The sequence below is a fragment of the Acinonyx jubatus genome, chromosome C2 (assembly GCF_027475565.1).
Source record: "Acinonyx jubatus isolate Ajub_Pintada_27869175 chromosome C2, VMU_Ajub_asm_v1.0, whole genome shotgun sequence".
Lineage (NCBI taxonomy): Eukaryota > Metazoa > Chordata > Mammalia > Carnivora > Felidae > Acinonyx > Acinonyx jubatus.
The window spans coordinates 39,305,039-39,449,217 of record NC_069384.1 but is presented as its reverse complement, the minus strand read 5'-3'; the positions used below and the strand labels follow the sequence as shown (position 1 = coordinate 39,449,217).

Here is a 144,179-nt window from a genome sequence, read left to right as displayed (position 1 = left end):
TATTTGTACATTGCTGACAGACTGTAAATACTCCGGATTCTTATATTTTGCTCTGGAGCATGTTTAATTTTATTCAGTAGGCTAGGTAAGCCAATTTGGTTTTTCTCTTAGTCTTAAGTTGAATCCTTTAGTCCTGAGAAATCATTCTGGAATATCAGTGGAAACCTTGAGGTGTTTATAGGGTTTCTCTAATTTGGCAGGACTTGAACTCAATACTTTTGTCACCCTTGTGGTGGGGAGTAGCTAAACTCTCTCCTCATCTCCATCAGTCTCTCCTCTTACTGTTTTTTCAAGATTGATTGATTGTGAGAAAGCAAGCCTGAGTGGGGTAGGGACAGAGAGAGATGGAGAGAGAATTCCAAGCAGGCTCCACACTGACCCAGCACAGAACCTGATGCATGGCTCGAAATCAAGACCTGTGAAATCATGACCTGAGCCAAAATCAAGAGTTGGATGCTTAACCGACTTTGAGCCACCTGGGCTACCCTCATCTCCATCAGTCTTAAAGTTGTTGGTTTCTACTGGACTCCTTGGAGTCTTGTCTGCATACACAGAACAGCTCTGGAGTTAGCAAAGAATTTGAGGAGATGTATATGCAGAATTTGGGACTCCTTCCATATAGTTCTCTTTTGTTCTAGGATTTTGCCCTTCAATTTTTGTCATTCTAGCACTCCTGAACTCATACTCTGTATAATCCGTTCAATAAAAGTATGACTTTCTACTTAAACTAGATTGGCTATTGCTGGTAAGAGTACTTAGGTGAAAATCTCCCCCATTGTGTTTCCCTTATTTCCAAGGTTGGATTCTCTCCAGTTTCTGGCAGATTTTGGTTACTCTCCAGGTCTTTCAGTTTATATTATTTATAGAGTTGAATATTACTATTTGTTAGAGAGTTAGTCCAATAACACAAATTCCACAATTACTAGCAGCCAGAACTCCCAATCAGCTTGTTAATACCTAAATCCTAGGGGAATGCTTTTTTGGGGCAATGCTCTATCTTGTAGAACAAAGTTGTTTGGTATGTAGTAGGTGCTCCATAAATATTTGTTGAATTAATATATATGACTGGATATTCACGGATCATTAAGCAATTCTTTTAAACACCTAAAACATGAAAGAAAGATCAATGCAAAAACAAGAAAAGAGCCAGGGGAACAATACAGGTTGCCAAAAGATAAAGAGAGATATTGTATCTGTAAAACAAGAAAAGCTATATATGGAACCAGTAAATAACAAGATAATAAGAAAGAAATTTTGGAAATTTAAAATAGATAAGGGGTGACTGGATGGCTCAGTCAGCTGAGCGTCTGAGTTTGTATCACTATATACTTCTCTGTTATGACTGCTTTTGTTGCATCCCAAGGGTTTTGGATTATCATGTTTTCATTTTCATACATTTCCATGTATCTTTTAATTTCTTCATTGATTTTCTGGTTGACACCTTCCTTCTGTAGTAGCAGGTTTTTAACTTCCACGTATTTGTGGTCTTTCCAAATTTTTTGTTGTGGTTGACTTCATGTTTCATAGTTGTAATAAGAAGATATGCATGGCATGATCTCAATCTTTTTGTACTTGTTGAGGTCTGATTTGTGACCTAGTATGTGATCTACTCTGAAGAATGTTTCATGTGCAATTGAAAAGAAAGTGCTTTCTGCTGTTTTAAGAGAGAATGTTCTGAATATATCTGTTAAGTTCATCTGGCCCAGTGTGTCATTCAAAGCCATTGTTTCTTTGTTGATTTTCTGTTTAGATGATCTGTCCATTGATGTAAGGAGGGCATTAAAGTCCCATACCATTCTTGTATTATTATCAGTTCCTTTTATGTTTGTTATTTTATATATTTGGATTCTTTCGTGTTGGAGGCATAAATATTTACGACTGCTAGATCTTCTTGTTAGAGTGTTCCCTTTACTATTGTATAGTGCCCTTCTTCGTCTCTTCTGTTTATTTTAGGGTCTAGTTTGCCCAATATAAGTGTTGCTACTCTGGCTTTCTTTTGGCATCCAGTTGCATCATAAATGTCTCTCCATGCCCACTTTCAATCTGAAGGTGTCTTTAGATCTGAAATGAGTTTCGGTGTGTTTAGATCAAAAATAAGTTTCTTGTAGGTAGCATATAGATAGGTCTTGAACTAAGACTTAGTTCTAAGAATTAAGAACTTCTTTTGCCCTGTTGCTTTTACGATTTTTTTTCATTATCACATATTTTACAAATCTAATTACAATATATCTTCGTGTTGGCCTGCTTTTGTTGATTTTGATGGGAGTTCTCTGTGCCTCCTGGATCTGATGTCTGTTTCCTTCCCCAGATTAGGGAAGTTTCTATTATTTCCTTGAATACATTTTCTTCCCCTTTTTCTCTTTCTTCTCCTTGTGTTCATTGCATCAAGCCTGTTTCTAATCTCAGTTGTTTTTTTTTTTTTATTTCAGACTGATTCTTTTTCTTAACTCCTTTATCTCTGTGTTAAGTTCTGAGACTTGAAGTCTTCCATTCTTTCCTCAAGCCCAGCAAGTATTCTTACGATGGTAGCTTTAAATTCTCCATCAGATGTATTACTTAATATCTGTTTTGCTTATATCTGACAGCGTCCTTATCTTGTGTCCCTTGGAGATGAATTCCTCCATCTTGGCATTTTATCTAAGCCTCTGCCTCATTCTCTGTGTTAGAAAAGTCCACTATATTTCTTGCTCTCTGAGAATAATGACTTTATGAAGAAGATGTCATATAGCGTCCAGGGCCTGGAGCTTCAGGGAATATCTCAGATGTGTGCCGCAATCACTCTCCTGTTGTTTTGGCTGCTCTGTCCTTCAGGACAATCAACTGCAGAGGCTGTCCTTGCTTGCAGTGGGCAGTGTTTGGTACTTGGCCAGCATGTGGCAGATTTTAACTAGGTATGCTCTGGTCTGCTTATGAAATTAGACTAGCACTGAAGCCCTGCAGAACTCTGGTTGGGAGATATGGTGTCGGCAGGGGTTTCTCTGGTCTTCTGGGGAAGGGGCTCACTGCACAGGGACTGAGACAAGCTTAACTAAGAAAGGTAGTCCTCCTAGAGTGCAGGGGTGTGGGGCTTGGTGTAAGCAAATTAGGCAGCCAGTGTGGGTAGTGTGCTGCTTCCTGTAGGTGGCTCTGTTTTTATGCTGAGAGGCAAGGTAGGCAAATGGCACCAGCCAGCTTCTTTGCCCCTGGAGAAGCATCTCCATGAATTCTGCCTCTCAGAGACATGTCTCAAGAAGAGCAAGTAATTTCTCCTGGTGTGTCCCAGGGGTTCTTTAAAACACTATTTCCCACACAGTCTGTCCCTGGGTTGCTTACAAGCCTTCTCTCCAGGAGCAGGGCAGTGCCCTCAGGGCTCTATCCCAGCCAAACCTGCTGACCTTTAATACTCCAGGCTTTGAGCCCCACTAATGGTAACAACTCACAAAAATCAGCCCTTCTCGTTTTCCTGGCAAATGGCTTTGGGGAAATGGTCTCTTTATGTGTTCCCTTGTGTGCTCCTCTCTCTCTCTCTCTCTCTCCCCCCCTCCCTCTCTCTCCCACCATCCCTCCCTTTCCCTCTCTCTCTTTCCCTCCCCCTCTCTCTCCCTGTTTCTCTCCCTCTCTCCCCACTTCTCTCTCTCTCCCTCCCTCCCTCCTTCCCTTCCTCTACTTTCTCTGTGATTCTAGCTCCCTTCTTTCTGCAACACCTATGATCTGTTTCTCCCTTGAACCACATGTTCACACTTCCTACCTTCTTTGGTATGGCTTCTTCTCTTACTTCAGTTGTGGAGTCTGTTCTGTCAGTCTTCAGGTTGGTTTCTGGGGTATTTAGAATGATTTTGATAGTTCCCTAGTTGTATCTGTGGGAGAAGATGACCATAGGGTCCTCCTACTCCACTGGCAACTTCCTCTTGGAATCAAGGTTCCTGCTTTAATAATCTCAGTGAAGTTATCTTCAACCTAGAATTCTATATTTGTCAATCAAGTATGAAGAGTAAAGCATCCAGATGTGATGACTCAAAAATGTTCATTTTTTAAAAATCTCTTTATTGGGAACCTATTGGACAGTGTGAATCATAAAATGAGGGTGTAAAATTTAGGATGGCAAGAAAAGGAATCTTTCACAGGGGCAAAGATAGTATTCAGATGATTGATGGCAATTGAACAAGACTAAAAAGTAACCAGTTTAGATTGGAACTGAAGAAAAGAAGACCATGGGAATGATGGCTCCAAGACAAGAAACTACAATTGGAAGATGGCATATGGAAAATACCATAGTTTGATATTTCCACATTTTATGTTCTTTAGCAATATTTTAACTGCATTACTTTGATAAAAAATTTGTACTAAAAATTTTTTTTAATTAAAAGAATTGGAGGAAAGGAATAACTGCCAAGTATTTAGATAGGGAAAGAACATTTAAAAAGGCAATGAAGATACAAGTCTGATAGGAGTAGTAGATTTTTATTGTGAAATAGAACATTGTGTTGGAAGAGATATCGAGGTTTCCCTTGCCAAGATGAACTTCATCCTGTAGCTTATGGGCAGCTAGTGACCATTTCTGATCAGAGCAGTTGTTGGGTGAATTTAAATTGGCAGCACTGTGAAATAAGAATAGACTGTAGGCAAATAGGTGTAAGGTCATTGAATGTAAAGCCTAGATTTGGATTCGGAAAGGAAGAAGTGGGTGTCAGAAAGTCTGAATGAATAACCATTAGACAGGGTTTCAAAGACAGGTTGACTATTCAATCTAAAGAAAGCATGAGCAAAGAAGATTCAGAAATCTAAGTTTGAAGCAAAAATACAAATACACCTGCATATATCATATATACATACAAAAACAGCTGGTCTTGGATATAGCAGATTTTGTTTGGGTTTTCAGAGTTTGAGGTGGGGTAACAGTACTATTCAAAGAAGCATTTGCTTTAACAGCTATATGCATACTAAAAACAATGAGGTGACTTAATATAACAACTTCATTGAATATTTTTAAAAAGCAAAAAAAAAAACTGATGGATTCGGTTATTTCTCTTTCTAACCTTCCCTGTCTTTATATTTACTGATGTAAAATCTTTTTTATTCTCTCATTGAAAATATGGAGACGAGTTCTACACAAATATAAAAGGTTCTTTCAAGAGAAAAGAGCATCCTAAGAAGTATTTTTATTGCTAAGAGAAACAGTCTACCTTTAAACCAATAAAAAATGAGATAAGTTTAGTCACTAAGTGAATTTGTAAACATGAGCTATTCCTAAATGGAGTAGCTAACACTCCATAACTATCACAGGTCCATCAAATGCTACAGTCTCAGATAAACCTGGAGTTATCAGAGCACAGAAAAGATCCATTTCTTTCCTTTTTTATTTTTCTTCCAAAGTGAGATAAGAGTGTATCTGATTGTTCACAAGGAGGTCAGGAGCCAGTGAAATCTGATATGCCTTTTTTTTTTATTTAGACAGATTAGTCTACTTAAATTCCAAGAGGGTGCTCTGAACCAAAATGGCAAAGGATGGAGTCAGGTAACACTAGCTGTTTATCCTCTTAAAGTGAAGGCACTCCTGAAAAGTGAATGATGCATGCCAGAAATGAAAGTATTAAAAAAAAAACATAAAGGAAATTGAAAATGGATTTTTCAATAATTGCCTGAGAGAATACTGAGAATAGAAACAACATGTAATGGCGAAGTCAGACTTGATGAAGGGCCAGGAAAAAAATTGTCCTGCGTCCCTGGGTTACTTGAATATCTACAACGAATTTCAGAAGGAAAACAAAAACAATACCTGTGCAGGGCCCTCAGTACTGTTAGAAGACTATATATGAACAAATAAAAGACAATTTTTGAAAGAAAACGAAAAGACTATAAGCAAAATATAAAGGAGTACCTTCCACTGGTTGCTCAAGCTTTTCACAGAGCAGTCATTCCATAATTTTCATTGTCTGCCAAGTCCTACATCATTTTTAAGGACGTTATAATTGCTAAGATCATATTATTTTCTGTTCAAATGGCACTCCTGGTCATGTTACTATCTGTGAGCACATGGATCTTGAATAAAGGAGTCTTATGTTGGAGAATTAAACGGATTTGTTTCTCCCTTTAAATTACTTAGAATTTCATTCTACCTACCCATATATCTGGAACTCCATAAAATATTGTTTTGGCATTTTTCAAATTGCAAATGAGATAATATAAAAAAACAGAGAAGAATAGTAAAGTACTAACCATAAATTTCTACAAAGGAAGAAGCACACATGTATTTCTTTTATGTTGACTTTATTGTCTAAAACAGAGCTATTTAACTGATAGTAATATCCAAGAAAATAAACAATGCTATGAAAAAAATCATTTCTATAAAACATTCAAATAGAAGGTGTTAATAATCTACCAACCTATAAATAACTTGATTTGGAAAACGAGCTTATGATTTTCTGTATTAAATAATAAATATTCAATCAATTTTAAACGCTGTAAGAAAAGAGCTATTGGGCCTATTTTGAAGGAACCTTCTACAAATTATTACACGGAAGAGTGACCGGCATTTAGGAGGTGTATCAAAAAGAAACAAATCTTTTTGTTTTTTTAAAATTTTTTTTAATGTTTATTTTTGAGAGAGAGAGAGAATGGGGAGAACGGGGAGGGGAAGGCAGAGAGGGAGGGAGACACAGAATCTGAAGCAGGCTCCGGTCTCTGAGCTGTCAGCACAGAACCTGACACGGGGCTCGGGCTCACTAACTGCAAGATCATGACCTGGGCCGAAGTCCCACGCTTAACCTACTGAGCCACCCAGGCGCCCCAAAAAAAGAAACAAATTTTTCACTCAGAGATCCAGTTCTTTTTCTATTGAGCTACCCTCAAAGATACTATCTGTTACACCCTGGTATACAGAATATGAAGATCTAAACCTTAAAAGCATCATGCAATACGCAGGACAAGGAAGCAGAAAGTCCAGATTTAGCAGATCGTTCGATGTCAGGAGCATGGAAGATCAGAATCAGGAGGGCCAAAGGGAGCTATACTGGCCAAAGTTTACCAATTCTCAATACTGCAGAATCATTTGGCAATGCAAGACCTTGGCTTGTAAGTGCAAAAATAAGCCACCGAAGGAATTAAAGTAAGGAAGTGTTATAGGGTGATTTGCAAAGAAACTCACTCTTGCTGCTTTGGAAAATATGGGTTGAAAGTGTGAGTATGGAAGGGGTAGAAACATTTCATTGTGGTCATCCAGATGAAATGGACAGTGGTTCTTTCACTCTAGTGTCTGAATGTTTTCATTCTCCCATTCTGGTACTCCCTCTTTACTCTGCCTTTTGGAGGACTCTATGACTTAGTCATTACGTTTTTAATTTACACTCAGTCTTTTGATGATGTCATCAAGCTCCAACATTTTAACTATTAAATATTTTCTAATAATTCCCACATGAATACCTTCAATGCAGACCTTTCACCTAAACTTCAAGCTCATCCATCCAAGTGCCTGCTTGATATTTTTGCTTGGAGGTCTAACTGATGCCTCAAATCTAAATGCAACTCCAGGGGAAAGGACAGTCTCTTCGAGGAATGTTGCTGGGAAAACTAGACAGCCATATACAAAAGAATGAATCTGGATCACTGTCTTACACCATACACAAAAAAATAACTCAAAATGAGTTGACTTGAATGTAAGACCTAAAGCCATAAACTCCTAGAAAAAAATATAGGTGGTAAGCACCTTGACATAGGTCTTGGAGACTATTTTTTTGGATTTGACACCAACATCAAAGACAATAAAAGCAAAACTAAACAAGTGAGACTACATCAAACTAAACAGCTTCTGTGCAGCAAAGGAAACTATCAACAAAATGAAAATGGGAGAAAATATTTGCAAACTGTATATCTGATATAGGTTCATATCCAAAATATTTAAAGAACTTGTACAACTTAATAGCAACAAAACAATCTGATTAAAAAATGTGAAGAGGCTCTGAATAGACATTTTTTAAGAAGATGTACAGATGTCCAGCAGACACATGAAAATATGCTCAATATCACTAATCATCAGGGAAATGCAAAACAAAACCACAAGGAGATGTCACCTCACACTTTTCAGAACGGCTTGTATCAAAAAGACAAGATATAACGAGTGTTGCTGAGAAAGTAGAGAAAAAGGAATACTTGCACAATGTTTCTATGAATGTAAACTGGTGCTGCCTCTATAGAAAACAGTATAGAGTTTCCTCAAAAAATTAAAAGTAGTGCTACCATATCTAGTGATGCCAATTTTGAGTGTTTATCCAAAGAAAACAAAAACACTAACTCAAAAAGCTACATGTACCATCATGTTCATTGCAGCATTATTTGGAATAGCCATGATACAGAAACAACCAAAGTGTCCACCAGTAGATGAATGTACAAAGAGAATGCTGCATATGCATACAATGGAATATTATTCAGCCATAAAAAAGAATGAAATCTTGCTCTTTGTGACAACATAGATCCAGAGGGTACTATGCTAAATGGAATAAGACAAAGAAAAATGCCATATAATGTCACTTATATGTGGAATCTAAAAAAAAAATACAAAAACAAAAGACAACCCCAAGCTCATAAATATAGGGAATAGTTTGCTGCCAGAGGCAGGGGATGGGTTATGGGCAAAATGGGTAAAGGGGGTCAAAAGGATACAAACCTTCAGTTATGAAATAAATAAGTCATGGTAACGTAATGTACAGCATGGCGGTTATTGTTAGTAATACTCTATTGCATATGTGGAAGTTGTTCAAAGAGTAAATCTTGGAAGTTCTCATCATAAGAAAAAATATTCCAGGGGTACCTGGCTGGCTCAGTCAGAACAGTATGTGACTCTTGATCTCTGGGTCATGAGTTTGAGTCCCATGTTGGGGGTAGAGATTACTTAAATAAACATTTTTTTAAAAAAATCCATAAATGCTCATGGTGACAGATGTTAACTAGACTTATTGTAGTGATCATTTCACAATATATACAAACACTGAATGTTGTGTACCTGGAACTGATATAATATTGTATACAACATATACCTCAACTGCAAAAAAAGATTACATGCATCCCAGTAGATGCATCTCAGTAGATGATAACTCCATGTGTTCAGGTGCTCAGGTGAAAATGTGGAGCATTTTTAATTCCTCTTTTTTTCTCAACCCATGCTGAATCTATTTCAAAATCCTGTTGATTCTACTTCCAAATATATCCCAGATCCAACTATTCCTCCTACTTGTATTTATTTATTTTTCTTTTTTTTTTCAAGGATTTTATTTTTAAATAATCTCTGTACCCAATGTGGGCTCAAACTTACAACCCTGAGATCAAGAGTCGCATGCTTTACCAACTGAGCCAGCCATACATTTCTTGCATTACTTACATGAGTTTTTCTCATTCACTGTTAACACCCTAGTCAGAAACACCAACATCTTCACCTGATTATTACAAAAGTTTTATAACTTGTCTCTGATTTACTGTCCCATAGCCTATTCTCAGCTCAGCAACCAGAGTAGTGCTTCTAAACATAAATTAGATCATGTCACTATTCTGCAGAAAACTGTATATAATAGCTCCCTGTTTCACTCCAAGTAAAAGCAGTATTTTCAGTGATCCATAAGATCCTCCTATGCAATATGATCTTTTCTTGTGCTGTACACAGTTGAAGATAAAATGCCACAAGTCTTCAATCCCTGATGAATTTTGATACTGGTTAGTATTAGTAATCTGTGGCTACATAATTAAATAACCAAATCTTAATAGATTTAAACAACAGCCATTTATTATCTCATAGGTTTTGTCTCTCAGGGATCTGGAGACTGCTTATCTGGGATATTCTGGCTTAAAATCTTTCCTGGGGTGGTGGTGAAGCTGTCCACTCTGGCTGCAGACTCCTCTGAAGAGCCAACTGAAGAAGGATCCATTTCCAAGATCACACATGGCTTGGTTGGGAGGCCTCAGTTCCTTGCTGATTGTTTTCCAGAGTTTTCATTTCCTTACCATATGAATCTCTTAATAGGCTTCCGTAAGTGCCCTGGTAAGATGGCATATGGCTTCCCAAAGGCAAATGTTCAAAGAGACAGGGAAGGTGCAAGAATTCCCAAGACGGAAGCTTTAGTCTCTTTATAACCTACTCTTGGAAGTGACATAACATTAATTCTGTTGTATTCCATACTAGAAGCAGGTCACTATAGCCAGCTCACATTGAAGGAGAGGGGAATTAAGCACCATTTCCTGAAGGGAGGAGTACCACATTGGCTAGGTGGCAGTCTCAACTTTAATGGAAGCATTGTTTTGTTCCATTGGTGAAAGTAGTCTGCCTTTTAGAATTATTTCTCTGTATCTCAGCTAAGTCTGAAGTAGCAGGGGCAGGAAAAAAAGTTGTTATTAGTGGATCAGCAAAGTTAACAGAGGAATCAGCTCCATTACCACATTTTATTTTTTTATTTTCATTTTTTTTAATGTTGATTTATTTTTGAGACAGAGACAGAGCATGAACGGGGGAGGGGCAGAGAGCGAGGGAGACACAGAATCAGAAGCAGGCTCCAGACTCTGAGCCATCAGCCCAGAGCCCAACACGGGGCTCGAACTCACAGACCGCGAGATCGTGACCTGAGCTGAAGTCGGATGCTTAACCAGGCGCCCCATCTATTACCACATTTTAACTAGGAACCTATGAATGCTGGTTATGGAAATAGATCTTAGTAGACATTGAATTCTTGACCAAGGGGAACAAAATTGTCATAAGAGCTTCCCATCATGAACTTGGTGTTTATCTGTCTCATTGGACCATAAAGTGGCATGAGGAAGTGTCTCAAATATCTTTGGCCCCCCCTTACCTTTTCAATGCTCTCTGATTACCTTATGAGGAATTCTTGACAACCAGTGACTGAGGAAGCAATTACTCAGGCTTGGTTTACAGATGGTTCTATACAGTGTGCCAAAACCGTCTAATAATGGATAGGTGCTTCATTACAGTCCTAATTTGAATTGGCCCCGAATGACAGGAATGAAGGGGAATATTCACTGGGAAGAACTTTGAGCAGAGAATCTGGTTGTTTATTTTGCTGGGAGGGAGACATGGCCAGACATAGGAATCTACATTAAATTATGAACAATCGCTAACCTTTGGCTGGAAAGTCAGGGACTTAGAAGGAACATGTTTGGACAACTAGCAACAAGTAGATTTAAGAAGGAGATACATGGATAAGTGTCTCAAAATGGTACATGATGTGAAGATTGTGTGTCCCTTGTGAATGTTCAGCAGAGGAGGATTATAATAAGGTGGGCAGGATGGCTCATTCTGTGGATGTCAATCAGGCATTTTCCCCACCTACTCCTGTCATTGAGCAATAGTCTCATGAATAAAATGGCCATAATGGCAGGATAGATGTTATGCATGAGCCCAGTAACCTAAACTTCCACTCACCAGGACTAGTCTGACTACAGCCACTGCTGAATATCGAATTTGCTAACAGCAGAGGCTAACACTGAATTCCTAGTATGGCGCCATTACCCATATGGATCAGCCAGCTACCCGATGTCAGGTTGATTAAAATTGATTGCTTCCATCATGGAAGGAGAAGCACTTTTTTTTTCTTAGATTAGTAGATTTATTCTGGAAATGGTTTACTTTTCTTGACCACCAACTACTTTACCAAAACTTTACTTAAGTACGTTTACCAAAACTTTACTATCCATGAGTTACAGAATACCTTATCCACCATCAGAGTATTCAATTCAACATCATTTCTGGTCAAAGAGCCAATTCCAGTATAAATGAAATGCAGTATTAGGCTATACTAATAGGATTCACTGGTATTACCTTGTCCTGTCTTTCTGAAATAGCTAGATTGACAGAATGGTGGATGGCCTTTTGAAAACTCCGTTACACTGATAGCTAGGTGGCAAGACCTTACAGTGCCAGAACAATGTCCTCTAGGATGTGGTCAGCATATGCTTTAAATTAGCATGGCATATATGATTGTCCCTTGGCCAACATTCATGAGCTGGGAATAAAGGAGTAGAAATGGGAGGGACTCACCTCAGTTACAACTGGTGAGCCACTGGCAACAGTTTTGCTTTGAGTCCCCACTATATCTATATATAGCTACACACCTATATGGATAAAGATTCCTAAATACTGAATATATCTTATACAGAAGCCAGTGCGCCAATAGAATTTGGAGTCTCTTGATTCTTAGGAAGTGATGGGTGATTTCTAGCAGCTATGAGTATTCTGAATGTAGGATATTTCGTGTGTACCTCACCCCATGTATTCACAGGGATTAGTTTAGTTTGAGTCTTACATTTTCTTGAGATTCATTTCCCAGACAAAACTATGGTAGTGTATCACTACTATACCTAGAGTCTACTGTACTTCTTTTTATTAAGTATAATTTTGGTATAATGATATCCTGTGGCTGGTCAGAGTCCTGTGTCTTCCTTCAAGACTTAAAACAGACGTCGTGGCAGTTGACAAGTAATGACTTATTACACATTCAAGGTTGTAACACAAATGTGTACTCAATCTCCTCTTGGTTAATTCATTTTGTTTCTGGTTCATTCCATTCATATTCTCCTGGATGAGGGAGGAAGCATTGATTCACTCAATTTCAGTCCTCCTGGTATCAGTGATATCTAGGATTGTGACCTCAGCAAGGGCAACTTTGGTTAATTCCTTGTTTGCTATGTTTCCATGTTCAGGCAATCTGCCCACAGCCCCAAGTTCCCTGAACATCCACCATAATAAAATGTATTAATGCCCTTTCTCTTTGATCATATGTTTGCAAAATTTAGGTTTCCAAGCACAGCTTCTCAGCTTCTCCCATTGGCCATCTGTTTCCTCATATTTGCTTGTTCAATACTCTTATCATGATATTCTCCCTGGGGATAGTTACCTCTCTACCTGTTTTCCTTTCTTCTGGCTTCAGACAACCCAACTGCTGAGATTACCTGAAAGGGCCTTATGTTTGTTGCTATCAATGGATGGCTGATATTAGGCCACTGTGAAATTCAAGATCTCATATATACTCCCCTTTTTATTTTGTGAGCTTTTGCATCAATTTTCAAAACTAGTATCTGCCAGTATCTTGTTTCAGACACAAATGAATGAGACTCACTGATGATGGTAAGGAGACTGGACATAATGAACATTTACCTCACAAAACTTCTTTAAATTACATCTCTATATGAACAGTAAGTTCAAAGGAATCTTATTTCAGTAAAAGATTTAAAAATGATATGGGCTAATAGATGTTTAGTTGGTCGCAAATATTGCTTTGTTGAGCCACGTTACCCAACTCTAACTTCTTGGTTGTTGACATTTTTGTTACTTAATTATCCAGTGCCATATTGCTAGTTATCTGCAGGTTAGACGGTAATTTCCAGACATCACAAATAGCTGCTAGTTTTGGAACTGTAAAATCATCATCTGTCTGTACAGTCATCTGTCTTCAGAGCCTAGGACAGGACACAGCTGACCTAGTCTTGACCAACCACAGCATGTGTACATTCAGAATTGATTTTCTGCTGTAGATATGTACATATCACCAAAATGTTAATAGAGGTCACTTTTGAAATATTAAATCACTTTTATTCCTTGAAAAAAGATATTTGTGACACATTTTCATTTAACAAATACATAGCGAGTGACTTCTAAGTAACCAGCACTGTGTTAGAGGTAGGAGTAGAGGAGTTGAGGGGGCAGTTAAATGATAGCTACTCTCAGCTTCCATGAACTTTACTTTAGCTGGAACGAATAGAAGCAAATAGGCAAACTACAGTGATGAATGGTGATTTCAAGATCTTGGCTTCCTGCTACCAGGAGCACATCTGTAGCCACAACTTCCTGTTCCCCTTGAAAATAAAGATCTCATAAAAATACCTCATGTTTTCAAGATACGTAAAGATAAAAAAAAAAATATGTGATATAATACTGAAGGGAAATCAGGGTGGCATAATAGATTAGACATCAGGAGAACTGTGTCCCAAAACCGTTTTCTCCTTTAATCTCATTGAGCATCCCTCCTTTCTTTTTATCATTTTTAACGGATAAAATAGAATCTTAACTTTTTGAAATTTTCCTTCTGATGAAATTTTGCGGCTAGGGAAGCATGAAAAAATGAATTAGTAATGAGTTAATTCAGATATCGATGCCATTTACAAGTAACCACAAATTTAGTGGCCTTAAATAGCACAAATACACCATTTTGCATTTCTGTAAATCTGAATTCCACCATGGGTCTCACAGGAATAAAATCAAAGTGTTACCAGAGTTGCATCTCTTTCTATAAGGTCTAGAGGAGAATCTGTTACCCTGCCTCTTTCAGCCTTTAGAGGCCTGTGTTTTTATATATAAATCCCTCCTTTTCAGAACCAGCAATGAGCTATCAAATCCTTCTCATGCTAACAGCTCACAGCTAGAAATGTTCTTTTAGGGGCTTATGTGATTAGATTGGGTCCACCCAGATAATCCAGGACAGCCTCCTTATCTCAAGGTCCTTAACCTTAATCGTATTGACAAAATCTCTTCGGCCATGCAAAGTAAACTGTTGATAGGTTACAAGGATTAGAGTCTGTGTATCTTTGGAGTCATTATCCACCCCCCCCCCCATAGACATTTTAAAAACAAACATCCATTCCTCAGTTGATGGACATTTAGGCTCTTCCCATAATTTGGCTATTGTTGAGAGCGCTGCTATAAACATTGGGGTACAGGTGCCCCTAGGCATCAGCACTCCTGTATCCCTTGGGTAAATTCCTAGCAGTGCTATTGCTGGGTCATAGGGTAGATCTATTTTTAATTTTTTGAGGAACCTCCACACTGTTTTCCAGAGCGGCTGCACCAGTTTGCATTGTATGGAAACCAATTTGACAATACATTTCATATTTAAAAAAAAAATAAACAAAAATAAAACAAACATTGAAATTTGGGGATAAATTAATCAATAGATACAGAAATACAGGGATATTTTAAAATAACTCTTCCCAGAACATATAGTCCCTGTGATAGGCTAGTAATCGCTCTGCGAATATGTCCGCATCCTCATGTCAACTCCAATTTGGCCATGTACTCTATGTGTCCCTGGCAATGGATTAGTACCACATGCCCAGACATCCATTCCTAACAGTCTTCTGATATGAGAGTGTCTAAATAGAAGCAAATAAAGGTAATATTAATATTTACCAATTTTTAAGTATGAGAAGTATTAATTGTTGAGATTGTCTGTAATACTCTATCCCAGAGAGTTGCCAAATATACCAGCTCATTCTAACTTTTGACAGGAATGGTGACATAAATAAATAAATCAGTCGCTTTCTCTTAATTCTCTAAATCACAAAGTATATGGTACTCTTTTTTTTATATATAAAATATTGAAAACTGAATCTGAAATTTAACTTTTGCCTGATAATGGAATTTAAATAAGTCAAATTAGCAAATGTTTATTGAAGCTCTACTACAAGGCACTTGCTTGGTAATTAAGAGCAAACAACCATATTATGTGTCACATTTAGAACCCGTAATTAAACATGTGCATATAGTACATGTTTTATTAATAAACTGCCTTTTCAAACTCTTGAGTCCTCTTCATTCCACAAGATGAATGTAGAAAACATGATGATAGTTGACACTAAGAAATTTGCTAGTATTTGATGAATAGCTGTCTATAATTCTGAGGACGAATGGATGCCATATGCAAGGTTAATTGAAGTAAGCAAACCATGGATGAATGACCTGGATTTTCTTTGTTTCTGAATCCTAATGACTCACAGACAGAGGTAATCTTTAGGCCCTGCTTTTTATATAGAATGTGAAGAAAGCAGAAGAGCAAATTCCTTTCATCCTCTTTTACCCACCTAGACTCACTTCTTGGTAGAGTTCCATATCTTGTATATTTTGGTCAGAAACAAAATGTCTGTGTGAAATAAAAGCTAGCTTTGCATAAGCAATATGGCCACCAAATGATCCTCCATATGCTTGCTAGTTTTGTGGTAAGTCTGCTTGTCCTAGGGAAGGTAAAATTCATGCAAGGCTACCAAGGGAGCTGATCAAGCTGTGATCACTACAACTTTCGGCATTTTAAGGTCCCTGCACTGGAAATAATCCCTCTAAAGTTTTCCCATCAATGCTTATAAGGTTGCCAATGAAGAAAAGGAAATTGGACAGTAGATGTGAAAACTGGAGGTATGATTATTCCTAATATTCTGACTGCTCTAATCTGTTGTCCCAGGAGATGAAAATAAATGAACATACTAGATCATAAAGCATTATTGTTTGTTGGCTTTAATTTTCCATGTGGCCAGTAAATCAGTTGCCTAAAATCAGAGTTTTAATTCTAAAAACAGTAGTTTGTTGATTGGGGAACTGTCCTGACAATATGTTATGAATTGCAAAAGCTAAGAAAATCTTAGCAATAAATGGGGCATGAGAAAGAATAGTTAAGTGATGTAATTAGGAAATGCACTTTAGAAACATATTAACGACATCACCCAACTTGATATTTTGAAACTCAAACTTCTAATATTTCAGTAAAAGTGCAATTTGGAATCTAAAGATCTATTTTTTTGTAATGAATGTGTTCAGTTGTCCTTCTGATTTTGAGAGCAACTTATACTTGTTGAACTTTTTTTTTTAACATTTATTTTTTCTGGAGTGAGAGCATGCATGTGCAAGTGGGGGAGGGGCAGAGAGAGACAGAGAGGAGATCCCAAGAGGGCTCTGCACTGACAGCAACGAAGCCTGATGTGGGGCTCAAACTCATGAACTGTTGAGATCATGACCTGAACAGAAGTTGGACCCTCAACCAACTGAGCCACCCAGGTGCTCATACTTGTTGAACTTTTAATTAAATGGACTTAAGTTACTAACTCTGGACTCCCCATTAAATATATAAATATTTTTCCTCTTGTTCTCTCTTGATATTCTAGGACAATAGTTTAGCATGAGACACAGATCGTGTCACTCTACGTACTAAAATATGCCAATGATTCTGCAATGCTTAGTGTGGAAGTTTTCTACATCATTTGTATCCAAACTGAAGAGAGGTGGGATGCATGTGGCTCAGTTCTACACTGGTGTTGAGCCTATTTGTCCCCGGGAACTTTCGTCATGTTTTTCCTGCTGTGTTGGCTTCCACATACCACTGCACTGTCACATCACAGGAAGCATTTCCTAGACTCCAAAATCAGCTGCCTCCTGGTGACTTTTGGTCTGTTGGAAGCACTGCCTGCATCTTCTGGCAAAGGCAGTCCATTGCAAAGACTACATTTTTTTTTTTTTTTTTTTTTAGTTTCAGGTCCAACAGAACAGATTCATCTGGCTTCACATTCTCCTTGTAGTGCTGTCTCCTTCGTGCCAAGTAACCCCTTCTCCTGTTTTCCTCCAGGTCTTGGTCCTAGATGCAATCATGGTTTCCAGATAATTTCCAGGTGCCTCTCCATCCCCTCTTTGATTCTCAGATTTTCATCACCTGTGTTTCAAATCCCTGAACCATATTTACTCTGTCACAAATATTTGTAGTGATTTCCCTTCCCTGGGTAGCCTTTGGCTGATAGAGGACCCTCACCTGTTTTGTAACCAGATCTGCTCCTTGTTGATACATTGTGATGCTGCATTTCTAAGAAATCCATCCTTTGGATGAAGAGAGGATTCTGAATCCACATAAAAGGTTTGAAATCCAGTCTGGTTTCAAAATCCATATTCCCCAGGAATTCAACCCTTATAGACTCTATCCCCATCCTGATTTGTCCTTCTTATTCCTAGTTTCCGCCTGAAATGTACTCCAGGCACCTAGCCATATACTTGCCCATGATCATACTTTTGGTGATAGCATTGTCTCTTACCACATACCTTTCCTTCTCAACTCTCCAAGTTAAAATCCTACCCAAAATTCAAGGGCATGAACAAACATTATAGTTTCTCATTATTTGCAGAGTTCATATTTGCAAATTTTCCTCCTGACTATAATTTATAATCCCCAAGTCAATACTCCTAGCATTCTCATGGTCATTTGCAAATGTAGGTGGAATGGGGAAAATTTTCCTATTATCTCCTAAAGGCAGTGTTCCTAGCAGAAGTAGAACAAACATGGTGTTCTGCCTTCTTATTTCATCTCTCCTACTATAAACAAAGTCCTTTTCATAGTCTACTTTGAACCAAGCTTTTCAGATTTGTGCTTTTTCTTGGTGATTTTAAAATGGCCCCCAGGTATAGTGCTGAAGCACTGTCTGGTGTTCCTAAGTGCAAGAAAGCTGGGGTGTGACTTAGAAAATGTGAGTTCTGTAAGCTTCCTTCAGGCATGAGTTATATGCTGTTGACCATGAATTCCATGTTGATGAATCAACAGTATATATTAAATAAGGTGTCTTTAAAAAGAAAAAAAAAAACACATGGGGGCACCTGGGTGGCTCAGTCAGTGAAGCCTCTGACTTCAGCTCAGGTCATGGTCTCACAGCTTGTGAGTTCGAGCCCCGCGTCGGGCTCTGTGCTGACAGCTCAGAGCCTGGAGCCTACTTTGGATTCTGTGTGTGTGTGTCTCTCTCTCTGCCACTCCCCTGCTTGCTGTCTTACTCAAACAAATGAATAAATGTTAAAAAAAAAAATTAAAAACACACACAAAACATGATTATGTATTGATTGGTTGACAAAAATGTCATGAATAGATGCTCCTAGTAAACTGACCCTGTGTTCTCCTATAAGCAATGGTTTAATATTTGGAAATCCATTGCTTATGGTGACTTCATAGGACATAACAGGAATAATGTGGATCTACTGTACTCTCCTGTCTAGGGAGCTTCCTCCAATCTCGCTTCCTTCCAGTTTTCTCAGCTTTAATTTCCTATAACCCATTTTCTGAAATTCCTTCCCCTCCTCTAAGTCATGCTTAAATATTCAGGGTGAGCAGTAGAAATGTCTTTTAACAGAACAAATTCAAAGATGAAAGCAAGCCAAGAATAAGTGAGTAGCCAAAGTCAGTAAGCCAGAAAAAGCTTAAGTACTGTGTTAAACCATGGAGGCACAATGGAAGTTTGAAAAACTATTTGCAGCCAGAATTAAGGAAAGCTCAGAGCCAATAGCAAACAAGGATTCTAGGAAAAAGCCTCCAGTTGGTGGTGTTATGTATGACCAGCTTTTATGTACTCACCATAAAATGGTTTTCAGGAAGAGTGGCTGCATCGAAAGTGCCAGAAATTAGGCAGACAGCTGTCATCATTTTGTGCCTTCTATTACAGCCCTTTATCGTCATGTCCTTTCTAACGACTGTAAGCTTAGGATCTCAGTATGGATTCATTTGTATTAGTGTCTAACGATCTCCCACATACTCACTATAAACATTTCTCAAATAGGTACATGCAAGAATATGTACCTTTTGTACTGTTTTATACTCCAGGAGTGTAAAAACTGCAACTTTTGCTAGTTAATAATCTGATTCTCGGGGTGAACTTTATATTGTTTAAGTGTCAGTCACAGGGCTCATAATTAGTTTTCTTCTGGCTTTTGAAAAGCTAGACAAACTCCTTCTGTACCTTAATATAAATCAAGTGGAATACCACTAGGATGAGTATTAACTAACTTGCAGCAGTTGTGTTATCAGTTTTATGTGATTTTTGCAACAAGTTTAGTAAATATAAAACTTAGTAGATAAAACTTTTTTATCAAAATTATCAGTTTAAAGATGAAATGGACTTCAAATAACTAACATATTTGTAAGGACATGGACACTTTTCTGTTGGCCAGCACCATTATTTCATATCTATCACATTTTCTCAAAAGTATTTTTGGCTTTAGAGAATATAAAATACTAGGTATAGATTGAATTTTAGCCCACAGGTGACCGATAACTAAGAAGGTTATTGCTTTGGTTTTAGTCATTGTACACATCTCGTGTAATATAATGGTAACAGCATTAATCTAAGTCTGTGCTTTGTAAAATTTTTTTTCTAAAATTATAAAGAATCTTAAATGTTTGGGCTAATACATTATTATTTCTCAGACATTTCCTGGGGAAAAGGATGCCAAATTGGTTTGAAAACAATAATTCTCATAGAAGTTTGTGGAATTGACATAGTCAAATATTATTTTCTCATTCATTTTTACTTTGAATAATTCAGTTAAAAGCTGTTGTGTAGTAACTCCATCTGCTTATTTTAGTTCTAATTGTATTAGTAGAAGCTAAAAGTTGGGAATTAACCATTTCAATATTTTTATATCTAACCGTCATTTTCTTGGTCTAAATAATAAGGCTTTCCACAGTAGAAAAGCTATAAGCCATGCTCAAAAAGCTTTTATCTAGCGTTCTTCTGGTTTCAAAAGTTATGATTGGATCTTTTTTTTTCAATTCCAACTTCAATGGGCCCTTTCCATGAAATTGCTGTGTTCAATAGCATAGAAAGAAATAGCTTCATCAAGGAGATCTTTTGATGTTCATTCACTGAAAAGCTACATTGTGTCTTATTGCTACTTAGATTTGCTGAGCAACTAAATGGATTGTAAAGTGATGATGTGGAGAGATTAGAAAACTTAAAAATAGTTCTTTCCCATTATAGAATAGCAGAACATGAATTTATTTGGCATTTCTACCAAGACAAATTATGTGTAGTTTTACTTCTAGCAGCCATACGTATTTTCGCAATTGTAACCATATTCTCCTCCACTGGGCAGTATTGGCAAATATTTCACTGAATCATTCTTAATTCTGGGAATGAGTCAAAATGTTCAATGAAAAAGACTGTTCACTGCAAAGCACAGATATTATTAAATAAACTTCATCAAATCATCTGATATTAGAGATCCAAAACTTATAACAGATTCAACTATTATTGGTTCTCAATCTCTTTCACACATAGCTACATGCACACGCGCGTGCACACACACACACAGGTTCATTGTTCTTAACGTCTCTTTAATGATTCCAGCAAATAATAAGATTTAGTGGAACGTGGAGATAGGCCTGCCTTTCTTCCCATTTCCCACCCAAGAACCTAGAAATAAGAGGAACGTAGCCGACTTTTGAGGAATGAACAGCAAAGTTTGAATTCCTAATAACAGAAGACTCAAACCTTGGAACTATTACATCCATCTTTAATCCTAGATCAGTCAGTGATGTGTCTAAAGAGAAGGAACCAGAAAGAAACAGTAGGGGCGGTAAGATAAAATGTGATGGTGTAGATCAAGCACTGGCCACAGTGGCATGAGGACACAATCAACTACCTCACAAGAAGGACTTCCATGTGGTGAAACAAGAATATTTTATCAGGTTTCATCCTGGCCTTGATAAGTAGCCCACAATTCAATCCATTTACCTTTGCTTTAATTCTATGCTTATTATTAAACTTCTCACCTATAAGGCAGATTGTCAGGCATATGATAGAAGAAAAAGGAGAAATGTTGTACTATAGAAAATGGATGCAAGCAATGCAGTGACTAGAAAGCTTTAGTCCCCATTATAAATTAAGAAAGACATCAGTGGGTATTCTACACTGGCATCAGGTGAATATAATTATTACTGGCTTCTCTTCATAATAACCAAAACTATTTCTAGCCATAGTGGTAAAAGTTCTATTTCCCACCTACAAGGATGAAGACCACACATTAAACCTTGGTAAATTTAGCATGATAATGCTATTCTCTGAGGTCTACTGACTTAGATAAATCATAGCATAGCTATATGACTCTCTGCCAGACATTAATGACAAAAATAGTACCAATAGTAAATTATACAAGTTATTTCTTAATGTATGCATAATTATATAGTTATTTTGTTTACATTAACGTGAAAAAACTGCTCTTAGCTTTAACTCTACGATTCTTCCAATAGTAGATATTTTTAACCTACAAATAGGCAATTTCAGATGATTTAACTTAAAACTTAGCCTCATTTTATTCATTAATCTCACTCTATGTGTTTTCTAATGACCATTTTATATATTCTCTTTTTCTCCTTAAACTTCTCCCTTCTACTCACTTGTCCTTCTCCTCAGTTTATACCAATGGGATAATTTTACACTGTGGGTGCCTGGGCCTTGTTTGTTCTAAGTTCTGTTTTCTCCCTAATTTCATTCTGGTGGCAAAGAAATGATTCCTGAACCCCGATTTCGCCAGGCTCCCTTCTCGCCTGATTGCTTGATGGGTTTGCGAGTGGGAGGCACTTGTGGAAGGGTGAAAGAGCAGGAAAGAAGAAACCAGAGCTGTTCTGCTCCCCTGTGTCCGTGTTTTTGGGTGTCTCTGGCAGCAACTGCTTCTCCTCCTGCCCCCATTGGACAGGCTTGCTCTATTTCTAGCTTCCATGGGATGACCTCAGCCTGGAATCAGTAACACCTCTTCTTCCCCATGACCTTCCAATTTAGGGTATAAAAACAGCAAAGGAAACCTCACTAAAATGAAAACGGGAAGCCCTGAAGGGGGGTCCTTTCACACCCCATGACTTGCTGCTGTTCACAATGTCCAGCATGAAGAAGTATACATCCCACTCCCCAATAGGAAGAAGCTTACTTTACCTACTCCAACAGAAGAAAGGAAGCTTTTCTCCTGGCCCAGTAATAGCTCAGCTAATGATAGACCACCACACTCAGCAAGAGAGAAGCCAACACCACTGGAAACTCGCATTCTCCTCCAGGGGGCTTTCGTTCTAAATGGTTCCTCTCAACTTCCCCACTTTCTCTATAAAAGAATGCTCGTCTCCTTTGTCTTTCAGACTTGCCTATGGCTCACCAGAATTTGCTTGTCCTGAATTGCAATTCCTCTCCTATTCCCACTCTCTGAGAATCCCTAGGTGGGTGCTCTGCTGCTCAGACCCACAAACTATGAGATCATGACCTGGGCCGAAGTTAGAGGCTTAAGTGACCGAGACACCCAGGAGCCCTAATTATTTATTTCTTGAGTTTAAATTATTTAATTATGCATACAGTTCATAAATATAATCAGATTTCTAGTAGAATCATTTCTCAAAAAGCCTTTCCTTGGCTCCAAATTCCTACCCAGCAACTGCCTCAATTTCTTTCTTGCTGAGCAAATTTAACCAAAAAGTTGTCTAAACTGATTTTGTCTACTTCTTCACTTTCCAGTCTGTTTCAAACTGATGTCCATCCTTATCACTCTACCCGAAACCTGTTGTCAAGTTGGATCAACCTTTATATGAGGAAAAGTGAACACTTCTGTTGTCCTCATTTCAATTGCCTACACAGTAGCTTTTAACAAATAGCTGGTCTCTTTTTCCCGAAAGCTTTGATCTCTCACACACTTGAAGATTCCACGCTCTTCTGAGTCTCTTATTTGTTTGCTTTGCTCTTTTCATTATCTTTGTTTCATTTGCTAGCTCTAGCTCCTCAAGTTAACCTCAAAGTTCAGGATTTCTTAAAGGCTTACAACAGGTTCCCTAAATGTCTCTCACCTCATTTTCTTGCGGGGTGATTTAATCTCTTTTTAAGGTTTTAAGAATCATCTCTATAGTGATGTCTCTGAAAATTTTAACTCAGTCAAGTCCACTTTTCTGAGACTCTTCTCCAAGTCCTAATTGAAATCTCTACTTCTATAACTCATGGACATCTTATATTTAACCTGTAACAATTTAAATTTAAATTTTCCCAGTCTTACCCTGTCTTACTTATTTCATGAAATAAGATCAATATAAACCTCGTAGCCCTACCCAGAATTTTAAGAGACATATTTGAGAACCTTCTAATTTCAAGACATTAGCCATAAAAGTGAAATGTATATAATGTGCTAGGCATCATAATAGATTCATGATAAACATTAATTATTTAATTCTCGTAATCTACAAACGAGGCATACACTATTATTTACTCCCTTTTTTATGGATGAAGAAATTACAGCAGAGTAAGCATCAGTGATGTACTGAAAAATTTGTAGCTCGTAAGTGATACAGCCAGGATTTCAGGACAGACTGTTCTGTTTTAGAGCTACCGTTTATAAATATCACTGTATATCTCAAATTATGATAAAACCATAGTTAGCATATTCATAGCACTTCTTATGGACCAAGCATAGTTGTAAGTGCGTTAGGTATATTAAATCATTTATGAGGAGCATACTCTTACTATGCCTATTTTTTTATGTTTCATTTTTTTCTAGTTTTATTTTATTTTATTAAATATAAGTTATTGTTAAATTGGTTTTCGTACAACACCCAGTGCTCATCCCAACAGGTGCCCCCCTGAATGCCCATCACCACTTTCCCCTCTCCTCCACCCCCATTAACCCTCAGTTTGTTCTCAGTATTTAAGAGTCTTTTATGGTTTGCCTCCCTCCCTCTCTGTAACTTTTTTCCCCCTTCCCCTCCCCCATGGTCTTCTGTTACGTTTCTCAGGATCTACATATGAGTGAAAACATATGGTGTCTGTCTTCCTCTGCCTGACTTATGTCACTTAGCATAATACCCTCCAGTTCCATCCATGTTACTAAAAATGGCCAGATTTCATTCTTTCTCATTGCTAAGTAGTATTCCATTGTATATATAAGCCACATCTTCTTTATCCATTCGTCAGTTGATGGACATTTAGGCTTTTTCCATAATTTGTCTATTGTTGAAAGTGCTGCTATAAAGATTGGGGTACATGTACACCTATGCATCAGGATTCCTGTATCCCTTGGGTAAATTCCTAGCAGTGCTATCACTGGGTCATAGGGTAGATCTATTTTTATTTTTTTTAAATATGAAATTTATTGTCAAATTGGTTTCCATACAACACCCAGTGCTCATCCCAAAAGGTGCCCTCCTCAATACCCATCACCCACCCTCCCCTCCCTCCCACCCCCCATCAACCCTCAGTTTGTTCTCAGTTTTTAAGAGTCTCTTATGCTTTGGCTCTCTTCTACTCTAACCCCCTTTTTTTTTCCTTCCCCTCCCCCATGGGTTTCTGTTAAGTTTCTCAGGATCCACATAAGAGTGAAACCATATGGTATCTGTCTTTCTCTGTATGGCTTATTTCACTTAGCATCACACTCTCCAGTTCCATCCATGTTGCTACAAAGGGCCATATTTCATTCTTTCTCATGGCCACGTAGTACTCCATTGTGTATATAAACCACAATTTCTTTATCCATTCATCAGTTGATGGACATTTAGGCTTTTCCACAATTTGGCTATTGTTGAGAGTGCTGCTATAAACATTGGGGTACAAGTGCCCCTATGCATCAGCACTCCTGTATCCCTTGGGTAAATTCCTAGCAGTGCTACTGCTGGGTCATAGGGTAGGTTTATTTTTAATTTTTTGAGGAACCTCCACACTGTTTTCCAGAGGGGCTGCACCAATTTGCATTCCCACCAACAGTGCAAGAGGGTTCCCGTTTCTCCACATCCTCGCCAGCATCTATAGTCTCCTGATTTGTTCATTTTGGCCACTCTGACTGGCGTGAGTGATATCTGAGTGTGGTTTTGATTTGTTTTTCCCTGATGAGGAGCGACGCTGAGCATCTTTTCATGTGCCTGTTGGCCATCCGGATGTTTTCTTTAGAGAAGTGTCTATTCATGTGTTCTGCCCATTTCTTCACTGGGTTATTTGTTTTTTGGGTGTGGAGTTTGGTGAGTTCTTTATAGATTTTGGATACTAGCCCTTTGTCCGATATGTCATTTGCAAATATCTTTTCCCATTCCGTTGGTTGCCTTTTAGTTTTGTTGGTTGTTTCCTTTGCTGTGCAGAAGCTTTTTATATTCATGAGGTCCCAGTAATTCATTTTTGCTTTTAATTCCCTTGCCTTTGGGGATGTGTCAAGTAAGAGATTGCTACGGCTGAGGTCAGAGAGGTCTTCTCCTGCTTTCTCCTCTAGGGTTTTGATGGTTTCCTGTCTCACATTCAGGTCCTTTATCCATTTTGAGTTTATTTTTGTGAATGGTGTGAGAAAGTGGTCTAGTTTCAACCTTCTGCATGTTGCTGTCCAGTTCTCCCAGCACCATTTGTTAAAGAGACTGTCTTTTTTCCATTGGATATTCTTTCCTGCTTTGTCAAAGATTAGGTGGCCATACTTTTGTGGGTCTAATTCTGGGGTTTACTATGCCTATTTTGTAGATCAGGAAAAACGCCTAGAGGTTAAAAATTTTCCCAAAGCCAGTAAAGTATAGAAAAAGAATTTAGAAGTGGCTAATCTGGCTCCAGAATCTGTTCTCTTAATTACTGTGATATACTTCCTCTTAATCATCCTGTGTCTTCTACCTGCAAAATACATTTTTGTGTTTCTTCATGGCTAAGGAACAAAACCATGCTAAGATTCTTAGGAAGGAAGCCAAAACGAAGGACTTGTTAGGGAACTGGAATGACAAGTAGAATATTCTAAATTGGACAGGCTCAGGTTACAGAGTGCAGGGAAACGTTTAGGACTGTGTTAAGGTGTTTGGATCCAGCCATTTGACAAACATAGGCCTTCTCTTAGGAAAACCCATCACTAATTCTTCCAGCAAGCAAGCTAAACATTACAGTTAAGCAGGAAACAAGCAGAATGTCTCTTTTAACCACTAGGAGAATGTGCTATGGATATGGCAGACAAAAACACCCATAATTTTAGACTTACTAGAACCAAAGAAGCTAAAGGAGGCATCTATATTGTTAAATTAATTTGCAAGTGATCTGAGACTAACACTGAGGTCTTCTGATTCATACTCAAATGATCTTAATGTGCCTTGTGGACTTTCCTGTGGTTCCTTATTGGGATTTCTATAGTAAGCCAAGAAATAGACAGTAGGTTCGAGAGCAACAAAAATACACGAGAGAGCAATTACAGGTGTCAAGAAACAAAGAAATTAGTATCTGGTGAGCATCCTACCAGGGAGGAAATTTTAAGGGTGAATGTCAGTACCCATAGATTTGTGAGATACTCTTTCAAAATAAGTTCATATAATTTGAGAGAAAGGAAGAAAGAAGTAGTGACAGAATTAACTTAAAAAATTGTATCTTTATGTCCTATTTAGCTAAAATATTTTAAACCAGGATACTGATAAGAGCTACCAAAGATATTTCTATAATTATAAAAATACATAATATGTGGGACCAGCTCATTTACATATGGTTTAAATATGTTTCATGAGAGAGATGAACAACAGAAGACTTTAAATAGAAGGATCAGTCATAGTAGTACCTAATTACAATTTGGAGATTTAGACAGAAAAACTTAAGTATCTTTGTACATAGACCACAGTTTGTAACCAGTTAAAGTTTAACACAAGGTACATATGTTCTCAAAGTTTAATTTTTACATTGCCACATATTGTGAATGTTATAAGAGTAAAGTTCTTGGCACCAGAATTACATGCAGCTGCTTTGTGCAAAGATGAATGGTTTTGGAGCTATCATGAATGTGCAGAGCATGATTTAACGAATGTTTTATTATCACTATCATCGTCATATTTCATAAAAATAATGAAGGGAGTGCTGTTGCAGGACAAGAATCATCTATCCATAACTATTGGGTCAAGACAGGGAAAGACAAATACTGTATGGTTTCCCTTATATGTGGAATCTAAAAAAGAAGGCTGATTTCATAGCAACAGAGAATTGAATAGTGGTTGCCAGGGGCTGGGGGGAGGGGAAAATAAGGAGATGTAGGTCAGAGGGTACAAACGTTCAGTTATAAGATGAATAAGTTCTGAGGATCCAGTGTGCAGCACAGCATGATGACGATAGTTAATAGTACAGTATTATGTACTTGAAACTTAAAGTAAATCATAAGTGTTCTCACCATACACACAAAGAGGTAACTATGTGAGATGGCGAATGTGCTAGTTATCTTGATCTTGGTAGTCATGCCACAGTGTACATGTGTATCAAATCATCATGTACATTTTAAATACATACGATTCATATTTGCCAATTATTTCTCAAAGCATAGAAAAAAATAAGATGGTCTTAAAAAATTATTGGGTCAGATGTTTTCCAAAAATCATAGCTTTGAAAAATGTAATTTGAAGCATATTTAAAATATTGCAAATGTTTACATAACCCACCGAAAGGGGTTTGGGTTATACCCTGTAATCAATCGCTGATACTTACACTAAGGGGAAAAAAGCAGACTATAAATAGTCTATTGTCAAATCAAGTCTAATTTTGTCACAGAATAAGTTCGGGCCAAGTCAGGTTTTGCCTTTCCGGAATATATTTAAGGTAAGTCTTGGTTTTCTGAGGTTTTGGATTTCAAAATTGTACATAAGGCTTTGTGGACTTCCGAGTATCATGGTGATTAAGAGCGACATCTAGTGGCAAATACATTGATCTGCATGAAAATATTTTTTGATTATAAGGCTGGTAAATCTTAAATTCAATCAAGCGTACAATCAAGTATTATGGGTCTAGGCATATGAAAATAGATAAAAAATTTTACTCACATGGAATAATTCTTAGTCTACTATTGTATGGAGTCAAGTACACATCATGTCAATACAACATGATCAGTGTAAGGAAGCAGATCACAGAAGACAGGCCTTAGGCATAGTGGTCAAAGAAGCCTTTCTGGAAGAGTAGACACCTGAGTAAGGTCTTAAGAAAAGGGATAAGTCTGTTTCTACAAAGAAAATGCACAGAGGAAATCAAAAGAAAGAAGTGGAAGTTGGTATAGGTACCATTACAAAATGAAGTTAAATAGGCCAAGAGGAATGATTCATTATTCATTTATAGTAACATCTTGAATACTAAATGGTAAACATGTTTGTTTATTTCTATTTTTGAGTATTTAGCCTAATTTCATTGCTCTTTGTTATCCACCCTTCATATAAAATAAAATTAAAACCACATATTATGTTCTATAAGACAACCTCAAAGGTTTTGGAAACAGCTATTATTTAGAAATAATACAAATAATGTAAAGTAATATTTTAAATACTTATTTTCACAAATAATAATACACACTTTAAAATAGAGTCAATAGTCCAAGCATGAGGGTTAAATGGCACTCACTAAAAGTAGCCAGATTATTGTATCATGACAAATTACCATTAAGCTAATTCCACTACTGAAAAAGTACTATATACACACCTATTTCATAACTTAAAAGTACACCTCTTTTTCCATTTCCTACCACTCTTACCGAAACTCATTTTACCCTCATTTTGAGATGTTATAATATTTAGACATTCTGGCCTGGATTTCCCAAATTATAGCTTTATTTTCCATTTTCAGTGTAATAGGAATATTTCTTTTTCTACTTGATTGAAAAGATCATTGCTCATGGAACTTTGGTTTTCTTAGATACCTGTGTGGATCAAACCAGAATGATCCTGAGTCATGGCAACTCAATGGACCCTTAAGACAGAAAAGTAATTACTCACCAACCTGTATGCAGACATTCACACAACTGCCTAACCCACACGCACACTCACAAAAGCAACCTTAGTGTGATCAACCAACATTCACACTTACTAGATGGATCACAGTTTGATGTATTATAATCTCTTTTTCCTTTTTGACTTTTTCCTTTTATTTGTACTTGGTTACTTAATGTGAGTCACAATTCTCTCTGTTGATTTCATGATCCACTCAAAGATCTTGACTGGGAAACTAGTGCTTCAGAAGAAATGTTAACTTGCTTGAAAAGATTATATATACACATGAAACAATTGAGTAATAGGACAAAACTATGTATGATATGTATAAAATGATGGTTTGGGGTTCACAAGAGAGAGGTCAGAAAAGGTTTTCATTGGAGAAAATAAATCTTGACATTAGCCTTGAAGGAGGGCTGAGAACTGGATGCAAACAGAGCAGGGTAACATTGAAGGAAGGACCAACCTCTTCTGAGTGAAGACTCAGTTGGGTTGAATTGGTATGCACAGGGGGCCAAAAGCAGATCAGTCTAGATAAGTGTCAAGATATCTAGCAGGACTGGGTATCAGGAATCATGACAACTATTCTTTTTGATTGTTTTTCTAGTGATTGGGATTTTGAAAAATACATTAATTTATCTTTGCATCCACCTCGTGGGGTAGGTGTTCTTGGCCTCAGTTTACATACAGGAGGAATAAGACATTTAGAAGTTAAGTTACTTGAACTCAAATCTAGTAAGTGGTAGACTGCTGTTTAAGGTCATTCTGTGATCCTAAAGTCTGTAATCCTAATGACTGAAATACAGGTATATTAATTAGGAAAAGTGAGGTGCTCTGTAGAATATCTCAAATTCTGACATGAGTAGTTTATAGTTTTATTTTATGGTCAATTGGGGGTTAATAGCATTTAATCACAGAATGATGTGTGAATATTTTTAAAATATGCATTCATCAAAACAGTGAACTAGGGTATGAGCCTAGTTTTAATAAGGCAGTATTAGATATTCTGTAATCATGGACAGGCAAAGCATTATCAAGAAAAACACCAAACCAGAACTGGCTACAGGAAGAAAGGAAAAGTATTAGAGCTTTTTAAGTCTTACAAAGGGCTAAAAACAGATGCCAGGGGCTGGGATTTGAAGACTTAAGTTTCTGGTTTCTACTTTTTTAAGTATAATATGTCCATACTATTAGAGCCAAAACAAGAAAAAGAAGATTCAGATTTTCAGTTTTTGCATGAAATTATAAATGGCAGAAAATTTAAAAGACGAAGGGTTACTTATTAATATTAAACAGATAATATTATTTAGCATATAGATTTTTAACAAATACTTGAATGAATAAACAAGTGGATATTCACATTTTTAGTGTTAATTTTTAAGAATTTAAGTGATAGAGGGGCGCCTGGGTGGCTCAGTCGGTTAAGCGTCCGACTTCGGCTCAGGTCATGATCTCACGGTCTGTGAGTTCAAGCCCCACATCGGGCTCTGTGCTAACAGCTCAGAGCCTGGAGCCTGCTTCAGATTCTGTGCCTCCCTCTCTCTCTGACCCTCCCCCGTTCATGCTCTGTCTCTGTCTCAAAAATAAATAAACATTAAAAAAATTTAAAAAAAAAGAATTTAAGTGATAGAGAAAAGTCACATATGTGTATGTACTCCCACAAAATTCCAATGTAAATAATTGAGTTCCTTCTCTGGCCTACCTACAATTTGTATGTGTATGTTTCACAAAATGTGCAATCATTGGAAAGAAACATAAACCTTAAAACAAATTTTCAAAGAGGAAGACAGATTTTGCTTGACTTAATTCTTGATTAGGGAGAATGAAGATGCTCCAAAAGAGAGGAAAAAATTGCATTTCACTCTACTTATTAACAGACCATCAGAATCTTTTTCTTCTTTCCATTTATTTTTGGGAGACGGCAGTCGGGAAACACAGTGAGAGGGGGACAGGCGATCTGAGGCTGGCTTGCATTGACAGGCTGACAACAGTGAGCCCAATGTGGGACTCAATCTCATGAACCTAATGGTGAGATCATGTCCTGAGCCACAAGTCGGATGTTCAACCAACTGAGCCACTCAGGTGCCCCCAGACCATCAAAGTCTTAGTGAGATGAACGCTTCCTTGAGGAAAGCATTCTTCTGAAATATGAGCATTTTTTATCTCTTGGCATGAGAATTTTGTAGATTCCTAGAATTTTAACTAAAAGACTGCTTTTATTATTAGTTTTCATTGCTTTCAGTAATAATGAATCCAAGATGACACTGAGATTTGGAATTTGAGTAAACTTCCACTATGGATTCTTGGCAAACTTTTTTTTCTGGTAATATCAGGACATCAAATTTTAAACGACCAACAATTTCAATTTCAATTTTTCAATTTGAAAATTCAGGTCTAGATCTCAAATACGTTTTGCACCTATTTCTGCCATAGTCAAGTTAAACAGTGACTCTATTAATTGAAACGTTACATCCATTTTATTAGCACGGTTCTGCCATTTTCTACCTGTTGAAATTCTAATTAAGCTTCAAGAGCTGCCTTAATGACATTCATGAAGCTCTTGCATACCATATCTAGACTTTTACAACAGTTTACTCTGCTTCCACTCAATCCATCCTCCCCCAAACCACTATAATATGATAGTGTGATATCTAGACAGTAAAAGTTTGGGAATGAGATTGGAGGAATATCCAGTTAAAAGGCAAAAGAAGGGAGGAGCGGCCAGAGGAGTGGGATCTAAAAGGAAACCAAGGATTGCTAAATAACCCAGGGAGGAAGACATTTCTTACAGCACATGATACAAAGAATGTCATGCACTTTGAATGAACAAAGAATGTTTAGTAGACAAGTAGGAATGAAAGGCAGTTCAATGTCAGTTACCTATTTACAGGTTTTTCTTTTCATGAGACTATGAGGCTTTATGGAAAGCCCACCCATTGTTTACTTTTGTATCCCTAGTGTATGGCATAGTACAAATGTATTTCATTTCTTTGGATTTATGTTAACTTCAGATCATCTCTTTATTATTTTGCGCACTCATTTCACCCCATTAATGACTCTCACACCCAGGAAGCTTCGATAATGCTGCTGTGCATGGTAGAGGAAGCCCAGCCCAGAGGCTGTAGCAATTCTCTCACAGCTCTCTGATTCCTTTTTTCCATCACTAAGTCCCTCATATAAGATACAATAAAACAACAAAGATTTTTTTACTACATCTGCCACTACTCAGTAGCTTTTATTTATGATTTATTTAATTTGCATCCAAGTTAGCATATAGTGTGATAATTTCAGTAGAATCCAGAGATTCATCCCCTGATTATAACACCCAGTGCTCATCCCAACAAGAATCTTCCTTAATGCCCCTTGCCCATTGAGTCCATCCCCCCACCCACAACCCCTCCGGGAACCCTCAGTTTGTTCTCTATATGTGTCTCTCATGTTTTGTCCCCCTCCCTGTTTTTATATTATTTTTGCTTCCCTTCCCTTATGTTCTTCTGTTTTGTTTCCAAATTCCACATATGAGTGAAGTTGTATGATATTTATCTTTCTCTGACTAATTTCGTTTAGCATATACTCATTGGTTTTTATTAAAAATTATTTCATTAGTGGAATCGTCAAAACTACAAATTTACCCAATATGTTAAAGCCTTATCAACTTTTCTTTTTTTTTTTGATCCTTTGTTTTTATTTTTTTCAATATATGAAGTTTACTGTCAAATTGGTTTCCATACAACACCCAGTGCTCATCCCAAAAGGTGCCCTCCTCAATACCCATCACCCACCCTCGCCTCCCTCCCACCCCCCATCAAGCCTCAGTTTGTTCTCAGTTTTTTAAGAGTCTCTTATGCTTTGGCTCTCTTCTACTCTAACCCCCCTTTTTTTCCTTCCCCTCCCCCATGGGTTTCTGTTAAGTTTCTCAGGATCCACATAAGAGTGAAACCATATGGTATCTGTCTTTCTCTGTATGGCTTATTTCACTTAGCGTAACACTCTCCAGTTCCATCCATGTTGCTACAAAGGACCATATTTCATTCTTTCTCATTGCCACGTAGTACTCCATTGTGCATATATGGTTTCCTGTCTCATATTCAGGTCCTTTATGCATTTTGAGTTTATTTTTGTGAATGATGTAATAAAGTGGTCTAGTTTCATCCTTCTGCATGTTGCTGTCCAGTTCTCCCAGCACCATTTGTTAAAGAGGCTGTCTTTTCTCCATTGGATGTTCTTTCCTGCTTTGTCAAAGATTAGTTGGCCATACATTTGTGGGTCTAGTTCTGGGGTTTCTATTCTATTCCATTGGTCTATGTGTCTGTTTTTGTGCCAATACCATGCTATCTTGATGATTACAGATTTGTAGTAGAGGCTAAAGTCTAGGATTGTGATGCCTCCTGCTTTGGTCTTCTTCAAAATTACTTTGGCTATTAGAGGTCTTTTGTGGTTCCATATGAATTTTAGGATTGCTTGTTCTAGCTTCGAGAAGAATGCTGGTGCAATTTTGACTGGGATTGCATTGAATGTGTAGATAGCTTTGGGTAGTATTGACATTTTGACAATATTTATTCTTCCAATCCATGAGCACGGAATGTTTTTCCATTTCTTTATATCTTCTTCAATTTCCTTCATAAGCTTTCTATAGTTTTCAGCATACAGATCTTTTACATCTTTGGTTAGATTTATTCCGAGGTATTTTATGCTTCTTGGTGCAATTGTGAATGGGATCCGTTTCTTTATTTGTCTTTCTGTTGCTTCATTGTCAGTGTATAAGAATGCACCTGATTTCTGTACATTGATTTTGTATCCTGCAACTTTGCTAAATTCATGTATCAGTTCTAGCAGACTTCTGGTGGAATCTGTCGGATTTTCCATGTATAATATCATGTCATTTGCAAAAAGTGAAAGCTTAACTTTATCTTTGCCAATTTTGATGCCTTTGATTTCCTTTCGTTGTCTGATTGCTGATGCTAGAACTTCCAACACTATGTTAAACAACAGCGGTGAGAGTGGACATCCCTGTCGTGTTCCTGATCTCAGGGAAAAAGCTCTCAGGTTTTCCCCATTGAGGATGATGTTAGCTGTGGGCTTTTCATAAATGGCTTTGATGATGTTTAAGTATGTTCCTTCTATCCCAACTTTCTCGAGGGTTTTTATTAAGAAAGTTGCTGAATTTTGTCAAATGCCTTTTCTGCATCGATTGACAGGATCATATGGTTCTTATCGTTTCTTTTATTAATGGGATGTATCACATTGATTGATTTGCTAATGTTGAACCAGCCCTGCATCCCAGGAATGAATCCCACTTGATCATGGTGAATAATTCTTTTTATATGCTGTTGAATTCGATTTGCTGGCATCTTATTGAGAATTTTTGCATCCATATTCATCAGGGATATTGGTCTGTAGTTCTCTTTTTTTTACTGGGTCTCTGGTTTAGGAATCAAAATAATACTGGCTTCATAGAATGAGTCTGGAAGTTTTCCTTCCCTTTCTATTTTTTGGAACAGCTTGAGAAGGATAGGTAGTATCTCTGCTTTAAACGTCTGGTAGAACTCCCCTGGGAAGCCATCAGGTCCTGGACTCTTATTTGTTGGGAGATTTTTGATGACTGATTCAATTTCTTCGCTGGTTATGGGTCTGTTCAAGCTTTCTATTTCCTCCTGATTGAGTTTTGGAAGCGTGTGGGTGTTTAGGAATTTGTCCATTTCTTCCAGGTTGTCCAGTTTGTTGGCATTTAATTTTTCATAGTGTTCCCTGATAATTGCTTGTATCTCTGAGGGATTGGTTGTAATAATTCCATTTTCATTCATGATTTTATCTATTTGGGTCATCTCCCTTTTCTTTTTGAGAAGCCTGGCTAGAGGTTTTTCAATTTTGTTTATTTTTTCAAAAAACCAACTCTTGGTTTCATTGATCTGCTCTACAGTTTTTTTAGATTCTATATTGTTTATTTTTGCTCTGATCTTTATTATTTCTCTTCTTCTGCAGGATTTAGGCTGTCTTTGCTGTTCTGCTTCTATTTCCTTTAGGTGCGCTGTTAGATTTTGTATTTGGGATTTTTCTTGTTTCTTGAGATAGGCCTGGATTGCAATGCATTTTCCTCTCAGGACTGCCTTCGCTGCATCCCAAAGCGTTTGGATTGTTGTATTTTCATTTTCATTTGTTTCCATATATTTTTAAATTTCTTCTCTAATTGCCTGGTTGACCCATTCATTCTTTAGTAGAGTGTTCTTTAACCTCCATGCTTTTGGAGGTTTTCCAGACTCTTTCCTGTGGTTGATTTCAAGCTTCATAGCATTGTGGTCTGAAAGTATGCATGGTATGATTTCAATTCTTGTATACTTATGAAGGGCTGTTTTGTGACCCAGTATGTGACCTATCTTGGAGAAGGTTCCATGTGCACTCGAGAAGAAAGTATATTCTGTTGCTTTGGGATGCAGAGTTCTCAATATATCTGTCAAGTCCATCTGATCCAATGTATCATTCAGGGCCCTTGTTTCTTTATTGACCGTGTGTCTAGATGATCTATCCATTTCTGTAAGTGGAGTGTTAAAGTCCCCTGCAATTGCCACATTCTTATCAATAAGGTTGCTTATGTTTGTGAGTAATTTTTATATATTTGGGGGCTCCTGTATTTGGCGCATAGACATTTATAATTGTTAGCTCTTCCGATGGATAGACCGTGTGATTATTACATAACGCCCTTCTTCATTTCTTGTTACAGCCTTTAAAATCTAGTTTGTCTGATATAAGAATGGCTACTCCAGCTTTCTTTTGACTTCCAGTAGCATGATAAAGAGTTCTCCATCCCCTCACTCTCAATCTGAAGGTGTCCTCAGGTCTAAAATGAGTCTCTTGTAGACAGCAAATAGATGGGTCTTGGTTTTTTATCCATTCTGATACCCTATGTCTTTTGGTTGGCGCATTTAGTCCATTTACGTTCAGTGTTATTATAGAAAGATATGGGTTTAGAGTCATTGTGATGTCTGTAGGTTTCATGCTTGTAGCGATGTCTCTGGTACTTTGTCTCCCAGGATCCCCCTTAGGATCTCTTGTAGGGCTGGTTTAGTGGTGACGAATTCCTTCAGTTTTTGTTTGGGAAGACCTTTATCTCTCCTTCTATTCTAAATGACAGACTTGCTGAATAAAGGATCCTCGGCTGCATATTTTTTTCTGTTCATCACATTGAAGATCTCCTGCCATTCCTTTCTGGCCTGCCAAGTTTCAGTCGAGAGATCGGTCACGAGTCTTATTGGTCTCCCTTTATATGTTAGAGCATGTTTATCCCTAGCTGCTTTCAGAATTCTCTCTTTATCCTTGTATTTTGCCAGTTTCACTATGGTATGTCATGCAGAAGATCGATTCAAGTTACGTCTGAAGGGAGTTCTCTGTGCCTCTCAGATTTCAACGCCTTTTTCCTTCCCCAGATCTGGGAAGTTCTCAGCTATTATTTCTTCAAGTACACCTTCAGCACCTTTCCCTCTCTCTTCCTCCTCTGGAATACCAATTATGTGTATATTATTTCTCTTTAGTGCATCACTTAGTTCTCTAATTTTCCCCTCATACTCCTGGATTTTTTTATCTCTTTTTTCTCAGCTTCTTTTTCCATAATTTTATCTTCTAGTTCACCTATTCTCTCCTCTGCCTCTTCAATCCGAGCCGTAGTTGTCTCCATTTTATTTTGCAGTTCATTGATAGCATTTTTTAGCTCCTCCTGGCTGTTCCTTAGTCCCTTGATCTCTGTAGCAAGAGATTCTCTGCTGTCCCTTATACTGTTTTCAAGCCCAGCGATTAATTTTATGACTATTATTCTAAATTCACTTTCTGTTATATTGTTTAAATCATTTTTGATCAGTTCGTTAGCTGTCGTTATTTCCTGGATGTTTTTTTTGAGGGGAATTCTTCTGTTTCGTCATTTTGGATGGTCCCTGGAGTGGTGAGGGACTGCGGGGCACTTCCCCTGTGCTGTCTTGAATAACTTGCGATGGTGGGCGGGGCCGCAGTCAGACCTGATGTCTACCCGAAGCCCACCGCTGGGGCCAGTGTCTGACTGGTGTGTGCCTTCTCTTCCCCTCTCCTAGTGGGCTGTTAGCTTATACCCTTCCAGATGTCAAGTCCCGCTTGCTGTCAGAACACACTCCCTTCGGCCCCTCCACTTTTGCCAGCCAGACTCAGGGGCTCTGCTTGGCAGGCGGGCCGCCCCTCCGCCCCGGCTCCCTCCCGCCAGTCCATGGAGCACGCACAGCCTCTCCGCCCTTCCTACCCTCTCCTGTGGGCCTCTCGTCTGCGCTTGGCTCCGGAGACTCCGTTCTGCAAGTCTTTTGGAGGTTTTCTGGGTTATTTAGGCAGGTGTAGGTGGAATCTAAGTGATCAGCAGGACGCACGGTGAGCCCAGCATCCTCCTACGCCACCATCTTCCCAGGATCCTCTCAACTTTTCTTTTTAATTTCCACCTTGCAGTGACAGGATGCGATGCTATTCAACTCATCTATAACTGAGATAATCCTTCATAATAATTTTAATTGAAAAACATAAGTTGGCTATCAGCATAATGAAGATAGCAGTGAAATATTTTACAAAATATTTATTATGGATTTGAAGAAATAAAGCATGGTTATCCAAAGCCATGAGTTAAATAGAAGGGAAAAAAAGGAAACAAACAAAAAAAAAATTAGGCAAAACTATGAATGAAATAATTTCAATTGTTTTTTAACGTTTATTTATTTTTGAGAGAGAGAGCATGAGCACAGGAGGGGGAGAGAGAGAGGGAGACACAGAATCCGAAGCAGGCTCTAGGCTCTGAGCTGTCAGCACAAAGCCTGACGTGGGTCTCAAACTAACAAGCCCTGAGATAATGACCTGAGCTAAAGTCAGACGTTCAACTGTTGGAGCCAGCCAGGTGCCCCAGGAGAGAAATAATTTTAGATGAAAGAGTCTTGCATGTTCAGTGGGTATATAATTTGTATAAAGTATGAGGCAGGCTCTATAGGAAAATCCATAGAATCTCAAATGTTTTACAATTTAGAGAAGTTCTTAAAACATTTTTCCTCTGGGTGCCAAGATTTTCTTAAACTTTCTTCACAAGTGAGCTTCTTTGAAATGCTGATTAATAAGGCAGAGATGCGATTTTATTAGTCTTTCGATTTCTCCAGTTTGTTTCTCATTTGATGAAAAGAGGAATATGATTCACTCCCTAATCAGCTTCTCTTACATTGATTAACGTGCAGCATCATGTCGTTCCCTTGACTCGGGTCATGGTTGTCCTGATGCTTGTGATTTCTCTGATTTTTCCTTTAGGCAAAGCTTCTATGTAGCGATAGCTTGCCACTTATCTTTTTATATTCTCTGCCAAGTGTAAATCACACAGCTTACATCCACCTTTTTCATTTTCTTTGCCTTGGCACCTTTTCATCCACCCTTTCATCGTACTTTATATTGATTTTATAGCATCTTTTATCTTTGTTTTCCTTACAGCTTTTATTTTTGTTTTTATACATGCAAGCATATAATGAGGCTCACTTACCATCAATCTTGTGACAGTCCATTCAGTAATTCAACAAATCCTCTGAGGACTTCTTGAGTATGGCTTATATGAATCACCAGATCTCATATCTTCTGAATGTGCCTTTTCTGTCATTTCCTTTTAGTTCCTATGAATTTGCTTCCCATTGATTTGTCACTTTTTAATATTTTAAAGAAATAGTCATTGTTTTACTGGTATTAAAGTCTGTGTGTATTCAATTAATCTTTCCTAAGTCCTTGTCCTTTTTTGCCATGTTCTTATTAAGTGATAAAACACAAAAATTATATATTCATGTAAAAATCATGATCTTCCTTCAGTGAAAGATGTATTAGATATATTTGTCTTATCATAAAAAATCTCTATAATTACACAATCTAAGTAAATCGAATAACTAATGTATAGGTGGACACATAATCCAAAATCATTATATATTAAAAATCTAGAAATTCAGAAAAAGTAAACATTTACCCATACCGTTAGCTCTCTTAAAAAGTACATAAGGAAATGAAATCTCTTGCTTTTGCCCCTTCACTGCCATCTTTGAAGTTAACAACTGGTAAGAGTTGTATATCCTTCCCCATTTGCTCCTCCACTTACACAGATACAGCAATATGCATATCAATGTGCATATCTATTTTTACAAATCTTTATGTGCATAAAAATGTATATACGTTTTTATTTCATGTCAGCATGCAATCTGCTTTTTTTTTTACTTAAATTAGTTTATTACATCTGATACATTTCCTTTAAAAAGATGTATGACATTGATACTTCAGATTATTTCAAGTTTTGGCTAATACAAATAATACTGCAATGAAATCCAGATATATAAGTACATTAGTATATATTTTGTGTATATAGATATATACCTATATATAAAGCATGTATATACACTGATATATACATACATTCATACCTATTTGTATAGAAAATTATAAGAATTGTTGGACTGTGGGATATGTATATTTTTATATTTCTATTTTTATATCCAATATTTGCTGATTTTACAAACAAAGGATTGTAATTTTGCTTTTCTTACATTATTGTTTCCCAACTCATTTCTTACTCTTTAAACTCTTAATGTACACAAAGAATTCCCACCAGCTTTGTCCCCGTATCGATTTGTGCTAACACCCCTCTTTTTACAAGAATTTTAGTATCATGCCATGCTTTATTGACTCTTGTGGCAATTGCCTTGGCATAGTCCCTGCATATTAAAATTTAATCCTTGTCTTTTCTCACTTTCTATTGCTGTCAGTGTGATATTGTCAGTGAAGGCCATATGTAACCTCAGTCTCTGTATTCTCCCCCTTTCATATTTATCCTTCATTTTTACTCTCGCATATTTGTTCAAGAATGATTCTCATACAGCTAAGAATTACACAAAAAGGCTTGTTTCTTTAATTTCCTTCATCTGTCTGCACACATACCCAGCAGCTTGTGTTCATGTTTGATCAGCCATCTAGTGAAGAAAGCATTTGGAAAATGAGGATTATAATTAAACGTTTCACTTTACCTGACATAGCCATGATTACATTGGGCCTTTGTCCAAATCACCTTCATGATCTTGGCTTTTGGCAGTAATAGGAAGGTGATGTCTGTGGAACAGAAATGAAACTATAGCTTTTCCTTAGTGCCCTTGAAAGTTCAGCCCTGTAAACCACCCAAATGGAGCTTAATGTCCTGTTAAAGAAAAAAACAAACAAACAAAAAAAAACAACCGTGTGTGAAGCTGGCTAAGATTCAGGTCACTATACTATTTTTTTTTGTTCACTGCACATATGTATGTCATTTCCCAGAAATTTCCCACCACGTTGGATTTTATATCTTATCAACAAACCAAAAATGTTTCTCACAGGTTCATCTTGAAGAATTTTAGTTCTAATGCTTGGGCAGCATGTATTTACTTTCCAAGTCTACATTTTGTACTCTCTGGGTTATTATGTTTTTCTCTTATTAACACATGCACCATGTTGCCCAAAGTTGATAGGTGGAAGTACTTAGGGAAGGATACAAATACGTTCCTATCTTTTTGTGTTTTTTTTTTAATCATGTGGTTGTTACCTTACCACTTGCACACCTGCCATTTAAAGTGCATGACTCTCACTTTAATCAAGAACACAAAATGTTTGAACTCTAGACGCTCATAAAGAGATTAACTGTCTTATTGGATAATGGTAGGGACCATCCATTCAAGACCAAATTAGGAGCCAAGTTTATTTTTGAGAAAGGTGAAACAAAACGCATGTCAAGCAACCATCCCTTAGATTTTTCCAAGTTTTATGTTTATATAACGGCAAAGGTGCATATAAGATTACTGATTTGTGTTACCCGAGAAATGATGTCTATAAATGGCAATTTAAATATTGTAAAATAAAGAAGCAGTCATGCAAGAATATATTTCTGCATCATTCACCAATCTTATTTCTATCTGATCCAAGGCATATTGCTTTACCTTGCGAAGACACAAATTTCTAGGGGTCAAATTATAATCTTAGATGACATTTTTTTGAGTTTTCTAATGTTCACTTTTGATAATTCTATAAGGGAATATATGAAAGAACTTCCATTCAGACTTAAAAATCAGGAGGGATATTGCCTCTTTTAAAGAATGGGGTGCTTTTTTAAATCAGAAGATGTGTAGAAAATCATTCTTGTGCTTTCTCTCCCCCTTGACTGCTAGGAAACTGAAATTTTACGTTCAGTTGCCATGGTTTTCTTATTCTAGGTTCCTGGCATGATATCTACCAACTCTATAATTGGCGTAATTTTTATTTTTTGAAATGAATTTTGGCTACAATGTATATATTTTACTCTAAGCCACCTCAAATCTTTTGGGACTTAGATACATTATAAATATGTATAATGCATTTTCACTTTGACCACCTAGGTATATTGCTTGATTTTTAAATGTTTTCCTTGCATATTTCTTAAACTTTTAAGTGAAAGTCATTTTGCTTGATTATAAAAGTTCTATATCTTTAATATAAAATTTGGGGGTGCTTCAAAAAATACACAGAAGAAAATTAAAATTATTCACTGTCTTTTTGTAAATTGGTTGTAAGAAACCTAAGCCTACTGAAACAGCCTAATGCCAGAAGGGGCACTGATTGAACAGATGTAGGTACTTTTAGGAAACCCACAGCCAGCAAAGACAGAAGATGCTTAAAAGAGAACAATCGAGAGCTATAGAGCTATCATTTCTCCTTTTCTGTGGCCAGTTTTATTTCCTTTCTCTGTAAATTTGTTCTTGCTGCTTTAATGCTAAAGTAAATATACGTAGTAGAAAATGACTGGCCCACTTAGTTTTGTCATGAATTCCAGTTTCAAATTCCCAAGGACTGACGATTTGATTGGCTTAGCTTGTACTGGGTGCATACAGACAGAAACACCCAAAAGCCCACCTCTTCAATAGCAGCTGTGAGTAATGAATAGTTCAAAGAAGAGGCTATGGGAGGTTCATCTTACTCTGCAAAAGAGGAGTACAACCTCTATCTCTTTATTACATAAATCACTGTTTATATTTTTTTGTAAATGTATTTTTGTATTTTTCTAGGGTGATGAATATAAATTATATGTGAGGTCTGGATTCCATAATTTCCACTTAACGATAGCATAAACATTTTCCTATTAAAAACTTTTCAAAAACACATTTTAGGCCACAAAGTTTTCTATTACTACATAACAAATCACTGCAAACATGGCAGCTTAAAGCAACAAGAGTTTGCTAGCTGATAGTTCTGTAGGTCAGTTGTGCAGGTAGATTCAACTGGATTCTTTCTTTTAGGGTGTCCGGAGGCTGAAAGCAAGACATTGGCTGGGTTGGGCTCTTATCTGGAGGCTTAGGGGAGAGTCCTTCCAAGTTCATTTGGGCTGTTGGTAGAATTGAGTTCCATGCAGCTGTGGGGCTGTTGTTCCCGTTTACTTCCTGGCTCTCAGCCAGGGGACCTCTTTCAGAGACTTCAGACCACCCTCACTTTTTCTTAATGTCCTGCTCAGCTGTCAAAGCCAGGAAGTTGAGCCCCGTGTTCTTGAGATCTTTCTGACTCTCTCTTCTACTGTAGTAGAAAGCTCTACTTTTCAAAGAGCTCATGTGATTAGATTAGGTTCACCTGAACAATTGCCCTATTTTAAAGTCAAGTGGGCCCCATAACACAGCATAATCATGGGAATGATATTTCATTATAATCAGTTTCCAGGGGCCAGGTATGAAATCTTGAGGGCTCACCACAAAGAGCATATAGATAGGTTTGTTTAAACAAAAAATCTAGTCAGCTGATTCAAAACCATTTATTGACTATTTCCTTGGTTCCTGATGATTTATAATTACATATTTACAAACTCAACTTATATAAATATTAACAGAGCAGGTTCTATTTCAAGCTAACTATTCCATTGTAGTAGTCTCATGCTTGTTGACATGTTTCCTTAGTAAATATATCATCATAATATAATACCTAGATAGGTAAATTTTCCTCAAATTTTATTTGCCAAATTCATTTTGGCAGATTTATTTTTCAAATCATTTTACCTATATATGCTTAGGTACCATGCTAGAAGATTTTATGTATATTTTTATATTTTACAAAATAATCCTGACATTTGGTTGGCATTGTATTAAATTATTATATGGGGGCAAACTTGAAATTCAATCTAGGAACATAGTCAAAGTTCATACTTCTCTTTCAGTGTAATTATAGAAAGCCTCCTAATTTTGTGCATGTTCTCAAAAACATATGCAAAGTCTTATATCTGTAAGTGTGCACTATACCCATAAGTTAAAAGAGAATTCTGAAAACCCCAAAAGAGAATCTCCAAAACTAAAATCTTACTATACAAAATTTTACATAAAACCCTGTTTGGGGTTAAAAAATACAAAATTTCCTTGGGATTAATAAATAATCACAGGATTATTTTACAGATGGGAAATTTTGAAAATGATACTACATTTATTAAGGAAAAAAATGCAAGAATTTTCAAAACAATGCTTATAGCTTAATTATAAACTCATAGTTTTAACTCTGAGATCATATTTTATAATGAAGCTGTAAAAATTAACACAGATTTGGCATATTGTCAAATGCAACAGTACAATATAAAACAGAGAAATAGATACAATGATGTATCAGGATCAATAAAACAAAAAATCACTTCTGATCTCTGGGTAAAATATGCTTTTCAATTAACAGTTTTCTGATGACTGACGAGTCATTTGAAATATTTAATGAATGAAGCTCTGTCCTTACCTCAGTGATTGCATCCAAATAAATCATAAATCAATTTATTTATTCAACACATGTTTTTGAGCACTTTTAGTCCAGGCTCTATTCTAGGCACTTTCAATACAGCAACTAAGATTTAGAGATAAAAGCATTAAAAGTAATTGAGTAAAACATTGTTAGATCTTCTTATACTTTAGGAGACAAAAAAAAAAAGAAACTTTCTATGGCTTACATGAACTCAAAAGCTGGGAGGAAAAGGAGAAAACAACAATAACAACAACAAAAAAAAAACCCAGTACATTTAACTATACATACAGTTTAAATTTCTGTTGGAAAAAAAAGTTTAGGCATATCAGGAATATAATTATAAGACATGAAAAAACAGAATGACAAAAGTGTTTCCAGCATTTATTGCAAAGGAAGAATTTCCTAAATACAAAAGCAAAAACAACAAAATCTTTCACTGAATATGAAAAGACTAACTTTAAATAAAAATGCACACCACCACATTAAGGAAACTCAGGTTCATTCTTGTTTAAATTAATGCAAATTTTTAAACCCACATGCTGCTTTTGCCTGTTTATATTGGCAAAGATTAAAAACTCTTATTGTATTAGTTTTCTGTTGCTGCTGTAACAGATCCACAAAGTAAGTGGATTAAAACAACACACATTTATGATGTTACTGTTATGGAAGTTAGAAGTCTGAAATGAGTTTCAGGAGTCTAAGGTCTTAGCAGAATTGTGTTCCTTTTAGAGCCTCTAAGGAAGAATTTGTTTCCTAGTTGCTAGAGGCTGCCATATTGATCCGTGGTCCTCAACCAGCATGAATATCAGTCCAGCCTCTTCTCCCTTCATCCCATCCCCTTCTCTGCCTCTTTTACTTATAAGAGGCCCCTTGTGATTACATTGGACCCATCTCAGTATTCTAAAATAATCCTTCCTGTCAAGATCCTTACCTTAATCACACCTACGAAGTCTCTTTTGCAATGTAAGGTAATGTATACACAGGTTCTGAGGATTAGAATGTGGGCATCTTTGGAGAGCCATTATTCTGTCACACTAATGCCCAGAATTGTGAGAAAAAGTTTCTAATGGATCCTTTTCATAGCCTTCAAATTAAAATCTTACATACTCTTTGATCCAATAGTAAATCATACATCCTCCTGGTTGTGAATCATACATCTATACTCTAGGAAGTATTCAAAACGTAAGTACAAGGAAGTTTAGGACAGCACTGTTTGCACGAGCAAAAAGTTGTAAGAATTGAATATTTACTTACCAGAATTAATTTGATACATTTTGGTGTTAGAAATAAGCTCATTGACCCAATTAAAGGGGGGACGCAGAGACTCAGAGCACAGTGAAGCAAGGCTTTAATCAATGTGTTTTTGTTTTTGTTTTTTTAATGTTTATTTTTTTGATAGAGTGTGGGCAGAGTGGGGCAGGTACAGAGGGAGACAGAGAATCTGAAGCAGGCTCCATCTGTGCTGACAGCTCAGAGCCAGATGCGGGGCTCAAACTCACTAACTGTGAGATCATGACCTCAGCCAAAGTCCGATGCTTAACCGACTGAGCCACCCAGGCGCCCCTCCAGGTTCTTGAAAGAGCGGGTGTCTGACGGACAGGCATACTGGTAACAGTTACAGCACGCGATTTCTCTCTTAATGTGCAAGTCCCTCCCCTGGTTCCTCATTGGCTGAGTACTACAGAGGTTACAGCCTTACCTGGATGTCAGGTACCTATGACCATGTTAGGCAAAAAGTAGTCTGACTGGAGTAAATGTACATTCCCTGAGATGATACAGAGACTTTCAGTCCCTCCTTCCTTCTTTTCTTTGGTGCCTGCTCATTACAAAGCCCCTGAAAATAAACTGCAGAACTGAGAGGGAAAGAAGAATGAGGAAGTAAGTATCTAAGGGTTTGGGACTCCACTGCGGGCTGGGAGGTGTTCATCTATATTTCCAATAGGTTGTAAACCTATTATTAATTAGCACAGCTTTTATTGGGTATTTCTGAAAATGAATCATCTCCCTTCTCATGATGATATATCCATATAATGGTTTTCTGAATTTGTATACAAATATTCAGGTATATCTATATGTCTTAATATAGAAAAATGCTTACACTAAGAATTAATTGCAAAGGACAAGTTAAAGAATTCTATGATCTCAATAGTGTGAAAGGATCTTGTTTATTTTATATATTTTTCTTAAGGTGCTAATTTTTTTTGCCATGAGCCTGAATTCTATTACAAAAACCGATTATAATGCAGGGTTATGAGTCTCTCACATTTATTCATATCTAAACAGAGGCACTGACAACTTTTTGTGCCAGACTATCAAGGATGTTTATATAGTGAACAGCCTTGAAGACAAAGTCTCCCTCTAGAGCACAGGGCAGATTTTTTTTTTTTTTTTACCAACAGTATAATAAAGATAATGTCTCCCTCTGGTGAGGAGATTGGGCCAATGTGCTTGCAGTTTTCTTAGAAAAGATTGAGCTTTCCTAACCCTGGATTCTCTAGTTGTGACACAAACTCACTGCATGTTCAGCATCTATCTGTGCTCACCTGCACCTCACCCACATGAGACTTCTTTGGTAGTTTAAAGGGGGGGTAGTTTAAGGGGGGGGGAAGCATTAGTTGGAACATAAAGCTCTTATACCTTGTTGTCTCTCAAGCAAAAAACGTCTTGTGTCTCCAACCCAAGAGTATTTTGCCTTCTGCCAGGGTCCATTAAAGTGTCTCTTTAAAAAGGGTAAATTACTAGCTTCCAAATACGATAAAATCTCTCCATGTTTCCTGACCTATGAATTACACAAAAATGTATTTAAAATAAGATACTTAAGATAAAATATTGTGTATAATTTTAATTACAATTAAAATTACACAAAAATTTATCAATTAAACAAAATATAATATTTTGACATACACTATCTGAATGATCACATTTTCCATTAGAAGAAAGAAAGAGAGGGGCACATGGGTGGCTTCAGTTAGTTGAGTGTCAGCCTCTTGATTTTGGCTCCTGTCCTGATTCCGGGGTTGTAGAATCCAGCCCTGCAATGGGCTCCTCGCTGAACATGGAATCTGCTTAAGATTCTTCCTCTCTCCCTCTGCCCCTCCCTCCCTCCCTCCCTCCCTCCCTCCCTCCCTCTCTCTCTCTCTCTCTCTCTCCCTCTCTCTCTCTGAAATGAAAAAACTAAAAGAAGAAAAGCATTTATCATCCAAGTTATTGTTAATATTCCAAAATAAGTTCAGTTGAAATAGTGCGTACCACAGTGCAGCACATTTTTTGTTTAAGTAGTTAGAAATTGACATTCCTCTCTCTTAGTGTTATACTGAGGAAGTCGTTCCGTTGTAGTAGGATGCAACATTTATCAGTACAGAATTTGAAGATAATAAAATAAGCATCAAGATTTCACCTATTTCTCCAAGAAAAAGCAATGCATGGTATTTGGAGGTGCTAGCAGCAGATTCTTAAACACTAAGCCTTGGGTACCAGTCTATTCTTTAGAAATGATTCCCAGGACTATCAAATAAAAAGCAAGTTTTTTGGTATTAGCATAATTTTGGTGAATGGATTACATTCTATGTGTACTGAAAATGCTTTCTGCTTTTATGAATAGTAGTTATACACAAGGGTTGAGAGAATTAAAATTAAGTGATCTCATTTACAATCAGCTTAATTCCTCATCCACTCTACAAACCCTCGAGAGTCTACTTAGAATTCTTTCCACGTGGCTCAGAATGTAAGGTTTATGCCAATCTGAGGGAAAAGGCACAATTTTCTTATTTTCCACAAGCAAAAGAAACTGTCAGAATAACTGCTGTGAATCCATTTACAAACCTGTGAGATTGTTGAGACGAAATTATTGAGTTGGTGCTTTTGCATGTGCGGATGCTCTGGGTCACCTAGAGGTCTTTTCTTTTTCAATGAATTAATTACTTTTTTGAGAGTGTGAGCAGGCGAGAGGAGCAGAGGGAGAGAGAGAATCTTAAGCAGGCTCCACGCTCAGCACCACAAGCCTGGGATCACAACCTGAGCTTGAAATCAAGAGTTGGATGCTTAACCAACTGAGCCACCCAGGGGCCCCTAGAGTTCTTCTATCTGATTAAGTGAATCCCCTTTCTCTTTTTTCTCAATGTCTATTTTTTTGGAGTCAGATCATCTCACTCTTTGGTCCCAAAACCTGCATTTAAAGCCAAAGTCTTACCAGGTCTTAAATAACCTATATGATCTTACTTGACCTGGTCACTCTGCTCTCTCTTTGCTTCCACTTCCCTAAAAAGTAGAGCCTGAGACAAGTGCTTACAAGCAACAAGTTTATTTCAGAAAGTAATTCTGGAGAACCAGTGTAGAAACTAGAGACAACAAAGTGAGGAGGAGAAATGACCAAGGATGAGCTATTGAGCTGGTTAACTCTGTGGACAGCTATAGCTCAATCCTCAGGAGCCCTCTGAGGTCATGGTCCTCTGTAACTAGACATGATGGGGGAAGCAGTCATCCCCCATAGCTCATGAGCTGCTCTAAGGCATGGTATCCAGGCACTTTCAGGTTTTCTCAGGAGTGAGGAGAGCAGAGCAGAACCCATGGGCATCTTCACAGTGCTATTCAAACAGCCCTGGGAACGCAATGACTGCAGATCCTGCCTGCCTGCTGAGGCAGCAATGTCTGGAGTGAAGGAGAGGTGAGAAAGAAAGGATGTTAGTTGGCACCTCAACAGATACACACATGATGCCTCTCTGAGCTCCTCTTTTACTACTTCCCTTCTCTTTGATGTCCCTTGATCAGACCAGGAACCCTCTGCTGTAAGGCATTTGCTTCAGCTGTTCTTTCTGTGTGAAATGCTAGTTCCCTAGCATCTCCAAGTCTTTGTTCAGACTGTATCTTCTTAAGGATTCAGATATTGATCCCTGTCCTTAATATCATACTGCCCCCCCTTCCCCACAACCCATACTCTCAACCCCACACACATTCAATCCCCCACAAACTCAGTCCTCAAATGCTTCTCTATTCTGTTCTTTCCTTAGCAATTATCACCTTCAAACCAACGTTACCAGTTATTATTTATGTTTATTACTTATAACCTTACTCCTATCCCCAATCTATAGAATGGAAGCTTTAGTGTCTTAATTTGATTTATTCACTGATAAATGTATTTCAAACAGTCTTTGGACCCATCTCAGTTCTTTCCTTTAAAAATTTTTTTTTATGTGTATGATGTCATGCTTTACATTATTTTATTTTGTGCATCCCTTGACTGATTTTTGTAGATATAATTGATTTTACTGCTTCTGTGCTTTAAACTCCATACTGGTTTTATAAGTGATTTCATAATATGTTTTGAATCAAATAAAAAGTGGCACCAATTACATAGGTTCAAAAAATGGAAATCAAGGGACCAAAGGGCTTACCTTCTTTGCAATGACTATTAGATGTCAATGCTCTTAGAGGAGAGTAACTGAAGTATTCAAGGTTAGAAAATGCTAATGTTTGAATTTAAAGCAATTTTCACTTTTATGAACCTTCTAAAAGCATCCGGTGCAAATCTCTTATACTTTAAATAGTTTTCTCCTTATTATAAACCTTAGGTCAATATGTCCACTTGATGAATATTTAAAAGTAAAAAAGATTACCACATAGGCCATTATTAACTATCAGGAGTAGGGAAACAGTATCTTAAATTTATATTGGAAAGATCTATCACCTGTTTATTTATCTTTTCAAATGCCTTTTGAACTTATGCCACCTTTGACACATGGTTATTGCATATTTTTTTATGATTTTACCATTTTAAATGTTATACTTCAGTTAATATGAATTCCCTTTTTTCTTCAGCTCATTTGAATTAAGTTTAACTTTCAATTAAAAATCACACAACACATAGAAGGCTAATCATTTCTCTTAATTTTGGATTTGTACATACGAGCTGGGATCTGATATGCAAGTTGTTGAATGAACTAAAATATGTACCAGATAACCATCTTATACAGAATAAAGAGACCCCAAATTGAATTTTTCATATGTGAAGAGTAATTCACATGAATACAATTTCACTTTTAATTTGTGTAAGTACACATAATGGTGGGTATATATAAGACATCAATGGCAAAATGAGTATTTGAAGGAATATTCCTATATCATATTATTATTAAAACTGGCCAAAGTATTTTCAAGATTTTAAAGTAGAGGAAAATGTACATCTCAAAAAGGATGAAATATAGCATATGACTTGTCAGAGATCTGCATCATAGGAATGATATAACAAAGGCTTCTTGAGAGCTCAGTGTGGGAGAGAGAATTTTTGTTGGGATGATCGGGAAGGTATTTCTGGAGGAAATGTTAACTAAGATGAGCTTTGATATATTGGGATTTGATAATCTGAACTTGTCTATAAATGTGACATATAGATAGGGAAAATAGCAAGACCAAAGCGAAGAATGCATGGGCATGTTCGGGAGATAGCAAGTACAGAGAGGAAAAGCAAAGAATTGCAGTTATTGTTAGGGACTGAATTGTTTTCCCTCAAAATTAGCACATTGAAGCTTTAACCACCAATATGACTAGATTTGGTGATAGGGCATTTAAGGAGGTATTTAAATGGGGTCATATGGTGGGGCTTAATCTGAGAGGACTGATATTGTTATAAGAAAAGGAAGAGACACAAAGTTCTCTCTCTCCACATGCACAGAGGAAAAGATATGTGAGGACACAGTGAGAAGACCATCGCCCACAACTCAGGAAGAGAGGTCTCACTAGAAACTAACCCCAATGGCATGATATGGACTTCTAACCTCCAGAACTGTGAGAAAATAAATGTCTGTTGCTTAAGCCACCCAGTCTGGGGTATTGTGTGATGGCAGCCGTAAGGCAGGGATGTGACAACTATAATAATAGATAATATTCCATGAGTGTTTATTATTTGCTAACATGCACATTACTTTGCACATAGGACCTCTATTTCTCAAAAATCCCTCAGGGTAAATGTTATTTTATAGTTAGAAAATAAAGAAATGAGAAGATTTGACCCAAGTCACATAATTTGTGAATAGAACTAAACTTCAGACAGATTTCAGTACAATGGGTGTGTTGGAGCTGGCTTGCTCCAGATCTTGAGAACGGATTATGGACATCTCTTCTCAAAAGATCATGCTTGCAATCAGCCGTAGTTGGAGTACTTACACCACAGAAATTGGCAAATCAGGCCTCCCTCCTCCCCAGGAAGCTATTTTTGAAACATTTATCATCATACCACTAATGGCAACATACTACCTTCTGCCAAAAGAAAAGGAAAACAACCCTGCACAGACAGGTTGGAGTCACTGTAGAGGGTTTAAAAGTTGATTATACTTATATATGGTTGCAATTTTTCAAGTTTAGTTCATCTCCACAATGTTATTAATTGCATTGAAGATTACAGTTCATAAATATTTTTTCCCATTGCCTGTCAACAAAGAATATGGAGTAATAGCTTATGTTCTTAGCCAAGAAGAGAACCGCCATGGCGGATTTTTCCCAATTTAGTGGCTTTTTATAAGTGCTTTCTTGCTCTAATTTAGTCTCCACCTTTACGTTGCATTCTGGAGAAATGCATGAACCGAAATGGCCAGCAAAGCAGCTCCAACAGATAGTACTAGAGGGATATCAAAAAGTCTAGAAAAATTGTCATACTGGGGGTTAAAATGAAAATTTTATGTATGATCAGGGCAGGTGAATATTCCAGGAATTGGTGGAGGAAACAGATGGCAACAATAGCTCATTAGAGAGTACTACTCATTGTCTTAAATTATAAAGGGCGTCATAAAAAGTACTACACTCCGAGCAGAACCCAGTAACAATGCATAAGTGGAAGCTGAAGGAAACTATCGCTGAGGGCCAAATTGCAAACTCTGAGGAGTTGATAAGAAGGAAACACCAACTGTCTTGAGCACATCTTCAAAAGGTCTGTAAAGAAATGGACTACTGTCTAGTCCATCTTGATCGCACCCACCTTTGATGAGCATTATCTGTCTACAATTTTGATGTGGGTGAAGAGATGCTGGTAGGGTTTGTATAAAAAAATTAAGTTGCTTTGAGTGTTGAGAGAAACAAGTTAAATTTTACTTAATGTTATGAGTAGCTATTTTGTTTTGCCAACATTGTAGGTCTGCGTGGAACTTCACTGAAACAGTCATCTATACAAATTGATAAACATAGCCATAGGATTGCATTTTATGTTAGTAAGTTCAACTTCAAATATAGATGAAGCAAGCTGAATATGTCTGCTTTACAAGGAACCCAACGGATACAAAAGAATAACTAATTATAGCATCAGGCAACTATTTAGATTACTACAGCTTTCTAATGTGCCTTGAAATCCAGAATTGTAGTACCTCTAGCTTTGTTATCGTTTCTGAAGATTCTTTCAGGGGCATCTGGGTGGCTGAGTCAATTAGGCGTCCGACTCTTGATTTTGGCCCTGGTCATGAACTCACGGTTTGGTTTGTGGGATTGAGCCCCACACCGGGGCTGATAGCACAGAGCCTGGTTGGGTTCTCTCTCTCCTTTTTGATCTCCCCCTCTCCCAGTCATACTCTTTTTCAAAATAAACAAATAAACTTAAAAAAAAAGATTGCTTTAGTTATTTGGGGTCTTTTGTGGTTCCCTACAAATTTTAGTATTATTCGTTCTAATTCTGTGAAAAATATTGTTGGTATTTTGATAGGGATTGCATTAAATTTGTAGATTGCTTTGGGTAATGGACATTTTAACTATTAATTTAATAATCCATGAACGTGGAGTATCTTTCCATTTGTGTCGTCTTCAATTTTTTTCATAGGTGGTTTACAGTTTCAAATTACAAGTCTTTCTTTTTCCTTGGTTAAGTTTATTTCTAAGTGTTTTATTCTTTTGGATACAATAGTGAATGGAGTTTTTTTGAAATTTCTCTGGATGTTAATTTTGTGTCCTGCAGCTTTACTGAATTCATTTTTTTCTAGTAGTTTTTTGCATGCAGTCTTCAGGGTTTCCTATGTAGAGTATGATGTCATCTTCTTTTTTATTTTTTATTTAAAAAATGTTTTATTAACCTTTTTTCCTTACCAGTATGAGTGCCTCTTCTTTCTCTTATCTGATTGCTGTGGGTAGGACTTCCAGTACTATGTTGAATAAAAGTGGCAAGAGTGGACATCCTTATCTTGTTCAGACCAATAAATACAGAGAGCAAACTGGTGGTTGCTAGAGGGAAGGGGGTGCGGGGTTGGGCAAAATGGGTGAAAAGGAGTGGGAAAGAAACAGTAGAGGAAATACAGTCAGATATTGTTTTTCAAGTTTTTACTTAAATTCCAGTTAATATACAGTGTGATATTAGTTTCAGGTGTACAATATAGGGATTGAATACTTCCATAAAACACCCAGTGCTCATCACAACTAATCAATGATATTGTAATAGGATTGAGTGGTTTCAGATGGCTCTACTTGTGGAGAGCATAGCGTAACATGTAGAGCTGTTGAAGCACTATGTTTTACACCTGAAACAAATGTGTGTGTCAACTATACTCAAATAAAAATAATTAAAAAAAATATTATCAGGCAATTGAATAACAGCTTCTTAAAGGAAGTTTAAGATATTGTATATTGTCTTAGAATTTATTTAACATATTTTAGTTACAATGAAGACATTTTGGTGGAGAAAAAGCCACTGTGCAAAGAAATAATGGAAATAATGCCATTAATACAAATATAAAAATATTTCAATCACATTGTTTATGGTAATAGTTGAAAATATTTTCTATTATCTCCTTCTGTCCATGTTTCTAAGCAACATGGACATTATAATCCATGTTTATAATGTAAAGATTGTAACATAGAGAGGAAACACATGTAGAAATAACTGTCCTGTAATGTTTCATCAATTAAGATATTTTTAACTGGAATACTAATATGGTTATTTTTTAAAGAATACATGTATGATTTTCAAATGCTAAATAGTTAAATTTTAGAATGTGATGAAAACACATGTGAATACAGTTGACCCTTGAACGGCACAGATTTGAACTGTACTGATCTACTTACATATGGATTTTTTTATAAATATGGTACGATGCTCTAAATGTATTTTTCATCCTTACAATTCTCTTAACATTTTCTTTTCTCTAGCTTACCCCATTGTAAGAATACAGTCTATAATACATATAACATACAAAACATGTGTTAATGACTGCTTATGTTATTGGTAAGGCTTTTGATAAACAGTAGACTCTTAGCAGTTGAGTTTTGGAGGAGTCAAAAGTTATGCTCAGTTTTGACTACATGCGGTGTTGGCACCTCTAACTTCCACATGGCTCAAGGACCAACTTTTATATGATTGACCTACAACCAACTCCAGTAACTTGATTCAATGATTTGAACAACAATTTAAAAAAATGTAAATAGGATATGTACAATGGAACAAAAATCAGGTTGCCTTCAAAATGTATCTGTGCAATATCAAATAGGAGAAAATGAAACAATATCTACAGTACTTAGAAATTAAAAACTGAGTGCTTGGTCACACGTTATTTAGGGGTAACAGTTAAATATGCAACCATAGAGATCATCTTAATGGTTAATTACAAAAAGACTTGCTAAAAAAGTGAGAAATGCCTAAAAATTAGGAACTCATTATCTGGGTATTATAACTGAAAAGGATTTAACTTTGAGCATTAAATAAAAAATATACAGAGATAACCTAATTTATTGTAAATTTGCATGCCATGTCAAATTAAAAAAAATGAAAAAAGGGAAAATTGGATAATAGTTAAATCCTGAGTTAAGTTAATGAAATTATGTAAAAAGACAGTGGGAATACTGTTTTTTCCAAAAGGTAGAACAAAAATGGTATATTTCTGATGTTTCTTACAAGAGTTTCAAAATGATTGTTATACACTTTTACATTTATGAGAAAAATGGGAACATGAATTTTTAAAGATTTTTATAAGAAATATTGAAATATTTTGACAGTAGAAAAGGGATCTGTGAATTTATCATTAAGAAATAATCCCGTCTGTAGAATAAAATGCATGAATATTTCAGTAGTATATTATTTTTAACAGCAGAAGCTTGAAAATAAACTTTTTAATACTAGGAAAATGGTTACATAAGTATAGTTATCCATAATATAGTTCATAAGTAGACATTAAAAGTAATGGTGAGAAATAATTCATAATACCATGTGAAAATGCTTAAAATTTTGGATGAAAAATTCAACTGTATATAATCTATATGTGCGTGTTTACACATGCATAGTACAAATTGCTTATATGGTCATGAAACTTTAGGTAATGTTTCTTCTTTAGATAATGTTTAACACACACATGCACAATAGTAGTTCAGTTCTATATAGTCATCACAAACATTGAATTAGTGATATTAGGCTATTACTCCCCAGGAAAATACAAAGTTAGGTCCTTTACACTTTGGGTCGCAATATTTTCATCAATTAATGTATACATACACTTGTTTTTTATGTGTTTCTATTAAAGGCATTATTTAATATATATTTCTTACAAGTAATTATGTTCAGTATTTCTTTATAATAAAGAACTAGTCATGAAAGTTTTAACATTTTCCTGATTCTGGGTACATGACTGTAAATTATTTTGGCTTTCAGCCTCACAATAGTGATGTCCACAACACTGTTTTTAATATCATCATCTCATAAATTCACAAATTTAGCCATTTCCTATTTTTCCAATAACTTCATCAAGCATGACAGGTGTGACTTCACTTTCTAGAGCAGCCTCATGTCCAAATCAATGAATTTTTTCTTCTTCATCATGGATGTGTCATGTTGATTCATTAACATTGGACTCAAGGACAACAACATGAGAGTTCATGCTTGAATGAAACTTTACCCAACACTTGTATTCTGTCCTCCTTAAGACACATCACAGCCTTCTTCTTAGGAACACCAGGCAGCAGGTCAGTCCTATACTTGGGACCCATTTTAAACAACAAATCACCAACAAAAAGCACACGAATGCAGAACACATGGTACTAAACTGACTAGGAAAAGGACACTTGTTCACAATATAAGAGCTGAAACAAGGAAGAGTGTGACCTTCTTTGACCTCAGCTGGTCATGTGTGTCGTAGGGTGAATCAAATTTTCACTGCTTTGTGCATGTCCATAAACGATCTGAAATGATCATGAAAGCATTGGCAGTATTGATTTGAGGATTAAAAATAAATTTCAGTAAGTGAATTTGCGAATGCACAATCTGTGACTAATGAGGGTTGAGTGTGTGTGTGTGTGTGTGTACATGTGTGTACATACATATGACATAGTTTATTGTCACATGTTTTTATACCTAGAAAACTTAATTGGCTGAGAAAAAGTTATTTGTCTATAAAACTTATCAATTATGCTGCATATAAAGAAAAAAATTCATGCATAATGCCAACAATATAATACTTGCATCAATATTCTACAAATAGAAATTCTTAATTTTTAAGTTAATAATTTTCTTTAGTTATAAATTTAATTGGCTGTAAAATTTAATTGGTTAATTATAAATTTAATTGTCAATAATTTTGTTAAGGAAATTTTAAAAATATAAGTAAATCTGGAAAAATATGTAAAAATTAGCCACGCTGTATTTTTAAAAGAGGAGTACAGGATTTCATAGCAAATATTAAAACAAAATTTAGTCACAGAAGGCTAGACAGGAAAAAAAATGGATCATAATAGATAAACCAGAAACACCTCTTATTACTATGTAAAAGCATTTAATGAGTAATGAAGAGACTTCACACCTTAGAAGAAAAATCAGCAGTAAATACAAGCACACCTCATTTTATTGCACTTCACAGATGCTGCATTTTTTACAAAAGCCACAAAAGTTTGTGGCAATCCTACGTGAAACAAGTATTTTGGTGCCATTTTTCTAACAGCATTTGCTCACTTTGGGTCTTTGTGTCACAATTTGGTAATTCTTGCAACATTTCAAAACAGTTTTTAAAAGTATTACAGGAGTGCCTGGGTGGCTCATCCCCCTCTTGGGTTTGGGTGGGGTCATCACCTCATGGTTCATGGGATGGAGCTCCACATCAGACTCTGTGCTGACAGCGCAGAGCCTGCTTGGGAGTCTCTTTCTCCCTCTCTCTCCGCCCTTCCCCCACTCGTACTCTCTCTCTCGCTCTCTCAAAATAAACATTAAAAAAAAAATTTTTTTAATGTTTCTTTATTTTTGAGACAGAGACAGTGTGAGCAGGGGAGGGGCAGAGAGAGAGGGAGACACAGAATCCAAAGCAGGCTCCAGGCTCCGAGCTGTCAGCCCAGACCCCAACGTGGGGCTCAAACTCCTGGACCCTGAGATCATGACCTGAGCTGAAGTCAGACACTCAACCGACTGAGCCACCCAGGCACCCCTAAATAAAACATTTTTATTTTTTTTAATTTTTTTTTAATGTTTGTTTATTTTTGAGACAGAGAGAGACCGAGCATGAGCAGGGAAGGAGCAGAGATTGAGAGAGAGAGAGAGAGAGAGAGAGAGAGAGAGAGAGAGAATCTGAAACAGGCTCCAGGCTCCGATCTGTCAGCACAGAGCCCGATGGCGGGGCTTGAACTCACAGACTGTGAGATCATGACCTGAGCCGAAGCCGGACGCCCAACCGACTGAGCCACCCAGGCGCCCCAATAAAAACATTTTTAAAACATATTTTATTAATTAGAGTGATCTGTGATCAATGATTACGACATGCTAAAAACTCAGATGATGGTTACCATTTTTTAGCAATAAAGTATTATTTTGTTTAATTTTTTTTAATCTAAAAAAAATTTTTTTAAGTTTTTATTTATTTGTGACAGAGAGAGAATGAGTGTGAGCTGGGGAGGCACAGAGAGAGAGGGAGACACAGAATCTGAAGCAGGCTCCAGGCTCCGAGCTGTCAGCACAGAGCCGACGCAGGCTGGAGCTCACAAGCCTGAGATCATGACCTGGGCGGAAGTCAGATGCCCAACCGACCAAGCCATCATGGTGCCCCAGCAAAAAGTACTTTTAAATTAAGGTATATACATTGTTCTTTAAACATAATGGTATTGTACAGTTAATAGACTATAGTGTAAAACTGAAAAACCAAAAAATTTATTTGGCTTGCTTTACTGAGATAGTTGCTTTATTGCTGTGATCTGGAACTGAACCTACAATAATATCTCTGCAGTATGCCTGTAGTGTTAGGTTAACTGAGACCCTTTTTTTTTTTTTTTGATTTTTAACGTTTTTATTTTATTTTTGAGAGAGAGTTTGAGCAGGGAAGGGGCAGAGACAGAGGGAGACACAGAATCGGAAGCAGGCTCCAGGCTCTGAACTGTCAACACAGAGCCCCACGTGGGGCTCAAACTCACCAGCGGTGAGGTCATGACCTGGTTCAACTGACTGAGTCACCAAGGCACCCGGAGACCTCATTTATTAATGTGTGTATGTATGTGTGTGTTTACACATGTTTTCATATAAATTAAAACTGTTGTTTTACTAAGCTATTTTTTTATCTAAAACCAGTCACTCAAATCCTCTGCATCTCGAATTCTTCATTTATACAATGAGGTAATAGATCTATAATTCTGTAATGAATGTTTGATAGCCTTAATATTCAGTGGGTCCTGGAGCAGGCCATCAGGTGCATGAAAGCTGCTTGAACACATCTTTTCCCAATTCAACTTTTAGTGACAGCAAGTTGGTAGCTTGTAATTGACCATGGTGGGAATACTTACAATATAAAACATTTATTATTCCAAAATAATTTCTAATGAGTAAGAAATTCAATAGCATGAAGGATGAAAACCTGAATGCTGTGAAACTGTATTTGTGATAATAATTTTGGTATAAACATAAAATAGACATTGAGAATAATATGGAGATATTTGGGATATAAAATCTAGGTGTTGCCATTTCAGGCATGCGAATGATTTAGAGTACTAATGCGCGGTTCTGACTATATAGTTGAATCACATGAGGCACTTGCTGGGGACTCTGTCCCCAACATTTTATGATTAATTGATTTGGAATGGGGCCCAGGCATTACTGCTTATTTAAAAGTTCCTCAAGTGAATCTACTGTGTGGTCAGATTGTCCTAAAGTAATTATATAGTGATAAGGTAATGATAAGGTAATTATATAGTGTTCTCTAACTACATAATTAGAGAGCTTCACCTTCCAAGTTCCCATTTATGCCAAGATGTGCTTGAGTATAAAGTTTTGTGTAATTTTAAAAGTTGCAATTAAAAATTTCACTTTTTGTACCTCTGCCTTTACAGACTGACAAGCGAGAATATGGTAAATGAGCTCAGAGCTAGTTTCTTTGGCTTAAAAAAATTTTGTTGCTTAGACTAGCAAATGAAGCTATGAATAGAATGTCTGGAAGTCTAAGGCTGACATATAATTTTTAAATCAGCAGGGAAGTAAACTGGAAATAAGGAAAATTCAGCAATCTAACAGAAAACAAAGGAGTAAAGCATATGATGTAGAAAAATAGCATTTCCAAAACTATTAAGATGGTAGAAATAACATCAATTACCATAAATATAAAGGAACTAAACATGGCAATGAAAAGATGAGAAAGCCTTTATTAAAGAATATCCCGATTATATGTTATATTTGCATATGAGAGATACATCAGAAACATGAGGAAAAGCAAAAGCTATAGTCACTTTCTCATTTTTTCATTTAGCCCCCAATTTTTTTTTTTGAGTACCTGCTCTGTTGGATGATCTTCCGTGTTCTAACAGTGTAGCCATAAAACAAATCTTGGAGATTTGGAGAATCTTGGAGAATCTTTGCCCTCTTGGAGAATAAGGGTGAGGTCAAGGGATAACAGACTCGAACCAAAGTAACTGCTCTATACTATGTTAGTAGGGGTGAGTACTTTATGAGGAAAAATCAGAAAAAGATGATAGAAAATATGAAGAGAGTGCAATTTAAAATAGAACAACCAGGGGGGCAGGACAGGAGATAAAATTTGAGTAAATTCAAAAAGGGCTGCTAAGTTTCAGCAGCATGGGGTTGGGGAGCTCGAGCCCTGGAAGGAAATGGCCACTTGGGGGCCTGCCTGGATGTTCAAGAACTAGCAAGGAAGCCTGAATGAGCAAAGGAAGAGTGGAGGAAATGAGGACAGGAAGGTCATGTCCAGATTGCACAGAACTTCTTGAATCATATAAGCATTTTGCCTTTAATGCCGAGTGGAATTTTTACCGAAGCTTTACCAAGAGTGGATGAAACTGGCTTTTAATTTAAAAGAAACCTAACTGGTTGGTCCATAATGAGGAAGGGACCAACCTGTTAGGAGGATGTTGTATTAATCTGCACAAGAGAAGATGGTGATTTAGCCCAGGATGGTAGCAATGGAGGTGCTAGGAGGTAGAGCCTGTGGGATTCTCTCATGATTGCATAAGAACAAAGAGAAATCAGAGTTGACTCCAGTAGTTCTGGCCTGAGTAACTGGATATATGAAATTTACATGATCCCAGGTAGGGTTTTTCAGGGTTGCAGATAGGAGAGGGAGAAGGTAGGAGTTTGAATTCAACTGGCTGACAAAAGCAGTGACACTGGAGATTAAGGCTGAATGTAGTGAATTTGAAAAGAATGGGAGAGGAGGAAATAGAGTGAGTTCAAATAGTTTTACAGTTAAAAAAAAATGGGGCAAAGTAGTGCCAAGAATTTTTAATCATGGATATATAAGAACACGTTTGTTTGATGGGTTAAATCTCAGGTAGGGAAATATTTTTAAAATATTTTATATGTATTGACAATAATCCCCAAAGTTACATGACATTACCAGTATTCAAGTTGAAAGAAACTTTTCTAAACTATCAATAATATAAAATACATCATTTCCCCCCAAATTTCTTACACTTGAAATCTATGGTGATTTATTTTGTTTTAAATAAATTCTATTTTTTACCTAATTTTATATTTATTATTTTGTACTCTTTTCCTAAAGAGGGCCCTTAAAATTTGTAAGCTCTGGCCCCATAAAACCTGGACCTGTCCTGTTGGCAAGATGTCCTTGGGAGGGTAAAACTAATAGGATTTAGAATGCAAAAGGAGGTACCACTCATCGAAATTGAAGATGAGGTAGAAGACATGGATGAATATGCAGGTAAGTGGGAGAGAAGGTAGTGGGAGCTTCTGGAAGCTTTCTGATTATGCTTTCTCAGTGAAATAGGAAGCCAGGTAGTTATCAGAGAATAAAGATGAGAGAGGACAAGTTAGAAATTTAAGGAATGAGGAAATGGCATGAAATCAATGTGAAACAGAAGGAGAGAATGAGTGGATTGGGGAAATACATGATTCTTGAGCAGCATTCAGAGCCCACTTGAGGCTGGTGATCATGGGTGTCAGGTATCACTTAGCCTGGCCTTTCAAGAGGCCTTTCCCTCTCTGTAGGAAGATGCACAAAACAGGCAAAATGGCTTTACTTGTATGATTTCATCATACTAAGAGAGAAGGACAAGAGCTTTGAAGAAGTATGCCAGAGAGTATCAGAATACATGATAAGAAAGTGCATTCACATGAGGAGAATGAGAACACAAGAGAGCAACAATAAGAAGTAGAGATATCGGGGCGCCTGGGTGGCTCAGTCGGTTAAGCGTCCAACTTCAGCTCAGGTCACGATCTCGTGGTCCGTGAGTTGGAGCCCCGCATCAGGCTCTGGGCTGATGGCTCAGAGCCTGGAGCCTGCTTCCGATTCTGTGTTTCCCTCTCTCTCTGCCCCTCCCCCGTTCATGCTCTGTCTCTCTCTGTCCCAAAAATAAATAAACGCTAAAAAAAAAAAAAAAAAAAAAAAAAAGAAGTAGAGATATCAATGGGTTATAAGTCCTTGTGGGGCTTAAATAATGTCAGAGTTATCAAATATATATATAGTTGATGATGTATGGAAAGCTGGATATTTCCATAGACATAACTGAAAATGTCACCATTATGGGTAATAACATAGTCTAACATATGCCCACTAGTGGTGGAGGTAGGATGGAGGAGAAATCAAGGAACTAAGTGACCAGTATCCTAGAATTATTAATCAAATAGACATTGAAATCAACAAGAATTAGGTCACAAATAATGCTGTAGAGAGTGGCAACGAATCCAGATTCCATTGGTGAGAGCAATCAAAAGGGAGTGTAGATGATGTAGTTAGATGATATGACATTTAAAGCTGAGGAGGTTTTGAGAGGAGTGGGTGGTGAATAACCTTAAAGGCAGAATGAGGAACAAACAAGGTGAAAATCTTCCTTTCCCTCTAGTCCAATGGCACTTGAGAATGGAAAACAGAACTACTTTTTTTTCTCTTGTTTGTTTATTTATTTTGATAGAGCATGGGAGGGGCAGAAATAAAGGTGGAGAGAGAGAACCCCAAGCAGAATCCTCACTGTCAGTGCAGAGCCCAATGTGAGGCTTGAACCCACGAACCATGAGATCATGACCTGAGCTGAAACCAAGAGTCAGCTGCTTAAATGACTGAGCCAGCCAGCCACCCCAAGGATGGAAAAGAGGACTTCTAAAACTGCAGAGGAAAAACTGTTCCCATGGGATATCAGTAGAGGGTGAGAGGCACATTAAAAAAAGTAAAATTATGTAACAAAAAAAATTAAAACAAATTGATGGCACTATATTAATTCAGCCAAAACTGATTACGGCAAATGAACGTTAGAGGTGATCTCTAACCTCGCCAGGTCCATCAGTTCCTGTGGACATTGCCATGATGATTGCTCCGTGCAGGGTTTGAAACTAGTGTCCAAGTCCTCACAAGAATCTACTTGGCACCCACCAAGTAGAAAAAGTGTGAAGGAGTTAACACTGGTGAATCCATTCTTGACCAAGGAGGATGGGAGTGCTTTTGTTTCCTGGGCAAATAGTTATGAAATGCATTTGTAAGGTAACTAAGAACATCCTCTGGAACTTAGCATTAGGTGCTGACAGTGACGACCAATTCCATAAGGCAACCTTGACGGGCTTTTCTTCCTTCTTTATTCCACTTGGCTTGTCCCTCCCTCTTGCTCCCCTGCATTGTCTCCAAATAAACCACCTGCCTACTAGCCTTTGTCTCAGGCTCTGCTTTTGAAGGAAGCCAAGCTAAGTATGTAATTATAATATTTACAATATTTTGTGGCTAGTTTACATACATGTGTTTGTGATTAGAAATAGATCTTAGGATAGTTCATATTGTGACGATTTCTGTGCAGTTTGTATACCTTTATAGGTTCCAAAAACTTAAGAGAACCTGATATATTAGTCATGTGGTTTCAACTGAATAGGAGAATTTGATTACGTTTAATGGATTTATAAAATCAAGTTCTTAAACACGAAGTGAGACTCTGACAGTTCCTCTTTGTGCAAAAGATTTCTCAAATACTGAAGATGTTGCAACAACTCTAACCACTTATGAAAGAGGCACAGAGAACTTTCAGCCTTCCTTGGGAATTTTTAAGAACTTTGGAGATAAGTAATCTGGGAAACTGAGGGTAATGGGTTCTGAGCCTCAGAACAGCAGACCTCAAGTCCTTAGGAATCCTGAGGAGGGGGTGTGGTCTTTCTGTGGCTCCCAGTCAGTCTCATTTAAACATAGTCTGCAGCAACCCCCCTTCCAATCCAGGAACGCATGCACACTTCATTGATCCCTGGCCCTTTCTTAGTCTTTTGGAAGTCTAATGTCTCCATGTCCCTGGAGCTTGTCAGCGAATCTCCAACTTCAGTAGCATCATGTTGCTTATTTTCTGCCAAAAGCTGGACGTTCCTCTTTATTCAATTTGCTCTCTCTCGCACAAGGAAGCTCAGAACAAATATTCCAAAACCTGGTTGTGCTTTTTTAGAGAAAGTAGAGACAGGTTTAAACAAACAAACAAAAAAAAAGCTGATTAGTTCATAACGGCAAAATAACTAAAAAAATATCGGGTAGGGGGGACTCATTAATCGATTAGCCAACGTGTTATTCAATAAATGTTTTCTTCTATTTTGAAGTATTTCTTGAGAAGAGATTCCCAGAAGTTCAATACCTAAGCAAAATCACATATACCATTTACATATATAAGTGCACTCTATTTGATCCCCACTAGCAAACTGAACCCCCTACATTACAGAGACCAGTAAACACACCAGTTTTCCTTCATTATAGCTGACATTGTTTTTAAGAATTTGCTGAGTTAATAGTAAGAATGAAAAGAAAAACTGACCACATACCCATTAGCATTCTCTGTTACAACTGCTACTTTTTGGTAATTAAATTCTGTAATTTTCTAAATTATTTTATCAGCAAGCAAGTGGAAGCAGCCCACTGTTTGTGTACAGTTTTTATTTAAAACAAAAATTGTTTAATTATGCCATCATCCATTGAGAATAATCATCTGAGCAATTTACGACCAAGGATCCTATCTGTAAATGCCGAGTGTAATCAATTAAGTTAAATGCTTCAGTGAAGCAGAAAGAATTGCCCCCTAAATATTTATTCTGATTACCTACCATGAGTCTAATGTATCCATAGCTAAGGCATGAGCTTCAGAATGATAGCCCCATGCAGATTGGTCTCTCTAAACCTTAGCATTAACCAGTTAACTATGACCACAACATTTATTTAGTATCAGCCAGTATTGACTGATAATATGAACCACAGACTAAAATGATTGAACATGTTGGGTAATTGGTAGCAGGAAGTCTCCTTCCAAACCACAAGGTGTGTCCAATCTGGGCAAAGTTAAGTCCATGGGAATTATAGCTGACACCACTTAACCTGTTAGTTCAGTATTTAAGTAACAATGTTTTTGTGAGCACCCTAGTTTGTCTTCATCTGGCCAAGATAAAATTGGGATACATATAAAGTGTGTCTCTGAATTGTTGTAGCCTATATCTGTAAAAAAAAAAAAAATCTGTTTATCTAATTTTAATCTCTTCTTGAACTTCAGGTTTCTATATTCAATTACCTACTGGCTGTTCCTAACAGACTCAACTTCAAAATATGCAAAATTAAATTTTTGTCTTTCCACCCATACATTTGCCTATGGCTAGTGTTTTCTGTCTCATTGAATGGCTCCACCCCCTGCCCCATTGCCTAAACTGGAAATTCCATTACTACCCTTGGCTTCTCTCTACCTCCATCTATGTGTTCAGCTAAGTACCATCTTCTATCCGAACTTTATGCTGTCATCCAATATTTATTGAAAAGCTAAAAGTGTGATAGGCCAGTGCTTCATAGACTTTAATGTGTATACTAATCACTTGGGTCTTGTTTGGCTACTAATGTAGTAGTTCTAGAATTCTGCATTTTTAATAATCTCCCAGGTGATGCGCATGCTGCTTGGTCCCCAGATCATACTTTGAGCAGCAAAGTGTTATGAAATTTTCTAAGAACCAGGGATAGTACGGTGATACAAAGTTCCTGGCCTCAGGCATCTTATATACTAATGATGGGAGACAGAAAATACACAAAATATCAGAGGAAGATTAGCCCTGTGAAAAAGTAAAGCACAGTAAAGGGGTCCAGTATGAAGGTGAAGCTGTTATAGTGTGAGAACATGCATAGATAACACACAAACAAATGAGAATAACTATGTTCCAATAAAATGTATTTACCAAAACTGATGATGAGCCAGATTTGGCTGCCCACATCTAGAAGGCTTTTCTACTGTGTTGTCCTAGAGTATTGACGAGGATATATTAAACAGAAAAAAGCATGCATTTTATTTCATTTATAATTAGGGATACAGAGTAAATCAGTATTCACTCAGTAGATTTTATTTTCTTCACATACTTTGTGATATTTGGCAAGTTTTATGCTAGCAGACGAGTTTAATGTGGGCTTTGATACTGCAAATTTAGAAGATAGTTTGTATCAGAGCATAACTTTAGTTTTTTAAAAAATGTTATTTCATTCCCTCATGTATCTATGGTTTCAGTGGTAAGATTATTTAAATAGAATAAAATGTTACATTTTTCTTCTTGAGAACTGAAACAAAATAATTGTCACTTACCTATGATTCAGAATTCATTCCAGTTTCATCATGGAGTATTTTTCTTAGTCAATAAATTCAGTACATTTGGGAATCCCCTGAAAATGCCACTTGAAGGGCCTTCCAGGCACCAGGCAAAACTACAAAATGATCTGCTCTCTTTCTATTTGTCCTAGAAACACATTCAGTGTGCATTCTAGGTGCTTCCCTGTCTCTATGTATCTTTGATCATCTCTGTACAATTCATAAACGTGCTAAGAAGTCAAGCTTTGACTTTTCATTATAGGTATTACTTAAAAAATAATAGACTTGTTTTTAAGAAAAGTCTATTTTCCTGACAGTAATCAACACTCTCAGATAAATCTTAATTCCTTTTGTTTTCCTGGCTCTAGGTGTGTGTAGTGCCACCTGCTGGTGTACATGAAGCAAATGTCAGTATCATGAATAAAAGCAATCCGCGTTGAACAGAAAAAAGTGGATTGTGAGGAGCTAGAAAATTAAATAACGTTGAGCACTATTCAAGGTGCATAAGGTTGTTTTGCCTAAACTGAATTTCATTTTCTAAAGGTTCATTTTTAAATGCAGTGAAATTATCAATCTCAGACTTTTAATGACCTTTTTTGTGACAACAAAACTTTTTAAACTTTCTAATGAAGATTTATAAGTTTAGGCACCAAAATGTAGTTTCCTTTCAACTTTTTTTTTTGAAATTTTAATAAAATGTCTTTATACGTCTTAGTTTTCTTGAACAGGATATTAAGAAAACAATTTATCTGATGTATTCAAGAAAACAACCTAAACAATTAACAAAAACTTAAAGCTGCTTTTAAAATAACATTTAAAAATAATCAGAATGGAAAGATTAGTGTCAGTTTGCAAAAAGGCTTGCAATTTATTGCTAGAGTGTGTTTTGCAGAAGGAGGAGAGAAGACCAATCCCTACCTTAGAAAGTTTGTTTTTTAGGGGCAGCTTGGTGGCTCAGTTGGTTAAGCGTCTGACTTCGGTTTAGGTCATGATCTTGCAGTTTGTAAGTTCAAGCCCTGCATCAGGCTCTGACTCATCAGGTTCTGTGCTGACAGCTCAGAGACCAGATCCTGTTTTGAATTCTGTGTCTCTCTCTTTCTCTCTGCCCTGCTTGCACGTGCTGTCTCTCTCTCTCTGTCTCAAAACTAAACGTTAAAAAAAATTTTTTAAGACCGTTTTTTTTTAACTTTTAGTTATTTAGAGAGAGAGTGAGAGAGCATGGGGCAGCGGCAAGAGAGAGAGCGAGAATCCCAGGCAGGCTCCTTGCTGTAAGCACGAGCTGGATGCAGGACTCCATCTCACAAACCATGAGATCATGATCTGAGCCGAAATCTAAAGTTGGTTGCTTGCTTAACTGACTGAACCACCCAGGAGCCCCTAGAAAGTTTTGTGTTTTGTTTTTTAATAAATGAGTGAACCAAAAGGGTTAGCACCATGTATTAACTCTCAGAAACTGGCTAACTTTGATTTACCCCATTCCTCCAACATCTTTTAAGCAACAGTTAACTACTATTTTCCTAGGGCAGAAAAATAAGGAGAGAAATGGCAAAGCAGAGTCACCCTGAAGGTAAAGTTGTGTAGTAGACAAAATGCATATAAATGTAGTAGTTTCCTCATGTCAACTTTCTGGGCATTTCTAGAATCTTCTCTGGCAACCGTCCCCCATTTAATATCTGTGTCTTCATGCTACACTCCGTTTACACAGTGAATGCCACTATGATACTAATTCTTGGGATATTTACTGTCTCCCTTAGTGCAGGACCTGGACCAAAGTCTACAGTACCACTCTCTGCTTCCCTTTGGATAGATACCTTTTGATATTTCTTTTTTTAGTCCATTTTTAATTGTCAAATTATAAGTGCTTTTGCAGTAAGTGACCTCAAATTCCTTTCCAAAACAGTGTGGGCATTCTTTAAGCGTATTCAATAAATACCTATCATAGGCTTTTTTTTTTTTTTTTTACCGCAAACCAGAGTGGCCCCTATGGGAATTTAACAGTGAAGGTGCGTGGACAGCCCTTGCCCTACTTTCTGTTCGCATTACAGCCCAACTTGACAAAACAAACAGAATTTCTAAAACTTTTGTAGGCTTGCTAGTGTAAAACAAATCTAATGTGATTTCCATACAAAAATATCGAGTGCTTGCATATTCTAACAAAATGCAGCAAAGCCATGTATTATCACCTATCATTGTGGGCACACATTACTTGACCTGAATAAAAAATACTGTGTATTAATTCAAAGTATTAATCTCCTTTTGAGGATAAAATTCATTGCTGTATCACTAAATGATAGTCAATACCAGGCATCTGCTTGTATAACCAAGAAAAGTAACTAATTCCATTTGGTGCTAATTTATTGAGGATTTGAGTTGACATACCTTTGAAGAAACCCTCTTTTGTTCTCTTAAACAACTTCTGTCTTTATGTCAGTTGACTGAAAGTATCCTCTCTGCCTCTATGGAACTTTTTAAGAGTTTCAGTCTGAATAAGAAAACTTCAACTTATCCCATTGCACTTAAAATTCTCAGACTATACTTGGAGACTGCCTGGCCCATCCTTGACACCTCACAATGTACAGTCTCTTGTCAATAAACCACTCTGTAAGCTTAAGTTGGATAACTTTGAATACGCAAAAGCTAATAGAATGAAAAATAAATCCTAATTTTGTGAAAAGTGCCTGCTTTTATGATAGAAGATTATCTGCCATTAGAAGATGATGACAAATTATCTCCCCCTATGTTATTAACGCTTATCATGATTAACAAGTGGTAACAGACTAATTCTAAGACTGAAAGGTCTGGCTGTGATTTGCTTATGTGCAAGAGTGTCTACAGTATTGGTGAATGTGAATGCCCAGTAAATGTCCTGATGGTCAAATGCCAAAACCTGGGACCTAGAAAAGTACATGAAGTATTTTCTAAGTCATAAGGATCCTGTGCTGGGAAATACAGGGACTCGGGTATTAATTAGTCTATTTGCTTATCTAAACTCAGCGCTGGTATAATTTGCTATTCTGATTACCAACATGGTATATAAAGTTGTTTTTTTTCTTTTTTATATTTTATTCAAATTTTATCATGATAAGTGTACTTCTTAATTCCCAACCCCTATTTCTTCATCTTCCCACCCATCTCCCTTCTGGTAACCATCAGTTTGTTCTCTATAGTTGAGTCTGTTTCTGGATTTGTCTCTCTCTCACTTTTTCTTTATTTCTTAAATTCCACCTATGAGTGATATCATATGTATTTGTCTTTTTCTGACTTATTTCACTTAGTATTATATGCTCTAGTTCCACCTATGTTGCAAATGGCAAGATTTAATTCTTTTTAAGACTGAATAATATTCCAGTGTGTGTGTGCGCGCACGTGTGTGTGCGCATGCACACGCGCGCGTGCACACACGCACACACCACCTCTTCTTGATCCATTCTTCTATTGAGGGACACTTAGGCTTCTTCTGTAGTTGACTATTGTAGATAATGCTGCAATAGACATGGGGGGGTGTGTATCCCTTCAAATTAGTGGGTTTTTTGGGGGTTGGTTTTTTTTTTTTTTTTTTTGGTAAATACCCAGTAGTGCGATTACTGGGCTTTAGGTTCTTTTTGCGGAAAATCCATACTGTTTTCCAGAGTGGCTGCATCATTTTGCATTCCCACCAACAGTGCAAGAGGGTTCCTTTTTCTCCAATCCTTGCCAACACTCATTGTTTCTTGTGTTTTTTTATTTTAGCCATTCTGACAGGTGTGAGGTGATATATCATTGTGGTTTTGATATGCATGTCCCTGATCAGTGATGTTGAGTATCTTTTCATGTGTCTGTGGCCATTTGGATGTCTTCTTTGAAGAAAATATGTTCATTCCTTCTGCCCATTTCTAATTGGATTATTCATTTTTGGGGTATTGAGCTGTATCAGTTCTTTATATATTTTGGATATTAACTCTATCAGATATGTCATCTGCAAATATCTTCTCCTATTCAGGTTACCTTTTAGTTTTGTTGATTGTTTCCTTTGCTGTGCAGAAAATTTTTATTTTGATGAAGTCCCAATAGTGTATTTTTGCTTTTATTTCCCTTGTCCCAGGAGACAGATCTAGAAAAATGTTTTGACTGATGTCAGAGACATTAACTGCCCGTGCTCTCTTCTGGGATTTTTATGGTTTTGGATTTCACATTTAGGTCTTTAATCCATTTTGAGTTTGTCTTTGTGTTGGTGAAAGAAAATGTTCCAGTTTCATTCTTTTGCATGTGACTGTCCCGTTTTCCCAATACCATTTGTTGAAGAGACTATCTTTTTCCCACTGGATATTCATTCCTCCTTTGTCAAAGATTAATTGACCATATAATTGTGGGTATATTTGTGTTTTCTGTCCTGCTCTAGGTATATAAATTTTGAACACCCAGTTATATCACTTGCTATTAAGATTATAGTAAATATAGATAACGCAAAATTTAAATGCAGCCTATGTATGACATTGTGGTAAGCAACCCTTGATTTAGAAATAATTTAAGTGTTTTCTCAAGTGTTTAAGCTGTTTGCTTAAATCTGCCAGTATACCTAGGTAGATATGTACACTAAGAATAATAAATATTTTTTTACTATGGGAGGGAATATTTATCAACTTTCTTATTAATAGTTATTTAAAAGTATATTGATACTTTGCAAGATGTAGAAATGTGACAATATTAACTGATTCTTCCCTCAATAGCCATGCATTCTATAAATATATTTATCCTGTTTTTAACATCTTCTGTATCCACAAAATCTGACATTTCTTGAGTTACATTTGACATATGGCAATGCTTTGGCAATATTTGCCATTTGAGAAGAAACTGCAAAAATGTTTCAAGTAAACATGTAGAGGACTTGAGTCATAGCTTATGAAAAAGGTTTAAATACTAGCTCTGGAGAATGCTTCATTCTAGGCACATAGTTGTAGGGTCAGGTTGTAGGATATCATGATATCATTGGTGCCCTGATAGTTTTACTTCAAATCCTTTTTCACAGTAATATTTCACAATATTTTATTGTCTTATTCCACTATAAAATTGGCAGTTCTCTAGACTGTGATACTAGATAGGATATTGACAGCACCAGAAATAATCACTTATCTGACCATCTGGAATGTCACGATCCATGCTAGTGTATGAAGTTGGAAACCATTTATAAACAGATCATGGAGATTTTTCTATCGTCAATACAATACAATTTACAATTTATTTAATGTATGCTGCTAGCACATTCAGTTTTACATTTATACCTGACTAATTTTAGTTATAATTTTACCTTAAAACATACTTTAAACTCTTTTAAATTCTGAGATCCCAGCATATTCTGGTATAATCTCATGGATTGTGTTTTTCTGTGCATTTCACGTCTCTTCCAGTTCTGATTAGAATTGCTACTTTAAGCAAGGTATTGTTGTTAACAATAGTAAGGATAATTCAGCTAGCTGATAATTTTGAACACTAATGTGATTAATAGCTGTATCAGGTTTTTCCTGAGAAATAGACACATAGAATCATAGAATGCGTGTGTGCATGTGTGCGTACATGCATGCATATACTTACAGGAATTGGCTCATAAGTTTGTGGAGGCTAGCAAGTTGGAAATCTTTAGGGCAGTCAATCTACTGGAAACTCAGAAGTTGATGTTGCACACTTGAGGTAGAATTTCTTCTTGTCTGTGAAATCTCAGTTTTTGCTCTTTTATAAAAGCCTTTGACTAATTGGATCAGGTCGATAATATTATTGAGGGTCATCTCCTTTTCCTAAGGTCAACTGCTTATAGATATTAACTACATATGCAAAATACCTTCATAGGAACACCTATGTTAGTGTTTGATTAAATCACTGGTGACTACAACCTAGCCAAGTTAACATAGAAAAATTAACATCACAGCAGCTAATGGAATTGATTTCTCCTTGTTACCATTTTTTTTCTCTATTACTTTTCAAAAGCCTTTGAGTGAAAGGACGGAATGTTACAGTCATGGGGGTGGTACTATTTTGGAAAAGCCGCTACACTTAAAGTGCTGTTAAAATGAAATTACTCACATTAAAGAATTAATTGTATTTGTATTTGTTGAACAGACTGATTCGGGAAGACTCAGAGAGGAGTAAATGTTCTAAAAATAGAATGACTAATGCAAAAGACACCACTATGGAAAGAAAAAAAGACTATGTTTTTAACAAGGCCAATAAATGGAAGCTTTAAATGAGCAATTATTCAAATGAAGGAAACAAACTGGTTGAATTATGAATTATAATACACCCTGTTCTTTTTCTTATCTATATTTTCTCTTATTGAGGCAACCTAGATGAGGGAATATTTAGTGAGACCAAACAAACACTTGAGAAATATGTATGTTTGTTTCACTTTCTAAATAAGGACGTCTAATTTCTACACTGCACAGATGGAATATTCCTTACACCTGCTCTGCATTATCATGGCAGCTTAGTTCACTGGGCACCTGGAACATGTGCATGCCTCCTCAAGATTTACCAATGCGAAGTCTCTGAGATGCAAATATCGTGAGCTTTTATCAGCATCCCCAGATGGCAGATGGGTTTATTGTTACAAAACTTGGAAGAGAATATTTCTGATGCTATCCACAATTAAGACTGCCAGGAACAGACATAAAACTACCAGCTCTCCCTGGACCCCTGCTGCAACCCCACCTGCCCAACATCTCTTCTTTCATAACTCAATGCTGCAACCAAGCAGTCAGGTGGTAATGACAAGCCAGTTAATGTCTGTAGGTCCTTTTCATAAAAAGAACTGTGGGACTAGGTTGGAAGACTTCTTCTGAAAAGCCTTCCAGAACTGACCATTTGTCACCTAAGTAGTTTGCTAAATTCTTGGAGGTGTAGATAACTTCCAAAGTCTTTTCTGGCTTTCATATTCTTAAGCAATGCTAGCAAGATTGTGCCTGTTAGTCATTTTTAATATTTCCTTCCTGTATGCCAGTCTTCAAAATTAGTCAAGTATAATGGTATCAATGGAAAGGGAAGACTGCTGAAATTATATATATATATATTATATATATATATATATATATATATATATATATTATATATATATATAATAATATTGACAGTGCATTCAATATTCTTCCATATTAGTGTTCTCCGATAAAAAATTAAGACCGAACAGGAGCACCTGGGTGGCTCATTTAAACATCCAACTCTTGACTTCCACTCAAGTCATAATCTCATGGTTTGCAGGTTCAAGCTCCATATCAGGCTCTGCGCTAACAGTTTGGAGCCTGCTTGTGATTCTGTCTCTTCCTCTCTCTCTACCCCTCCCCCACTTGCATACTCTGCCTCTTTAAATAAATAAATAAGACAGGACCAAACAAAACTATGTAGTTGAAAATCAGACACCATATTCTTTCTATCCACATACTGTTGTTCAATACTTCAAGGGCATGTTGACAACTTCACATTCCAGAGTAGCTGGTAAGAGTATAAACTTAAAGGTCTTCTATAGAAGGTAATTTGGCAGTATGTATCTCAGCTCTTAACATTGTTCCTATCTTTTCAACAATCCATTTTCATTTTCATAACAATTCATTTTTAGGAGTCTAAGGAAGTAACCACAGGTATTAGCACATATTTATAAATAAAATTTTCATGAGTGCATGTGTAATTAGTCAAATATTGAAATTGTCCTAACTATTCAGCAATAAGTTAACGTTAAATGAATACACCAATATATAATGAAATATGTAGACAGTTAAAATATATTTGTTAGACTTTTTAAACACATGCAAAAATACCTCTGCTATGAAATGAAAATGATATGAATATATATTGATAGAAATTATTAACCAAATTTTATATGGCTTCTTAAACACATATGTCCTAGTGGGTTTTCTTCTTTTTTTTTTTTTTGTAATTGGCATAAAATTGACATATAGAATTATATTAGTTTCAGATGGTGTACAACATAATGATTTGATATTTGAATATATTGTAAAATGAACACCAAGGTAAGTCTATTTAACATCCCCTCCCACACTAGTTACAGTGTTTTTTATTCTTGGGATAAGATCTTTTAAGGTTTACTCTCTTAACAACTTTCAAATATGCAATACAGAATTATTAACTATAACCACCATGATTTACCTTACTTCCTCTGATTTATTTATTTTATAACTGAAAATTTGTACTTTTTTTTTACCCCCTTCACCCATTTTGCCCACCTGCACCCCCACCTTGTGACAACCACTAATCTGTTCTCTGTGTCTATGAACATGTTTTTTTCTTCTTTTTTAATAACACATATAAGTGAGGTCACACAATATTTGTCTTTGACTTATTCCACTTAGCATAATGCTTTTGAGGTCCATCCGATGAAAAAATCAATTAAAAATTAATTGTAGGCCTTAAATTAGAGCTCAAATATTAAATTCAATAAAATTTTAGATAGCAATCATAATCTAGTTGATAAAAGGAAGAAAGTCATATTATTTTTAATCAATATTTAAAAAATACTCCCTAAGTCACTGTAGCAAATCTGGATAGTGGATAGTTGGTTTTTATTTTATTCCCATTAATCTATGGAAAGTGAATGTCCTTGCCCTCTACTATATTTTATATGTATTTTTGGCCCCTCAGTTATAAGCTATCCCACCAGGATGCCCAAATTAAATATTCCCACCATCTATTTCTAAACCCCCTATCAAAATATACTTCCTTTTTTTTTTTAATGTTTGTTTATTTTTTGAGTGTGTGTGTGTGTGACTTGGGGGAGGGGCAAAGAAAGAGGAAGAAAGAGGATCCGAAGTGGGTTCTGTGCTGACAGCAGAAAACCCTGTGTGGGGCTTGAACTCACAAACCGTGAAGTTATGCCCTGAGACAAAGTTAGCTGCCTGACTGACTGAGCCAACCAGGCACCCCCAAAATATACTCCTTACATGTCCATTTGGGTTTCTGTTTTGGGCTATATAAATCTTACAAGTAACGGTCATGATGAGCCATAACTGCTTCTTCAACCATGCCAGATACACATCATATGGAGCCCTATCTATATCCAGTTACCCAGTTCACACAGTAAAAATTGTTCCACAGTACAACTTTTAAAATAACACGTTTCTTCTAAAAGCTATCCATATTTGGATAATAAACTATATGGTCACCCTAATTATAAGAGAAGGGGACTAGTCTAGTAAAGCGATAACCAGTGGTCATCATCAAAGACCTGTGAGTGAAGATATCTAGGGAGTAAGAAGGGCATGTTCAGGGGTCACTGGGTGGCTCAGTCAGTTAAGCCTCTGACTCTTGATTTTGGCTCAGGTCATGGTCTCATGGTTTGTGGGATTGAGCCCTGTTTGCTTGGGATTCTCTCACTCACTCACTCTACCTCTCCCGCTCTCACATATCATGTGCGCATCTGTGAATTAGCCTTAATGTAGGACTAGTCCTGTTCTTGACTTAGTGTCAGAAATGAATTTTCTCAGTGCTTTACAATCATTGATTAATTCTATTTTTGCCACTGATTAATTTTTTGAAACTTGATTCCCTCATTGTAAACTGGTATCTACCATACTAATTGCAAAAATGGATTGCACAATTTAATAAAACTATCTTAAATTCACTGGAAAAAATATATGCCACATTATTTTACAAAGATCTGCCTCTTTTTTGTCACATCTATTTTGGTTACTTCTGTTTTTTAATTAATGTGTCTCATTTATGTGTACTTTCGTAAGGTATCATAACTTATTCCATATCTTCATAAGAAGCCTGATTCCTTCTAGCCAAAGGGGTTAAGTTTATTTTTTTTTAATGTTTGTTTGTTTTTGAGAGAGAGAGAGAGAGAGAGAACAAACTAGTGGAGGAGGGGCAGAGGGAGAGACACAGATACAGAATCCAAAGCAGGCTCCAGGCTCTGATCTGTCAGCACAGGGGCACCTGGGTGGCTCATTTGGTTAAGCATCCAACTTCAGCTCAGGTTATTATCTCATGGTTCATAGGTGCGGGCCCCATGTGGGACTCTGTGCTGACATTTCAGAGCCTGGAGCCTGCTTCAGATTCTGTGTCTCCCTCTCCCTCTGCCCCTCCCCACTCACGCTATCCTTGTCTCTCAAAAATAAACAAACATTGATCTGTCTGCACAGAGCTGGACTTGGGGCTTGAACTCACAAACCACAAGATCATGACCTGAGCCAAATTCGGGTGCTTACCAGACTAAGCCACACAGGCACCCCTGATTTTTTTTAAACTTCCCATGAAAGTATTCATTTCATTTTCAAAAATCATCTTTTAGATTTTAATACTCAATGTTAATTGAAGAAGGCACTGATGCTCTGTCTCCAAGGCTATGATTTCAGTAAGTGGGATAATACAGCACTGCAAATCATCATTTAAAATCAACAGATGTACGTATTCCAAAATCTAGTTTCTCCAATAGTGGTGGATGAGGCCAGGAAGTACGTGGACACATACATGATTCTTACTCATCTCAAATATGTAATTTTTAAAAATGTAGTAAAGATCATTATACTGGAGAGACCCACATATGAAGAGATTTGGCGAGGTTTTATGGTAGTTATATTCTTTTTGTTCCTTTTAATTATTATTATTCAACAAGTTCCAGCTCCTCTCGACATCCAAGATTATTTATTTATTTGGATAAAGTGAGATTTGGATTTTTTTAATTTAAAGTCAGTGTTTGAAAATGGTAGTGTAATTAGGATATTGTCCTGGTGGCCATGAAAACTGGCAAGAAAACGGTCCAGTTGCTTACTGTTTCCTCCAACCCCTCTCTGCAGCTTTTCTAATTATGTCTTACAGTTGTGCCAGCCTAGAATGTCTTTCCTTCAGTTGAATTACTACTCATTCTTCACAGCTGGATTCCAGCCTCAAGCTCTCCATAAATAATTTTCATAACGACTTCCACTGGCACAGTATTTTCTATTTGCAATCTCCTTTAAATAAGTCTTAGAATGTCGGGTAAAATACTTTCTGGAAACGTTCATTTATATTTTCTCTTTTCGTTCCCCGTCTTTTCTTTCCATCTCTTAAAGTGTTTCCATGACTTTTGGGGCAAGGCTTCCTGGATTATATTTCCAGAAGTCTAAAGACCTGAGGAAAGGGAGATGTGTGCCCTCAAACTCTCCAGGCTGAGAACAGAGTGCTGTTGGCACAGGGAGACAGGGACATGCAAACTACTCCCTGGCAGGACCCAAGGAACTCAGGGTGGACACGAGTGCTTGAAAAGGTTCGATCCTTGGGCAGACATCTGTGCCAGAGATTTCTGTGTCTCAAACATGGCAGAAACATAAAAATCATGGTTTGAAGTGACCATACCAGCAACCCAGATGTGGTATTGATTCACTAATATATTTACCCCTATTTGTTTCTATTATCTAGAGATTCCCTTCCTTCCCTCCTTCCTGTACTCCCTCCCTCCCTCTCTCCTTCCTTCCTTCCTTTCCTTCCATGTATAGCTCAGCTACACATACTAAAAAAATTGATTTCATGCAGCATTTCTATTGTGACAGAAAGTTTTCTAGGTTATAGGAGTGCCATTGTTCCAGATTTCAAAGTATCAACTTAGTGTGTTTATGGTGATTTTGATATAAAGACCTTTTAAAATATGTATATATGTAGCCAAATCTGCATGCCTTTTCCTTAAATTAAAAAAAAAATTTAAAGTTGGGGTGCCTGGGCGGTTCAGTTGGTTGAGCGTCCAACTTCAGCTCAGGTCATGATCTTGCGGTTCATGAGTTCAAGCCCCACATGGGGCTCTGTGCTGACAGCTCAGAGCCTGGAGCCTGCCTTGGATTCTGTGTCTCCCTCTCTATCTGCCCCTTCCCCTCTCACACTCCATCTCTCTCTCCCTCTCTCTCTCTCAAAAATAAACATTAAAAGAAATGTTTTTAAGTCAATTTATATCATGAGTTAATCACTTATAAATTTTGTTTGGAAGATTGCTTTTTTTAAATAACACACTTCAATCCATGTGTACTTATTTGAAATATGTTCAGAAGCAAACGTCTTATTCCAGAGTTTTTCAAAAATAAGCCAAGTGTCACAGGACCACTTATTAAATAACACTTTCTTTCCTCACTGATTATTAAAAACATTTTCACCAGAAACAAAATTCTCACATTGACATTTGTATAAATGATTTTGAAATTATTAGAATTTGACAAGTTGTAAATATGAAATATTAAAAACTATTTTGTTAGAAAACAATTCCACTGTAATGTTTTTAGGTTCAAGTCTTCTGTATCTTCTGTTTCAAAGTGTTACAAGTGACCTTTTACAGGTGCTGGGCATTGATTTGAATATGCTGATGAAATCACTTGGCTTGCAAGATGTTTGATAGAAAATGAAACCTTAAACTACCAAGTGTGTTTGAACAGATGATGTTTTTCTGCTTAATACACCAATATTCATTAAACAGAAGTATGTGTCCAAAGTTCAGGTATGAATAAAAATGAAATGGCTTTTCTGGGTGCTTACATGTTAATCTCCATTAGGTCATTATTTCTCAATACCATTATGATTTGTACTTTGCTCTTCAATATAAAAGAAGCAATTAAAATATTACAAAGCCCCTATGAACTCCAAAGAACTTTTGTTCTCATTACTAACCATTTGTAAACTGAAATTCTGTAGTTAGCTTTACAAACTTGCGTAATTGACTAATTCTAGGAACTTGTTCTACTCCTATTTTCATCCTTATTTCCCTAAATTTTCTCTCCAAATTATGGGCATCAAGTACCAGTAGAGGAAATACTAAGAATAATAATTTAAGAAGACGAAACTCTTCATGATATTTTATATTGTGCTTACTACCTCTATCATAATGAACTGAATCATATGATGGTATAATTTGCTTTTCTGTCATATGTGAAACATAGGTAGCATTCTCTGCTATATATGTTCCATGCACCTGTTCCTACCTACCATAAAATAGGATTCTCAAGGGTCTTGAAATACGTCGTATATGATTAATCCTCTTCAGTCCCTCCATCTCACTTCCTCTGACTCCCTTCCCCCGTCTCCCTCTAAGTTGCCCTCTTTCCTTCTCCCCTTACCCTTTCCAATCTATTTGACCTCTTGGAAAATATAGAGAGTTAAAGTAAATACAAGTAAGAAACATGTTCATTTCACTGTATATCAACAAGTCAATACATATATTTATTAAAGGGAAATCTATTTGGAAAAGTAATTGTCATGCATTTTTTACATTTTGTAAATATCAGTATTTTAATTCATCATTTATGACTTCTGAATCACTGATTCAATTTTGCGTTAGAAACATTATATTCAATTTAATACATAATGTACTCTTAAGTCATCTTATTTCATAGTGTGAAGTGATTAAGTGATTCTGGTCAGATTCAACTTTATGTTTCATTAGATGACTTTATTAAAACTCACATTTTAATTTTCATGTATCCATGTTTCTTAATATCAATGCCATTGGTTTTATGACACTTACTGGTTTTATTTCTTTTATGTGTTCAGTTTTGTCATAAACACGTCCAGTTGAGTTCATTGTTTTACTTAGACGATCATCCTTTATAATTCAAACTTTAGCTTACCTAGTTTTTTAAAAATTGTGTCAAGACACTTTGTTTACAGCCTACATGTTCTCTGAGAACCGTGGGAAGAACAGCTTTATCCTCAGAGATAGTTCCTTTCTTCAGGGTAAAACAGAGTGGTTTTGATTTGCAGAATCAATCTAGTGCAAGGCAGGTGTCTCAGTGAAAGAAATTCTAATTTTATTTACCCTTTATTGAACCCTTCATTTTTTATTAAACTTCTGGGTTTCTGTCAAGAATAATGTAATTATGTTTGTTTTTATTCAGAGACCTAAGATCTAGACAGTTGATTAATTACAAATATATATAAATATGTGTGTGTGTGTATACAGACACACACACACTCTTACAACATATTTATATGTTAATTGCTGTTATTCAGGGCATGAGGAAGTATTCTCCTTAAATTGTCTTTCTCTATTCTCTCCATTTTTCCTTGCAGAGACAAACCGGATCTACTTGCTTCTTAAATGACTAAACTTGAATTTTTTTCCATAGACTTGTCCAGTTACTACTTCAAAAGACTTCTAGTACTTGGAGACATTACTATTTTCAAAGTAAAGTGCGAATGTTTGGATATTTCTGTGATAGTAACACTACAAGAAATATAAAAGAAGCAATTTCAAGTAAAGATACAAATAGTGATATTTACAAAATGTAAAAAATGCATGACAATATTTAATGAAACATATCTAACAATGTTGAGAAAATAAAGGACAGAGATTAGCATAAAACCCCTTGGAGATCATTAGAATTACATTCATTTAAATAAAATGATGAAATAACATATTTCAAAGCACTTAGGGCAAGTGGGTCACAGAGTAGATGTTCAGTAAACAGTTAATTGAATATGAATTCATATGTTAGAAAGAAATGTATTAAAAATAAAAACGTTCTTTTCTAATAATTGAGCACTACATAGTACTATGTGCCTATGTGCCAAGAATTGGCCTCAGCATTATTTTTGAATAATGTCTCTCAATCACTGGAATTTTTCAATACATTTAGTCTACTGGCACTTAGTTCTCCCACATCCATCAAGCCATTCATTTTCTCCATTTGAATTATTGAGAGAGACTTAGCCATATCTGATTCAGGGTAGTAAGGACTTGTGAAAATTTAGGTTATTAGATCTTCTGTTCTTCAAATGATGACACAGAAATTTACAAAGATTTCATCTGCTCATGACATTCCTGCAATATAAGTAGGAAATATAAAAGCATAAATTATACTTTTAAACATGGTAATAAAAAGTAAGTAGAAGAGGATATAAATGGTATAGATAACATTTTAGGGTGGATAGTGTTAAGGCAGAACATAGTATGACTCTGTCTGCTGAAAGCTTTCTATTTCTTCACTATAATCTGCAATAAGTCTTGCTTAAATTCACTTTTATAATTTTTTTTAACAAAACGTTGTGAATTACACAGAAATGACTGATTTTTTTAGTTGACATATTCTGCCCCCCTCAAAAACAACAAAACACCGAGACAATCCCAAATAATCAAACTTAGCCTTTGATCTCTATCAGAGGAAATGAAACACCTTTCTTTCTCCCACTTTGCACCCCTGTTTACCTTGTCTCCCTTCTACAACCCCCTACATTAGATTATCTTGTATCATGAACTAAGCCATAGCCAGATGATTATAATTAAATAACCTCATTGCAGTAACTAAGGAAAACATTCTGCTTCTTTCATCTTCAGAGATGCCTAAATGAAAAAAGGAGGCAGACTCACCCAGCATAGTATCAATTAATTTGCTGTGTTCTGTATTTATTTCTTGTTACACCATGTGATATGCCTGTGTCACTCAGTAAGACTACTAAAGAGTAATCATTTTTTTTTTCATCATGAGGTTAAGAAATAAAAATGTAACTTCTAATTCAGGTTCAAATTGAAAACATCTCTTGTCAAAGATTTATACACTTCAAAATGTACCTCTATGCATCGTATATTAATGCTGTCTAATAAAATTCAGAGCAAAGAGGTTTCCCAACTAAATTAACTCAGGCGCGGCAGTCCATTGTTTAGACAAGACTTATTCTATTTAAGTGAGTGAGACAAATGATAAATCTATCCATGAACTGTATAGTACAATGGGGATATGGCCCTTATGGGTGAACATCATTCCGAAGTCAGTGTCTCACCTTGACATTTATTTTCCATAAGTAATGAGTTTACCCTTTAGACAGCATTAAGACAGCATTCATCTTCAGGAAGGTTGCAAGCCATTGACATTATCTCTTCCTTGGGCAATAAAGAACCTTGATGTCTGGATATGAAAGAATTTACGTAAGAAAGAACTGAATAATGCACACATTCAAAGCTGTTTTCACAATCAATGAAGAGCCAAACATGGCATGCTTGACTGATGTGCGCTTTAAATAATGTCTGCTTCCAATGTGACAGAGTTCCTTTTCAGGCCATATGGCTGTATAATCTTTTCCCTAAAAAACTGCTTTGAGTAAAATTCATCATCTTTTCAAAAGTTATGAGTTGTGGGAATACTACATTTTATTGCCACTTAGAGTATCTGAATAAATTAATTTAGATTCATTTTCATATCCTAATGGGAATCCCCCATCTTAATTCCTTTTCTCTCCTTCTCTTTCTATATGTATGTAAATATAAGTATAGAGTTACAGATGTAGATAGATTTATATATATATATATATATATATATGTATGTATATGTGAGTGTATATATATATAACAATAATATATATATTATATATATATATAACATATAAATGTGTGTGTGTGTATATATATATATACACACACACACACATATATTTAAAATTTTTTTAATGTTTACTTAAATTTGAGAGAGAGGGACAGTGCGTGAGCAGGGGAGGGGCAGAGAGAGACAGAATCTGAAGCAGGCTCCAGGCTCTGAGTTGTCAGCACAGAGCCCAGCACGGGGCTTGAGCTCATGAGCTGTGACATCATGACCTGAGCCAAAGTCAGATGCTTAACCGACTGAGCCACCCAGGTACCCCATATATTTAAAATACCCACAAATTGGAATCAGTATGAAATGCTTTGAACTGCAAGTTGGTGAAGAAATAATAACATCAATTGAATGAATTATTTGATAGGGTTAAATTATTCAGCAGTGCCGGTCCATTGCCCCACGAGAGGTAATGTCTATGTTTTTCATGTAATATACCTGCATATTCCTTATTGGTGGATATAGCAATCCAGATGCTGAAAATATAGGACACTACATATCTTGGAAAGTTATCTTTTTTGCCATGTTTTCTCTCTGAAGCCATGTGACAAACAAAAAGTCTACCTATAGAGGTGCATAGAGATATGGAATGGAGTTAGATAAATCTCAATATCAACATACTTTTTTCTTATACAATAAAAGGCAGTAAGTATTATGTGGCTTGCTTGGGCTTTAAACTACTTGAATTCCTATACCAGCTCCACTATTTACTGTATGACTTTTGGTAAGTCTTTATCTTCTCCACGCCTCAGTTTCCCAGTCTGTACAGTAGAGCCTACCTCATTGGATTAATGTCAGGATTAGATGGAATACTCATAAAGAATGTAGATTTAATAAACATAAACATTAATATAAAAGGGCACTTATTAATAATCACTAATATTTATTGAGAGTTTGTTCATTTGTTTATTGAGGCATTGTCCTAAATGAAATGAGTATTTTTAAGTATTATCTCCATTTTTTTGGATAAGATAAAGTGAGACACTGAAAGGTGAAGTTAATTGCCAATCATTACATAGCTGCGAAGGTGTAAAACTTGAGTTAAAGACCACACAGTTTGGCTCCAGAATCAATCTACATGCTGAATCATTATAGTTTTCTTTTTTTAATTTTTTTTAGTGTTTACTTTTGAGACGGAAACAGAACATGAGTCGGGGAGGGGCAGAGAGAGAGAGTGGGAGACACAGAATCCTTAGTAGGCTACAGGCTCTGTGCTGTCAGATCATGACCCGAGCTGAAGTCAGACACTTCACCAACTGAGCCACCCAAGCATCCCTACACTATCGTTTTCAACACAAGCAAACACATGGAGAAATTAGAAAACATAGATATGAAAAAAATAAAAGCTCTCAATCCTCTTACCTGGAGATAGATTTGAATATTATTTCTTAATAGCATGTTTCTAGATTTGTAGGTTTTTCGCACAATATGATCATTCTGTCAAAATTTAGACACTGTATTTAAGAAAAACTCCTTGGTTTAATTGAAGACAAGATACGATGAATGAGGCTACTAAATTTGCCCAAGACTTCTGCTATATTTTCCTTTATTAGCTTAACCTGATTATATTTTTCTTTTTATTTATCAGATAGTTTTCAAATTGCGCTATAATATTCATTAGTATCTAAACAATTGTAAAGAAACTCTAGAAATATAATGAATATGGCAGCTTATGTCAAGAGGAACTTAAAAAAAAATTTTTAATGTATGTTTATTTTTGAGAGACCAAGACACAGCAGGAGCAAGGGAGGGGCAGAGAGAGAGGGAGACAGAATCCGAAGCAGGTTCCAGGCTCTGAGCCATCAGCACAGAGCCCAATGCAGGGCTCAAACCCACAAACTGCGAGATCACAACCTGAGCTGAAGTTGGATGCTTAACTGACTGGGCCACCTGGGTGCCCCAAAGGGAATTTTTAAGTCTCCAAAATAACAAAACACAAAGCAAAAATAAATAAATATAATTTCTGGGTAAGAGAAAATTTAAAAACTTAAAATTAAGAAATGCACAAAAGGTCAACTAATTTAGCTCTTACCTAAAATATTATGTATGTCAGTGTCCAACATAAATTTAAAAGACAAACAAGAAATTAGAAAAATTTTAATCATAAAATGAAAACACCAAAAATATTAATATACTTTAAAATAAATAAATTGATAATAAAACAAAAGGATATTCAATAAGAGGGTGAATGGGGCACTTGGTGCTTCAATCAGGTATCCAACTCTTGATTTTGTAAGGTCATGACCTTACAGTTTGTGGGTTCGAGCCCTGCATCAGGCTTTGTGTTGACAGTTCGAAGCCTGCTTGGGATTCTCTCTTTCTCTATCTCTCACTCTCAAAATAAATCCACATTAAAAGTTAAAAAATAAATTTATAAAATGTGAAATATACTGTCTGCTAACAAAACTAAACACAAATAACATATATGAAAAGATAGCATATTAGCAATCAAAAATGCAATTTCTATTAATAAGATGTCATTGTCTTAACAGACTAATAAAGCCTAAGTATTTAGTTTTATTATTGACATTGAGAATGCAAGAGAATTGTCAATTTTACTCTACTGGTGCTTTTGTAAAATGGTGGAACAGCATCTGTCGCATTTTATGAATGTCTTCCCAGATAACAATCTGTCACTTATTGTCTACAAATGCCTGAGTGCTTCCAGTGCAAACCAATCCATTCATAAGTGTGGGTACCAGGAACAGTGTTTTACCTCTAGAACACATCCATAGCCATGGCCAATCAGAATGTAAACTGAGCAGTAGCAAGGTAATCTTTTTGCCTGGCTAAAAGCTTAAGTCATGGGGCAACTGGGTGGCTCAGTCGGTTAGGCGTCTGACTCTTGACTTCCGCTTAGGTCATGATCTCACAGTTTGTGGGTTTGAGCCCTGTATGGGGCTCTGTGATGACGGCATGGAATCTGCTTGGAATTCTCTCTCTCCCTTTCTCTCTGCCCCTCCCCACTTGTGATTTTTCTCTCTCAAAATAAATAAACATTAAAAAAAGAAGCTTAAGGCATGATATGATCTGGAGATATGTGAAGTGGCCATAGATGGAGAATCAGCCAGGCTGTTTTGCAGAGATTGAGAAAAGTGAGAGACACAGGGAAAAGGAGATAGGTGAGTCAGATTTAGCAGATGGCTTTCTAATTTCTATTCAGTCTTTCCCAATGGCCTGATTTCCATGAGTTCCAGGAAACCCCATGTCTCCTAATAACAAACAACTATTTTTTGTTCAACTTGTTCTTGATATTTGAAACCAAATAATAATAGCAATTATTTATTATTCAATAATTCAAGCAATTATTATTATTATTATTTATTATTAATAAATATAATAATAATAATTATTAAGCAATTTATTATTGCTTGAAAAATTAATTCAGAATGTAAGCCAAAGACTGGAAGAAAATATTTAAAAAAGACATCTGATAATGGATCGTTATCCAAAATATAAAAAGAGCATGTAAAACTCAACAAGGATACTAACACCCAATTAAAAATGATTAAATGACCTGAATAAGCACCTCACTAAAGAAGATATATAGATAGTAAATAAGCATATTAAAAGATGCTCAATGACATATGCTATCATGGAATTAAAAAATTAACACAATGAGATACCACTGCACACCTACCTGAATGGCTAAGACCCAAAATAGTGACAACACTAAATGTTGGCAAGGATATGGAGCAACAGAAACTCTCTCTTTCATACATTCCTAGTGGGAATACAAAATGGTACAACCACTTTGGATGGCATTTTGGTAGTTTCTTACAAAACTGAACATACATTAACCATACAATCCAACAGTCATGTTCCTTCGTATTTATCCAAAGGGGTTGGAAACTTATGTCTACACGAAAATCTGCAGACAAATGTTTTTAGCATCCTTATCCATAATGCATAAGACTTGGAAGCAACAAAGTATTCTTCAGTAAGTGAATGGATAAATCAACTGGTGCGTCCAGACAATGGAATATTTTTCAGTGCTGAAAAGAAATGAGCTATCAAGCCATGAAAGACCAGGAGGAATCTTAAATGCATATTACTAAGCGAAAGATGTCAATCTGAAAAGGCTACATTCTATGAAATTCAAACTATGACATTCTGGAAAAGGCAAAACGTCGTAGACAATAAAAAGGGTAAGTGGTACCAGAGGTTAGACGGGAGAAATGAATAGAGAACAGAGGATGTGTTGGGCAGTGAAACTATTCTGTATTTTCTTGATACTATAATGGTAGACACAAGTCATTATACATTTGTCAAAACCCATAGAATATTTAACAACAGTGAACTCTGAGATAATTGACTTAGGCTGAAAATGCTGTGTCAATGTGGATTCAATTGTAACAAATATATCATTCTGGTGGGTGGTTTTGATAGTGGAGAGGACTGTGCACATTTGAGGGCAGGGAGTATATGGGAACTCTCATACTTTCTGCTCAATTATGCTGTGAACCTAAAACTACTCTTAAGTTTTGTGGTTTTTTTAAAGCAATTTGGGAATGTTTTTTTAAGAACTTTAAAAATCTTTTGTTTTCTGAGCTTTTATTTTTTTAATGTATTTCTTTTTTATTTAAATCCAGGTTAATATATAGTGTAATAATGGTTTGTGGAGTAGAATTTAGTGATTCATCACTTACGTATAACACCCAGTGCTCATCCCAACAAATGCCCTCCTTAATGCCCAGCCCCCATTTAGCTATCCCACCACTCAATACCCCTCCAGCAACCCTGTTTGTTCTCTACAGTCTCTTATGGTTTTCCTCCCTCTCCGTTTTTATCTTATTTTTCCTTCCCTTCCCATATGTCATCTGTTTTGTTTCTTAAATTCCACATAGGAGTGATACCCTATGATATTTGTCTCTGACTGACTTATTTCACTTAATATATTCTAGTTCCAACCACGCAGTTGCAAAAGGCAAGATTTCATTCTTTTTGATCACCAAGCAATATTCCATTATACTGCATATAATATATAATATAATATAATATAATATAATATAATATAATATAATATAATATAATATATATGTGTGTGTGTGTGTGTGTGTGTGTATGTGCATGCCACACATTCTTTATCCATTCATCAGTCTATGGACATTTTAGCTCTTTCCATAATTTGGCTATTATTGATAGTGCTGCTATAAACATTGTGGTGCATGTGCCCCTTCAAATAAGCCCTTTAAAAATAAGATAAACCCAATAATCCCACTTCTGAAAACCTGTCCTATGGGAGGATATTTAGATAATACTGTAAAATACAGATTATATTGTGAAAATGCTTTGTGTAAAAAAAGTTTAGAATAAAAACATTTATTGCATTGTTATTTATAAAAGTAAAAAGCAGAAAGTGATTATAAATACCCAACAATAAAGAAATGGTCAAATTGTAATAGATCTATACAACTCAATATAATGCAATATTAAAACCGCTTACAAAACTGATAAATTTACAGTTGGAAACATCTATTTTTTGGTTTTATATAAACCAAAACATCTATTTTTTGGTTTTGTTTTATTTTTGAGAGAGAGCACAAGCCAGGAAGGGGCAGAGAGACAGAGGGAGACCCAGAATATGAAGCAGGCTCCAGGCTTTGAGCTGTCAGCACAGATCCCGACACAGGGCTCAAACTCACGGACTCTGAGATCATGACCTAAGCTGACGTTGGACAGTTAATCCACTGAGCCACCCAGGTGCCCCTGGTTTTATACAATTTTAACGGGGGCATTCTGGTTTGCATTTCACACCGCAGTTAAAAATTTTTAAACTTCATTGAAGAAATGCTGTCTAAGATTGCAACTGTAGAATTTTAGATAGCATGACAAACTGCTGAGAAAGCTTTTTCTTGTTGTCCGGGGAGGTTTTCCAGTGCTCCTCACTATCTACCACTGGGTTAATATACTTACCAGCATATTCCAATGACTCTTTCGTTTAGCTTATTTTTTAAAATATTCTTTGTCCAAGGAACTTATTTTTATCTAAATTTCTCTATAATTTTAATTTTTCTAGTAAATTCTCTTCATAAACACATTGAAAACCATTTTTTTTGTTTATGTGGTTTGAAAAATTAAAAACTAAACTCTGCAAGAGTGTAATAAATACTTTTGATTACTTGTGACTTTCTCTCCTTGGAGAAAACTAAGAGAGCTTCAAAGATGCAGAATTCAGCATGAAAAAATAGGTCACACAATAAATATTTTTCAGGCAGTATCTAATGATTTGAGTAACCTTATATTTTCCTATGAAATATCAGTTGGTTAGTGCCAAAGTGTCCAAGTTGCAAGGTTTTTGAAAAATTATCTTGTCAATGTTAAGTTTAGCACAAAACAACCACTTCCAAGTTATCTTGAAACATTCCATAATACAAAATTTCAAAAAAATTCTTATGATGAAGTATGGCCATCGCTTATGTCAGTAATATCTATGGCTCTCAGGTTACTTATGTTTGCTACAGTATCCCCAGCATGGTTTTCATAGTTTTTCAAAATTGCATTGTTGAGTCTGAATCAGTAGTTGGCAATATATTTGTTCATTAGTTTTCTCTAGGCCTTTTGATTTAAACTTTTAATATTTATAGTTTCTTAAAATTTTGTAGTATGTATTTTTTATGTTATTTTCAAGATACAGTGAGAAGTCATCAAAAAAAAAAAAACCTCTCACATATAAACATTTGTTACTGTATTCGTAGCAAAAAGACACCTAGTATTTTTCAATTCACTTTAGGATTATTTCTTTGAGGGACACGTATGTTTGAAGTTCTTGATTCCTTTCTAAAATGTCTGAATTACTGAAGTTGTCAAAGTTTCAGATTTCTCCCTTGCCGTCCATCTATACCCCAGAACCAGGTTCCCTCTTGGGCACGGATTATGTGTGGGTGAGGAGGAAGATGGTTCAGATTGATAAAGCAATACCCCTGGGAAAAAGACGATTAACATGTAGAAAGGGATTTCCCTGCAGTATAAATACCAGCACGCGCCCTCCTGGTTGCTTCAGAGCCTTCCTGATGTATATATGCAGGTAGTGGGATTTGAAACGGCCCTTTGAAACAGTAATATAATCAAACTCTGATTTGGGGAGCAGCGGTTCTCCTCCTTTTTCTACTCTCCTGTGGGAATGAGTTGCCAACCTTTTACTTCGGCTGATACCTTTATACCTCTGAATTCCGAGTCTTCTGCAACTCTGCCTCTGATAATGCATCACAGCGCTGCCGAGTGCCTCCCGGTCTCCAACCACGCCACCAATGTGATGTCTACAGGTACTGACTCCCATCCGGGTCTCCGTGCGGCTGGGCCTAAAGATTTCAGGATGGATCCTTTGGATCTTGTTAGCTTAGAATCTCCTCGCTTCTTTTATTTTCTCCTTTAATTTAAGTTAAATATTAAGTACATTTAAAAAGCCAAAGTACCTAAGAAACTGTTAAAGAACTATTAGTAAGCGTTGTAATTTCAATTGTTGGTCTTATTATAAAGAGGATTTTCTACATAACAGTGAGTCTGGGTGTTTTTAATCCAAAAAGCATTTTTATGTAAGCATTTATGGATCAAGAGCAAACTAAAGCAATAGCCTAAATAGTGTTTAAATACATCTTTATCTTAAAGATGTATTTGGTTTTACCATGTCCAAAAACAGCCATATACCTCACAGTAAACACAACTGAATGATTCCCAATACCAAAAACTACGGATTTCAAAGAATAAAATAATTAAATGATTTTAACAAACGTTTTTAGCATAATTCAAAATTCAAAAATCAAAACTAGAAGACACATGTAACATTTAGAACCCATAAAACTGAGTTAATATCTCTCAAAACTGAGTTCTGAAGAGACTTCAATCTCTAATGAAATTTTAATATTTTCTTACAGAACTTTCTTATGTAAAAATTAAACTTGAAAATTTGAATATATTGTCTCAAATACAAATAGGTATGTGTTGCTAATGCACCCTTTCTTTATGCAGTAACAAATTTTTAAAGTAGATTTATAAGCGGACAAAGTTTTGAATTAAGTAAATTTCTTTCATAAGTAAGTTTGGGATTAATCTGCAGCTGAATTTTTTTTTAAATCTAGAGCGTATGTATCTGGATTGTGGTAAAATTATTAATGTAGAGGGGGTTTTTTTTCATCTACCAAAGATTCTCATAATTTAAATAAAAAGGCAATAATGGAAGTCTCCCAAACATATTTTTTGGAAAATATAATAAAATATTTTAACCAAAAATATGTGCTATAATTAAATGTAAGCATTTATCACAGTTAATTGTATATTTTAAATAATAGATATGTCTATTCTAAGTATATATTTAAATAATATTTAAATACATGATTATAGCATTTGATTTTACAATTTTTCCATCAGATCAAATTATAATATACTAGGTAAGGAAGTAGAAATAATGCCTATAATGAAAAGAGCATTGGATATAACATGGGTTTCGTGTTTGTTTAATTTTGGATTGCATAGTGAGATTTTTATATTTGATCATTATAATATAAAATATTATAATGTAAAATTACTTCAGTTCTTTCTACATGTCAATTTTAAAATAAAAATTTGAAGATTTATCAATAGTAAGAGAAAATGTTGCTTTCTGAAGTGACCTCATATCTCTAATCACTAGATTGTATCTCAGAATTTTCAAAGGATTCTAATTCTATACTTAATAATATCTTATATTTATTCAAGAATTTATAATCATATTTATGCAAACCTATCACTATGTTCAGGATATGAAGGAAAAATGAGGAAATACATAAGGAGTGGTTTTATTGTCAATACCCATACTTTTAGTCAACTTGGTGATTCATGCTTAAAGCTTGATTAAAGTTTAGCAATTCAAATTTATTTTCATAATACACATTGATTCCACAAGACAAGTAACACTATGAATGAGGTAATATTTATATATTGCTTTCAAACTTTATAGATCTCAAGTCACTCAACAATTTTTTTGACCAGCTTTATTATTAGAATTTTTGCATTGATTGTGGGCATCCAGAAAACTTCTTGATTTCAACATCAACATAAAGACATCATCCACTGTCATGGATTTTTCATCAACATCTGCATTTAGTGGGGTTTTTATGATTGTATCCAAATAGAGACCAGTTGCTTGGCCATTTTCTCTTTGATGGAAGAAATTGTTAGGAGAATAGAGATAATGACTGTTCAAGAGTTGGTTTCGGTATCCATTCTTCTAGAGAAAGACCACTATATACAACCATATTATACAAGAATTTTACGAGATTATTCCTCCAGTTTATTGTAATGTGTATATGAGATGGAACCTACAAGAATTCTGCAACTCCCAATTGGCCAATGTCCAAACCGGTCAGTCACCCCTTATAGAGCACAACATAATTAAAGATTGTTATCATCCACATTGATAATTTATGATCTGGTTACCTAAGACAAAATTTGATTTCTGCTTTTAGCCTCCTCAGCAGAGAATTTCCCCCAAGTGAAAACAAATTATTGCCATATAACTTTAAGAATCCCTTAAGTGTGTCTTTTTGCAATGAAATGACTGTGTCTTGAATCCTCATACATTTTCTTACCAGTCCCGTCTATTTTGTCTTTGATCCAAACTCCTAAATGTTTGTGTGCATATTTCCTGGTGACATCGTTGGGAAACACAGCAACAGGACTTCATTATTCTGTTCCTTCCTGTCATTATGGAAACCAGCCATCGACCTATGGAGTGATGGCAGGTAAGAAAAATTGTCTGCATTTGTGAGGTTGAGTCTGGGGACACTAAGGTAGATTTCTTGGGTCTGAGAGAATCTTATTTATTATTTTTTATTCTCAGCTTAGTTAACATACAGCATAGTCTTGGCTTCAGGAGGGTCTGAGGGAACCTTTAGCAGAATGTGTCATGAAATTCTTATCGCTTAACCTTGGAAATTGCTGGTAAACACTACTTACTGAAATGTTCCCTAATAATGTGATACCTTCAGAGATCATAATGGTTACACCTGATTGCCCTTATTCTACATAACCCTGAACTTCTGTGCTTAACTCTTTTGTTTGCTTTGTATGAATTTTACTCTAATTCATTACTGCCAAACTGCAGATTGTCACTTGATGTTATTGATGTTACTTATGTCACCAGTTATACTATGGTTGTGACTAGCCTCTCGTGCTTATTTAAGTTTAAACATAAACTAGCTAAAATAAGGTCAAATTTAAAATTTAGTTCTTCGGTTGCAGTAGCCACATTTCAAGTGTTAATAAACTCATGTGGCTACCAAAGCAGACAGCACAGACTTCTACAACATCTCCCTCATTGCAGTATTTCTTCTGGACATTTGGCCCGTGAAGGTAAATAAGACATTGAAAGCTAAGAGTGAATCGTAACGGCTTTAGTGATAGTTGTTTAAAGCTGTGGCAGCTCTGAGTTGTTGTTAGTCTTAAATGAGATTGAAATAGTTGAAGTTACTTTTGTTTTTCCTCTGGACAAAAAAGCATCACTAGATGAAGGTTAATTATTTATTGATGCTTGTATGAAAGCACTGATAACACATTTCTTAACAGGAAAATCTGACCTAATCTATTCATAACAAACCTTATGACTTAATTTTAAGATATGGCCAGACAAAAGATTTTAAGGGTTTAATAAAGTACACAATTTTGTATACATATTTTTGGGGTATTCTTTGACCTTTTATATTCGTTACTACAGGGAGAGAAACATTATGGATGACAATAAACTACTGAGGTTCTATGTGAGAAAATAGAGAGTATGTGTGATACTGAGGGAGAAGCTTTAGATAAATGAATCCTATATTAAGGAAATCTTTTCTTTTTTTAAGTTTATTTATTTTGATAGGAAGAGAGAGAATCCCAAGCAGGCTCCATGCTGTCAGCTCAAGCCCCATGTGGAGCTTGATGTCAGGAAAAATGAGATCATGATCTAAGCAGAAATCAAGAGTCAGACACTAACTGACCGAGCCACCCAAGCACTCTTGAGGAAATCTTTTCTAACTGCTGTGTCTTGTTATCAGCCCTAATAAGTGATGTGGGGGGGGGGGGGGAACCCATGGATTTACAACTATAAATTTGAAATAAAATTTAACAAGTATTTTAGTTCAACATTTAATTTCTCCAATTTTTTTCATGTTGAGACTAAATAAAACATTAAAACTTAAAGCTATTCCAGAAACAATGTTCTCCACTTACATTCCGTCAATGAGCATTCTACATAAACTAGTATCCTCACCTTTATGGTAAGATGATGACTAATGAAGACCTGTAAGTCCTAGTATCTTTTTTTAGTAATTATGAAATGGGGACGGCCATATTTTTCCCCTTGGAAGACTGATTATTTATGATTCATATATTTAGTAGTTAGTCAGTATTCATGGTTAATGAGAACAGCCCTTGTTGATGATAAGCTACTCTCATTATAAACATAGTAGAATGTGCATTGAGCCACTAGAGGTGTAGGCAGAATGCTTTGTATGGCCCACACCACATTGGGATCTTGAAGACCAGATGTGACCAGCACATGGCTGTAGGCGACTGTCTCTTGGAGGAGCAGCCTTGCTGACCACAAAGCCAGGTCCAACTTGAGGTGCCTTCAAAACTAGCAACAGGTGGCAGAGGATAGAGGTTCACCACAGACCAAACACTGAGATGGTTTTTGCTACCACCTCTCTACCCCTTGAGGCTACTGCCCTAGTGGGTTTGCAGCTGGCCTGAGAATTCTAACCCGTTTCTAGTTTCCAGGCCCAGGCTCACAATGAGAGTCCACAGGCAGCAGGGGCTGTACTGACAAGCCCCCTCAGCAGGCACTCAGCAAACCCTCTTCCTCACTGCAGTTGAAAAGGAGAGCTTCCAGAAAAGCCCTTTAAAATTATCCAAAGCCTGCGTTAGTGACATGAACAGCAACATGGTCATGCTAAGACTTGAATGTATCGCTAGAGTCTTAAGAGTTATTTATATTTAGTCACCGAAAGAAAAACTCACCGTGGCAAGCATCGAGATTATATTTGAATATCTTTTGAGAGTGATATGCTTTATTATTGGAATGTCATTATTTTGACATATATTTAGTATTGGTTTTTGCATCATAGATTAAACCCCAGAGAATCCGAACTCTTCTGTCTTTATCCCCAGAGAAGCTACACAAATTGAGTTATAAAACGCAGGAATTCAAAAATAAGAGCGCAGAGATGTAAAATACACCAGAGAAACCTGGCTATGTCATTGGAATTTTCTGAGAAGCCTCAGAGCATTCATCAAATCAGCCACTTGCCCACACTCCGCAGAAGCGTCTTATTATCTACAATAAAGACAGTTTTATTGTCATGTATGCGATATGAAATGAATCTAGAGAAAGACATATATTTCAAAGGATGTGAAATTGCTTTATTTTACTGTGGTACTCTTATACCCGTACTCTGATGCTAACATTTAGTTTGAATGTTTTGTTAAATTAATAACCCACTGGAAGGGAAGAGCTATAGCTAATATTTTTTAAGGTTAGTAGGGAGGATTTTTTAAATTATGAAATGAATCCACCATGCCTTATCCATATGTGGGCACACCAAAGAGAAAGATTCATTGGGCACGATGAATTAGCCACACCATGAACTAATTACAAACCTGTTCAAGTCACTTAGCCTCTCTGAGTTTCAATCTCTTCCTATCTGAGTTGTGGTGAGAGCTACAACTTTATTGAGGTTGAATTGTGGCAAATTTGTACCAACTTGACCTGGCTTTCCCATGATCTTCTCTTTAGATACTGTTGCAGCTAAATGCCTTCTTCTGTCCCTTCATCCCTGAGAATTTAGATTATTCAAAAGCCTACAACATGGATAACAGGAAACAGTGAATTAAAATTGCTCTTTAAGGGGAGGCTGGTGGCTCAGTAGGTTGAGCGTCCAACTCTTGACTTTGGCTCCGGTCATGATCCCAGAATCATGGGATTGAGCCCTATGTGGGATTCCGCACGAGCAAGGAGCCTGCTTAAGATTCTCTCTCTCTTCCTCTGCCCCTCTCCCCTACTCTCTTTATTTAAAATAAAAAAATTTTTCAATGTCAATTTAAAATATTTTAAAAAAGCTCTTCAAAGTCTCTTCTAGATGAACACAACACAAAAGAACAACAAAGAGACCTCAAATGCTAATTCTTGAGTATTTGAAATTGTTTCTCTTCTCCAGTTTCTGAAGGGGGGTGAAAGCTAGGCAACACGCTCAGTGGGCTGTCCGCTCTGCCCACCATCCTGGGGAAACTGAGCAAATCAGCAGCACAGTAATGTGTGTTAAACACAGCAAGGTCATATTGTATAACGGCCAAGCCAAAATGAGGTACGAGAGTCCTCATTTAAAAATTAATTTCAAGAGGGGGGCTCCTGGGTGGCTCAGTCGGTTAGGCGTCTGACTTCGGCTCAGGTCATGATCTCACAGTTCGTGAGTTCGAGCCCCGCGTCGGGCTCTGTGCTGACAGCTCGGAGCCTGGAGCCTGTTTCAGATTCTGTGTCTCCCTCTCTCTGACCCTCCCCTGTTCATGCTCTGTCTCTCCCTGTCTCAAAAATAAATAAAACATTAAAACAAATTAATTTCAAGAGAAAAGTAAAATAGCTGAGGTTTGGAAAGATGAATTTTTTTTTAAAGTTTACTTTTGAGAAAGAAAGAAAATGGGGGAGGGGCAGAGAGAGAGGGAGACGCAGAATCCAAAGCAGGCTCCAGGCTCTGAGCTGTCAGCACAAAGCCTGACACGGGGCTAGAACCCACGAACTGTGTGATTATGACCTGAGCTGAAGTTGGAAGTGTAACTGACTGAACCATCCAGGCACCCACGTTGTTTTGTTTTGTTTCTTTCTAATAATAAGTGAATAAGAAAAGGTAATTATGACCGAAAATGCCCTCTCTAACTGCTCGTATGCAATAGACAACAGAAATCAGTTTGATGGTTGACATAGAGAAATAGTCAACTTTGGAGCCCAGCTCTCATTCTGAAGTTGTTTTCTTTCCTCTTCTCCTCCTTTGTCTCCCCCTCTGCAGTTCCTCGTTCCTCCCCCACTCGTTCCTTCCTCTTCCTTTCTCTTCTTCCTTCTGTCTCCTCCTTTTTTCTACTTCTCCTTTTTTATTTTGTTTCTCCCTAACTTGTTCTGGTGGTGTTGACTCTGAGGGAGGAAGTAATTCTGAAGGTTTGGGGTTTTTGTTTGTTTGTTTCTTAACCTCTGAATCAGAAAAAACTGTTTCGTAGCAGTAACATGAGGCATTTTCCCTAAGTTTTCTTAGTCTCTCAACTACTCAATTTGATCACTGTAGCAGGAAAGCATTCCCAGGCCACGTGGAAACAAATGGGCATGGCTGTGTTCCAAATAAATTACAAAGCCACGCAGAGGATCCCTGCTGTATATGGATAAGATTTTCCCCGTGCGTAGAAAAGATCACAATTCACACTTCTGGTTTGCCTCACTTGGTCAGGTGTGAAGAAAAACAAACAAATAAATAAATAAATGAATGGAAACATTGAAATACACATTCCTTTGCATGTCTCCAGCAAAATGGTGAGTGTTCCTGTGTCCCTCTGGTTCCCCTGTGTGTTCTTGTAAGGCTTCAAGTCCGGACCCTCAGAGACATTGTCAGCATCCAGAGCCACGTGCTCCGGAAGAGCAATTCGCCCCATACCATAGTGTGTTGAACCAGCCACCTCGGCCTCCCCATTGCTAGCTTTAAAAGATTTACCTCTTTTCTTCTCCCACGTCCGCCACATGGAAATATATGACCCGACAATTTAGGAAAGCTTTTGTGAGGAGCACCTGGGTGGCTCTGTCCATTAAGCATTCTGCTCAGGTCTTGATCTCACAGTCTGTGAGTTCAAGCCCCACATCTGACTGAGCACTGATGGTACAAGATTCTCTCTCTCCCTCCCTCTCCTCCCCTTCCCTGCTCGTGCCCTCTCCCTCTCTCAACACAAATAAAAGAAAGGTTTGGGTGGATTAATCTACAATATGAAAATATACTTCAGACTGTAAAGAAGGTGCAAACACTTCCAAGAGGTTTAGCTGTGTGCTTCTCTAGGCTCACACTGCTTTATCCGTGTTTTGGAAATTGTTTATGAGACTCTGGCTACAGAGGATTCATTGCTTCTTTTATCTTCTTCCCATTTTTAAAAAACATTTTATGACATCTCTTTTTTAACATTTATTTACTTTTGAGAGAGACAGAGCATGAGCAGGGGAGGGGCAGAGAGAGAGGAGACAAAATCCGAAGCAGGCTCCAGGCTCTGAGCTGTCAGCACAGAGCCTCACACGGGCCCGAAACCACGAACCATGAGATCATGACCTGAGCCAAAGTCGGACGCTTAACCAACTGAGCTACCCAGGTGCCCCGTTTTTGTTTTTGTTTTTAATCAGTGCTTCAGAAAGATTTAATATCTTTCCATGCATACCCTACCAGTCACTGTCCACTCTCCCCCAAATGTAGGATCATATGAGACACACAGCACTTTGCCTTTGCTTATGACTGTCATGAATTTCTGTTTAAAGTTAATTCCAGGAGAAATGTGTCTGTGCAGATAACTGTGGATATATTCACTTAATGAAAAATGCAAACATATCACACATTGTGTTTTCCTTTGCTCTGGATGCCAAACCTTTGAACATAGTATCTCCTGTGTACTCTTCATGGACTCACGTTCAAATTTATATTTTAAATGTTGATTTCCCCAGAGTATTTTTTAAGTTTATTTATTTATTTTGAGAGAGAGGGTGAGAGAGAATGCAGGGGAGAGGCAGATAGAGAATCCCAAGCAGGGTCTGAACTGTCAGATGCAGGGCTCAAACTCATGGACTGTGAGATCATGACGTGAGCCGAAATCAAGAGTCAGATGCTTAAGGGACTCAGCCACCCAGGCACCCCTTTCCAGGGTATTTATAATGTATAAACTACCTCTATAATTTTCCAGAAATAGAGGTGGCTCTCTTCTAATATTTTAATAAACTATAATATTTTCATCTGAAAGTATATGTTTAATGTAGCCAAATATATTTAAACTGCAGATGTCTTTAAAGAAAAGTACATTTGGCTTACCTGAGTACACATTGCCTAAAAATTGAATGAGGTAATTATTTCAGTGTGGTTTATTACAGTGCTCATTGGACTTTAGATCTGGTTTTAGCTGTATAGTTGATTCATTGTAGCATCCAATGGAGGTTGTTTAACTTCCTTTTACTTAAATTTTCTAAATTTTAAATTGTGAATAAAATTTGTTTCTATTTCACTTATATAAAGACAAGATGACAAGTGTGAAATGGACACAGCACAAAGTATCACGTAGATTTGTAGCAGTGTGTGACTATGGTCAGCAAGAAAAATCAAAAACGATGACCACAAAGGCTAATAAATTCAGACCTTATGGCATAGCATATAAAAGATATGTAACAAATTATTTATGGAAAATAAAAATTTGACTTAGGTAAAATGAGTTATCTGAAGTGCTTTAAAATACATTAAATGTGTAAAATCACACAGCAGATGGCACATATATATATACACAGTGGGATATTACTCTGCCTTAAAGAATGAGATGTCCATTTGTCACGGATGGAGTTAGAGAGTATTATGCTAAGTGAAATAAGTCAGAGAAAGACAAATCCCAAATGAGTTTACTTATATGTGGAATCTAAAAAAAACAAATGAACAAACAAAGCAGAAACAGACCCATAAATACAAAGAAAAAACTGATGGTTGCCAAAGGAAAAAGGGAGAGACATGGGCAAAATGGGTGAGGGGCAGTAGGAGATACAGGCTTCCAGGTATGGAATGAGTAAGCCACAGGGATGAAAGGTAGAGCACAAGGAATGTGGTCAATGATATTGCTTAAAATTTTTTTTAATGTTTACTTTTGGGACAGAGAGCATGAACAGGGGAGGGTCAGAGAGAGAGGGAGACACAGAATCTGAAGCAGGCTCCAGGCTCTGAGCTGTCAGCACAGAGCCCGACGTGGGGCTCCAACTCATGGACTGTGAGATCACGACCTGAGCCGAAGTCGGACGCTCAACCGACTGAGCCACCCAGGCGCCCCTGTGGTCAATGATATTGTAACAGCATCATCTGGTGACAGATGGCAGTAGCTATACTTAGAGCAAGCACAGCAAACACAGAGTCATCCAATCACTATGGCGTATACCGGAACCAACATAACATTGCGTGTCAAATGTACTTCAATACAAAAAATAATAGTAAGGTAGAGAAAGAACCTCAGCAGCTTATTTTTTTCTTGCCGCTTTTACTCTTTCTCATAGTACTTCATCATTAAGTGTCTTGAGTGACATTTGGTGTTTCTGAATGATACAAGAAGTGAAGATTGTTTTCATATATCTGAGTACCAACTCTTAAAGCCTAAGTGGAAGCAAAGTCTTGAGATAAATATTAAGCAAATCCTAAAATAAACGTGATCGGTTTCCTTTTATGTAATTTCTTTTACTTCAACTAGCAGAAATGCAAAGCTAATAGAAATTAGTAAACATTGGGACACCTGGGTGGCTCAGTCAGTTGCGTGTCCGACTTCAGCTCAGGTCATAATCTCATGGTTCATGAGTTAAAGCCCCACATCGACCTCTGACCGCTCAGAGCCTGGAGGCTGCTTCAGATTCTGTGTCTCCCTAGCTCTCTGCCCCTCCACCACTCACTCTCTCTTTCTCTCTCTCAAAAATAAACATTAAAAAAAAAAGAAATTAATAAACATTTTAAAAATTGATAGAACTGCTTTTGAAAATTTTATCTTGTCTGATCAATATACCACCCACTAAAGCATAGAGTGGACAATTAACTGACTTTAAAAAGTAAAACTGGGTAATTTGAGTTTGTAAAAGAAGCATCAATTTTTTTAGACAGGAATAGTTTCTTTCAAATATATTTCACAGCAGCTAAATTTATTTTATGCTATTTTTGTTTAACTCCTCACTTGTATATTACTTTGCTCCCAAAAAGGACACAGTCTATGGAAAGGGGCACACTTTATAATTACATATTGTCATATAAATAATGCACGTCGATCATTTGCTGACTTACACTATTCTTTGGTTATTACATATTGATATATTAATATAAGATTTATATATTCTAGAAAATTACATTATTACTCATGTCTTTGATTTGTGAATGTATTTATAGAAAAATAATAGGTAGCATAAATTTGATATATTTTTTCAGTGTTTCCAAGAATGATTATTGCATACATTCTGTAGTAATTTGTTTTAGCTTAAATATTTATTTATACTCATAAGAAAAATGATAAATTACCAAGTATTTTATTTGTATAAAATGTCTTGCTTATACAAGTGTCATGAACTATAAATTGAAGTGAAATCTCTACCAATAAAAACAATGTATTGATGAGGAAAACAAATAAAATGTGTCGAAATTTGGCTGATGCTGTCCTGTCATCCGCCCATGCTCCCCAACTGAGAGTGACTCTCCTTTCCTAGTACAGAATGAAATCTGGAAGAAGTTTTTAAAAAATCACATCTTTTAGTGTTTTTGTGATTTATTATTTAGCTCGATCAGTTGATCTAATGCTTCATCATTTATGGGCGATTGCCTATCATATCTAGAATTGCACCCTTCCTTGTCATTAGTTTTGCTCCTTCAATAATAATCAAGAAATGATTCCATTATATTGTATACTTTTCAAGAAATCTTGATGCTGCCTTTTAATAGAACTTTAAAAATTACCTTTTTTCCTTTCACTCCTTGAATCTATTTAACCATATTAATGTATTTCATGTTCTCATTATTTTCTTTTCACCTTTGTTAATTTAAAAAAAAAAAGACACGATTATTTTCCCTTGAAATTAAGCATTGACTGATAAAACAGGGGAGCTTCTTAATATTGTAAAATTAATTTTCTAATACTAAGAAAACTTCCCAGCACAGCACTTTAAGCATATGCCTTGTTTATAATAAACATCACAGATTATTTGCGTAATGAATTAAAATAACAGAGATTGAAATCTACATTCCAGTTTTAGTTGAACCTCAGATTCACAGGAACAGGTGTCTTTTAAGAGAAAAATGAAATAATGGGAAACATACTTCTGAGAGTATTTGCTTATTTCTATTTTAATTATTTGCAATTCCCTGCCTTTTTCCTTTGGCATTATTTTTGTTTTTGCTGCTCTGGGGAAGGTGGAAAAGAAACATCATTTTTACTAAGCTACTCTGACTGCTATTTTAGAAGGCTGAATGTTACTTAACCTTTTAGAACTGTGATAGCTAGGGGCTCCTGGTTGGCTCAGTCAGTTAAGTATCCAACTCGATTTCCGCTCAGGTCATGATCTCACAGTTTCTGAGATCAAGCCCTATGTTGGGCTCTGGGCTGACAGCATGGAGGTGGTTGGGATTCCCTGTCTCCCTCTCTCTCTCTCTGCTCCTCCCCCTCTCTTTCTCAAATAAATATGAAAAAAAAAATCTTTTTTTAATTTTGACAGCTGTAGGGAAATAATGGTTTCAAAGGTGCAAAACTTTTGCTTGTATAGAAATGGCGGACAATCACAAATCCCTTTCCTTTCCTCTCTTTGTTTATTCACAGGTAGCTTAACCCCTTGTCTTTACAAGTTTCCTGACCACACCTTGAGTCATGGCTTTCCTCCCATGCACCAGCCTCTTCTGGCAGAAGACCCCACCGTCACTGATTTCAAGCAGGAACTCAGGCGGAAAAGTAAATTGATTGAAGAGCCGATAGACATGGATTCTCCGGAAATCCGAGAACTTGAGAAGTTTGCCAATGAATTTAAAGTGAGAAGAATTAAGTTAGGTATGCACTTTTTAAGAGTAACAGGCATACACCTTAGTCTGCAAATCCTTACTATATTACTGTTCAGTCTCTTATACTCTACTCAGAAGTCTAAGACAGTTCTCATTCTACATCTCTGCTGTGGATATAAGTTACTCCAATTATGGAAATCCTACAAAAACCTTTATCTCCTTGTTAATTCTTAATATCCTAAATACATAGGTTTTTACATTAATGCTATTTTTTCCCACTTACCTACCTCAAAATTTGTCTTGAAGTACTTGTTTTTCTATTTTATTTGAACTTAGGAATAGATAAGTCATTCATATGATTCGAAGGCATAAGGGGCGTAAGTGAAATATATCCTTTCTGTTTGTCTTTCCTGTTTATCAGGTTTCTTTGCATCCTTCCAGAGATACCTTATGTACATATAAGCAACTATACAGACCTTTCAATATAGATTTTTTCAAAATATTTTTTATGTTTATTTATTTAGAAGAGGGCTGGACAAAGAGGGAGACAGAGAATCCCGAGCAGGCTCCATGATCAGCAGAGCCTGACATGGAACTTGAACCTATAAACCATGAGATCATGATCTAAACCAAAATCAAGAGTCAGATGCTCAACCAACTGAACCTCTCAGGTGCCCCCAGATATTTTTTATTTAACTGTTTATTTTAGAGAGCTTTCCTAATAGTTTTTTTTTAATGGGTCTATCAAATTCCGTCACATGAATTTATTATTTAATCAGTCCCTATTGATGGTAAATTCAGGTCGTCTCCAATCTTACATTGTTAAACAGTCCTCCTACAGGGGCATCTGGGTGGCTCATTCGGTTGAGCATCCGACTCTTGATTTTGACTCCGGTCATAATCTCACGGTGCATGAGTTTGAGCCCCACTTTGGGCTCCATGCTGACAGTGCAGAGCCCACTTGGGATTCTCTCTCTCTCTCTCTCTCTCTCTCTCTCTCTCTCTCTCCCTCCCTCCCTCCCTCCCTCCCTCCCTCCCTCCCTCTCCCTCTCTCTCCCTCTCTCTCTGCCCCTCCCCTGCTTCCACACTATGTCTCTCTCTCAAAATAAACTCATTTTTAAAAAAATCCTATGATGATTCACATCATAAATGCCATTTTGTACCTACATAAATTTATATGTAGGACAAATGTTAAAAACACAATTTCTTAATTAAAGTGTGTGTATTTGTAATTTTGATAGATGTTGTCAAATTGGTCTGTATAGAGGTTGTACCAAATTTTACCACCACGAGTGTCTCTTGGCAAACTGCTCAGAATATAATCTTTATGAAGGCAGGAATTTTTTATTTTTATTTTTCCTTAAAAGCATATCCTTGGCACTTAGAACAGTGACCGACAGCACACAGAATAAAATTGTTGAAGAAAAATGTGGTTTAATCTTTTGGGTCTTTGCAAATCAGGTAAATCAGATAGGTCAAAGTGGTACCTCATGGTACTTTCATTTTAAATTTGAGTGAAGATTGAAAAGCGGTACTTCATGTGTTTTATAGTCATTTGGAATTCTTTCTCTGTGAACTGTAGATAGCCTTTGCACGCTTTCTATTCAATAGTGTTTTTTAACATAAAATAACTATAAAAATTAACCTGGATTTAAATTCATGAAGTAGTGTATCTTTTAAATGGATTGAAAATGATAGTTCCACCCTCCGCACCTGTGGAATGAACCACAGGTAATTTTGTAATATTTATTGATGAGCATTGTATGTAACCATTTTATGCATACAGATATATAGCTATAGGCCCTGAATTAATATGCAATGACTACATATGATAAACACAGCAATAGGCATCTTTACAACAACCATTTTCAATGAGCTATTTATATTGCTGTTAATATTTCAAATTCAATGCTGATGGTTGATATCAACTTGTACTCTAAAAATGTTTTGGGACAATCGATGAGGATCTTTGGCCTGAAGCATTACCAAATGATATAATAAATGTCCTCGAAGATACATGTAAAATACTGGGTGATCACGGTCTTGTAATAAACATGTTTTTAGGGAAAGTAAACATAATTCTTAGTTTTACTTGGTACCCTTTAGCAATATAGATGAAAATTTTATAGTTGAGATAAAAATATTTGTGGTATATCATACATTTTATGCATCATATTTAATACACTGTATTTTTTAGCATATATCATCAGACATTTAATAAAGACAGCAAAAATGTTTTAGTGTCTTATAAAATGTTTGACACCTCTATCCAATGTCACTAAGTACTGTGAATGGCAGACATTCCTGTCTGAATTGTTTTGCCTTCTAGAAAAAATTAACTAAGAGTATTTTTTGAAGTACTTGACAATTCTACATGGAACTTACTAAACAGTTCTAAATTGCCAATGCATATGCTTAAAAGAAATACTTCATAGTTAAAGACCAAAAGAAAGACCAAAGTGAATCTTTCTTGAACAGCTGGAGCTAATGGGTCTTTATTGCCCTCTCACAGGATACACCCAAACCAATGTTGGGGAAGCCCTGGCAGCTGTGCATGGCTCAGAATTCAGTCAAACGACTATCTGCCGATTTGAAAACCTGCAGCTCAGCTTTAAAAATGCATGCAAACTAAAAGCAATCTTATCAAAATGGCTGGAGGAAGCAGAGCAAGTCGGAGGTACTGAAGTTAGATCTCTGAGGGCTGTGTGATGTTTTAACCTAGAAACAATGGTAGGGAAAGACAGATACCATATGTTTTCACTCTTATGTGGATCCTGAGAAACTTAACAGAAGACCATGGGGGAGGGGAAGGAAAAAAAAAAAAGGTTAGAGAGGGAGGGAGCCAAAGCATAAGAGACTCTTAAAAAGGAGAATGAGCTGAGGGTTGATGGGGGGTGGGAGGGAGGGGAGGTGGGTGGGTGGGTGGGCATTGAGGAGGGCACCCATTGGGATGAGCACTGGGTGTTGTATGGAAGCCAATTTGACAATAAATTTCATATTACAAAAAATGTTTCATAATACTAAAAAAAGGAAGGATAATGAAAGCATAGGAATAAGTTTACTGAGAAGGGTAAACCGAGTGAGAAGATAAGCTGTAGAAGAACAGGTTTCTAGATAACGTGGCACAGGCACGAGATGGTGACATGACCTTTTTTTTTTTTTTTTTAAACACATCCAGATTTTTTGCCTCTGTGCTATATCATAGTGATCGTACAGGAATTTTTATAACCTAATATTACCGTAGGCAGAGAATTTGTACACACCAGTCTTCCAAATAAGTACGTAAGCAATTGCTAATGTAATAAAATTACCTACTCATACTACCATCAAAGCTGGATAAAGAGCAAAGTTTGAGAGCATTTCAATAAAATGTTCTAAGGAAACTAAGGTAGGGTCATCATTTATAGACGTTTGTCTTTGCAGAGTTAGTATTTCTGCCTTAACATTTTTGTGTTGGGTCTTGTACTATAAAATAACACAGAATGCAAAACTGTAAAACAAAAATGTATAGACTTTATTTTGCATTGTTTTATAAAGAAAACTTGAAACTCAAATCTGACAGTTTTTTAAAACCTACTTTGTTTTTGCAATTGTTTCTCTTTTCCCCATTACAGCTTTATACAATGAAAAAGTGGGAGCAAATGAAAGGAAAAGGAAGCGAAGAACAACTATAAGGTATTCTTTTGAGACATTAAAAGGTATAGAGGAAATGGAATATATACATATATATAGTATATCTATGTATATGTTCATATAGATATATAGTGTGTGTATATATATATATATATATATATATATGGAAGAGTATTTGAGGATAATATAGGTGCAACATAACACAAATGCATGGTGAATAGAGTCCATTGAAAAAACAAGATTGGTGGAAAAGCATAATTTAATAACCTAGAGCTAGTAATTTTTTAACATTTGATGGAAAAGTATGTTATTTGATTCAAGAACACTCACTCCACAAGTTTTTGGCTAAAACAAGAATTAATTACTTATACAAAGTGTTTATTTCTGCTGTCCTTTCAGATATGTCTTGCTCTGGCAATATGGTATCTATGTTATTAAAAATAGCAAAAGTAGCAATCAGTATTTCAGTCTCTTAAAGTCCAACATGATTCCTTGCATTTCAAGCTAGAAAGACTGTTGGCTCATCTTTTGGTAATTTGTGTGAAAATTACAGAGGAAATGCTAAAATATACATTTTGTTTTGGTCGATGAGTTATTCACTAAACATCTCACCTATTATAAATAACTTAAATGATTTCTGAGGGACATTTAGAAATGCCCACAGAAGTGTTCATTTCCTTTTCAGGAAGTCAGTGCCCTCTAGTGGCACAAAGTTGGATAAACATAGAAAGTCTAAATTCCCTTATTTCTTCCTGTGACTCTGCTTACGGTACCCTGTGTAACACAAGCATCTAAATGTTCTACAGGCTACACACTTATCTTTGTTGAAGCTTTGGAAATGTTTTCAGAGTCTTTAAATATTTCCATGTTGATATTTATGAAATGCAACACTATTGAATTTTGATCTGCCAAAACATCATTAAAACACCTTAATCTCACCCTTCTCTATACCCCTCCCTACTCAGTATCGCTGCTAAAGATGCTCTGGAGAGACACTTTGGAGAACAGAATAAACCTTCCTCTCAAGAGATCATGCGAATGGCTGAAGAACTGAATCTTGAGAAAGAAGTAGTAAGAGTTTGGTTTTGCAATAGAAGGCAGAGAGAAAAACGGGTGAAAACAAGTCTGAATCAGAGTTTATTTACTATTTCTAAGGAGCACCTTGAATGCAGATAAAATTTACTATTGTGTAACATCCAATTTTTCTGTTTTTCTTTCCTTTCTCTTCCCCAACAAAAATAGAAATTAGTTATTTGGTTGGCTTCAACAATTTTATATCAACAACTTTTGCAGACACTTTTCTACTTTAAAAAATTAATACAATTTAAATATTGGTGACTTGTTTTCTTTAAAATATTCTCAGAAGCCAAACTGTATATCTTTAAGCCAAAGATACCAATAGGAATAAAACAATAATTCTTTCAAAGTCTTTCTCACTCCCTCTTTATCTACACACGCACACAAGGAGTGTGCACATGGGTCTTTCAAGATTCCTTTTCCCAAGGCTGTTTATTAGCTTTTTAATATTTCAGTCATATTGCTAAATAAAGAATATCACCATAGAAAATACAATTAGAAAATTGTGACCAATGTCCTGTTTACCATCAGCACTAATAGTTGGTTTGAACTAAATTGTTTGCACTTAAGAGCTGGAGGTGCGTTAGAATTTTATTAGTGCATTTAGGAATAAATCTTAATTAGAAGCGACACTTTTGATCTTTTTATTCTTCCCAAAGATTTAGCTTTTTTGATGTTTATTTATAGAAAATAGGCTTTATGGATTCTGAACCCAAACTATTTTGTAAGCTGCAACAGTGCAGGAATGATGTCTGGCTTGTTTACTGTTGTTTGTCCAGTGCCTAGGAAAGTGCTTGTAGTGGGCACGCAAGCTTCGTTAAATGAAGAAATGTGCTGTTGTGATATTACCAATGAAGGAGTGTGCTGTTAACAACTGCTACAAACTTGAAGGGTGCGTAATTTAATAACACTATTTAAGTCTCACAACCCAGAAAATCATCAGGATCCTATCAAAAAGACTATCACTTTGTTTTAATTGGCTAGAATATGATTTGTTATTGATGAAAAAGTTTGACAATCGAGTATTTTAATTTAGCGATTTATATCTAAGGAACATATTTAATTTATAAGAATGCACTTCTTTGAAACTTGCAAATAGAAGCAAATGGTAACATAATAGCAATCTAAGTGATTTTTTTTTTGCATTGAAAATATAAATCTGCTGGCAATGTTTATTTTATATAACAAAAATGGAAACAATTAGACCAAATTTTATTAATGATTTAGAATGCTTAATAAATTACACTGTCCAGTCTGCTTTTAGTGATACTAATAAAGATCAAACATTATTTCATAATCTCTATAGATCATATATGTTTATGCACACATAATCACCATTAATTGGATTGCTAGAAACTTTGATATATTAACAAAAAGAGATCGTTTTCAGTGGCTTAATCATCTATGCTTAAGTACACATCTAGCACCCAGGAGGTGTTGAACAAAATATACATACAAGGACTTTTATTTTTCAAGAGTAAATTCCATATTATTGAGCCATGTAGATATTTAAGTTCTTCTCTGTATAATTCACCTGCTTACCACATACGTTAATTGGGAAGGGATTCTTGAGTTTGCAAAAGGCAGGAATAGGATGTATATACATACATATATACTAGATACATACACAAAAATGCATATATGTATGTCTGAAAGTTGCAAATAGAAAAAAAAATAATGCAATATAAATCTAGAATAGTGACTTTTTTGCACTTTAAATATAAATCTGAAAATGTTTCATCTGACTTTATACAACAAAAATAAGCATGTATAAATGCTTATATCATCCTCACATATATATGATAATATCAGACATTCATCCATAAAGTCATTCAGGTTTAGATACAGCTAGCATTAGGAAATAATTTTTCTCCCTAAAAGTTATTTTGAATCAATACTTAATATCAAAATAACAAATCTATAGTTATTCACATTAGTTATAAATGCATTAGTATTTAGAATTAATTTATTTGTATTAAAAAGTTTTTGAGACTATTCTAACTACATTGAGATATTTTAGGGGCGCCTGGGTGGCTCAGTCGGTTAAGCATCTGACTTTGTTTGGCTCAGGTCATGATCTCGCACTCCGTGAGTTCGAGCCCCGCGTTGGGCTCTGTGCTGACAGCTCAGAGCCTGGAGCCTGTTTCGGATTCTGTGTCTCCCTCTCTCTCTGACCCTCCCCTGTTCATGCTCTGTCTCTCCCTGTCTCAAAAATAAACGTTAAAAAAATATATATATAAAGAGGTATTTTAATATAGATTGATCTTTTTATAAAAATAGAAAATGGTTAATGCTATTTAGAATCCTAAACTGCAATTAAATAAATGACAAATGTAATTTGCTATGCAGTTATCTATGTGTTCATACTTTCAGGAATAAATGGCAAAACCTGACTTTAGCAGTAGTCTTTCCATCTAAAGTTCTTGTGAACTCTTCAGTGGTAAATCTTTAGGAATTCAGAATAGTCCATTAAAATGGAAAGATCTGTCACTTATACCAATTGGTACATTCAATTTTATCTTGCACAGATGGTTGACATTCATCCATTGACCCTTCCATCTCTAATGGTGGAAAAATTGATCTAGTAAAAAATATTTTCAGTGTTTTGGGGATGGGAGCAATGTGTCTTTGTGCACCCGCTCTCAACTTCTGGGGGAGATGGGGGTGGGGGAAGGGGAGTGTGTGTTGTGTGTTGTCCCAACAATTAGAGTCCCTTGTATCAGCCGTCACATTCATCAGGCTTCCTCTAAGGTAAATTCAATCCAGTTGACTCAAAGGAACTAAGTTTAGAAGAATGGTGTCAAGTCCCTTTATGGGAGACTCAATTTCTACAGAGAGGAAATTGGAAAGTTGATCTGTTTTTCTACAGCTGCAAAAAACCTATTCCTGCAGAATAATGGTAATCAAAGGAGAAAGTTATTATCAGTCTCTCTTCAGATCTGGACACACACCTAGTTTTAACGTAAGAGTATCTAAAATAGGAGTGCACAAAAAAAATAAAATAGGAGTGCACATATTTAAATTAGGTCCACAGGGATCAGGCTAGAAGTGTGGCCACTGGGTAGTAAGGAATGTACTTGTGGCTGAGGGGAAAATGCACTTTTCTCCTAAAGGCAATCAGATGCAAATAATAGAATATACATCACTGTGCAGGTTGAATAAAGCCCAAGGCTGCCAGATTCCCTGTGTCTACAGAGACACAATCTTGAACCCCTTTCCACTGGCCCCTGCCTTAGCCAGGTACTCGTCTCTGAGCATGGAATATAATCTATGCAACACAGTCACCTGACAAATGATTTTATTTTCTAACCACATTCTACTTCTCTGGTATTCTGAGATCTCTTCCACCCATGACTTTTACATCCCAACAGAATGTGACATTGGACTGCATCCTTCTTGGTAAAACAGGTATTGCTATACTTTTCCATTCTCTATTGGCAACCTCTTATCTGAATACAGTTGTTAAAGTAATCCTTTCACCGAAAAAAGAGAAATTAGGGAAACAAACAAAAAATACAGTTGACCATTGAACAACATGGGTTTACCCTGTGCAGGGTCCACATACTTATATGTGGATTTTTTTCAATAAATACAGTACAGTACCATAAATGTATTTTCTCTTATGATTTTCTTAACATTTTATTGTCCCTAAACTTACTCTATAGGATACAATATATCATACAGTTAACATACAAAATGTGTGTTGATATGTTATTGGTAAGGCTACTGGCTATTAGTAAAGTTTTGGGGAGGTCAAAAGTTATATGCAGACTTGTGACTGCATGAGGTCACTGCCCCAATACCCACATTGTTGAAAGATCAACTCTATTTTCATTAAACTCAATGTATAAGAATCCTGGTTTCCGAATCTTAAGTGTGGAGAGTAAGTTTCATTTTTAGTCAAGGATAGTGTAACATAATTTTACAACGATTGTGAAAATTGCTACAAGAGCATTTTATAAATATAACCAAATCAGAATGGCTCTTCTCTCTACTTTGAGTCCCAAAGCCTTCTGTAGTATCCAGGTTTGCCTGAAAATAAAGCAAATCACTAAGACTTATCTGCTTAAAAATAGTATTTAAAAATGTTTATCCCCTACAAGTTCTAGAAAAGGAATCATCAGATGAATTACACGTGAAACCAATTCTTAGACTTATTCCATTCACAAACATCAATCCTGTACCAACTGCTAATTCTTAGGAAAGACATTTGTTAAAATTTAAGAAGCAGAGTTACCTATTTTCCTTCCAGAAAAATAATAAAAATCATTCTTTTGAAAAATTACCAGATATGCATAAAAATGTTAACTTTAGCAGAAGCCAAAAACAGAGTAAAAGGGGAAAAAAGCATAATAGCAATAAATCTTTATTGGAATCTTTTTAACAAAATAATTTTTAAAAACAAAAGCCCCCCGCATGTAAACAAGAAAGTAAATAAAGTTAGTTGGCATTATTATGTACATCCAAGAATCAAAACAAATTCTGGGTTAACATTCCATAATCCAGTAAAATGTTTTGACCCATCAATGTTCAGGGAAACTAATACTGTAAACAATGCAACCTTATCTATGAACATCATACAATGCTTCATGAATTCTAAATTAACTCGTTTAACTTTTCATTCGTCCCACCAATCCATATGCCATATGGATACTAGCCCTAAAATGGATTTACCTTGTCAACATTAGACCAAAATGTCCATCATCAGATGTTGATCTGGTCACACCTAACTGATCTCTCCTCCAATGTTTATGGTGGGATGTGCTAGAACCCATATATTACAACAGAACTTTTTCAAACTAACCTAATCCTAAATTCTCTAATCTGCCACTTTACTTTTTCCTCACTTTCTATACATACATTAAATACCATAGCAACTTCACCTTAAAAAATACTGCTAATACATTAATACACATTTAGGAAATAATTTCTGACAAAGTTGTAGTTTATTTACCAAGGAAAAAATGCTAATTTTTATTTTAAAATTTAGGTTAAGTATTGTCATAGTAGTCTTAAACTAAAGATGGCTTCCATTTAGAGTGTTCAATATACACAATAAAGATCAAAATTAAACATATTAAATAGTATCTCACATGGGGAAAATTTTCTCAGTTCTTGGAAGAAAGACCAAAATGTAGTTTTATTACTATAAAATGTTATTAATTCAGTGTCTGTTTTTGCTAATTATTTTCATTTTTATAAGCTTTTACAAAAGAGAACCAGGATAATTTTTCTAAGAGGCCTCAATATTAATTTAAAATGTAATTTTTTCTGTCAGTTAAAATAATTTAAAGATGTGCACAATATATTTGTTCTATTTAAGGCAGGTGCCAAGCACATTTTGAAAGGTAATAAACTTACCAACTAGAATGTTCTCCCAAAGGAAAAAAAAGGAAAAAGGAAAAACCCATGACAGTTTTTAAGACAAATGTTTATATAGCACTCTTCTTTTGGCTCATTTAAAAATAATTTGGCAGCTGAACCGCCTATGGTCATAACACATATCACTCACAAAGGACAAGCAACAGATACAGAATTAATGATATATTTTTAATATTTTTTACAAGTCTCTTTAGTTGGTGCCTAGGGCATTTAACAAGATTTTTGTATTCCGTGTAAAAACACATAGAACGTAAACACTACGTAATGAATATAATTTCTCTATGCCATGCAAAAAAGAAGTCAACTTTTTACACATCCTCGCTCCTAGATAGTTCTCATTAAAATCCAACTGTTCCCATTTTTGCATCCTTGTCATTCTTTGGTAAAAGATTCAAAATAGCCTTAGGTTAGGAAACAACTGTTTGCTCGTGGTCTTCATTTTTGCAAATAAATGTGTTTTGTAAAAGGAACCTGCACTGTGCCTGATTTATACTAAATAATTGTAAGTAAGCAAAATATCATAGTTTTTCTGACTAATCTACTCCTAAAGCTTTGAGTTGCCGTTCAATCTCTTCATCGGAGATCGTAGCCTTTGAAGTAGAGGCAGATGGTAAGCTTCGAGCAGCTGATGGAGCTTTGGCCATCTATATTAAAGGTAAAGGGAAAAAAATGTGCATTACCAAATGTGGGGCAAGGACACAAAGGATGTGCTTCAAAGATGTTTACTTTACATTCAAACAAATATAAAATCACGCATCTAACAGGAAAGGGTAGCTTACAGTGACAAAAGTGGTAGAAACGATTTCTAACTGAGAGAAGACGACATTCATACCTTTCCAGAGATTTCAATTCCGATTTCATCAAGAACTTGATTCACAATATCTTGGCTTTCTTCTTCATCATCAGAGCCATCAAAGATGTCATCAAGTGTGTCATTGACTTGGGGGGAAGGGGAGAAACAAAGCAATTACTTTCAAACCGATTTCAAGTTAGATTTACAGTTTTAGAAGGTGGTCCAACTATGTGCACATATTTGTATATTACACAAGGGCAAACTTAACCAACAAACTACAGAAGTCCTTTTTAAATGTTCGTGAAGTTCACTTATACATTTTTGAGTTACTAAATCTGGAGTAATTTTCGTTGCAACACAAATTTTCCTATAATAAAACAAGTCTACCCTGATTTTTTTAAATGTGTATTTAATAAACAACAACTATATGAAATTCACAGCTAAAGGCTTAAAGTGTTTTTGTTTTTGTTTTTTTTAAGTTTGAGTGAGAGAAAGTTATGGAGGGGCAGAAAGAGAGGGGGAGAGAGAATTCCAAGCAGGCTCCATGCTATCAGCAAAGAGCCCGAAATGGGGCTTGATGTCACAAACCATGAAATCATGACCTGAGCCGAAACCAAGAGTCAGATGATCAACCGAATTAGCCACCCAGGCACCCCTAAAGTTTTAAAATATGATTCCACAAATTGTATTCATTGAGCTAGTAGCTAGTAAATCTGACCATGGAAGAATATTTAGGAATCAAGTATCTTATAAATATTTGGGAGACAATTTGCTCTGTTTATACCTATAATTATTTTTCAACTTAAATTTATATTCAACATGTAGGTAGAATATTCTAACAAAATCTAAGGTTCAATATTTCATTAAACTTGTGTAAAGAATGATGTCCAATTTAACCTTGCAAAGATTATTACTGCTATATCCCTCTCTTCCTCCCTTCTCTTCCCAAACTATTTATGGAAAGCCTTCTGTACAGAAGGTTATCATGTTAGGATTATGCCTTATTATCCCTGAATCAAAGGGCCTAGCATGTAGTACAAATACAATTAATGGATAGAGGGAGAAAAATGAAGACCTTAAGTAGTTTACACTTAAAATAGAAAAGAAAAAATCAGATTGTGGTAACTAAGATAAAATGATTATAAAAAGGGAAGAGATTACATCCAACTGGGAGGAAGTAACATGTGAGGTGGTCCTTGAAGGCTGCAAAGCATTTGATCAAACAGGTGGAATAGGATGAGCAAAGACTTGGTGGAAGACAATAGGGATATATTCAAGGAAGATTAAGTCCTTCTGTCGTGTGCATGAGTGGAAAATGCTTAGGAGGGAAAGAATTAAAGCAGATAGACCATAATCATTCTCCTGATCACTGGGGGATGCCCCCAAAGGAAAAAAAGACAGGTAATAAAGTCTATCTCCTTGTAAGTACGCTGCTAATTGTACTCCTGGTAAACAGACTAATATTTGCCAGTAAGAGTGTCCTTGTCTATGGAATGTTGTTAGCAGAATGTCCTTGGTTTAGGACTGCTATAGTAAACAAACCTAAAATGTAGGAGTTTATGTGCGATGACTTCCTAAGAAATATCAGCTAAGACAGATAACCATCTGAGGGATAAATTTAAGATGTTTCATAACCTAAATGTTTCCTTCAACATGAGATGATATGCAAACCTCATTAGCCACATCATCTATTATTCTGGGTCAAAGAGCTTATGTCTGATATGGGAAAAAAAGATCTGGGGAATAATTTGAGATGTCCCAGCCTTCTCCCTGTTTCACATGTGCATCTTAATTGCTTGTATCCTTGACAATATTAATAAAGCTCTCTGGTTGGTATGAGCATGATTTGACAATTTGATTTTTTGTGTTAGCTCAAAAAGTAAATTTGGAGAAGGTTATATTAAATTTAAGGACAAAAAATGAAATATCATCTCTGAAGAAATAAAGCAAATGTCAAGACTTCAATTAGAGTCTCAATTCTTCCATTTAGTACCTATTCAACTTGTGGAGACCGTCCTTTTACCTCTGCTCACCGGCAAAATAAAGGGGCATGACTTGAAAATTGTTTTTGATTTACATCTGAGAATTTTATTTTGAAGTCAGCAAGCAGCAACTAAAGGAATCTCACTGGCATGCTCAGAGATAAGTTTCTGGAAAAATAATTTAGCGGCTGTAATAATCCAATGCTAGTGAAGTAATGATGGAGGTGGGGAATCCAGGTCAAAGTCTGTAAGTGCCTCAAGAAGTAGTGCAGAAAAAAAATGAAAGAAGGGAATAGATGAGAAAGAACAGAAAGGTATAATCCGGGATTAAAAAGAATGCTTTCAGAAAAACTGTAATTAACCATTTATAAATATATGTATACATACATATATATAAAATATGGTTATGTAATATATACATATGTGTGTATGTGTGTGTGTGTGTATATATATATATATACATAATATATATATATATATAAAATACAGACGTCTCAAAGAACCTGTTTCCAAAACTTGAATATGAACAAGATCTGGAGCAGCAGTGCACAACATAAATATCAATTGGAAAAAGATCTATCAATTTAAACCTTGAATCCTTGACTTTACCTTTAAATGAAACACTGTTAATGTAATTTAGTAGGTTATAGAAGAAATGAGTAATCACCAACAATTACTATTCTTTCAGACTCATTTGCCAAGTACTAAAACATAAATGAAAACTATGATAGATAAGAGTTGTAAGTATGAGCTTATTGATTCTCTTCATTATAGCTTAATGGAAAAGTTAATTCCTCTAAGATCTCACACCTGTGCCAGCACTGGAAGCCACATAAACATGATACTGCAATCATTATATAAATGACAATTCTCACAGTCATTAAAAATTCACTAATGATTCAAAAAAGTCATATTTTTAAAGATTCAAAGTGAAAGCTAAAAAAATTTTTGAACTATCAAAGATACACATACAATTTCATTATCTCCTAAAAGGAAAATAGATATTCTGAAATTGAATACTTGAACAGTTGTGAGTTTAGTAATTTAATCTGACACTATTTTATACACTACATGCCATTAAATTAAAATGCTAGTAACTATGCAGAACTAATCTGGCATAGCTGTACATAATTGTAAAACAATTAGGAAATATCTTTGCAAAATAATGATATCAGTTTGACATATCATTTCAGGTAATTATTCAATGTTGACCAGATGCTGTAACTGGCAAAATAAAGATTGGTATTGTCTTTCTGGGAAGAGTTTGGTAGTATAAACCAAAAGCCTTATAAACGTTAATACTCTGAGATTCAGAAAAGTAGACAAAAATAACATAGAAACATTTATCAAAGGATTATCAAATACAAATTTTATAACAGTCTTATTGACCAATGTAAGAATGGTTCAATAAATTAAGATGGATATTATTTAATATTGATGTTATGCAGTATTTTTTTTTAGTGTTTATTTTTGAGAGATACAGAGACAGAATGCGAGTGGGTTAGGGGCAGAGAGAGAGGGAGACACAGAATCTGAAGCAGGCTCCAGGCTCTGAGCTGTCAGCACAGAGCCTGACGCGGGGCTCAAACTCACAAGCTGTGAGATCATGACCTGGGCCGAAGTTGGACACTCAACCCACTGAGCCATCCAGGAGCTCCAATGTTATGCAGTATTAACACCATTTAAAAAAAAAGACTTCAGAGAAGACTTAAGGTCATGCGTATGTCATACTAGTATGTCATACTAGTATGTTTTTTAAAAGCAGAATAAGGTTCAAAATTACACATATAATAGGATTAACTACTATAAGATATGGAAAAATATAGGAAAGAAACATACCATATTAACAGTAACTATATCTGTGAGATGTGATAATAGATTTTTCATAAATTTCATTCCTTTGTATTCCCTATATTTCTACTACAACATGCAATTAGTTTATAGTCAAAAAGAAGAAAACTAAGTATTAAGTAACTCTGGGAAGGAAAAGAAAAAAACAACAGAAGAGCTCCATTATCTCTACCTCCAATAAAACCACACATCTTCTACAGTATGAAAGAATCAACACAACTCTGAAACTATCAAATTCATATCAGGAAGAGCTATTTTATTCACAAGTTGGTTTTGCTGCACTAATCAATAAAGTAAAACTGCTGTGGCCAATATGGCATAGAAATATGGCATATCATATTTTATATTTTTCCTTCCACTAAAGTTGGATAGAATTTTGAGCCTTATACATTGTCAATTTAAAAATGCATTAGGAGTGCCTGGGTGGCTTAGTCGGTTAAGCGTCCAACTTCAGCTCAGGTCATGATCTCACGGTTTGTGAGTTTGAGCTGAGTTTGAGCCCCCCAGACCCCCATCAAGCTTTGTGCTGACAGCTCAGAGCCTGGAGCCTGCTTCAGATTCTGTGTTTTACTCTTTTGCTCCTCCCCTGCTCTCTCTCTCTTAAAAACAAACATTTAAAAATTTTTTTAATTAAATAAAAATTATTAGAGTTACAATACAGACATCTATTCAGAAGGGTGCTATATCATTTTTTTCAACATTTGTCCTTTTATGGATTAGAATGTAAGGTTGCTAGTAAATAAACTTGGCTAACTCAAAGATGAAAAAACTGCAAATTTCATTATAAGTTATTAAACTTACTCATTTCTTCAGTCATTTCCATTTTCATGTTCTCCTTCTGGAAGTTCTGCATTGTTTGTAACGTCTTTTGTGGATCCATCTTCTTGTTAACTGCTTGCATTGTCTTTAAATATATGAAAAGATTCGTGTTGGCTACATAATTGGAAAAATTTTACTATGAAATAAGTTCAAAGGGAACACATCAAATTAGATACAGAGTTTCTAAAAATATACATTCTGTCATCATCAAATATAAGAGTACAAAGTATTCTAGAAAAAAATGAAATATTTGGATACCATCTGCTTAACTGTTGTATAATAAAGACCAGGTGAAAAACTCATATGAACAGTAGGCAAAATAAATAAATAAATAAGTAAGTAAATAAATAAATAAATAAAATAATTAAAAAACATTGTCAGCAACAACAAAAAATCCAATGCTATTCAAATGGGAAAACTACATTTGCCTATTATGTGCCAAGCAGTTAATGTCTAAATTGAAAATAATTGTAATTTAAATTTTACAAAATTTGTCACTTAGCTTTTGATGTCTAAATGAAAAAGGATACACAGCATGAATACTTAAACCGTTAACATATTTTAAATCACGGTTTGGAGAAATGAACAGAACGAGTTTTGCAAAAAAATGTGAAAAGAATTCTTACATTTTATATTCACAAGTTATTTCATTAAAAGAGATTAATGCTATCTAGTATGGGCAAATATTTTATTCATATGTATTTACATATTTACATATGTAGTACACAGTTAGTTCAGTATTGAAAGATACTATACGATATAAAACACATCAGTTTCAAAGATACCAAGCAGTCTTTTCTCAATCTGTATGTAATGCTGCAGCCAAAGTAACTAGTAACACTGGATTTCCCCCATCCCCCTCCAGCGCATACCTCTCAAGTGGCTTTCCATTGCTCTTAGTAGTAAAAGCCAAATTCCAGAATTCTCTGAGACCAAACACCACCAAACTCTGCTGAACAAGCTAGTCTTATTTTGAACCGCTGCCCTCTAGCCACACTGATCTCACTTGTTATAAATGAAATTCTCTATTTATTGATGTAAATTATATTACTTGCAACTTAATACTAACAACAATGATGATAATGATGATAAAGCAGTAAATGCCTATATAGCCTTAACTATGTGCCAGGCCCTGTACCTAAAGCATAATTATTTATATATAACATTTAAAGTTAAAAGACATTTAGACCTAACAAATGTTTATATACTAGGCACCACCATTTTCCCTACACTATAAATGGAGAATGAAGGCACAGAAAGGCAAATTCACTTGCCACAAGTCCTAAAGCTACTGAATAGAAGTGAGATTTGAACTCAAGTAATCTGGTTCAAAATGTATGCTCCTAATCACTACACTGAACCACCTCTTCGAGTGAGCTGTTTTTGGAACAGACTGTCCATTTTAAGCCCCTGCCTGGTTTTGCTGTCTACTTCATCCCCATCATTTGTTAGAGTACCTACTCTAGGGTCTAAACAAGTATTTGCGGAATACATTTCTAAGATAATTAAGTGAAAATTCCAGTTCAGCCATCTCTGCATGGCAGGACCATATTCAGTACCTTCTCCTAACCTACTACCTGTAAAAGAAAAAACTGCAAAGTAGATGGTTTTCCCCTTATTACTGAAAGGTTACCCAGCTCAACTGTGTGATCATCACATATGATCTTTTCCCAAATTAGATGTTTAGTCCTGTCCACTTGTGAAAACAAAAAAGGAAAACGAAAAGTTTTTGCTCTTAACTGTGTATTTTTTACTGTAAAATGACAAAGATCCATCAAGAGTAAATTAACAGAACAAACTTACATTGAAATTTCCTCCATTTTTTTTAAGAACATAATGTGTCACTATATTTACGGCACCTGAGAAAGGCAAATTCTATTTTCGTGTGCTCTGTAATCTAAAAAACAATTATAGTTGCTCCTCATTATTTCTGGATTCCATATGTGTGGATATGCCTACTCACTAAATTTATTTGTAACTGCAGACCAATACTCACAGTGCTTTTCTGTTCTTTGTGGACACACAGGGAACGGCAAAAAAATTGAGTTATCCAACATGGTTGTTTCCAGCTGAGGTCAAACAAGGTGACCTCTGCTTTCTTGTCTCAACTCTCATACTGTACACAAGTGTCCTTATTGTGGTCTATTTAGTGCCACATTTTTGTAACTTTTGTTGATGACTTTGCCATTTAAAATGGCCCCAACCATAGTACTAAAGTGTTGTGTAGTGCTCCTAAGTGTAGGAAGCTATAATGTGTTTGTGGAAAAATACATATTAGCTCTGATTAGGCATGAATTCAATGTTAATGAATCAATAATACTTATTAAATATGGAGTCCTTCAACAGAAACACACATTAAACAATGTTAGTGTATAAGCTGGTTGACAAAAATGTTGTCACCAAAGGCTCACAGGAACCTAACCTTGTATTTCCCCTAGGAACAATGATTCGATATTCACTAACTCAGTGTTCCCAACTACAGAACATTAACTACTTCAAGTAACAAGAATCCACTGTACATACCATTTTTCTAATATGAACCTCATACTTGCTCTTCCTCTGTGGCTTTCTTTTCTTTTGGTCTCCATATTCAAATACTCCTCCTTCCTTATATTTAACAACTAGTGATATTTTTCACACCTAGGTCTTCTAAAAGTCTTTCAGATCACTCAATTCAAAGATCTGAACAGTTCACTGAAATTTAGCACACGCTGATGTGTAGTGGGTAGTTTCCCCATTAGAAATAGTTTAACCTCCCTGCTCCTTACTCCCACCCCATCCTCAACTGAACAATAAAATCTGTGAGAGCAGCGCCTTTGTCTTAAAAGTCTTCTTATTCTTCACAGTACTTCATATACATCAAGGGGCTCATTATTTATTAAAAAATCAAAAAGCTCAAAGTCCTTTAAACTCCAGAGTGAAAACATTTATTTTTTTATACAAAGGGTGTAAGTTAAACATAATTTTCTGACAAAATTAACTGGTAAATCCTTCTGACAGAAATCACATGTCCTTCTGACATATACATGAAAATGGATCAAGAGGAAATTACTACTCAGAAGTAATCAAAACTTACAGCTTAATGAAATAACAAGACCAAAAATCTTCTGACAATTTAAGGGAAAAAGCAAATAATACTTTAAGTTGATTTAAAAAATTTAGAAGCTAAATGTGACCCTGGGACAATCAACATGTCCTAACAAAGAAATTTTATAGTAAAACAAATCAGTAAAGAATCTATGTACACCTGAATCTAATATAATATTGTAAGTTAACTATATTTCAATGAAAAAAATCTAGAAGTATTTATTTGGATTATCTAGTCTTATAACTTCTTTTACTAAATATTACACAGATTCTGTACCCCATATACATCAGGAGGTACTTTTAAATCTGATTTGAATACTGACATTTAAATATCTTAGATAAAATTACAAATGTATGGATATAAAGGTCCCCACTTACTTTTGCTGTAGTAGACATTGCTCCTGCCATCTTCATCTGGGAATTCATCACTTTTGTTTGTGTGGACATAGAAGTGACTTTAGAACTTACAGCAAAAGTTCTTGTTTTCTGTTTCCGTAGATGAACAAGCTGTTTCGCTAAAACTCTGCAAGCTTCTTTATTACCAATCTTAGCCATTTTCTTAATTTCTAATTCCTAAGAAAGGAAATAAAAACAGGGGGAAAAATCATTGATAGGTCGTTCCCAATGATTTATTTCAGAAGAAAAATCAAACACACATCATATACCCTTTTCTCCCTGATCACGAAGACAGGAAGAGGCGGTCATAAGGTCAGAGAAAAAGAGTAATTGGAGAGGGCAATTTATTCCATATGTTTACATGGGAAAGACAGAACTAGTACCTTCATCCACAAATACAAAGCAAGTCTACAAAATAGTATTCACAAAAAGCCCCAGAAGAAAAGGAAAAAGCTCAACCCAAAAGTCAGTAGGATAAAGAAAAACAAAAAACAAAAAACGAGTTGGTGGGACAGAGAAAAAAGCACAAGGGTAGATTTAAGGCTAATTATATAGACAATTACATTACGTAAGAAGGTTCATCCAACACCTTAATAAAAGGCAAGTTGTCATTTTAGATAAGAATATAAACCCAAATATATGCTATACCAAGAAACCAAATTTAATTACAAAAAACAAAGTAAACAAAAAACTAAGTAAAAGGATAGGAAATATACTCTATAATTATTTATTAAATTCTGAAAATCTGGAATGGCTACATTAATATCAGATTTAAAAAAACTTGAGAAAGGAATATCATAGGAAATAAAAAGGGGCATTTCATAATGATAAAGATATATTTCATAATATAAAGATACTAAACAATCCTATATGTGCATGCATCTAAGAACAGTGCTTCAACCTTGAAGCACAGGGGCGCCTGCGTGGCTTAGTCAGGTAAGTGTCCAACTTCAGCTCAGGTCATGATCTCACAGTTCAAGAGTGAGTTCAAGCCCCACATCGGGCCCTGTGCTGACAGCTCAGAGCCTGGAGCTTGCTTCGGATTCTGTGTCTCCGTCTCTTTCTGCCTCCCCCCTGCTCACGCTCTGTCTCTCTCTCAAAAATAAATAGACATTAAAAAAAAAATATGTGAAGCACAACTGAAAGAACTGAAAAGAGAAACAAATACACAATTAGTATGAGGAATATCAACAACTTCTCTCTTAAGTGCACTGCTATAATTGTTAGAACATGTGAACAGAGACTATGTAATGCTATAGACTTACAAAAACACTATCACCAACTTGACCTAAACAACATTTTTATTTTTAAAATAACAACAGCAGAACATTCTTTTTACAAGTGTACACTAAAAAAGAACAAAAATCACCAAAATATACCACATTTTGTATCAGAAAACAAGGCTCAATAAATTTACAAGGACTGAAATCATACAAAGTGTGTTCTCTAACCACATGAAATAAAACTGGAAATCTGGAAAACTGGAAGGAATATCATAAATAAGCAGAAATTAAACAACATGGTTCTAAATAAGTCATGGGTTGGAAAGATCTCAGGAGAAATAAGATAATATTTTGAACTGGGAACAAAAAGGAAAATGCAACATATCAAAATGTGTGGGCTATAGTTAAAACAGTTCTTAGAGGGAACTTTATAGCATTAAAGCTTATATTAGAAAAAAATGAATATCTCATAAGCTTCAAAATAGAGAAAGTAAAAAAAAAAGTAAAACACTAAGTAAACAAGTAAAAATATAAACAATAAAAAAAATCTAGATAATAGGAAATAAAAAACAATATAGAAAATTAATGAAATCAAAAGCCATTTTTTATAAGAGATTGACCTTTGGTACTGATAGACCATTAGCCAGATAGATGAGGGGAAAAGTGATACAAAGAGAGCATAAAAATTACAAAGATGAGGAATGCAAAGGGGGGCATCACTTCATATCCTAAAGATGTTAAAGGATAATATGGGAACATTATGAATAACACGTCATTACATTTTAACATTTAGTAAACATGGATCTTGACAGATGCTAACTCCCAAAGCTCATTTAAAAAGACAGATTATTGGGGCACCTGGGTGGCTCAGTCGGTTGAGCGTCCGACTTCAGCTCAGGTCATGATCTCACAGTTTGTGAGTTCGAGCCCCACGTCGGCCTCTGTGCTGACAGCTAGAAGCCTGGAGCCTGCTTCAGATTCTGTGTCTCCTCTCTCTGCCCCTCTCCCACTTGTGCTCTGTCTCTCTCTATCTCTCAAAAATAAATAAATGTAAAAAAAAAAAAATTAAAATAAAATAAAATAAAAAGATTATCTGATGATCCATTCTGTAGCTGTTTTTTCTAAAAACTGAACTGGTAGTTTAAGAACCTATCCACAAAGACAGCTTTACTGATGAATCTTCTCAAATATTTAAGGAAGAAATACACATTCTTCCAGTAAAGAAATAAGAGAAACCAACTCATGCTTTAAAGTCAGCATCACTCAGATGTCAAAACCAAATAAAGACACTGCATGAAAAGGTAACTACAAATCAGTATCTTTCACAAACACAGATACAAATATTCTTTACTTTTTCTTTGTGAGAGACAGAGGGATAACACATACAGGAGGGGCAGAAGAGGGGTAGGAGAGAGAGAATCTCAAGCAGGTTCCATATGCAACACAGGTTTGATCCCACAACCATGATATCACGACCTGAGTCAAAATGAAGAGTTGGACACTTAACTGACTGGGTCACCCAGCACCCCTAGATGCAAATACAGTAAAACCTTGGACTGCGAGTGTTCTGCAAGACAAGCAAACATCTCTAATAATTTTTAACTTGATAAACAAGCGATGTCTTGCAATATGAGTAGTGTGTGATGCTGAACGTCACATGATCACAACTGAGCCAATGGTTCTTCTCTCTCTCTCTCTCCATATCACTGTGGAATTGTGAGTGATCGTCTCCCATGCTCAGATGCTCGATCTTAGACTGAGATGTTTGGCAGAAATTGGTGATTTTTCAGAATGTTGGAAGGTGCCCACAACTGGCACTAGTGTATTTTTTGTCACTTCAAAGCACCAATGGATGGTTTTTTGCTTTTCCAAACAAGAGTAAGCTTAGGAATGTTCTGCTTCATTCCAGGTCAGGCTGCCTTCATATAGAGACCCTTTCCCCTGCTGCCTTATTGTCAGTTACATTAAATACAGTATATGACAAAAGTTTATAAATACTGTACTGTAGTCAACATCTGTGTGAGTGTACCCCCACACAGGAAAAGGTTGAAAAAAAGGCGGTAAGATGAAGGAGATGATTATGGTGAAAGTTAAGGAAATTATCGAGAAGTACAAACAAGGGATGCAAGTGGCTGAAACTGCAAGATTTTATAAGAAATCTATGTCTGCATCTTGTCTGCAGTGAAGGAGGAGGAAAAGGCAGAGGAATCCCTCACTTCAAATGAGATTAGGGAGATGTGTAAAATTTGAGATATAGCGCAAAATTTTGTAGAAAAGCACCACCCAAATAAGGCTGTGGCAGTGCAAACAACAAATCTGTTTAACAACAGTGCAATGTCACACTTAACGTGAAATCCTCAAAAGGAAGCAAAAGCAAGTATCATTGGACAGGTTCTTTGTAAAGCTGCATGAAAAGAAAAAGATTCCATTGAGCCAATAGATAGTATTGATTGTTAGTGACAATGAAAGTTGTCCTACACAATAACCCTCCTCTCTCTGGTCTCTCACATACCAGCCACAAAGGTTTTCAAAGGTAAGTGCAGGCTAATTTGCTTATTTTCCTTTATATTTTGTATTTTCCTTATTATTTTGTATTGTATTACAATATTGTAATCATTTTTATATTAATATTTTGGGGTTGTGGAACGAATCATGTGAGTTTCCATTATTTCTTATGGGGCAACTTGCTTTGATATACAAGTGCTTTGGATTACAAGCATTTCTGGAATGAACTGTGCTCGCAAACCAAGGTTTTACTGTATTCTTAACAAATTTCAGCTTACTGAAAATAGTACCTCAAAAAAACACGTCATTACCAATGTAACTTATCCCAGGAGCAAAAGCCTGATTTTAACTTTAATAAATCAATAAATGCAATTCACTAGGTTAACAGACTAAAGAAGAAAAACTGCATGACCATCATCTCAAAAGATGCAGAAGTGAACCTCCATGTTCACCTGATAACACAGTGAAACTTAATTCAATATGGTTCAGTGTCCTAAATGTAACAACTAAAACTATAATTCTTCTAGGAGAAAACAGAAGGGAAAATATTAGTGACTTTGGGTTAGAGAAAGATTTCTTAGGACACTAAAAGTACTAGTCATAGAAGAAGAAATTTCACTTGATTAAAATAAAAATCTTCTGTTCCACAAAAGACACTATTCAGAAAATAAAAGAGGCAAGGCCAATAACTGGAGAAGATATTTACCAAATATATATTTAATAAAGTACTTATATTTGAAATATATAAAAAGCTCTTACAAATAAACAAAAGGAAACAACATGATGAAAAAAATGGGTAAAATATTTCAATAGACACTTTTGGCAAAAAGATATGTAAATGGCAAACAGGCATATGAAAAGATGCTGAACGTCATTAGCAATAAGTGAAATGCAATTTAAAATGACCATCTACTATACACCACTAGAATGACTAATATGTAAAGAGTGTTGACTCCAACTATTAGCCAGGTTGTGGAACAACTTTACTTTCATATCTAGCTGGTGGGAACAGAAAACATTACAGCTGATTTGAAAAATTGTCTAGTAGTTTCTTACACAGTTAAACATACATTTACCCCATAATCTAGCAATCCCAATCCTAGAGATATATCCAAGAGAAACGAAAATATATGTTCACACAAAGACTCCAATTGTATCTTAATAGCAACTTCATTCAAAATAGCCCAAACCTGGAAATAACCCAAATATCCACTGGCTGCTGAACAGATAAATAAACTATGAAAAAACACCCATACAATAAAGTAATATTCATCAATTAAAAAATTAATACTGATTATATAACATTGATTAATCTCAAAATAATTATGACTGAAGGAAACCACGTTAAAAAAAAGTATTCATAGGGGCGCCTGGGTGACTCAGTTAGTTAAGCATCCAACTTCGGCTCAGGTCATGATCTCACGGTTTGTGGGTCCGAGCCCTGCCATCGGGCTCTGTGCTGCCAGCTCAGGGCGTGGAGCCTGCTTCAGATTCTGTCTCCCTTTCTCTCTGCCCCTCCCCCACTGTGCTCTGTCTCTCAAAGGTGAATAAATGTTAAAAAAAAAAATTTAAAGTATTCATATTATATGATTTCATTTATATAAAGTCTAGAAAATGTAAACTAACCTACAGTGACAGATCAGTATTTACTGCAAAGGAGGGTGTCAGGGAGGGATGGATAGGTAAAAGTAATTGCGAAGGGAATAAGGAAACTTTTCCGGATGGTGGGGATGTTCATTATTATCTTGATTGTAGTAAAGGTTTCAGCATATATATATATATATATATATATATATATGCTGAAATGTATCAAATTATATGCTTTAAATAATGGAGTTTACTGCATGTCAATAATACGTCAATCATGCTGTTTAAATGATTTAAAGCAACATATAAAAACATAACATAAAAATATTTAAAGACAAGCAAGACAGTCTATTTAAAAAAAAGGACATTCATTATCACAGACATAATGATCACTAAAACATCAAGTAAGATATCTGTGAGTTAACATAATTATTTCCTGTAACTTTTTGTTATTCAGGACCATTTAATCTTTGTTGTTAACTGACAATAAAGTAGCTGTGTTTTGAGAAATATTTCCTCCTGGGCATTCATGACTTCTACAAACTGAAGAATAATTTGATTTTATAATCAGCAGAATACACAGAATCCTGATAAAAGTCAGCAGAATGACACAATAAATGAAGGTAAGCAGAAAATTCAGGAAGACATAAAATGCCATTTCTTAGTAAATCACTTACCACCTGCCATGTGTCTTTTTCTTAGCTAATTATTCTAACACTAATTTCCAAATTTGTTTGAAAAGTTAAGCTGAAATTTAATGTTCTACTTACCAGCTGTTTTTCTTGTTTCTCTAAAGCTGCTCGATCTCTGATTATAGCCCTCTGCGTACCTCGTAATTCTCGATTCTGTTCCTTTATTACATCTAAGAGAATCACAACAGAAACTTAAATGTAATTTTCTTCAATACCATTTAAAATATCAGACTTGGAGACTTTATTAAAAAAAAAGAAACCATGTTTTACTAGATGTTAATTTTTTTTATTCAATATAGTACATATATATAAAGTCAAATATATTAAAACTTGGACCATAAATATTAAAGAACTACAAAAGATAACTGCAGATATGCTATAGTATCCAAAAGTGTATATACATCACAATAAAAGATTCCCTTAGAGAACTGATACTATACAATGTTTTATATAGCACATAAATATGTCACAAACACATTCTTCATCTCTTCTTACCCCAGTATTATATGAAATTCGAGGAAGGAAGACAGGTCACTAAGTCATCATATCATCATAACAGAGTGAAATAGTAGACCTTCCAATGAGGCAGACCTGGATTTGAATCCTCCCTCTGCCACCTGATCATTATATGATGATATCTTGGGAAAGTTAGTTAATATTCTAAACCTCAGGTTGCTTATTCATAAAATAAGGATAATTGTTAAGGAGTAAATAACACACAATGTCCTGATACACTATTAAAGTTCCACTCAATCTTGAAGTTTTTCTAATTTATTCATTTGGATCCATCAGGTCCCATCTTTTGAAGAATTAAAGTGCTAGTCTAGGTCCAAGGGACTATAATTTGGGTTAGCTGTTACTAAATAGTAATTTCTTCAAAAATCACAGATATTGATGGTAATTCTTGCCAAAACTGATCTTTCATTACCAGGAACTTTGCGAAGTGTTGTACATATATTATGCAATATAATATCGACAATAATGCTATGGAGTTGATTTTTCTATTATTTTAATTTAAATTTTTTTTTAACATTTATTCATTTTTGAGAGACAGAGAAAGAGTGTGAGTGGGGGAGGGGCAGACAGAGGCGAGAGAGGGAGACACAGCATCCAAAGCAGGCTCCAGGCTCCAAGCTGTTAGCACACAGCCCGAGGCGGGGCTCGAACTCATGAACCCAAGAGATCATGACCTGAGCAGAAGTCGCGAGGGCTCTTAAATGACCGAGCCACCTAGGGGCCCCTTATTTTACATTTAAAGAAAACTGAGAGTTGGGAAGTTTCAATAACTTGCCCAAGGTCACAAGATAGTATGCAGTAATGCCAGATTTGGATCCAAGTGTTCTGTCTCCTGAATCAGTAATCTTAATCACTTCACTAGAGTACCTTTCTAGTCAAGAAGTAGATTTAAAAACAATGGTAACAGAAAGAATAGTCTCTTTATCAAATGGCATTGGGACAATAGGATGTCTACATGAAAAAGAATGAAATTGGGCCCCTACCTCACAATGTATATGAAAATTAACTAAAAAAAGATTAATGACCCAAACGTAAGAACTGAAATTACATAATTCTTAGAAGAATACATAGGAGTAAATCTGCATGATCTAGGACTTAGCAATAGATTCTTAGATATGACACTAAAAGCAGGAAGAACAAAAGAAAAAAAAAGATAAATTGGACTTTGTTAAAATTAAAGGCTGTGCACCAAAGGAAAGACATCCCACAGAAAAGGAAAAAATATATACAAACTATATATACATATATATATGTACATATATATGTGTACATATATATGTATATATATACACACACATACACACAAATTATTAATATATAGAGTCTAGTATTCAGAATATATAAATAACTCTTAAAATACCAAAACAAGACTACACACACACGCACACACATATATGTCAAGAGTCTAGTATCCAGAATATATAAATAACTCTTAAAACTCAAAAACAAGACAATCAAATTAAAAATGGTTGAAGGACCTGAATAGACACTTATACAAAGGAGATACAGAAATGGACAATAAACACAAAAAGAAGATGCTCAACACCATTAGTCATAAGGGAAATGAGAGACATTTCACATCCACCAGAATGGCTATAATCAAAATCAAAAAAGGAAAATAACAAGTGTTATGAGAATGTGAAGACTGGTACCCTTATATATTTATTGGTGGTAAGAATGTAAACTGTTTCAGCCACTGTGGATAAAAATTTGGTGGTTCCTTAACAAGTTAAACATAAAATTACCATATGATCTTACCAACTCCACTTCTAGGTATGAGAGCTGGAGTATAATAAGAAATGAAGTCCTGATACATACTACAACATGAATAAACCATTAATATATTATACTAAGTGAAAGATGCCAGATACAAATGGTAACACTTTATGATTATACTCAGATGAGATATCAGAATAGATTGATCATAGGGGCGCTTGGGTGGCTCAGTCGGTTAAGTGTCCGACTTCGGTTCAGGTCATGATCTCACAGCTCCTGGGTTCAAGCCCCGTGTCGGGTTCTGTGCTGTCAGCTCAGAACCTGGAGCCTGCTTTGGATTCTGTGTCTCCCTCTCTCTCTGCCCCTCCCCTGCTCATGCTCTGTCTCTGTGCCTCAAAAATGAATAAACGTTAAAAAAAAAAAATTTAAAAAAAAAGAAAAAATAGACAAATCACAAAGACAGAAAGCAGACTGGTATTTGCCAGGGGATGGGGAGAGAGAATGCGGAGTCACTGCTTATCATGTACAGGATTTTAGTGTGAGGTGATGAAATGTTTTAGAACTAGAGATGGTGGTTACACCCCATCGTGAAAGTACTAATGCCACTGAACTGCTGTTCACTTTACAATGGTTAACATTATGTGAATTTCACCTCAAATAAAACGACAGAGCCAACACTCGTTATCCTTTTACTGATGGAACACCAAACTTATACATTTCTGTGTATAATGTATAACTTTACTCATAATAAAAACAACTATGGTCACCTGGGTGGCTCAGTTGGTTAAGTGCCCGCTCTTGATCTCAGCTCAGGTCATTATCTCATGGTTTGTGAGCTGAGTCTCACATCAGGCTCTGCGCTGATAGCGTGCAGCTTGCTTGAGATTCTCTCTCCCCATCTCTCTGCCTCTCTGCCCCTAATAGTTGAATAGGTTTCTTTGCTCCAAGGCCTCTAAGACTATTTAGTATATGAATATGCAGTCAATTCTTAAGTGGAGAACATATTATAGATTATTTCCTACATTTGTTAAGTCCAGAATTCCTTTTAAGAATCTCTATTAACATTTCCTAGATGTTAATGTTCCATGGAGCACTGGTTGGGATTCTGTTCTAAAATAACACAATTTATTAGTTTCCTACGGCTGCTATAACAAATACCACAGACTGGGTAGCTTAAAAAACAGGAAACTAATTTTCTCACAGTTCTGGAAGCTGAAAGTCCACGGTCAAGGTATTGGCAGGTATGATTTTTCCTGAGGTCTCTCTCTTTAGCCTGCAGATGTCTGCCTTCTTTGCTGTGTTCTCATATGGCCTTTTCTCTGTGTGTGTCCATCCCTGGTACCTCTTTCTCTTCTTATAAGGTCACCCTCGCCCTGAATTAGGGCCACATCTTCATAACCTTTTAACCTCAATTACCTCTTTACAACCCTATCTCCAAATACAGTCACATTAGGGGTTAGGACTTAGCACGAATTTTGCAGGGGTGCCTGGGTGGCTCAGTCAGTTAAGCATCCAACTCTTGATTTCAGCTCAGGTCATGATCTCATGGTTCATGGGATCAAGCCCAAGTCCATGCTGTGCTGCCTGAAGCCTGTTTAGAATTCTCTCTCTCCTTCTTTCTCTGCCCCTCCCCTACTTGCACTTTTTCTCTCTCCCCACCCTCCCCCCCACCCTTCCCCAGCTTACTAGCTCACATGTGTTCTCTCTCTCCCTCTCAAAATGAAGAAACTTAAAAACAAAAAACAAAAAAACATGAATTTTGTGGGCATACAATTCAGTCCACAGCACACAATCTTTCGTCTGACAGGTGCAGACAGACACTAAGTGGCAAAGCTCTTATTTCCCTATCTTTAAAAGCAATCACGAGCCTTTTCATCCTCAACACTCAAATACTCCTAATTTTCTTCTTTTGAACTTAGCACCCTATCTTGCCAAAGCCAACGAATTGGTATAAAAACATTCACCACTTACCCTACTATTTCAACAGAAAATATGTTCTAAATTTAAAACTATGAAATTACAAATAAACTTTTGGAGTATAACATCTTTGTGTACTGAAAAGTCCCTAAACTCAACTAATATAAAATGAAATGGTAATACTGAGATAGTGATGAAAGTCTTCTAAAGCCACAAGAGTACAGAGATGAAAGAGAAGCCACCATATTGACAAATTAAATTGTGGCCGGATAACTGACACAGATGCAAAGCAACTGCTGAAAGCCTTGATGGAGAAGATCTAGAATTCTATCAATGTATACTTTTTCATTATTAGGGTGATATAATAAAAAGCATATATTTGATCTTTGTCTGGAGTTCCTGGCACAGAGCTCCTAAAACCCTTAGTGAGCTTCCTTAGTGATAGCAATATCTTTTAACTCAAGAAAGGGGACCCCTAGATAGCTCCTGGAGGGGACTGGTCACCAGAAAGACCAAATACTTGATTAGAGAATGGGAAGTTCAGCCCCAGCCCTCTGACCTCAGGAGAAGGGAGTGGGGCTGAAGACTAGGTTATAAAAAACTCTTGAACAAAGAGATTAGGAGAGCTGCTGGGTTGGTGAACACACTGATACGCTGGGAGGGCAGCATGCCCCAAAAAAAGGGCAGGGAAGATCTTGTGCCACTTACAGTCCCCAAAACTTTGCTTCCATTTGGCTGTTCCTAGGTAAAGCACTTTTCTTAGTTCTACGACTTGTTCTAGCAAATTATCACACTGTGGAAAGAGTTATGAGGACTCTAGAATTTGTAGCTGGTTAGTCAGAAGTATTGGTGGCAACCTGGGACTTGTGACTGGCATCTAAAATGAGGACAGTCTTGTAGGACTGAGCCTTGAACCAGTGGGCTCTGTGCTAACTCCAGCGAGTGTTAAGACTGATCAACTTTTTGGAGACACCCCATTGGTATCAGAGAACCATAGAGTAGAAAATAGATATAGCTATCTCTGTTGGCAAAACACATTATTATGACAGGAAATTTTACCAAAACATATAACTTAATCAAAACAGTTTTACTTCAATTTTATGTATCTATGTGTACCATAACTGTCACTGTATATTAGAGAAAGAAAAATAAAGAAAATTAACTACTGCATATTCCATAGCCTCATATCATAGTTAATACACCTATTAATATTTAAACAGTTCTAAGCTATAAACTGAGAACATCTAATGTTGCATACTAAAATATAGTCATAACACTTTAAACCATATTATCATGAGAAAAAGATAGTAAAACATTTTCTTCATATGAGATGATAGGCATATCCTATAAAACTTATCCTTTACCTTTTAGAAAAAAAAAAAAAAAAAAAAAAAAAAAAAAAAACTCCTAAACCCACATTTAATGATTTGGTCTTCTAGATAATTGAGAAGGAATAATTTGAATATGGTTCTGAGAAACTTATAATGTTTTTTTAGGCCAAGTTTATTTCCCATTCTATTTATTTTTTGGTAGGTCTAATTTCCTCCCAAGCTCTTTCAGAGCAAGGAACACAAGTATTTTATTTATTTATCTATTTGTATCCTGACTGCACTTTATGCCAACTACTGTCCCAATATAGTATAGTTAGCAGTGACCTAAGGGAGTACAAAGATATTTGAAATATAAAAGAATGTGCCTCATAGGCATAGTTAACACATTCCTTTAAGATGTATAATAAACTCTATCTGTTACCAAGAAAGATGGTTGATAATTTAACAATAACAAAACTATGATAGATCTTTTACCAAACTATGATAGATCTCTTTGTACGGTGGAAAAATAGAGCACTGACATAACCAGATATTTCCCTTACAATTTCCTACTGCCTCTTTTCATTCTGAGTCAAGACAATAATAGAAACATGTACTGGGTGTTGCTGACATCTAGGAGATGGAGCAGCGCTGGACTCCTGTCCATAGTGTGCTTCCTTCTCCAGGCAAAAACAAACAGTCCCAGTTTTTAGATTCCAGCACTTCATCTGCCTTGTGGGGTTGTTGTGAAGCACTTCTTAACAGGTAGTAATAAAAAACTTCCACGTTGTTAAAATGGCAATGCTACATGGCTGTGACTACGGTATGTTCTCTTTGTGGTATGTTCTGAGAGATAAAAAGGGTCTGGAGCCACCCCACCCATCACCCTTTTTACCCACCCATACCCAGCACAACACTTAGAGAAGGCCACCCAAGTCAATTCCACTGTAGGTATTAAAAGCTTATCTCAAGCCTTTCAGACTCTTTTTTACTGAATGAAATATACATGTATGCACTAGAATGATCACAGACTTAAATTCTGGGCTCAAGATACCGACAGAAAAGGTCATTCGGCTCTTTTCGGTTCTGAGTCAATAAGGTGTATCTGCTTACAGAAAAAAAAGTCGAAAATAAAAACAAAACAAAAGGGGTCTCCATAATGTAGTCCAGCCTAGTTTACTAGAATTCTCTACTGGGATTTGAGTCCAGGCCCCAACTTGAATTACGACTGTCCTTCCAGATCCTGCTTATTTATATACAATTTATACATTTCAGGATTAAAGCAAAAAAAAAAAACAAACAAACAAAAAAAAACTTTAAATACAGGCATTCATTAATTTGTGAGTTATATTTTAAACATGTTTAAAGTGCCCTTCTTCTGGGGAGAAGGAGGGAGCCTATCTCAAGTTTACAGGGTAGTTGAGAATTATTGCCCTAGGAGCCCCGAGGCACAACATGCAGATGTTTTCCATTCAGTGGGATTCAAGTTGGTCTACTGGACAGCATCCTCCCTACCGTATACAGGATTTGTGCTTTACTACAAGGTCATGTTTACTATAAGGTCATAACAAAATCTTAATCTAATACACCATATTTTCTGCTTTAAATGTATTTCTTTAAAGAAAAAAAATAGTTTTGATCTAAGCAATTTTATTGCCTATCAGTCATCCTAAATTTAGCCATCACATGGATTGAAATAGGAGCACAAAATGTTCCCACATCCTGCTTTACCATTTTTACTAACTTGCTCTGGAGATCAAGAGCTGAGACGAGAGGGCACATCCACTTTAGATCTCATCTACCATCTCTGCAGCAGCTGTGAGTGAAGTGGTGCTGGGCCTGCGGCCCTGGTATAGCAGGGTAATGGGCATTAGATACACCCTAATCATGACTGAACAGAAGAACCACCAGTGTAAAGGAGGTGTGGTGGAGCACACCCAACAATAAAGAGGAAAGTAGTCCTGGCTATGCAGGGATGTACCACCTTCTTGGGTTGATGAGGAGAAAATAACTGCAAAAATGCTACAAACTCAAAAGTTAAGGGATAAGAAAGAAATGTTAAAGGTCAGTTCCTGGAAATGCTGGCTCTGGGAACCAAATTTACTGGGAGGCAGAAGGAAAACGACAATGAGGGACTGGGTAGGGAGGAATCAGAATTCGACATGCAAGCAAATCTGTTTCTTAGGCTTTGGAAATGGTAAACCAAAAAAATCAGGGAGGAATGGTATCAGTTTAATTAACCAGTTTTGATACATAGTAAAGAAAAAATAAGAACAAAAAATAAAACAGAAAACAACTATGGGAAAGAGAAAGGACTGTGGAGGATTGTGCTAACAGATTTCTTCTACATTTGGTCCAGGGAGCCAAGGATCTATTTAAAAACTAGGTTGAAGTTGAAACTCTCAGCAGGTCTTTCTTGGAAGGAAGAGTTGGAATATTAAAGAGAAAATAGGAGGGGTACCTGGTGGTTCAGTCAGTTGGATGATCAACTCTTGATTTTGGCTCAGGTCATGATTTCAAGGTTCCTGGGATTGAGCCCTGCATCTGGTTGACAGCCCACTTGGGATTCTCTCTCTCTCTCTCTCTCTCTCTCTCTGCCCCCCTCTCCTACTCATGCTCTCTCTCTATAAATGAACAAATAAACTTAAAGAGAAAACAGGAGAGTCTAGCCCTATGGTAGCATAAAAGGAATGCTTCCCCACCCCCCGCCCCCAGTAAACTCTCAACTCACTCAGCCCTGAGAAATTCATTCATATTAATTTATTATTAGTAAAATATCAGTGTTTTTCAAAGGCTGAAGGAAGGTTTTCAGATGGGCTATGTGTCAGTAGATCTTTAGGTCTCAATTGGTCCTCAAAGACACAGGCTTCGGTACCATTATCAATAACAGCTTCAGTTCAGAAAATTGTGAAAGAGCATTTTCTTGCTTTAGGCAAGTGAGGGAATGACCAGGAAAGCTCCTATGAAAGGGAAGTTTTACAGACTTAATGGACTTGGAAGGTAGAAAACAGTAGCATGAAAAGAAATACTAGTCTTTGGGGTCATGCTAGGGATGGAGAAATACAAGAGGAAGACATGTTCCTACAGAAATAACCATACTACAAGTATGGAGAACATTTACTGAGAAAAATGCTCAGAAGAGAGTACTGTGCTCCTGAATCCTATGTTCAGTTATTTTTCTTTGTTGTGCCAAGAACATAGGGGCCAAACAGAAAGTAAAATTTGAGTTTTTAAATATCCAGAACAACAAGCACTAAGGGAACACACAGCATACTAGGAAAGATCTAGGTATTATAGACAGCACCAGAAGGATCTACCTTATTTGGTAGAAAGCAGAAAAGTTCTGGATAGAATTCAGTTTATATAGATGGTGGGTTTTATTTTCTCTTAAGATATCACAAATGTGGCATCACAACCTACCTTTTGACAGGAGATTCATCCCAAGTTAGTCAAAATGTCACAGATTCTGAACTCTGGACTATTAGCGTACATGGATACAATCCCAATAAGGTAAAAACCAAGAAGCTGCCTCCTCTTGTCAGTAGGGTTCCTCAATTACGTCTGAACTTGTAGGTGGGTGACAATGGTAAATGGATGTAGACTACAGTAAGCTCTGGATTTTGGAAACACTACTTTTGGTTAGTAAATACTGTTATTTTGAAAATGTGTCTCTAAATTTAATCTGCTACAGAGATACTTCCATGTATTCTGAAGTCTCTGCTACCTTGCATATATGGAAAGTAGGAAACACTCAGAAAAAGCATGATCCAACTTTGGAAGGACATAAGGATCTACTCTAGTTCCAATGAATGCAGGTCAGGAAGCAGAGATTTAAAAAAATGAGAATACAGGAGTGAGGTACTTAACGTAGTCTGAGATGGCTTCAGAGAAAAGTTCTCGGGGAAGAAAAACACCCAAGACAGTGCAGGTTAGCCAGAGAAAGGAAAAAGAGGATCCTATGCATAAGGACATCATAAGCAAAAATACGTCAGAGTGAGAAAGAGTATTTATGGTATGTTCTGACAAATATAAGAACAATACTGCTGGACAGTAAAATGTTCAGAGTTATGACAAGAAAGACAAGGGCCAAATCAAGGAGGACCATATATGCCTTATCAAAGAGCTCTCACTGATCCTGTTGGTACCAGTGATATAAAAAAGGAGTTCACACTGGGGAGTAGCATAGTCTGATTCGGATTTCAGGTGGATCAAATCACAAGGCAACTCTGTAGATAAACAATTAAAGAGCTATGAAGTTATAGAGAAGAAAAGCAGAAAGGTGATGTAATAAAGTACAAGGTAAATGGGATCTGAATTAGAGCAGAAGTTGCAGGCACACAGTGAAAAATCATGTGTGTCAAATATTTAAGAGACAAAAGGAGCAAAACTTAGTAATAATTAAAGGTAGGAGGCAAAATCAGGACCTGGCAACACTGGAGGAGGAGACTCAGGAAAGGAACTGACTTCAAGGAGATGGTGATGAATTGTTTGGAGTCCCTTTAATTTCAGGTACTTTGAGACATCTAGGTGGAGATACTCAGTAAGTCGTTGGTCTAAAACTTAGAAAAATATAACTAGAGATTCAAATTTGTGATCCATCAGCACTTAGGTAATAACTAAAATAATAGGAGTTTGGATAATATCATGCAGGGAGAGAGTGTACAATTAGCATAGTGGTAGCCCAAGATAGAACCAACAAGAACACTAACATTTAAGGACCAAGTTTAAAAAAAAAAAAAAATGAAGAAAGGAAAGAAGAGAGGGAGGGAGGAAGAAGGAAAAAAAAGAAAAGAAAAATGTGTAAGAAAAAAAAGAAAAAACAGTGGTCAGAGGAATTTGGGGAAAATATTAAGAGTTTCATGGAAGCCAAAAGAGAATTTCAATAAAGAAATTATTCAATAAAGAAATTATTCAATAAAGAAATGCAAAACGTAGACCCAAGAGATGATTTCTAAAAAATGGTCATTTGGCAGTCTAGGAGTCATTGATGATCTTAGCAAGATCTTATCACTTAAGATGTAAAGCAAACTGCTATAGAACGGGAGGGGGCGGGGGGAGTGTCTGAGAAATACAGGGGTGGAGATAGAAGACAACACTACTCCTTCAAGAAGTGTACGTGTAGAGCAGAAAGAGATTGGAAAATACTTCCTCAGAAATGCTGGCTCAAAGGAGAGTTAGCAAAAGGAGGCTGTTTCTAGTTCTAACACTGTTAAAAATAGAGTTCTACCAGTAATTCCAAGAGAAAAAGAGACTGATTCCCAGACAAAAGGTTATCATTACATGGTGCCTACTAAAAGTTGAGAATTCCATATACTAGCAAGAACAGCAAAATTAAATCGTGCCATAGGATCTCTAATAAGAAAATACCAATGATAATACTCAAGGGATGAGGTCCTGGTTTTGCCACTAAGTTGTGTGACCATGGGCAAATTACTTAGTCTTTTGTATCTCAATTTCCTCACCTATAAAGTGAGAATAATAATAATACTTAAAAGTTTTGTGAGAATTAAATAAGATGCTGTATACGAAATGCCAACACAATGCTGGCTTAAGAGTAGGACCTCAAATTTGTCTTTATTGAAGGTAACAGACAAAAATTATACACACCACACTCACACACACATAATGGCTTAAAGAATTTCACTTTTTAAAAGACACACTTAGTTGTCCATTTATGACAAATCCTCAATGCATCCTGATTTACAGATTCATAATTAGTTTCAATAAATAGGTCACTATTAGTCCACATAGGGGGGAAAAACACTGTACACACATTACCCTATGTATATACCTTAAAAATCAGTGAAAGGAAAACCAAATACTCAATTGTAATTTCAAGTTCAAAGGAATCTTTCTCTTCTATAGCACTGAGGTACAATTCTCATTAATTTCTGTAACAAAGTATACACTACAGAGACTTGTTCATCTTTCTGTCAAAAATGAATTAAACATAACTCTGAATAGTAATAAGTGCTGTAATGTTGTCTCCCTTTTTAATTTACAAGTGCAGTAGTCTTTAATGATATAGTATGCAACTCTTCCAGCCAATCCAAAGAGACAAAAAGATTCAATTATTCTCCAGATCTATAAGCAGTTACATATTTCCCTTATATATCAGAATTTCATTACTGCTGAAACAGATAAAAAGGCAGCATACAGCAAAAGATCTTATGATCAATAATCAACGAGTCCAAGGATCTGAGAGAAATGCATAAAAATACATTACATTTTATAATATATAGCCTCATTACTGCTAAGAAGAATGCTGTCACCTTTTAAACAAAACACCTTTTTAATAAAACAAGGAGTAAAAATATCAACAAAGCTCTATATCAAAGTAATGAAAGTACAAATATATAATTAAAAAGTCATTAAGTGATTTGAATTGACGTGATAATGTAAAAAAAAAAAACAAGTATGCAGTTATAGTAAGTAGTAGCAGTAGTTATAGTAAATGTGCATGGTGGGCAAATTTGCATTCAGAATTTCACATAAATCTTTAAATCAGTAGTATAGCGCCTGGCTAAAGTCCTTAAGACTTTATTTTCACAAATAAGTCTCTTTAGCAAAAAACATTATTTCTTGGATGAATTAACCCAACTGCAAATGAGTATACAGTTAAATACCCTCACTGCACATCCTCACTGTGTTTTTTTTTTATTCTGCTCTATATACTTCAAGTACAATACTCACTAGGCTGCCAAAAGCACCAAGAAGCACAGAAATGAGAATACAGAACTGATATTTTTGTCTTTGAAAATATTTGACAGGTATTAGGCAATTAAAGCTGTTTGGCCTTTAACATTAAAATGTTTTTTAAAAATCTAATTGGTAACATCACAGTAACAAAGGTATAACTCCTTTCCTCTGCTTAGTCAATTCTCACTGTATAAAACTGAAACAAAAAACCTTTTCTCCCCTGAAGTACTATACAATAACTGGAAACCACAATATTGGTGCTGAAAGAGTGTGTGTGTGGGGGGAGGGGGGCGGTGGGAAGTACCCCATTAAAGATTAGACAGCATTCTCAAATAAAATCCATCCTTCATAATTGTACTACATCCTATACCTACTTGGAATGTGTTCCAGGTACTGTAAATGGTACTTCTTAGTTACTAAAAAGTCCATAAATTGAAGAAAAAAAAATTTTTTTTTTACCCACTCAGGTTAAGCAAAAATGTATTATGCTGTGTGCTAAATGAGGGCTAAAATGACATTATGTGTTGAAGTGATGGGTAGAGTGGCAAAGTAAAAATGATGTCTTTGTTATCCTCACCAAAATAATGTTGTTGGCACTGGAACAGTCAATACAAAGGAAAGAAGGAGTTACCCCAGGTCTGGACTCAGCACCCTGTTTGTACCAATCACTGTCTAGCCACCACTGCTCCTTTTGTGGCAGTTAGACCCTTACAAAGAAGTGATTCTTTAGTTGAACCAGCAGCAACCTAGACTCAACATGTAATAGGAAACACGATTTTTAAATAGCTTGAATGAATTTGATTCCTGGTGGCAGTCAATGAAAATATCAAGAGTAACTAATCAGTGTTATATAAATATACATTACAGTAATTGCTAATAAACACCATTTTGTATATTTCTATACATTCACTTTTTTCCTCTTAAGGTGACGTGGAGCTAAATGTCCAAAACAATGCGAGTATCTTAAAATGGAAACTTCTATGCAGATAATACATATCACATCTCTTACTTTAGAGAGTAAAAGACAAGCAAAGGGAAGGAAAAATACATTATGAAAACTAAACCTAAGTAAGGCACATTCCTTAGGTTCCTTTTATATTTTTACTGGAGCCAGTAAAGCATTTGTTTCACATCTCTTTGATGGGATATTCTTAGGGCCAAACGACCCAGACCCAGGTTCATTTTGGAACTGGAGCCTGTTACACCATCCTCCAGCTCAGTACAGGTTTCCTGTTCATACGTCTGTAAATAGTACAGCTACAAACTGAAGAAGCAACAAACCAACAGATCAAACCAACACGGAACTGACCAAATCACAGTCTAACAGTTAAGGCCAGCTGAATCCTGTCTCCTTAAAATGCTCAACACCTCGCTAAAGGAAAAACCGGGCGGGGGTGGGGGTGGTGAAGCTGGTGTGTGTCGTGTTATCAGAGAGAAGCCAGACTGCCCAGGTGAGGTTGAGGTGTGGCGAGTCAGAAGAGATGAGGAAGCAGAGAAGTGACGCACGAGGGCGGTCACCTGTGGGGCCACTTGATCCAGCCCCGCCCCTAGGGACAGCAGAAAGAATCGTGGCCGGAAGCCCCCAAAACATGCCAGGGAAACGCCGAGCTGGGCCCCTTCGGCCCGGCCTGAACTCACCATCCACGGTTTTCTTCTTGAAGAGAGACGCCATGGTCGGAGACCGCGCCCAGGCTGCCCGGCTCGGCCCGGTCCGACCCGCGACTGGGAAAAGGCAGAACGGAAAGGACAGGCCCTTGGAGGGTTTGGGGTGGTGGAACGATGGGCAGGAGAAGAGGGAGGGGTCACCAGGCAGGACCCGCGGAGGGCGGGTAGCTGCGAAGCCTACCGCAGCCGAGTCACCCCCGAGCTCAGGTGACCGAGAACTAAGACACTTTTTGGAGAAGTCACTTCTAGGCGGCGCCTGCGCATTAGGCGCGCGCGCTTGCGCACTGGGGCGCCTGAAGCTGCTGCCTCTGCCCTCACCTCAGCTGCTGCCCGCTTTTCCCGCCGGCGGGGTCGCCGCGTGGCGTGTCAGGAGGGGGCTTGCGGTGGTATCAGAGCGCGGGAGACCGTGAGCGGTGCCGGGAACCTTCTGTGCCTGGGTTCCCTGCCGAATACAGAGAGAGATGAGCCTTAATTAGCACTTTCCTCCCTGCTTCGGGGGAAGCTGGAAGTGGGGCTCCCAGCGTTTTAGGACAAGTGTGGGTCGTCCCGGAACCAGTTGGTTTACGACCATCCCGTTGCTGTCAGTATTAGTACTCTCATAAGTGCAGGGGCTGGTTGCACTGCTGTGGTCCGTGCCCCAGCGGTGTTTGTCCCCGAAGTTCACGTTCTTTCCCGCCCTGAGGGGCCGGCGATCTCCGTGGCGCTGGCCGGCGCAGCCCGCCATGGGTCTAGAGGCGTTCACCTGCAGTCCTGGGCCCATGGATCTGACCACCCGGCGTGTCTCGGTACACTGTTCCTAAGCTTGAGGATGACGGGGCAGGAAGGGAATAAGGAGCAACTTTTTTAATGCAACACTTGGTATTTACAATTCTTGGCTGGAAACATTAAAAAAAAATAAATCCACACGTTTGCCTACCGGTTTAAACGTCTCCAATTCTATTTCTTAAAATCTCGATTTCTTGCCATTGCGTGAAAAAAAATCATGGCTGTACTGTGAACCTATTAGAATGCTATATAGCTGCATATTAGTGCTTAATGTGGGGGGGGGGGAGAGCCCCTAAAGGAAAAGCATAATAAATTATTCAAAGAATACTTATGTGTATAAGCATAAATATGGAAAATACAATCTTAGGATCAAGACCTTAAATTCATTGTTTTACTTAAGCATGTGTGTGTGTGTGTGTGTGTGTGTGTGCGCGCGCGCATATTTCAACTTAATATTTTACTGTTTAGAATATTAATTTTGCTGTGAACTTTTTTCCTTCCAATCTGTTAGTGCTTTAAGCAACACTGCCTTCCATAGGATAAAAATGATAGTAGCCTTTGTTTCATGTCAATTCTGTCAGGGAAAACACTCCAGGAATAGTGTCAATACTATTAGTCATCTCTGGATTTATGAATCATGTCTCAAGGATTTTTAAGTGTTTGTGGGAGTCAGACTTCACTTCCCCATTTTTTTCTCTCTCGTATCAAAATCCTCAGTGCCACTGAGAATCCTGCTGTTGTTGCTAAAATTTAGCTAAGAGACTGCTCAAGAAACTTTCTCAGAATGGCGTGGTAATATGCAAACTGTAATTGTTTTACTCCTTCAAATTATTCTAGATTTTATAGGAAAATGGAGAAGTAAGGAAACGGGGAAAAAATGTAAATAAGAACACTTAGTCCCTGCGCCCAAAGCCTGGCCTTTCTGGTGTAAACTCTGTGGCAAAAGGCAGTTTACCCTGGCTGCCTGTTGTAATGAATGGCATTGAGCTGTGCTTGAATGCATGAGGCAATAAGCTGTTATGCGTGTAGTAATCGTACTCCTCCCTGCTGCAGTCACCCTTGTTTTATTACTCCTATACAATCCCCCCCACTGACCCAATTGTAACAGTTGGGAAAATGCCAAAATACTTAGCAGCAACCATATGGAAGATCCTCCAAAAGTGCACAGCAGGAGCTAAAGACAGGGCTTGTTCATTACAATAAAGACAAAATAAAAATATGTAGTATTTAAACTCACCACTCTAATAGCTTGATTCTCCCATAGTTTGAGCAGGCAGATATTTAGCTGATATACACCAGACTGGCTGGCATCCATTCTGATTAGTTGGTGACCAAACTGTACCAGTATGTTTTGTGTTTGCTCCTTATTTAAAGGGAATGTACACTTAAATATAGCTGAGAAGCTGAGATACCAAGGAGCTAAAAAACTAGAATACATAGGTATTTTCCATTTATTTAAAACCACTATCATGAAAAAACACACCATCGTCATAAACAAACTCACTGAATCAGTAAGACACATATATAAGCATAGTGGATAGAGGAAACATTTTAATTTGATTCTTTTGAAATCTCATTAAGAAATGAACTAATACCCTATGGTCATATCATTATGACCCAATGCTCTTCTTCCAAATTGTCCAGATAGCAAAGAATATTTATTACAAACCTAATGCCACATACCATGCTTGAAGTGAAGAAACAAATACAGTTCCTTCCCACTTTTCTTTTCTTTTATCCACCTTCCTACCAGGTTTTTCATCTTTTTTCATTCAGTTGTTACAATTCTGACACTAATTCCAGTGTGTGTATTTTCCCCCCACACCAAGCAATTCTCAGACACCACCTAGGTGTTCTATAATTCAACTCAGTTCTGATACTATTTGGAGATAGTGATACTATTTGGAGATTCCACAGGTTAAAGGTTCAGTCTTGTGGATTGCCCCCACTTCAGATGGCAATCACAAGTCCAGGTTGTTACTTGTTCTCCTGACTGAGCAGCTATAAATCAGAGATTCCCATCCTCCCCACGCTCCTCCTTGGGTTTGATTAATTTGCTAGATAGGCTCATAGAACTCAGGAACACTGTTTATTCACTAGATTGTTGGTTTATTGCAAAATATATTAAAGGATACAAATCAACAGCCAGAAGAAGATATAACCAGGGCAAGGCTCTGAATGCAGGAGTTTCTGTTCCCTTTGGAGTTTGAAACCCGGGGCACAGCGGCACATAGAGGCATTCTGATACACCAGCCCAGAAGCTCCCTCAACCTTGTCCTTTTGGGTTTTCACAGATGCTTCATTACATTGCATGATTAATTAAATCACCAGCCAGTGGTGACTGAACTCCAGCTCCAACCCCTCTCTACTCCCCAGAGGTTGCAGGGATGGGACTGAAAGTTCCAACACCCAAACTACAATATTGGTTTCCCTAGTGACCATCCCCCCACCCTTAAGTGCTTTCCAAAAGTCACCTCATTAACATAAAGTCAGGTGGGTTTGAAAAGGCTTTGTCATGAATATCAAGATACCTTATCTCACTCTTATCCCTTAGAAAAATCCAAGGGTTTTAGGAGCTCTATGCCAAA

General features: G+C 36.3%; 2 protein-coding genes across 3 annotated transcripts; one reads left to right on the top strand and one right to left on the bottom strand.

Annotated features, from left to right (window-relative positions):
* The first annotated feature begins 88,930 nt into the window (after nt 1–88,930).
* POU1F1 (POU class 1 homeobox 1) lies at nt 88,931–112,085 on the top strand. Of its 2 annotated transcripts, none has more exons than XM_053220700.1 (6): nt 88,931–89,511; nt 91,816–91,965; nt 101,801–102,025; nt 104,489–104,653; nt 105,591–105,651; nt 106,575–112,085. In XM_053220700.1, the coding sequence occupies exons 1-6, from the start codon at nt 89,370–89,372 to the stop codon at nt 106,783–106,785; spliced, it is 954 nt and encodes a 317-aa protein (XP_053076675.1). In that variant the 5' UTR covers nt 88,931–89,369; the 3' UTR covers nt 106,786–112,085. The 2 variants fall into 2 exon arrangements, with proteins under 2 accessions (XP_053076675.1, XP_014921450.1); XM_015065964.3 differs by having other exon boundaries at nt 88,933–89,511; nt 91,894–91,965.
* Nucleotides 112,086–112,215: 130 nt separating this feature from the next.
* CHMP2B (charged multivesicular body protein 2B) lies at nt 112,216–141,138 on the bottom strand. Its single transcript, XM_015065960.3, has 6 exons — nt 140,800–141,138; nt 127,082–127,173; nt 120,979–121,173; nt 117,496–117,598; nt 112,901–113,007; nt 112,216–112,712 (listed from the first exon to the last, which is right to left on the bottom strand). The coding sequence occupies exons 1-6, from the start codon at nt 140,831–140,833 to the stop codon at nt 112,602–112,604; spliced, it is 642 nt and encodes a 213-aa protein (XP_014921446.1). The 5' UTR covers nt 140,834–141,138; the 3' UTR covers nt 112,216–112,601.
* Nucleotides 141,139–144,179: the final 3,041 nt, after the last annotated feature.

Bases quoted from the DNA above. Each gene is read 5' to 3' on its own strand.
- POU1F1 (XM_053220700.1), top strand. From the start codon at position 89,370: ATGAGTTGCCAACCTTTTACTTCGGCTGATACCTTTATACCTCTGAAT. The intron at 89,512-91,815 runs GTACTGACTCCC...TTTTCTTACCAG, and splicing joins CACCAATGTGATGTCTACAG to TCCCGTCTATTTTGTCTTTG. The intron at 104,654-105,590 runs GTACTGAAGTTA...TCCCCATTACAG, and splicing joins GGAAGCAGAGCAAGTCGGAG to CTTTATACAATGAAAAAGTG.
- CHMP2B (XM_015065960.3), bottom strand. From the start codon at position 140,833: ATGGCGTCTCTCTTCAAGAAGAAAACCGTGGATG. The intron at 127,174-140,799 runs GTGAGTTCAGGC...TGATTCTCTTAG, and splicing joins CAAGAAGAAAACCGTGGATG to ATGTAATAAAGGAACAGAAT. The intron at 112,713-112,900 runs GTATGAATGTCG...CCTTTAATATAG, and splicing joins GAATTGAAATCTCTGGAAAG to ATGGCCAAAGCTCCATCAGC.